At 41.5% G+C, this 144,179-nt stretch overlaps 2 protein-coding genes across 2 annotated transcripts; one reads left to right on the forward strand and one right to left on the reverse strand.

The window, feature by feature from the left end:
* Positions 1 to 25,474: 25,474 nt before the first annotated feature.
* LOC145400961 (tetratricopeptide repeat protein 21B-like) lies at positions 25,475 to 86,030 on the reverse strand. Its single transcript, XM_080273326.1, has 26 exons — positions 85,860 to 86,030; positions 85,467 to 85,601; positions 84,907 to 85,100; positions 83,623 to 83,814; positions 82,685 to 82,868; positions 80,922 to 81,114; positions 80,336 to 80,406; positions 79,466 to 79,556; positions 76,455 to 76,591; positions 75,124 to 75,313; positions 72,253 to 72,362; positions 68,192 to 68,312; positions 65,268 to 65,410; positions 63,624 to 63,817; positions 59,312 to 59,402; positions 56,767 to 56,912; positions 55,788 to 55,935; positions 54,198 to 54,334; positions 52,633 to 52,768; positions 51,135 to 51,282; positions 49,446 to 49,608; positions 48,371 to 48,593; positions 43,028 to 43,222; positions 37,804 to 37,950; positions 36,368 to 36,509; positions 25,475 to 27,124 (listed from the first exon to the last, which is right to left on the reverse strand). Exons 1-26 carry the CDS (start codon positions 85,986 to 85,988, stop codon positions 26,979 to 26,981), a joined length of 3,906 nt encoding a protein of 1,301 aa, XP_080129452.1. The 5' UTR covers positions 85,989 to 86,030; the 3' UTR covers positions 25,475 to 26,978.
* A 15,008-nt stretch (positions 86,031 to 101,038) lies between these two features.
* LOC145401100 (glycine receptor subunit alpha-2-like) lies at positions 101,039 to 142,628 on the forward strand. Its single transcript, XM_080273471.1, has 10 exons — positions 101,039 to 101,184; positions 112,060 to 112,139; positions 112,734 to 112,804; positions 122,176 to 122,414; positions 125,486 to 125,568; positions 134,799 to 134,954; positions 137,784 to 137,982; positions 140,342 to 140,446; positions 141,113 to 141,161; positions 142,452 to 142,628. The coding sequence occupies exons 1-10, from the start codon at positions 101,039 to 101,041 to the stop codon at positions 142,626 to 142,628; spliced, it is 1,305 nt and encodes a 434-aa protein (XP_080129597.1).
* Positions 142,629 to 144,179: the final 1,551 nt, after the last annotated feature.

Raw genomic sequence — 144,179 nt, forward strand, 5'->3', positions numbered from 1 at the left:
AGTGGAAAAGTTCCTAAAGAATGGAAAGAAGTTGTATGCGGCTTTCATGGATTTGGAGAAAGCATATGACAGGGTGGATAGACTAGGATTGTGGAAAGTGTTAAGAATATATGGAGTAGAGGGGAAGTTGTTGAATGCTGTGAAGAGTATGTACGATGGTGCTAAGGCTGCAGTGCGTGTGGATGGTGAACTAAGTGAATTTTTCTCTTTGAAAGTTGGGTTGAAACAGGGATGTGTCATGTCTCCATGGTTGTTCAATCTGTACATGGATGGGGTAATAAAAGAGGTACAAGGTAGGGTAGTGGATGTTGGAGTGGACCTGGTGAGAGAGGATAGTGTTTGGAAACTCCCTGTGCTGTTGTATGCAGATGATACTGTGTTGTTGAGTGAAGACGAAGGGGAGCTGCAAGGCTTGGTGGATGAGTTTGGGAGAGTGTGTAAGAAACGGAATCTAAAGGTGAATGTAGGGAAGAGTAAAGTGATGGTCTTTGAGAGAGGTGAAGTCAGTGAATGTACAGCGAGGTTGGATGGTGAGGAATTGGAAAATGTGAGTACATTTAAGTACTTGGGTAGTGTGATGAGTAAGGATGGAGGTTTGGAGGGTGAAGTGCTTGAAAGGGTACAGCAGGGAAGAAAGGTTGCTGGTTCTTTGAAAGCAGTGATAAGAAACAGGGAAGTGAGCGTGGAAGTGAAAAAGTTACTACATGACAGTATTGTGATACCAACTCTAACGCATTGAAGTGAAGCTTGGACGTTGTTGGAAGGACACAAGTCAAGAGTGAGAGCAGTGGAAATGAGTTATTTAAGAGGAGCCTGTGGAGTCACATGGAGAGACAGGCTGACGAATGAGGATATAAAGGAGCGTTGTGGTGTTGATGTGGATGTGATAGGAAGCGTTATGAGGAACATACTGAGGTGGTTTGGCCATGTGGAGAGGATGGAGGGTGAAAGACTGACGAAGAGAGTGTATGTGAGTGAGGTGGAGGGGGAAAGAGGGAGGGGGAGGCCGAGGATGAGATGGAGGGATGGGGTGGAGAGGTATATGAGAGAGGGGGGTGTGAGTTGGGAGCAGGGGAGTGAAATGGCGGGGACAGGGCGACTTGGAGGCGATTTGTTTGTGGCCACCCCAAACGGGACTGAGGCGTCTGGCAATAGATAGATAGATAGATAGTGTTTATAAATAATAAATGACAGCTTCGCCTCAGAATACCGTCGGGGAACCAGCACGGGAGGAAAACTCGGATGCACTCATAATTTACATTGCTTTCACAGTTTTTTTTTTTTTTTTTTTTTTTTTTAATATGGATTCCAAACTACTTGAAATTCATAGAATAGTGTTTGTAGTTATAATATCAGGCAGTGGTGACCATATTACGGTGTATCAGGAAGTGTAAAGTGGAGACTTCGTTACTTAACTTCAGAAGGCTCCACAAGTCGTACGGTAGATGACGAAGGCTCAACAAACATCCCAGGAGAAAGCTGAAGGTATGTGCCATATGCTTATGTAATTATAATATTCTAGGATTAATAACTGATCTTTGGCAAATACTTTTAAAAAGTCAGTCGAATATCCCCGTGGGACACGCACGGCACACTCCCAACAACCCTGCGGTTAAGGGGTTAACCTAATTCTTTTTGCTTTAGATCGAGATAAGTCCAGGGAGTATCAGAAAAATACCAAACAAAAATTTTGGTGATTGTGCGCGATGCAATGCCATGAAATTGTTGGCAGTTTCAGTGCAAAAATCATTTGTTCATTTCTTTCATGAGAATGGTAATAGATATCAATCAGATTCTTTTCACATTTGGTCGGAGTAAATCCTGGGAGGTTCAGAAAAAAAATAAGGTGATCATGTGTGACCTGATGGTGCAACTTTATTGGAAATTGCGACAAAATTTTTTCAACTTTCTGGTCAGAATTGGCCATTGTGGGCTCAGTAACTGTATGAAAAGGATACTAATGGTGTTTGCAAACATTTGGTAATGGAAAAGCTGTTAGGACTTAACATTCCATTTTGCTTTTGCAGATAATTGATTTATGATGTAATATTATTTGTAGCTACAACAGTCGCTGTTCATTTCAGATTATACGATGATGGAGGTGCGTTTGCAGTGTCATTGAAGAATGTTGCATTCACACACAGGACAGCTACTGATATATATATATATATATATATATATATATATATATACACACCAAACTGCATGGGACAGTCCTGCATGAGTGATTGCTTGCCTGTGGTTGATGGGTCTTTGGCCAGACAGACTGGGGTTGATTAACAACAACAGCAACAGGTATATAAAAACAGAAGTGTAGTAATAATTTTTGTTTAACATAATAGTTGCAGTTTGTATTGAGTGTACACTTTATGCCAGTGTACTGTATTTTATTGCCCAGTTCAGGTGAAGACATAGATAGCATAGATACCATGTACTGAGTAGCTTTCTCTTTGCATCACCCTTGTTAGCTAAGCATTTTATTAGTAACCTTGTGTATGCCGTGGCTATATCAGTGCCACCACACAAAATTACCCCTCTTCATCCCCCTCCTCCATAAGGAAGCCTAATAATAGCTTGCTGCCACCACACTGTTTTGCTCATTACCACCGTTTGATTTTATTCCAACATTATTTTGTTTCCAGCTTCAGAAAGCTGGCATAGATTGAAAATGTTAATTACTTTTCAGGTGATGAATTACCTGTCATCCGTGGAACCTACCAAATGTATTGTTAAGTCTGAAGAGAGAGACTGAGAGGGAAATTGTTGAACTTTGACAGCTGCCTTCATTCTCCAAGTAGATTGTGTGTGTGTGGGGGAGGGTGAGCAGGTGTAAACACAGTGGACTGCAGACTGAAGTTGCCCTTCTCCTGCAGTCCACCATCCACCTTTTTGAGGAGAGGAAGTTTGGAACGGTTGTCTGTTGGTGCCGCTGCATGAAGATTCCTTTGCAGTACCAGATTTATTCATATACTCCACATCATTGGCTATGATGCTTATTGGTTCACGTTATCATAGATTCCTCTTTCTTGCATTCTGAACCTTGTGCAGGTTTGTATCCAAGGAGTGGTTGGGGTTTATTGCTCATGTAATGCCATTCAGGGATGAGTGAGGCTGGTCACTCTCATCTTAAATGCCAGGACCAACTTGCCTAGCCTTGGGCTCCTATGCTCCTCATGGGGCGACATAGGATTGGATGATGGATGAATGGATGGATGGATTATTATTAAAGACATTATGCAGATTCTTACTTCCATGTAATTAAATCTTGCTTTCCCTAGGTGATATTGTTCTTGCTGCCAACCAGATACTTTTGTTAATCAAGGTTTGGAAGGAAAGGACCAATATGTACTCAATTTTTCAGGTGTGTGAGTTGACCCAGCTGTGGAAACTGCCAACAGAGCGGGGATGTGGGAGAAGAAAGCCAAATACCAGCCAACTGCCAAATTAATTCCAACCAGCTGCCAAATCTCGGTAATACAAATCATCTGCCTCCACTTTCAGGTAAGCGTCTGAGTGTGACTTTTTCAAAATTCTTCCAGTGGTCCCATCCGTATAGGAAACCAGAAGTTACTTTCTCGTACAGTCCACATCCTCCTTTTTTTGGGGGGATAGTGAGTTGAGGGAGAGGGAGGAGGAGACTGAGGATGAGGTGGAGAATTGGAGAGGTATATGAGAGAGACGAGGTGTGAGCTGGGAGCAGAGCAGTGAAATTGCAGGGGAAAGGGGGACATAGAGGAAATTTGTTTGTGGCCACCCCTTACGGGATTAAAGAGTCTGGCAATAGATGGACAGATAGATAGCGTAGATATATTAAAACCAGGGACTAGTATCACATTTTAGTATATAATTAATTTTTTTCTGAGTAAAGATGATGAATAGATAAAAGATGACAATACAGTTGATAAAAGGTGAGAGAATGAGTTCTGTATGGAGGAGTACATGACAAGGGTTGACAGCACTAATTTAACTTGAAAGGTTTGGTAGAGTTATGGGATAGGTGTTATGAAGTGCATGTGTGTGTGTGGATAGCTACGCCTGTGTGGTGGTATCAGGATTCCAGGGGCTTGAATGGTGAGTGGGGGTGTGGGCCGTTTGGCATGCCATTGAGACAATAGTTATTATTATTATTATTTCTATTTATTTGTTTTTTGACTAATTGAACCTTACCTTATCCTGCAAGGACTGGAAGAAAGTTGCAGGATTTTTTTTTTGGGGGGGCGGGTGGGTATAACAACTTTTAGTTTACGGAAGAAACCTGCAGTATGGGACCTTTTGATGCCGTCATAGAGCCTAGTTTATACTTGCTACCACCAGACCTTTTTATTCATATTAGTAGAGACTTATGGGAACTCAGTGGACTGCAGGCATGAAGTTACCCATCTGCCACAGTCCACCATCTTCCTTTCTGGGAATAAGGAAGTACTTGAAGGATTATAACCAGGGAAATGAGCCAGACACATGATGTAAAATGGATTTGTTCATCTTAGGTCTTGTGTACTAGTAGTTGTAGAAGTTGCAACCCCAGGCACAGCAGGACATGAACCCAGTGGACTGCAGGCTGAGTAATCCTTCTGTAGTCCACCAGTCGCCTCTTGGGGGTTAGGGATGGGACTGAGAAATGTAAATATAATCAGGCAACCCCCTCCCCCCCATCTTATTAGTGCCACTCCAGCACCAATACACCAGGGGTTGATTAAGATCAATATTGAACTCCTCCACAGACAAAAGGGTTAAATTATCAACAGACCTGAGATTATCTCCTAAAAACTTGCCATATTTTCAGGGGCTGTCTGTGTTACTTAGGCTTAAATTATCAACAGACCTGAGATTATCTCCTAAAAACTTGCCATATTTTCAGGGGCTGTCTGTGTTACTTAGGCTGCTATTCCTGCAATTGCTGTGTTGGTGCTGGACTCGGTGCTGCCTACAGCCAGTGGAGCCAGGGATGTTGGCTCTTTAATATGTATTACTATGACCTCTAATCTCTGGGGAAATACATCTACCCTAAAGAGGTTGATTCCCCTGTGCCATCAGTTTTGAAAATTATCCACACAACTACATTTACTACTACCACTACTACTACTACTATTACTACTACTACTACTACTACTACTACTACAGCTGCATCTACTACCACCCTTCTGAAATGTGAGTTAGACATTTTTTGGTTGGTCCTCCTTGACTTGGCGGAGAGTTTTGTCTTTGGCAGTCTAATCCCCAAAGCCCAAAAGCAGAGTACGACAAGGATAACAATACTGTGGCTCTGCATCCTTTCCAGATCACTTTTAAGCCAAGTTGAGATGGACAGAGTATAACAGTTGCTTCACTACTTACGATGTTTTAATAGAGAATTCCTCACCCCATCGTTGGGTGGGAAAAGGAGTTAGGACTGATGATGATAATGCCTAATGATGATGATAATTATGATTAATGGCAGTGCTAGGCTCCATAACTAGATCATTTCACCAATAGAGTATACAAGGCCAGTTAACTTAATCTGGGTACTGATTTTACTTGCCAATCAACGATGACGACGACGACAATGATGATTGATGATAGGGTAGGATGATGCAGTGCCAGGAGTCAATCCCTGGCACTATCAGGCTGGCAACCACAAAGCCTAATGAAATCTCAAGCCGGTAAGTCTTTAATCTCAACAGCAATTTTTCTTAGCTAAGATATTCGTAAGTGGGAGAGCAACTGTCTTTATTCCAACTAACACCAGATGGTTTTATTCAACTGAGAGTGATGCATTGGGATCTAAGGATAATAATGATCTTTATTTGTAACTTGTTTATTTATTTATATTTGTCTGTGCTCAATTATCATAGTTCTTGCACCTTATCTTGGTCCAGGATTTGTCCATTCACCAGCTTTTTTCATATATCTCAGTGGTAGAATAACACAATACTACAGGTTTACATCCATCCCATTGTACTTCTTCATGACTAACATTCTACTTGATAAACTTTTGCTAAGATGCTTATTTTATGCCTGGGTAGAGTAACAAGAGTACAGAGAGTAAATTCCCCAGGTTTACCAGTTGCAGATAGTTTTGGAACCTTTCCCTTGCACTTCTTCATGATTAGCATGTCTCCTTGCTATCAGCTCAGCATTATTTCATGTTGATAGATAGATAAAGTACACAGATAGATAAACATTACATGATACACATAGATAGTAGAGAGATTGCAGTAAGTGTTAGCTTGATAGATATACTGCAAGAATTTTGTGATAGAAAGGTTCCTCATTTTTTTTTTTTTTTTATGCCTTTGACTGCTAGTACAGTGTTTCCCTCAGTTGAACAATGTCTGGTGTTAGTTCAGTCAAAGTGGGTTGTCTTCTTTGTGGCTGTGGTGATTTCCTAACGTGATTTCTTAGCAAGCCTCCTGAGCCACCTAAAAGACGCCCCAGTGAATTATGCATATGATTATTGACAGATAATTATTATGATGTTTGTATTGTAATTGATGCACAGTGGACAGATTTTTATAGCCTATGGTTTGGCCAGTTGTTTCAGATACTCGTGTATATTGTTGCTATGCTGTCCATTTCAGTCACCCACACCAATCAGCCCTTCAGTATCAGTGTTACTCGTTGTTTACGATCCTTGGCCCTATCTATTTCCCTGTGTGGAAGTTAGAATGCTAAGGACCGGTATGCATGTTAAAAAATAAGCGCCAAATCAGACTGAGGAGATTAAAGTTTTGCGCTGGCAGTAAATGAACAAAAAATCCTCTTCTTAAAAATAAACTATTGTAATTTCTTGCTGAAATGTTTGCTAGTGTACTATTTGCCTTGCTCTTCCAATACATCGTGTAGCATGAACCCAAGTCCCTTTGCTACTAGTGGGGTTTTGGGGGATTGGGGATGACTGGGTGGTTGGGTAAATCACTTTTACAGCACACACAACCCACCATTGTGTGCCATGATATATATCGGTTCTGACATCGGTAATGGGGGCTTCCGGAGTTCAAAGAGAAGGGGTCCTCATTGCATATGTTGGAAGGATAAGTGGCACACAGGTGGATGTTTATATAAGTAAACATGCACGCAGCCCTTGCTTGCAATAACCACGTTGTGGCCGTACAGTAAGGGGGCGGAATGCTTTATGAGGGGGTTGTGTGCACGGTTGTTTTGTTTTTTATTTTTTACGGCCCAGGCAATGCCTCAAGGATTGGGCATACGCTCTTAAATGGATATTGCAAGCCGGACGTTGCACACTTTGTTCACATCTATGAGATGCTGGACCACACATTCACAGCCACCCATTCATTCACCAATTTTTTGTTTCCTCTTTTTGCAAGAGACCTGGGACTAGCTACTGACTGATGTCATGCCTTATGGGAGTGCCGTAGCTCCTTACACCACCACATGACTGTCTAGTTGTATGCTACCACCAAGTGTAGTAACTTATATCCTGGGTAGGAAGAAGCCACTTGGCTTGTCACTTATCATAGTCATGAGATGTCCACTTTGATTAGTAATCATATCAAACAACCAGTTTCATTACATCCTGCTGTCAGCTCTGAAAGAAGACATCTTAGCCAGATTCGAGTAAAGCGACTCAGGTTATAGACAACTGGCCAGCCGTACACAGCCATAGGCTATGAAATGTTTAGCAAGACTCCTGTCCTGAGCATGAGCAAAAGTGTGTAGGCACATCTCTGCCGGCTGTAGGAATGGAAGTTGTTGTTTGAAATATTTTATGTGGTAACGACTGCATTCTTTCATAGTCCACCATTCTCCTTTAGGGGGATTGTAAAGGAACTGAAGGCTGTTAGTATAACCTGACAGCTTCAATGTCTGATCATTACTATATGAAGGTGTCTGTTCCAAGCATCAGTAAAACAAGTAAGAGAAGGAATATTAATCTCTAGTCATTTGGGGAAGAGTAATAAATATGACATGTAAGTTAGTGCTGGCAGAGTATTGTTGGCATACTTTTGCACAGGCCTGTGCATCACAAACAGATGCTGTAAGTCCTGGTTATATGCCACAGATGCTGAAAAATACAGGGTGGTTCATATATAACATGTCTGATCCCATGTTTTGTTCTTGCCTTTTGAACCATACTGTACCTTACCCCATCCTTAGGTGGAAAGAAGAGGTTAGGATGGTGATGATGATTGCAATGATGATTTTAATAATAATGAATGATTATTATATATTGATGATTGATGTGGTGAAGGCTCAGTCAGCATTACCAAGCTCTGCCCTGCATCATTTTCTGTGCCCCATGACCCTTTCATACTTTATAGTGATTGCTTGTTTGCATCCATTGTTTGCATTTTTTTATAAAGTAATTAAATATCTCCTCTTGCATTTGCTTCAGTAATTGCATAAAGTTCACTCATTTTAGTAAGCAAAAATTTTTACCCTCCTCTGACTTTTATCTATCTCCTGCCAGACATCTCAATCCCATAAGGTGGGGGGCCACAGACATATTAACTTCATGTTGCACTGTCATCTGCCATATGACTGCTCTCTCTCCAACTCACACCCCACTCCCTCGTATCTCTCCACTCCATTCTTCCATCTTAGCCATGGTTTCCCCACCTCTCCTCCCCCTCCACATCATACACATACTTTCTTCTAGTCGGTCTCTCATTCTCCATCCTCTACATGGCCAAACTGTCTCAAAGTATTTTTCCCAATAGCACCACAATGCATCTTTACTTCCTCATTTGTCTGTCTGTCATTCCATAAAACTCCACACACACCTCACTTCATTTCCGCTGCTCTCACTCTTGACTTGGTTCCTTCCAATAGGATCCAGGTCTCACTTCCATGCTCACTTCCCTACTCCTTAAAACAGCTTTCAGTGATCCAGCAACCTTTCTACCTTGCTTTATCCATTCAAGCACTTCCTTCCATCCTCACTCATCACACTGCTTAAGTACCGGTACTTGGATGCACTCTCATTCTCTATTTCCTCACTATATAGTCTCACTGTGTGTGCTTTGACTTCGCCTCAAAGATCATAACTTTACTCATATATACATTCTCTTTTAGTTTCTGTTTTGTACGTATATCCCCAGACTCGTTCACCAAGCCTTGCAGTTCACATTCATCCTCACAATATAGTATCATCAGCAAGCAACAGTTCAGGAAGTTTCCACACCTTACCCTCCCTGAGACACTCCAATATGTTCACATCCCTGCCTATTCTCTCTCTTATAGCTCCATCCATATACAAATTGAACTACCACAGAGACATGACATGCAGAAACATGACACAAGGAGACATGACACACACACACACACACACACACACACAGACATGCCAAGAGACACGACACTCAAAAGCATGGCACAATATACGACACAAACATGACACAAGGAGACATGAGATTTTTGTCCTTATGCAGATTAATTTCCCATACCTCACTGGCAGAATAAGATAGCACTATGGCCCAACATCCTTTCCATAGCATTTCTTCATGACTAGAACCATATTAGTCTTGTTTCAACTAGCATGTACAAAGGAAAGATGGTAATTTAATCCCCAGTTAATCAGAGCATAATTGAACAAAGTCGTCAAAATACATGCATCCTACATACCCGCAGACTGAGCCGACAACACACTAGATGTATATGGGCGGCCCTGTATTATGGTTTAGTAAATTGTGGGCTGCTGTTGCTGTGGTCCTGTAGTCCTCTGTAGTAGCGCTGTAACCAAACCACTTCTCTGAACCAATATAGCGTCAGTTTTAGCATTGTTACCAATACGGTATTTGCTCCCTGACTAAGTAAAACAGTGTCAGTTGATTGTAGCTTATCTGTGTGTGATGATCATCTAGCTTCTTGAATGAGATGTTGCTAAATGAACTATGAAATTTTCCTAAGGATATATGCATGTCATATTCCAAAGTAGACTGCTGAAAGATGCACACACATGTCTGAAAAATATTATTAGAGGATAATCTTTGTTGTAAGGATAATTTTGAAGCTTACAATAACCCTTATCCAAAGGCTCATATTGCCTCTTTTCTTTCATTAAATTCTAGTATTTAGTTTCTCCAGCATTGACTTTGCTTGTTTGTAGTTAAAATGAGCCTGGGACCACCACAACATTAGGTATTATCAGCCCAAAAGATCGTAAATAAATGTGGCATATAAAAGGACTTCGCAAAAAGCCGTAGTGCTTTTATACCCATTAATAAAAATAGGTGTTTTGCATACATTATCCTTCCTGAAGTATTGATGTTGGTTATTATATTTGTATTCCAATTTTTATGCCCATTTTCCTGTTATTTTTGCATTATTATTATTATTATTGCCATGCCATAGTGATGTACTGCACAGTCTGCCACAGGAAAAGATATGCTGAAAAAAATATGTACTCTTGTCCTTCTTTGGTTGATTTTAATTGGCAACAGGTCAGCTATGAAATTGTTATCCTTAGTCTGTATATCTCTCTGCCTATGACCACCAGTCTTTTAAACAATGTGTGCAGGAATTTAAGAATTAACAGATCTTGAAATTGGCTCCCTTTTGTATATTATTTCTTGCAGTCTTCAGTTTCTCCTTCTCTGCATTAAAAAGAATAATGAATTGTCCTAAATAGCACTGAGAATTTAAAACTAACAAGCCTCCTTAGTTAATGTTCATTTATATCAAACACTAATTAGCATCTTGAGTTGTGTCCCTTCATTTATATCCAAGAATAACAATCATACTGAGTTGATTCCCTTCATTTATGCCAGAGATTCAATAGTTAAGATTTTTCGTTGCATATATACAAACATTTGTTGTTAGTACGGTTTATGTTTTTTGTTACGGTAATATATATTTTTTTCCTGTGGCTGACTTTGTTTATATATTGATGTAGGTGTGTTTTTTTGGTGCCTGTTTATTTCTGTTGATTTATTTTATAGTCAGTTTGCATTCGCCTGACAGAGATTCATAACCTCTAGCTTGGATTTTGGCCAGGTGTAGTCAGACTGGTGACCTAATTTGAATAGCAGCCAAAGGGTCTCATCCTTACTTCATCACGAAGGCTTATCAAATTTTATGCAACCACAGAGATTCATAACCTTTTACCATGGATTATGGCCAAGTGTAGTCAGATTGGAGAGTTAATTTGAATAGTAACCAAGGAGGCTCATCCCTACTTCATCACTAAGGCCTATTGAATTTTATATACCAATGATTTAGTACTGAAGTTATAAAAGTTGCCTTGTTCTTTCAGATGAAAATAAACTGACTATAGTTATGCATGTGTTGAACTGTAATATGTCATCTTTATATCTCTATTCTCTGTGGGAAAATGTGCCTTAATAATGCCATCTTCAGATGTTAAAATTTTAAAACTACTGTATATGGGAAGATCTAAAGGAGCCCCAATGGACTGAACTGTTTTGATATACTGATCCATATCACACAGTCATTTGCAATATTTTCTTAAGTATATGCAAGAACTAATTTGCCTGTCAGGTCCCTATCGTCTATTAACCCATGGCATCTCAGAAGTCAGCAATATTATGTGATGAGCAGATTATTTTGTGCTGTATGCAATATTAAGTTAGGCAGACTATGTTGTGTAAAGTTTTAAGCTCCCTAGCATCACAGCCAATTGTTTACACATTTTAAGAATTACTATCATTATTCTTAGGCTGTGCTGTGGATATTTCTCCTGCTTTGTTGCATTTTCTTAGTATGTGGATCTTTGGGTGTTTGTGATGGTGTTGTTGTCTGTTGGGTTGGTTTGTGGTGGTTTATTATTCTAGAGAAGAGAGAGAGAGAGAGAGAAATATGTAAATTACAGTGATTTAATATCGGTGTTGGAATGAGCAAGGATGTGTGATGTCCCCATGGTTTTGTGTGTGTGTATGTGTGTTTGTGTAAGATACTAGGATTTGAATGGTGAGTGAATGAGTGTCAGTCATTTCAGTGAGATTGTAGTTGGATAGTTTCTCCCTCTTTTAGGTTTCCTCTGCTTTATGGGCCCTATGCATTTCATCCATATGTATAAAAAAAATGAATAGGGTGGTAATGACTGCATGAAAATGAGAAATGGTTATGATGATGATTGAAAAACAACTGCTTATGATGACGATGATTTTCCACTTCACTAGGCATGATATTGATAATCCCCCCCCCCCCCCGAATGCTTGTTCATTCTTTTTTCTTTTCTCCCACCTCAAATATTTCTATCAGGAGAGAGAGAGAGAGAGAGAGAGAGAGAGAGAGAGAGAGAGGCCCTGTTGTCATAGTGCTAAAAATCATTACAGGCCTCTGACCCTCCCATGACCTGTTTTGACAGTCTTTCCCCCCACCTTCCCTTCAAGCAGACACATTAATTCTCATGATAAATTTAATTCCTTTGTCAATAGATGATAAACCTATTAGATTAAGATTATGCTGTTTTGAAGAATATTTGCTATATGTTAGTAAATCTTGGCTTGTAATCCCACTTGACTGACTACGGAAATCCTGGCAGCCCCAAACATATATGTTGAAGGATTGTCTGTTATGGTAGTGTGGTGAGTGTGGTGTGGTGTGGGAGGAGGCCTTACATTGTGGTACATGTGGTGAGTGTTTTGTGGTAGTGTGGTGTGATAGTGTGTGGTGTGGTAGGAGACATTGTGGTAAATGTGAGTGTGTTGTGGTGTGGGAATAGTGGGCACAATGTATTGTCTGTGAGTTGTATATTGTAATGACACTGAAGTAGTGAGAGATGATGATTGTGTTGAAGTCAGCTTATACTCATTTCACTCTAACTTGGCACAAGTTTTCATGTTTTTGCAGCTTTTTTTTTAACATTTCCCACTGGCAGAAACAAAATATTACTGACCTACATTCTTTTCATAGCTTTTCATCATGACGGGCATCATATTTTAATGCATGTTTACCATATTCTTACTATTTAGCGTTCATGAGAGAGCATAAGCCATTTTTAAACCAAGTTAGAGTACAGAGAGAGAGAGTATGGGGGTATCTGTGTTTCTCTGGGTATGGTTGTGTCTGAAGGATGGGTCTCGTGATGGTTTTTGAAGGCTTCTGTTGTGTGGCTGTAGTGGCCATGTATATCTAGGTAGTAGCTATGTACCGTCTGGAAAAGAAAAAAAAAAAAAAAGAAAAAAAAAAAAAAAAAAAAATGGATGACAGCCACAGCCACTGGCGGACTGCACTTGGTATTGCAGGTGGTCGGAGCCGGTGACCTGTACTGTGAAATTCCAAATGCTTTTCACGGCACAGTTTCGTTGGAATGGGGGCCGTTTTAAGAGGGTAGGAAAAAAAATATGTATCCTTGTGAAAAACAGTGTTGGGTATAGGATGAGAACAGATGGTTTTGAAGCACTCTGTGTAGTGTAGGTTTTGAATACATTCTTTTCATAGCATTTCTTCATAACCAGCATCACATTTTAGTGCTTAAATACTGTACTCTTACAACTCAGCATCCAATAGAGAGCACAAGGCATTTTTAGACCAAGTTAAAGACAGCGAGAGAGAGAATAGGTGTATTCATGTTTCTCTGGGTAGGGTTGTTTCTGAAGGGTGGGTGTCTGGTGATGGTTTTTGAAGGATCCTGTTTGGTTGGAGATTTTTGGATGGCTGTAGTCGCCTTATGTGTATAGGTAGTAGCTATGTAGAGTCTGAAATAATAAAAATAAAGTACTGTATTAAAAAAAAAAAAAAAAAAAAAAAAAAAAAAAAGAGGAAGAAGGTTGACGGCCACAGCCATTGGCGGACTGCAAATGGTGCAGGTGGTCGGAGCCGATGACCTGTACTGTGAAATTCCACATACTTTCACAGCACAGTTCCTTCTGAATGGGGGCCGTTTTAGGGGGGAAGAAAAAAAATGTACCTATCTTTGTGTATATATATATATATATATATATATATATAAAGGTTCTGTTGGAATAGTGCCCATTTATGTAGTGTGTGATGGTTTTTCCCTTTCTGTCTGGATTTTCTTTGAATGTCTGTGATGGGGCAGTGATTAGAATGTCATGTATTCTGAGGTTTTCACTTTGACAAGGCTGAAATTTTAATCCCTTTGAAGCTTGTTTTCCATAGCTCCGTGGCAGAGTATTAAAGTACTGTTGCTCTATATCCCCTCTATAACACTTCATAGCTATCACATATTATCATCTCTGGTTTCAGCTTGGTATTGAAGAGGAAGAAAAAGTAATTTCAAGCCTAGTTGAATTGTTTCAGTGACTAGAAAAGAGGTACTTAATGTGAGGATGTGAGAAGACAGTCTCATTTAGTCATGTGGAGGTCCTGTTGTGGTGCGGTGGTGCATTAGGTGTTAACATTTTTGGGTTGGTGTGTAGAGGAGCCCTGCTTGTGTCAAAGGTTCATTCTGTCATCCAGAGGTAGTGACTCTTAGTGTCTTTAAGGCATCAAGTTTGAGTTGCCTTTATACTGATGCTTGTAGGTTAAAAGGTTGTGTGGGGGGTCCAAAGTAGTTCTAGGATTTTGAGATGTCTAGATTAGGAGTGATTGAAAAAGAAGACTTTAGGTGCGTTTGAGATTTATCAGGAATGAAAATAATGATTGCTGATTTAGTTGGTGCAGCAGTCATTCTGTTATGTGTGTGTTAGTGTTCGAGTAACTGTTGGTACTGTTTGACATGGGCTGCCATTTATTTAGTGTGAGTGTTGCAAGTGCTGCTTGGTCTTTGCGTCGGACAGTACTTTTACTGAAGAAAGGAGGAAGAGGCAGGTCGTGAAGAGTAAAAGTTAAAAGTGATGGTGAGAGGATTTACCAGCACACTGACTGACTGACTGAACAGCACTGGTGTGCATGTAGGACACTTGCACTTTTAAGTGTTGAACTGCTCTTGCAGTACGATCATCCACTCTGAATTTCAGTGTCATTGGGGCACCTCAAAATAAATACTTAGGATAAAATTAACATATTCATCTAAAACTTCAAGGCACTTTCTGCACAGTATTACAATTGTATTTTTTAAGTTATTTTTTACTCTTGTAAAATGCCAGCAAAAAGTATCTTAACTTATGAACAGTAATTCCTCACTTAACAATGAAGACATATGCCAAAAAACAATTGTATTAGGTGAAAATTGATCCGACTGATGATTAGTTTCCAGCAATACAAGATATTCCATATAAAAAAATGCCATTGTATCTGCCTAATAAATTTTAATGCATAGACAAGGAAGGAAGTAAATTTTTACAGAGTGCAGCTACAAGCATTTGTGATATTGTGTTACCCTCAGTCCTTCGCTGCACATCTTTATAGCATAATTATGAAGTGTATATTATGTGAAAATTGTTCATAATTTGGCCAGCAGTTTTGTTGTGAAAAAATGTTTGGTGAAAGCTTGTTAAAGGAGGAACTTACAGAAATCTCTGGTTTTTATCTTTTTTTTCTCTAACAGTCACGGACATAAGTTTCAGTGTGATTCCACAGTTCACTCTGAGCAAGTTTCACAGTTTCCACCTTGACATCTCACATTAAATAGAATCATTAGTATTAAACAACAGCAATTGCTTCACACTTTAATCAGATGTTCCTGAGTTTCCACACTGATGCATCACATGAATCATTTACAGTAATAATAACATGAAGAGAATGATAATGGTAGTATTGATAATATTCATGAAGATATGAAAGTTTAATTTCTCATTTAAAAAACAATGCTATCTTTATGTTTAATAACAGTAGCCAGTATGAAGTTAATGATGATATGTAAAGTTGTCCCTGACTTTCAAGAGTATTTTGTAATTCCATATTAATAATATAACAAAGCTAAACGATTACTGCAAAGTATAATAATTTCACTAAAAAAAAAACTTTTTGTGGGCATTGTACCTCAAATTAAGAGATTTTGCATTTATTTTTGTTTGTCCTATTTATTGTTATGTATTTGATCTATAATGCCTCCTTCCTACCCTCATCCACTCTTTCCTTATCTTCCTCTCCCACCCCATCTCCTTTCTATTTTTCTTCATTTTCCACATCCTCATCTTCCTTTCCTTTCCTTCTCTCAGTCTCCACTTCTCCTCCCCTCCTCCTTCTTTTTGTCTTCCTCCTAATTTCTCTTCTTTTCATCTTCTCCCTCTTCCTTTCCTACTACTATTTTCCACCTCCTCATCTTTGCTGTCTTTCCTCACCCTCAGTCTCCGCTTCACCTCCTCCCCCCCTCCTTCTCCTCTTTGTCATCCTCTCATAATTTCTCTTCTTTTGTTCATCTTCTTCCTCTTCTACTATTATTTTCCACCCCCTCATCTTCGTTGTTTCCTCACCCCTCAGTCTCCAATTCACCTCCTCCCCACCTCTCCTCTTTGTCTTCATCTAATTTTTCTTTTGTTCATCTTCCTTTCCCTCTCCTACTGCTGTTCTCCCCATTCATCTCCCTTCTTTTACTTTTTCTTCTTCCTCTTCCCGGTCTTCTTCACCCTCTTCCTCTCCCTTTCTTCCATGTTCTCCTCCCTTCTCTTTCTGCTCATTTTCTACCGCTCCTGTCTGCTCTTCTTCCTCCATCTCCTCTTTCCCTTCCTGACTTTCCCCTCTTACTTGTTGCTTTCTTCCTTTCCTCTTCTACCCCTCCTTTCGTCTGCTTTTCATCTGTTCCTCCCCTTCTGCCTCTTTCTCATCTTTTCTCCATCTCATCCACCACCTAACCTGTTTTCTTCACCTTCTTCCACTCCTTTCTTGTTCCTCTCCCTCTTCCGCTCCTCCAACTTTCCTCCTCCTCTTCCTTCCATCCTTCTCCTCTGCCTCCTCCTCCCGTCCCTCTTCTCTCACTCTCCCCCTCCCCTGTCTCCACCATCTTTATTTGTTTCCTGTCACTTCTTCCTTGTGTTCTTCCTCTTCTACTCTCTCTCTGCCTTTTCAACCCCTCCTTTCTGCTATCCCTTCTTATCTCCAACTTCCCTTTTCCTCTTGTATTCCCTCCCTTACCCTTCCTCCCATCCCTCTACCATTTCTCTTCCTCCTCTTCATTCTCTTCCTCTCCTCCCTTTCACCGTGTCTTCTCCACCACTCTTATCTTTTCCTCTTCTGTCTCCTAGTCTTCATTCTTTTCCTTGCCTCCCCGTTTCCCTTCTTTATTTTTCTCTCCTTCTTCTTCCACTTCCCGGTTCTCTTCTGCCCCTTCATATTACTCCTCCCTTGCTTTTCCTTTTCCCTCTTGTCATCTTCCTTTCCTCCTCCCTCTTCCTCAACCCCCATCACTTCCTCCTTTTCTTTTGCACCTCCCTTTCTCTTCTCTGCATTGTTCTTCCTTCCCTGTCTTCTTTTCATTCTCCTGTCTCTTCCTCCTCTTCTGTCTTCCTTCCACATCCTCCTTCCCCCCTGTTCTTCCTCTTCCTCTTCTCCCAGCCTTTCCTTTTCTCTTGCACCCTCCTTTCTCTTACCCCCACTCCTCTCATTCTGTCTCCTCTTCACCTTCATTCTTTTCCTATCCTGTCTTCCCTATCCCATATTCCTCCCCCTTCCCTTTCCTTTCCTCTTCTGTCCCTCCCCCTTTCCTCTCCTCTTCTACCTCTCCCCTTTCCTGTCCTCCTCTTCTACCCCCCCCCCTTCCTCCTCTTCTCTCCCCCCTTGCTCACTTCTTCCCTTCCACCTCCTCCATCATTTTCTTTATACTCTGTCGTTCCTACAACTTCTCTTCCTCATCTTGTACCCCTTCCTGTCCTCTTCTACTCCCCTTTCCTCCTTCTCCTCCTCTGCTTCTTCTCTCTTCCTCTTCTGCATCTATCCCCTACCTCTCCTCTTCCTTTTCTGCCTCTCCCCCTTCCTCTTCTAGCCCTTTTCTACCACCCCTTCCCTTCTCTCCTCTCCTACCCCCCTTCCCCTTCTTTTCTACCTCCCATTCTTTTCCTATTCTTCTACCCCCCTTCCTCTCCTCTTCCACCACCCTTCCTCTCCTTTTTATACCCCTCCCTCTCTCTTTTATACCCCCCTTCCTCTTCGTCTCCTCCCTTCCTCCTCCTCCTCTTCATCTTCCCCCTTCCTCCTCCTCCTCTTCATCTCCCTTCTTCCTTTCCTCCTCTTTTTCTTCCCTTCCTCTCCTCCCCTTGTACCCCCCCATCCTCTCCTTTTTCTACCCCTCCCTCACTCTTTTCTACCCCCCTTCCTCCTCCTCCTCGTCTTTGTTTCCCCCCTTCCTTTCCTCCTCTTCTCTTCCCTACCTCTCCTCTTCTACCCCCCCTTCCTCTCCTCCTCTTCTGCCCCCTCTTCCTTTCCTTTTCTACTATTCTACCCCCCCCCCTTTCCTCATCTTCTACCCTCCCTCCCTCCATCTCTTCCCTCTTTCTTCTCCTACCCCCCCTTCCTCTATTCTTCTACTCCTGCTTCCTCTCCTCTTCTACCCCCCCTTCCTCTCCTCCTCTTCTACCCCCTCCCTCTCCTCCTCTTCCACCCCCCTCCCTCTCCTTTTCTACCCATCTCTCCCTCTCCTCTTCTACCCCCCTTCCTTTCCTCCTCTTCTACTTCTCTTCCCTACCTCTCCTTTTCTACCCCCTCTTCTTTTCCTTTTCTATCCCTCCTTCCTCTACCCCCCTTTTCCTCTCCTCATCTACCCTCCTTTTCCTCTCCTCATCTACTCTCCCTCCCTCTCCTCTTCTACCACCCACCCCCTTCCTCTGCTCTTCTATCCTCCATCTCTTCTTCCCCCCTTTCTCTCCTCTTCTATCCTCCATCTCTTCTTCCCCCCTTCCTCTCCTTTTTTGCCTCCTTCCCCTTCTATTTCTCCATCCTTCCTGTTCTCTTCTACCCTCTCTTCTCCTTTTCAACCCCCCCCCCTTCTCTTGAACCCCTCCCACTCCCCCTTCCTCTCCTCCTCTTGTATCCCCCGTTCCTCTCCTCTTCTGCCCCCCCTTCCTCCCTCTCCTCTTCTGCCCCCCCTTCCTCCCTCTCTTCTACCCCCCTGTCCTCTCCCTTTCTACTCCTTTCTCTCCTCATCTACCCTCTCCTCTTGTGTCCCCTCTTCCTTCCTTTTCTATCCCTCCTTCCTCTCCTACCCTCCCTCCCTCTCTTCTACCCCCTTTTCCTCTCCTTATCTACCCTCCTTCCCTCTTCTACCCCTCCTTATCTACCCTCCTTCCCTCTTCTACCCCTCCTTATCTACCCTCCTTCCCTCTTCTACCCCTCCTTATCTACCCTCCTTCCCTCTTCTACCCCTCCTTCCTCTCCTCTTCTACCCCCCCTTCCTCTCCTCTTCTACCCCCCCTTCCTCTCCTCTTCTACCCCCCCTTCCTCTCCTCTTCTACCCCCCCTTCCTCTCCTCTTTCTACCCCCCCTTCCTCTCCTCTTTCTACCCCCCCTTCCTCTCCTCTTTCTACCCCCCCTTCCTCTCCACTTCTTCCCCCCTTCCTCTCCTCCTCTTCGATCCTCCCTTCCCTCTCTTCAACCTCCCTTCCCTCTCTTCAACCCCCCTTCCTCTCCTCTTCAACCCCCCTTCCTCTCCTCTTCTAACCCCCCTTCCTCTCCTCTTCTAACCCCCCTTCCTCTCCTCTTCTAACCCCCCTTCCTCTCCTCTTGTGTCCCCTCTTCCTTTCCTTCCTCATCTACCCTCCCTCCCTCTCTTCTACCCTCCCTTTCCTTCTCATCTACCCTCCCTTTCCTCTTCTTATCTACCCTCCCTCCCCTTCCTTTCTTCCACTCCTCTCCTCATTTACTCTCCCTCTCTTCTACTCTCCTCATCTACCCTCCCTCCCCCTCCTCTCCTCTTCTACCCCCTCTTTCCTCATCTACCCCCCCTTTCCTCATCTAGCTCCCCTCCTTCCTCTCATCTACCTCCCCCTCCTTCCTCTACTCCCCTCCTTCCTCTTCTCCTCTACTCCCCTCCTTCCTCTTCTCCTCTACTCCCCTCCTTCCTTTCCTCCTCTACCCCCCTCCTTCCTTTCATCTACCCCCTCTCCTCTACCCCCATCTTTTTTTTTTTTTTTCCCTCTTCCTCTCATGTTCCCCCATCTTTTGTAATTATTTTTAAAAATATTGTATACCTTGTGCTGTGTGCAGAAAGAAAAATAAAACTGTCAGGCTTATTACTTTGTTTTCCATTTAATTCTTGCTAACACCCGACGATTTTATTTAATTCTTGCTGACGCCCGACGATTTTATTTAATTCTTGCTGACGCCCGACGATTTTATTTAATTCTTGCTGACGCCCGACGATTTTATTTAATTCTTGCTGACGCCCGACGATTTTATTTAATTCTTGCTGACGCCCGACGATTTTATTTAATTCTTGCTGACGCCCGAAGATTTTATTTAATTCTTGCTGACGCCCGAAGATTTTATTTAATTCTTGCTGACGCCCGACGATTTTATTTAATTCTTGCTGACGCCCGAAGATTTTATTTAATTCTTGCTGACGCCCGAAGATTTTATTTAATTCTTGCTGACGCCCGACGATTTTTAATTCTTGCTAACGCCTGACGATTTTATTTAATTCTTCCTAACGCCTGACGGAGGAGAGAGGAAGAGGGAGGAGAAGGGGTGGAGAGGAAGAGGGAGGAGGAAGAGGAGGGGGAGAGAGGAAGAGGAGAGGAAGGAGGGGGAGAGAGGAAGGAGGAAGAGGAGGGGGAGAGAGGAAGGAGGAAGAGGAGGGGGAGAGAGGAAGGAGGAAGAGGAGGGGGAGAGAGGAAGGAGGAAGAGGAGGGGGAGAGAGGAAGGAGGAAGAGGAGGGGGAGAGAGGAAGAGGAGGGGGAGAGAGGAAGGAGGAAGAGGAGGGAGAGAGAGGAAGGAGGAAGAGGAGGGGGAGAGAGGAAGGAGGAAGAGGAGGGGGGGAAGTGGGAAGAGGAGGGGGGGAAGTGGGAAGAGGAGGGGGGGAAGTGGGAAGAGGAGAGGGGAGGAAGATGGAGGGGGCAGATGAAGAGGGGGGAAAGGAAAAGGGAGGAGGAGGGGGACAGAGGAAGGAGGAGAGGGGACAGGAAGAGGGAGGAGAGGGGACAGGAAGAGGGAGGAGAGGGGAAAGGAAGAGGGAGGAGGGGGGGAGAAGGAGAAGGAGGGGGGAGAGGAAGAGGGGGGAGAGGAAGAGGGAGGAGGAGGAGGGGGGAGAGGAAGAGGGAGGAGGAGGGGGGAGAGGAAGAGGGAGGAGGAGGGGGGAGAGGAAGAGGGAGGAGGGGGGGAAAGGAAAGAGGAGTGGGAGAGGAAGAGGGAGGAGGAGGGGGAGAGGAAAGGGGAAAAGAAGAGGGAAGAGGAGAGGTGAGAGGAAGGGGGAAAGGAAGACGGAGCAGGAGGGGAAGAGGTAGAGGGAGAGGAAGAGGAGGAGAGGGGAGAGGAAGAGGAGGAGGGGGAGAAGAAGAGGAGAGAGGGGGGAGAAGAAGATGAGAGAGGGGAGAAGAAGAGGGAGGGAAGAAGAAGAGGGAAGAGGAGGAGGGGGAGAGGAAGGAGGGGGAGAGGAAGAAGGAGGAGGAGGAGAGGAAGAGGGAGGAGGAGATGGAGAGGAAGAGGGAGGAGGAGATGGAGAGGAAGAGGGAGGAGGAGATGGAGAGGAAGGAGGAGGAGGAGGGGGGGGCACAGGAAGTGGGAGGAGGAAGGAGCACAGGAAGTGGGAGGAGGAGGGGGTGAGAGGAAGAGGGAGGGGAGAGGAAGAGGGAGGGGAGAGGAGGAGGGGGCAGAGGAAGAGAAAGGGAGGAGGAGGGGGCAGAGGAAGAGAGAGGGAAAGGAGGAGGGGGCAGAGGAAGAGAGAGGGAAAGGAGGAGGGGGGAGAGGAAGAGAGAGCGAAAGGAGGAGGGAGATGGGGGAAGAGGAAAAGGGAGGAGGAGGGGGGAGTAGTAGAAGGGAGATGAAGAGGGAGAAAGAGGAAGAAGGAGAAAGAGGAGGGGGGGAGCGGAAGAGGGAGGAGGGGAGAGGAAGAGGGAGGAGGGGAGAGGATGAGGGAGGAGGAGAGGAAAAGGAGGAGGGGGAAGGAAGATAGAGGGGGGGAAAGAGAGGAGGGAGGGGAGGAAAGAGGGAGAGGGAGGAGAGAAAAAGGGAGGAGGAGGGAAGATAAGGGAGCAAGAGAGGAAGAGGGAGGAGGATATGAGGAAAAGGGAGGAGGGGAGAAGAGGAAGAGGAGGGGGAGGGTATGAGGAAGAGGGGGAGGTACGAGAGGAATGGGGGGGAAGAGAAAAAGGAAGGAGGAGAAGAAGAGGGAAGAGGAAGGAGGAGAGGGACAGAGAGGAGAAGAGGAAGAAAGGGTAGGGGAGGAGATGAAGAGTGGATGATGAGAAGGAGAGGGAGGAGAGAAGGATGGGGAAGGAGAAGAGGAAAAGGGAGGATGAGGAGGGGAGAGAAAGAGGGAAGAGGAGGGGAGGGGAGGAGAGGAAGAGGGAGGGGTGGAGGAAGGGGAAGGGGGAGGAAAGGAAAATGGAGAGGGAAGAAATGAAGATGAAGGGGGAGGAGGAGGAGGAGAGAAAAAGGGAGGAGGAAGAGAAAGGGAGGGGGAGGAAAGACGGGAGGGGAGAGAAAGAGGAGGAGGAGGGGGGAGGGGGGGAGGAGGAGGAGGGGGAGAGGAGGAGGAGGAAGAGAAGGAGATGGGAAGGGGAGGAGGAGATGGGAAGGGGAGGAGGAGATGGGGGAGGGGGGGAGGAGGAGATAGGGGAGGGGGGGAGGAGGAGATAGGGGAGGGGGGGAGGAGGAGATAGGGGAGGGGGGGAGGAGGAGGAGGAGATAGGGGAGGTGGGGAGGAGGAGGAGATAGGGGAGGGGGGAGGAGGAGGAGATAGGGGAGGGGGGAGGAGGAGGAGATAGGGGAGGGGGAGGATGAGGAGATAGGGGAGGGAGAGGATGAGGAGATAGGAGGAGGGGAGGGGAGGAGGAGGAGAGGGAGGGGGGAGAAGGAAGGGAGAGGAGGAGGAGGAAGGGAGAGGAGGAGGAAGGGAGAGGAGGAGAGGGAGGGGGGAGGAGGAGGAGGAAGGGAGAGGAGGAGGAGGAGAAGGGAGGGAAGGGGGAGAAAATGGAAGGAGAGGAAGAGCAAGGGGAGGAGGAGGAGGAAGGGCGGAGGGGAGGAAGGGCGGAGGGGAGGAAGAGGAAGAAGGAGGGAAGGAGAGAAGAGGCAAAAGGATGGGGAGGAAGGAGGGGAAGAAAGGAAGAGGGAGGGGGAGTGGGGAGGAGAGAAAAAGAGAGGAGGAGGGGATGAGCAGAAGAGGGAGGAGAGGTAGAAAAACAGAAAGGAGGGAAGGAGAGGAAGTAGAGAGAGAGGGATGAGGAGAAGAAGGAAGAGGGGGAGGGGACAGGAGGAATGATGATGAGGAGGGGACAGGAGAAATGAGGAGGATGAGAGGAAGGATGAGGAGGGGAGGAGAGGAAGAAGGATGAGGATGGGAGGAAGGACAGAGGAGTAGGAGAGATAGATGGATGGGGAGAGGTAGAAGGATGAGGAGGAGAGGTAGAAGGAGGAGGAGGGGAGGAGTACAAAGGAAAGCAAACAGCAACAGACCTTATGGTCCCTTTGAGGCTGTTTGATACAGAGTAGACTATGACTACGAGATCTAACTCTACATGCTGAGGAGAGGAAGAGGAAGGAAAGAAAGGAGGGAGGGAGGGGAGGAGAGAATGTAGCAGGAGGAGAGGAAGAGAGAGGAGAGGATATAGCGGGTGGAGAGGAAGAGGGAGGAGCGGAGAGGATGTAGCAGGAGGAGAGGAAGTGGGAGGAGGAAAGAAGAGGCAGAAGGAGGAGGGAGGGTAAGAGGGGAAGAGGATGGGGAGACGAGGGTCAGCGAAGAGGAGGGGGAAAGAGGGAAAAAGGTGGAGGAGGGAGAAATTGACAGACATTTTTATTACATCAAAAATTATTTTTTTTTTAAATCCATTCACCAATACTTGGAGGAAAAAAATAAATAAATAAATAATGCTTACTGTACAACTATCAACCACCTGATTGATGATACTTTCTGGAGTTGGTGCACAGTAATGCACAAATGCAGACAGTTTCCTTTTTTCCAATTAAAAAAATAAAAAATAAATAAATAAACTGCATTATTGGCATTTGAAAGCCATTGCTGTATCATTATTTACCTTAATTAGATCAGTGTTTATGTCTGCATATGTACATTACAGTGCTGACAATATTAACAAATTATTAACATAAACCAAACAATCGTGTAAAGACATTTGGCTATCATGGAAGGTGTGAACCATCAACTGCATTAATAAGACCAGTATGGTACTTATGTTACAACAAAAAAATAACGTCTACATACCAGTGTACCATAACAGTTGAAGAGATCTACTAAAACGATTTTTATTATAAATATTAACCCACTGAGCAAGATGACAGGATGTCAATTTCATCCTGTCATCTTGTTTCCATCCTTACTCATCACACTACCCAAGTACTTAAATGCACTCACATTTTCCATTTCCTCCTCAACCAACATCACTGTACATTCACTGACTTCACTTCTCTCGAAGACCATAACTTTACTCTTCCCTACATTCACCTTTAGATTCCGTTTCTTACACACACTCCCAAACTCATCCACCAAGCCTTGCAGCTCCCCTTCGTCTTCACTTAACAACACAGCATCATCTGCAAACAACAGTACAGGGAGTTTCCAAATACTGCCCTCTCTCACTGGAGCCAGTCCAACATCCATTGCCCTACCTTGTATCTCTTTTATAGTCCCATCCATATACTGACTGAACAACCATGAAGACATGACACATCCTTGTTTCAATCCAACCTTCATATAGAAAAATTCACTCAGTTCACTATCCACGCGCACTGCAGCCTTGGCACCCTCACACATACTCTTCATGGCATTCAACAACTTCCCATCTACTACATACATTCTTAATACCTTCCACAATCCTTATCTATCCACTCTGTCATATGCTTTCTCCAAATCCATGGAGGCCGCATACAACTTCTTTCCCTTCTCTAGAAACTTTTCCACTAAAGATCTAAGAATGAATATTTGATCTACACAACCTCTTCCCTTCCTAAAACCTCCCCGTTCTTCTCCAACTAATTCCTCTGTTATTTCCCTAACTCTGTCAATAAATATCCTACCATATACTTGTCCTATTAAACTAAGAAGACAAATGCCCCTATTATTACCACACTTCTTTTTCCCCTTTTCCCTTGTACAGGGGAATAATTATACCTGACTTCCAGTCCAGGACTCTACCTTCCTCCCAGGCCAATCTGCACAACTTCCACATCCATCCTACCACCATCTCTCCTCCATGCTTCAGCATTTCACCACACACTCCACCATTCCTGGGGCTCTCCCCATTTTAACATTCTTCATTGCTTCTACTACTTCCATCCTACTGATTTCTTCCTCTCTTCTCACATCCCTCTTTCTCCCAGCCATTCCCCAGTTACCACACAAAAATATTACCACAAAAATATTTCACACACCTTAAAAGTCTGTGATATGCACAGGCATAATGCTGCTTTATAAGACACAACTTTTGGTGAGAAATGCTATTAGTTCACGAATGGGCAGACAACAGTACACAGAATTCTCATTTCAGACTTCGAAACAACTTATTCATTAATCATATACAACTTTAAGTGATGAGAAGGTGATACTTTAACTTAATAATGAAAATAACAAGGTGAAACAACTTAAAAGTAGCACTGTCAGCAAAACAGTACAAGTTAATCTCTATTAACTGAAACAAATATCTGATAAAAATAATACTAGAGGACCATTTTTTTTTTTTTTTTTTTTTACTAACCCATTCAATCCAATGACATTTTATTTTATTCTGGCTGTCTTCAGACAACTTCACTTTGTGACGGACTTTTTATGCTGAAGGGGTTAGATGTTGCCTTCAATAACCCCTTCATTTCTAGGGTGTTCACCAAAACTGACTACAGTCTTAAATCACAAAAAAAAAAACTGGATTCTAGAGTTTAATATTATCGAAATATCTAATGGTATTCAATAGCAGGTGCTATGCAGATCATCTTTTTGTCCATAAGCAAATTATTCATGATTATATGGTCATGGTCAACACTAAAGAAACTGTTAAGAGATCCTCCCTTGCAGTAAATTATGCTGCTTTAAGTCCATTAATAACCAGGCCATTCATTACTGTACTTTACCGAGATATAATGATATTTGCAGCTGCTCCCGTACATACAAATTTCTGAGTTAGAAACTTTCAGAGATAAGAACTTTTTCTTTACATTTTTTTTAAATTTTAATCACAGCTACCAAAAACTGCATACAGTATGGTACTTGAGACTCAATGACAATGGTACTAATTATTACCAACAGTACAAGCAATCAGGAAAACAATGTTATTTCAGTATCAAATTTTGTAAACCATTAATTTGTACATACTTAACCCTGAACAATAATGATACTGTATTCTATTTAAGAACATTACGAGTTAGGAAGCAATTAAGTTGGCTAATAAGTAAGGGAGCAAATGTACTTGCAATCTGACTAGAACTGACTAGTGGTGTTGTAGTGGTACTTTGACAGTAATACTTAATCTGTTAAAGCTGGTTCATACATTTCACTGTCTAAAAATGAAGGAACATTAAAATACACAAACTTGCAAGTTCCAATGATGAACTAACTTACCAATTCATTTAGTAAAAGATATCTTTCTTTAATTTCATTTTGGTTAATGCCAGACTCTGTAATTCAACCTGGATGCCTTTAGTACCATAGAAGTTGACCTTGAAAGGCTAGTGAGGAAACCATGATTATGGTTCATGCTGAATAATTCATCCAGATAAGAGAGGATTCCCATCATCTAAGGGATTCTGTCTCTATTAACCTCCTGAATATGGGATCCATTACTCCGATTAATGCCAAATGATTTTATATGGTTAACAAGTGCCTCCATAATGAAACTGTTAATATGACTGGTGGCATACATTTAAGTCTTGCAACTATATATCACAGTTCAAGATATTTTCAGATTATCTGAAAAAACACTACACAGTATTCCTGCATTAAATTTTTTATTATTGTCAATAACTTGCAAAACTATGGTGCCAACCTGCACAGTATAAGCATCCTACTTCTAGTATCATTATATAGGTGAAATACATTATAACTACTAAGGCTGATATTCTCCATGTGCAGCAAAGACTGTTTAGATGCGAATGCTGGCACGAGATTTGTCAAGAATATCCTTTCTGATGCGAGGGTAGTCTGGATGTTTGACCAAAACTGCATGACAGACATCGATGGCATCAACAAATCTCCTTGCTTTCATGTAATTAAAAGCCAGCTTGTAGCCTGGTGGGGAATAATGAGAAAAAATATATATATATGGTTAGATACCAATCTATTTGTACAGTATCAACTGTAAGATCCAGTCCTTTATTGCCATAACAGTGGTACAAGGGCCTAGGTCTAGGCCACTTTTTCTAGCTTTATTACCCTAACAGCAGTACAAGAGCCTAAGTCTAGGCTGCTCAGTTTAGTTTTATCACCCTAACAGTCGTACATGGACCTTAGTCTAGGCTACTTAGTCTAGATCAGGTGAGAGTCATCACTTGTTTGTCCCTGAGTGGCATTATGTGAGCAACATATAACTCCAATTACCCCTCAGATGCATACTCTTGTAGGCCATATCCAGTTGGGGTGCCTTAACGCTCTGGACCACCAGGTGTCCATTTTGCTAACTGGTTCCCACCCAACACTGTAACTGGATTCCTGGGCTACAAGAAAACACTAGGGCTTGTCACACATTACAGATACACCTGAATGTCACACTGCATCAAGTAAGCAACCGGTGGGTACCCCTCATCAACTACCTACCTTTTAATGTCCTGTATAATTACCATAACTTCAGGAATTTATGGTAAGGCAAAAATAATACGGTGCAGGTACAGGATAAGAAGCATTAGGAGGAACACACTGAGGTGGTTTGGCCATATGGAGAGGATGGAGGGTGACAGACTGACGAGGAGGGTGTATGTGAGGTAGAGGGGGGGAGAGGGAGGGGGAGGCCGAGGATGAGATGGAGGGATGGAGTGGATTGGTATATGAGAGAGGGGGGGGTGAGTTGGCAGCAGGACAGTGAAATGGCGGCGGACAGGGTAACATGGAGACGATTTGTTTGTGGCCACCCTGTACAGGATTAAGGCGTCTGGCAATAGATAGACAGATAGGTACAGGAAGCCTTTGATTTACATATGGACTGTATGCACACATACATGCATACATGCACACTGACTTGCCTACTGTCTGTTTTTCACAACAAAGTTTGTTCCATGCAACTTAACAAAAGAAGAAGAGCAGTACAACATCATGTCATCCCATCCTCTAACCTGACTGACTATTGTGCACAGGATCCAAAATTCTTATCGAAAGTTAGCAGAGCGTGATACCTGCATTAATGGATATGAACCAGAGATCAAATGACAGGGTTCCCAGTGGAAGGCACCAATGCCACCATGACTTAAAAAAAAAAAAAATAAAGAAAAAAAAAGCTCGTAAGACGGTAAGTGAAGGTCATGTTGCTTGCATTTTTTGCATTTTTCTACATGGATGCAATGGTGCACACAATTTCCCCATATGTACTACTTCTAATAAACTTTTCTACCTTGAAGTTTTAAAACACCCTTTTGCTACTGCTTAACCCTGTCCTAATGAGACCTCCCCCTCCTCCAAATCACTTAGGTTGACGGCTGACTAACTATTCTGGGTCTCCCTGACTATACACATCTAATGCTAATGTGCTGAAGGAGTCAGGAAAGACTATCCACTGACATGATGGACTATTACTAGCCTTAGAACATTAACACTGCTAAACCTATACAGAGACTGTGAGATACTGCAGCGGATGTGGCTTAGGGACGAAGAGGTCTGTCGTGCTGATGAGTAGGGGGGAAGGTAGTAGGGAGACTCATGGATGTGGAACGGTTTGCACATGGCCTAGGAGAGAAAAAGCTCCCAGAGTTATCCACTGAGATGTCACTATTTGATCAAGACTAAATCCCTACAGCATCCCACGAATACCATTTAATCCCTAAAGACCGTAAATCTCCCAGCCCCCCTATCCCCAGAACTGCAAAAAGGGTCCAATTTTAACTTCCACCAAGGAAAAATGTTTCTTACAGGTTTCAGGAGATTGAATTTACACAGAAAATGTATATTTCACTCTAATGGTTACTGCAATATCGACTGTCAAAGAACCTTTTTTTTTTTTTTTTTAATGTCTGAGTCTGGGCATAGGTTTCACAGCTTGCTTCCAAGGCCCAGTAGTCCTCCTACATACCATACACCTCTACATGTCACCACTTCTGTGCTAACAACACCCATCATCCATATTGAATACATGTTAGGGCTGTCTCATACAGGACTGGTGTATTGGTATTAGCGTGGGTATTTTTACAACATCTCAGCGGGTCTTCTGGTAGGTCAGTAAAGTCTGATTTTATGAAATTCAAATCCTTAAACTGTTTCCTCTCCCAGCGGGGATATCATTTTCATATGTCGGTTACAGTACAATCGACCGTCAAAAAAATAAAAATAAATAAAAAGTCACTTCTTGCTTTAAGCAAGAATGGGACGTCCTTGAGAAATAAAGGGGAATAGAGATGTGGAGGGAGCATGAAGGGGCATCAGGATGGGGAGCAAGGGAGGGAATATGTCTGCCACACACACCCAATATAGTCTACTGTAGAGGGGGTATAGGGGTTAGTTTGGGTGGGAGGGGAAACAGAGGGCAGGATCCAAAGAAAGGTGGAGAGATGTCCAGAAGGGGGGTCCCCACACCCAGGGAGGGGGTCAGATCATACTTCTCACCACCTGATCTCTTAGCTTCCACTGGCTAGGTACCATTTACGTCATACAAGAGGCGGGGTTACAGCTCTCGAGCTTTTTGTAACCTCTATGATCATTGGCCATAGGACTTTATCGCACATTTTCTGTGGCTCATGATCGTCACCCATAGGATTTTAGGGGTTAGCGCTGATAGAGTAGTGTGCCATGACAATCGGAAATTGTTGATCTTATTATCACTGCCATATGATGATGGCTGCAAGCAACTTAGGGATGTGTCAATGGCCTAAGCTATCACATCAATATACTGACTAGAAGTCATCCATCCATCCATCATTCAATCTTAAGTTGCCCCATGAGGAGTGTTGGAGCCTGGGACTAGGCAAGTTGGTCCTGACATTTAAGATGAGAGTGACCAGCCTCACTCATCCCTGAGACGCATTACATGAGCAATAAACCCCAACCACCCCTTGGATATAAACCTACACAGGCTCAATCTGATTGGAGTGCCTTAATTACCCACTAAACCACTAGGCGCCATAATTTGGTTCTACCACCCACCGTAGTAAAAGGTTTCCTGATGTACAGGATCACTTGGTTTGTCACTCAGTATAATTCAGTGGTCTGATCTTAGTTGACAGGCTAATCATGGGACTTGAGTTATGGCCACTGTAGGGGTTTGTATTCATGTGGGTTAACAAGTCTAACATACAAGTACTCTGTCCATTATGGTCACCAAGGAAGTTGCACAATGCTTGGTGACATGAAGATGAGTGGATCAGGGGCAACTGGTTCCAGTGAGTTACTGTATGCAGCCTATATTCCTATATGCCTTAAACAATGGTGTCAATCTCCCTAAGTAAAGTCTTCTAAACAGAAAAATGGGTGGTCCATAGCTTAATCAAACCATATGAGAATGCTGTGGTCAATGAACCTTAGCAACAAAACAGTGCAAGAATGGTAAATGGTTCCTTGTGATGCCTTCTCGCCAGAATGATGATCTAATCCTCCTGAGCTAATGAGGACACAGCAGCATACCACTAGCAGCTGGTACTATGGGTCAACAACCCTTAGACAAATTAACAGTGTGCTGAAATCCTCAACTGTTCCATGTTGGGTTCTGCACTGACCTTTAGAGGACAGCTTACAGTGTTTGACCCTGAGTTGAATACAACTCCAAGATGACTAATATTCTTGACCAGGGAGCTGGCAGCCTCTCTGAGGAGGCAAGGACACTGAGTACTGTGCACTGCTGCAGCATATGAAGAGCCAGCACACATGACAAGAACAAAAACCAACATGGAAGGGAAATACATGGATATCTGGGTGAAGTCATGATAATGTGATGAAACATAATTCCAATTACAGTTATAATACACTTAATATCAGAAAACACATTAGTTTAGCTTGCATAAGTCCACTAAGAGCAGATGGGGAATACAGTAATCCCTCATTTATCTGGACATAATAGAGCCAAAGGAATGTCCAGGTAGTGGCAACATCCAGATAATGAACACTATTTCCCTACCATACCCAGACCCTACCTATACCAAGCCTCCAACTTATACCTAACCTATTTGTACAGTACCTATGCTTAATTTGGCAGTGTTTTCTGGTCATTCAGGCATATTTAGACATCAAAACACACAAAGAAATATCCAAAGTAATGCTAAACACCAAGAAAACCATGCAGAAAAAACACTGAAAAACAAAAAAACATCCTACCAATACACTACTGTATGTACAGTACCCCTCCTTCTTTTGGCAGTGTTTTCTGGTCATACTGCCATATTTTGACATCAAAACATATACAGGATTATCCAAAATAATTTTCAACATCAAGAAAACCATGAAAAAAAAAAACACTGAAAACCAAATTACAGTACACCCTACCTATACACTACGGTGTGAACAGTGCCCTTCCTAATTTTGGCACTGTTTTCTGGTCAGTCTGCCATATTTAGACATCAAAACACACATAGGAATATCCAAAGTAATGCTAACCACCAAGAAAACCATGCAGAAAAAACACTATCTATCCATCTATTGCCAGACGCCATAATCCCATACGGGGTGGCCATTTGACTTTGAGTTATTTGCTTTACAGGGAGGGGCACTAACCCTCCACCAACCCACTTGCTGACACGTAGGGAGCACATATGATCTGGTTATATGGTTACCACCCAACACTGTAAATGGTTTCTTGGCTTACAGGAAACCATTTGGCCTGTCTCTCAATGTAAAGCCACTTGTAAAGGAAAGAAAAGCAATAAGAAGTGACAGGAAAGATGGGAGAAATAGGAAGACAGGAGGGCAGGCACAGAAAAAGAATGATAAAGGCTATGGAAGAAGTAGGCAGCACTACATCAAGTGAGTGGATGATGGTCGCCACCACCTACCACTAAAACACTGAAAACCAAAAAAACACCCAAAATATCCACTACTGTATGTACAGTACCCCTACTAATTTTGGCAGTTTTCAGGTCAATCTGCCATATTTAGATATCAAAACACACACTGGAATATCTAAAGTAATCCTAAACACCAAGAAAGCCATTAAAAAAAAAAAAAAAAAAAAAAAAAAAAAGACGACGACGACCTATACACTACTGTATGTACAGTACCCCTCCTAAATTTGTTACTGTTTTCAGGTCAATCTGCCATATTTAGACATCAAAACATATATAGGAATATCCAAAGTAATGCTAAACATTAAGAAAAACAAGAAAAACAAACACTGAAAACCAAAAAACACACTACCTACATACAATGCTCTATGTACAGTACCCCTCCTACTTTTGGCACTGTTTTCCGGTCATTCTGCCATGCTAAGACATCAAAACACACAGAACATTATCCAAATTAATGCTAAACATCATGAAAACAATGCATAACCAACAAAAATCAACAAAATACTTGAAGACAGTTTGAAAAATCAGTTATCTGTGACAAGCGATTGCTCCCGGGGCTTAAAAAAAAAAAAAAAAAAAAAGCCATATATGCCACCGGAAATTGGTTATATTGGTATAAATGGTACCGGTATACCATAATCTTCACTGCTGTTTATGCTATAAGATAAGGTAATAAAAACACATAAAAACTGTTACGCAAAAGTACAGAAATGCAGTGAGAATAAAGTGTTCAGGAGTAAATCTACCTTACCATCCTACTGTAAAATTTTGCAAGCACCTTCCAAAGGTTAAGCATATGTCTAGATGCAGAATTTCGTAAGCTTTCTCATGGTTACTTCTGAATTTCGATACGACCAATAGCAGTCGAATAAATCAAAAAAAATTTGAAAACTCAAAAGTCAGTGTTATCACCATGGAGGAGGGTTGGGACTCAGGGAGAGGGGAGGGAGCCGGGAGGGTACGGAGGAGGGATGGGAGGGGGGAAGAAGCAAGGCTGTGGGCAGGATTCTCCCCCTTCTGTCAACAGGCAGACGGGCGCTTTTACCATACATTTACTTGTGGCGTGTGGTCTGTCAGACGCTGAGTGGCCATGCGGAAAAACACAACTCATGGTGACTGGGGGACTTTCAATGTTCGATGGAGAGGCAGACGGCCACTGTCACCGAACATGTACTCGTGGCTTGTGGTCTGTGTTTGATGGTGGTGGCAGTTGGGTAAGACTCAGCCCAGTGGCCACGGGACATTGAACATTCGGTGCGGATGCGTACAGACATTCTGACACCACTTACGGGTTACAGTCATATTACTCAGGTGCTGGAGGTTCAATGGGAGTGATCGGACAAGCACGCAGCTTTGACCATTCAGTACAAGAGCGGATGGACATTTTAGTTCTGGTTTTGGGTTATGGACTACTTCCCGCTCGCGGCTTGAGCCCAGTGGCCACAATACCAAATGCTTGAACACGTCAGCTGGCCGGCTGAAAGTTCTCGGGGACTTCTACATCCAGATAATAGCAAGTAAATTCTGATAATGGTTTAACAGAGCCAAGGTCCAGTGTTCAGATGATGAACACATCCGAATACTGAGAATCTAGATAAATGAGGGACTACTGTATTTGCTTCCAGCCAGTGATCAAATCAACCAGGCCTCCTAATGAAATGACAGAAGCATCTAGCTCACCCTTGCCATCATTTAAAATGCCTGGGTCGTGGTGTATGTGGCCTGCAAACTCTCTTTCTGAGGATGCATCATCAAAGAGTCAAGGAGGCAATCCTTTATTTCCCCTCACAGAGTAAAAAATCAGCTGTCTTTCTTTGGGGGGGGGGGGGACACACACCACAGTAAGAATACTGCAACAAAACATCAGTGTAAAGTGCAGACAAACACAATGTAAAATACATCACATATGATGAGTACCAGCTAACACTTTTTTTTTTTTTTTAACAAACTCAAACTGCCATCATCAGCTGGACCTCCTTTCCCACTCTAGGGCAAGGTGAGGAGTAGCAATGTCCAGACAGCCCAAATTTGCCCAATCCAATAAGCCATGCTTCCATTCACTCATTATTCAAGCCTCCGGCATCCTGGCTTTATCAGATCCGCCAAAAACATTCACTACGTTCTGTAGCTTCACATAAACGTATCCAATAGAGTCAATCTGGATGCTGTCACATTAAAAAGGGGTGCCAAATCCTTGATCATGCACTTCTCACAATATTCATCCAGCCAGATCGATCTCTTGTCAGTTCCCTGGCCTCACTGACTTCCAAACCTCTCTTCCTCACACACTCATCCACCATATCTCTCCAACTTCTCTTTGGCCTACCTCGCCTCCCCCCTCCTTCAAATTCGCTCAGATATACCTTTTCCACCACCCTATTGTTATCCATTCTCTCCACATGACCAAATCATCTCGGTACACTCTCTTCGATTCTAGTGTCCACCGACTTCCTCACTCCACATCTTTCACGAATCACATTATTTCATATCCTATCCACCCCCTGTACTTCACATACATTCCTCAGCAGTCCCATCTCTACTGCTCTTACTCTTGACTTTTCATTTTCATGCCACACCATAGTCTCACATCCATACGTTACAGTTGGCTCTAGGACTCCTTCATGTAAGCCTCATACAGCTGCAACACTCAAGCCTCTGTTTCTTATCATGGCCTTCATTGCACCTTGTGTCACTCTACTTTCCACTTCCTTTGGATATTTTCCTCTCTTTTCTTTCACTGTACCCAGGTATTTAAACTCTCTCACCAATTCTGGTCTCTCTTCATTCACTGTAACATCGAACTGGAAGCCACCTTCTCTCTCAATAACCATCACTTTACTCTTTTCTACATACATCAGCAAACCTCTGCACTAGTTTACCAAGTTCTTGTCCGGTATTTGCAAATTGTACTGCATCATCAGAATACAACAAATTTGAGATATTCCATCCATCTCCATTCATTACAAACACCATCCCCCTCTAGATTACTCGCGTTTTACTTCCCTCATCGCCCCATCCATATATATATATTAAACAACCATGGGGACATCACACAACCTTGTCGCACACCCACACTGATCATGAACCGTTCACTTAGATGTCCGTTAACCCTTACACATGCTTCACTACCATCATGAAAACTCATGATGGCACCTAGCAGCTTACCATCTACACCACATGTGTGCAAAACTCAAACTGATAATTGGCAAATATGTAATACATAAGATTTTTAATATGCAATCTACAAATATTTTTAAAATGCAGTCTACTAAAATTTTTAACATGCAATCTACTAATGGTGATGAAGACCAGGAAGCAGGTGACTGTGATATCATGAGCATTAAGCCTGACCTAGTTCATCACAAAAGAGAGAACTCTTTTAAAATACATCAGACTTTGTATGGAAAGTATAATAAGCATATGGACAAAAAATGCCCTGAATCAAAACTACCTGAAGCAAAGACTACACGTACTTGGAAGATAAGTTAAAGTAGCTACATATTATTTGGGAAAAGTGCTAAAGAACACTAGCATACTGTAAACATGGAATTATTAACTCTCCTCTGGTACACCTACAGTTTTGAGTACAACTTAGGTACACCTAGGTCTGTAACACCTAGCTTTAAAAAAATGAATTCCTGAATATCCTACAATGCATTAGGTCTTACCGGCTACAAATTTAAGCAAATAAGTTATGATTCATTTAATTCTACATATTAAAAAAATAAAAAATAAAAATGCCAAACCAAAATAAGTTAATTTTGGCAGTTGCCATACACAAAAACAAAGTACACTATGAATCTAGCACTTGTGTCACAACTTTAGGGATGGAGATCCTTCATTATGGGCATCGTGGATCCCAAACAGCATAAAAACAACCTGCAAACTCAGAGTGAAAAATTCTCCCCCCTCCTCAGGTACACCTGGGTACTCTGGGTGACATAATGCAAAAACATAGAGAGACATGAAAGTAACCACCCTACAGGTACACCCTGCATGGGCACAAAAAGTTAGGAAGCTGTTGAGAAGGACAGGGATCCCAGGCTTCTATATGTTACTGAATTGTAGTATCAAAAAAAAATTGCCCGGGTCTGTCAGACAAAGGTGTACCAGAGGAGGGTTAAATGTAACTGTCCAGTTACTGTAATTATGTTCCTTTATAAAAATCCATTAAGGAATACAAGTCTGGCGGCAAGGATATAGCCATCAACTAAGTCGAAGAGGGCTGACTTAACCTTATATCATGGCAACTATTAGCTAACCAAGCAATAACCTCACACTGGCTAAGCTAGCTATGCCACATTACTGTGGCCTAGATCAAACAACTTTATTTACTGACCTATCATAGGATTGGTGTTGCCACTGAACTTCCAAGCCTGCTCATAATTGTGTGCTGCATCGCGGTAACTCTGCTCCTTCTCCATAATAAAGCCCATGTATTCATAAGCCTTCATACATGATCGATTGTGCTGGAGTACTCGCTGTAATAAAGCAAATACAATTTTTAAATCACATGGAAAAAGTGAAAGTCCAAAAGTAATTGAGTAACTTGAGGAAAAAGATGCATACCCTATGACTGGGAACAGTAAGGGATGGACAAATGTTCTATCTATTGCCAAAGACCTCAATCCACTAACGGGTGGCCACAACCATATCGCCTACACATCGCCCTGTCCAATGCCACTTCACTGCCTTGCTCCCAGCTTGTATCCCCGTCTCTCACATACCTCACCCACTCCATCCCTTCACCTCATCCTCAGCCTCCCTCTGCCTCTCCCCCCCTCCACCTCACTCACATACACTCTCTTCGTCAGTCTTTCACCCTCCATCCTCTCCACATGGCCAAACCACCTCAGTGTGTTCCTCATAACACTTCCTATCACATCCACATCCACACCACAATGCTCCTTTATATCCTCATTCGTCAGCCTGTCTCTCCATGTGACTCCACAGGCTCCTCTTAAATAACTCATTTCCACTGCTCTCACTCTTGACTTGTGTCCTTCCAACAACGTCCAAGCTTCACTTCCATACGTTAGAGTTGGTATCACAATACTGTCATGTAGTAACTTTTTCACTTCCATGCTCACTTCCCTGTTTCTTATCACTGCTTTCAAAGAACCAGCAACCTCTCTTCCCTGCTGTACCCTTTCAAGCACTTCACCCTCCAAACCTCCATCCTTACTCATCACACTACCCAAGTACTTAAACGTACTCACATTTTCCAATTCCTCACCATCCAACCTCGCTGTACATTCACTGACTTCACCTCTCTCAAAGACCATCACTTTACTCTTCCCTACATTCACCTTTAGATTCTGTTTCTTACACACTCTCCCAAACTCATCCACCAAGCCTTGCAGCTCCCCTTCGTCTTCACTCAACAACACAGTATCATCTGCAAACAACAGTACAGGGAGTTTCCAAACACTATCCTCTCTCACCAGGGCCACTCCAACATCCACTACCCTACCTTGTACCTCTTTTATTACCCCATCCATGAACAGATTGAACAACCATGGAGACATGACACATCCCCGTTTCAACCCAACCTCCAAAGAGAAAAATTCACTTAGTTCACCATCCACACGCACTGCAGCCTTAGCACCATCATACATACTCTTCACAGCATTCAACAACTTTCCATCTAAAGGCACAGCAGACAGCAGAGTGCCTGGTGGCAAGGCAAAGTGATTTCTGCTGCAGGGGATATGGAGAATAATATATGCTTGTCACTTATCTGTGTGCACAGCAGAATTTACATATTGTTCATACCTTTAACAATTCAGTGGCCATGTCATATTTGCCAGTTTGTACATATATGTCAGCCAGTAGAAGCCAGCAACGCTCTAAGTACTCTGCATCCTCAAAGTTCCAAACAGCTTTGGCAAGACGTTTCAGCTGGTTTCTTGCACGAGGCGTCTGTAAAGCAAGTACTGATGTGTATTATGATATTAAGAACACAACAGTATCATACTGCTATATGTGGCAAAAATATGTAAATAAAAATATCATTATCGGTCATACCAATATTTGTATGGTACATAAAAAGTACTGGATAAGGTAGGGTCTACAAAGAAAGTACAGAGTGAAAAAAAGGTGAGAAAACTACCATCCACATACCCAGTGAAATGAGTTACACAGTCATTCACATATCTGACAAGGTGTCATATTTCTAGATCCACCTCACAAGCATAAGCATCTACAGTACACATACAGTATTTATATAATGGCATATGCTCCACAGGCAGGCTTGGATGAGATAGAGAAGGATGGATTTTGGGATGACTAAATACATGTAGTACGTGGTGTAGGGCATGACGAGATTGTTGTTTTGGGAGGGGACTTAAATGGTCATGTAGGTGAAGCAGTTCAAGGATTTGAAGGAATACTCGGGGGATGTGCATATGGTATAAAAAATGAGGAAGGAGAAAGGATTTTCGAATTTAGAGAGGCGATGAACATGATTATGTGCAACACACATTTTAGGAAGAGTAGGTTGATTACATGTGAGCCTGGGGAAAACAGCAGCTAGTAGGATTATTTCCTGGGTCAGGAGGGCTGACAGGAGATTTATGAGGGATGTTAAAGTTACAGGCAGCAAGGAGTGTGTGCAGCAACACAAGTTATTGATAAATGATATGGTGCTTAAGAAGCCGGTGATGAAAAAGACCTATGCACCTAGGTGAAAAATAAGGAAGCTGAAAAACCATGAAGTAAGGGATGCCTTCTACTGCTAGATGAGCTGAATGGTGGCTGAACAGGGAGATGTTGACAGAAGTGTTAATGAGCAGTACACAGCCTTCAAGAGCAACCTCTTGAGAGTTACTGATTCTGTATGTGGATGGACAAGAGGCCCACCAACACATAAAGTAACTTGGTGGTGGGATGAAGGTGGAGAAGCTGCAGTTAAGGAGAAAAGAGAGCTTTTCCAGGAATAGAAAAAGGGTGGTAACAAAAAGGAATACTTTGCTGCCAAGCGTAGGGCTAGAAAAGGGGTTTAGAGGGTGAAGTCTGAGTCATAGAGGATTTTACTTGATAACCTAAATCGTGTGGAAAGGAAGAATATGATACTTAAAGTGGCAAATCAGATGAAGAGGGAGAATAGGGATACCACAGGCGAGCAGTGTGGGGAAAATGATGAAGGAAGGGTAGTGGTGAACAGTGGGGATATTAAAGATGCACGGAGACAGCATTACAACGGGTTGTTGCATTACGAGTCTGACTGGGACACGAAAGGTTTAGAGTCAGCAGATCCAGTGTCTGGCCCTTGGCCTTTGACTAATGCTGCTACTGCGAGCGGGGCAATTGGCAGGATGCACGTGGGGACGGCAGCAGGTGTGTCTGAGTTGACTGCTGAAATGTTAAAAGCCTCAGGAGATATAGGAGTGAGGTGTCACTGAGCTCATAAATAAGATTATATATGGGTGTGTTGTCCCAGATGATTAGCTGAAGAGTGTAATTGTAAATGTGTACACGGGGAAGGGCGATGCCCTGGAAAGAGGAAATTAGAGGTATAAAGCTTTTAGACCAAACAATGAAGGTAATGGAGAGACTTCTAGAAGGTATGATTAGAGAAAGAGTGAATATTGGGTTTATGCCAGACAAAGGGACCACTGATGCCTTGTTCATTGTTTGACAGCTTCAGGAAAATTATATAGGAAAGAAATGGGAACTGTACTTGTTTTTGTTGATTTGGAGATGACCTTTGACAGAGTCCCTAGAGAAATGGTGAAGTGGGCAATGAGAAAGCTTGGGATTGAGGAGTGGCTGGTTAGTTTCATTATGGCCATGTATATGGGTGCTCACACCCAGGTAAGTGTAAATGGAGATTTGGGTGATGAGTTTTCTGTGAATGTTGGTGTGCACCAGGGGTCAGTTTTGAACTCTTGTTATCATGGTACTTGAAGCCCTCTAACGTGACTTCAGAAATGGACTCCCATGGGAGATGTATGCTGATGATTTGGTGTTGATTTTTGAAAATGAAAAGGAGGCAGAGGAAAGATTTAGGAAGTGGAGAGATGGTATGGGACACAAGGGCTTAAGAGTAAATGCAGATACAACAAAAGTGATGGTATCTAGGGATGGTGGCAGTATTGTCAAAGAAGAGGGAGAGTAGCCATGTGCAATTTGCCACAGCGGTGTGGGAAGTAATTCTATTCTGTGCACTGTCTGTGATAGGTGGGAGCATAAGACATGTGGTGGGATCAGAAGTAGACTGTGAAATAACAATGATTTCACGTGAGCAGTGTGTCGGGGAGAGCAGGTGGAGATTGTCCGGCATGAAAGGACTGAACTTGCTGGTAAGTATCTTGAGTGTGTGGAAGAGTTTTGTTATTTGGGAGACATGTAATGTACATGAGGTAGGGCTGAAACTAGCTCTGTGGCTAGAGTGAGGAATGCTTGGAAGAAGTTCAGGGAGCTGTTGCCTCTCCTGACACTGAGAAGACTCTCCCTCCATGTTAAGGGATCTTTGTATGTAGCATGTGTTTGGAGTGTAATGCTGTATGGTGGTGAGACCTGGGCAGTAAAGGAAGAGGATGTTCGCAGGGTCAAACGTACAGAAATGATAATGATTAGGTGGATGTGCAGTGCGTCCCTGAAAGCGAGACCTGGGAGAGCCAGGTTCACGATGGAAGAGTTGAGGGGTAGGATGAGACTGGACTGTACCGGTATTGGTGCTGTGATGAGGAGGCAGACTGAGATGATTTTGGAATGTGGAAAGGATGGGGGATGATAAATGGGTTCAGAAAATGAGAAGTAGTACTGTTTGGGGTAGTGTTGCGAGAGGTAGACTGAAAAAGACCCAGGACAAGGTCAGTGAGTGTGACCTCAGGGATATGGGACTCAATAGGGAAGCCGCCAGAGATTGAGCAGCATGGAGACCTGCCATTAGGTGACCAAGGCTGATGCAGGAAAGCGTGTCGCAGCCTTAAAAATGAATGAACGAATGAACGAAAACATGTATGCATGTACCCATGCATGCTTGCAAAAAAAAAAGCAAAAAAAAAAAGTGGATACCAAACCCTTCTCATTTGTTTCTCCATAAATACCTGCAATTCACCCACCTATTTCAGTCCCTAGTCAGTTCTTAGCTGCTATAATTCTATGCCATGCTTTCTCACACATTTGTCAAATCCATTCACTTCTCTCAGACTACCACACCTCCCATTTTCAAACTTAATCACACACACTGTACCCATTTCAGTACTTTATCTATATCCCTTCTCTTTAAGTGACTATACCATCTATTACAAACTTTTCTAGCCTTTTAACAATAAACTTTCTTACTTTACATGCTTCACAAATCACTTTCTTATCCTATCCACTACAGTATATACAAACTATACACATCATTTAACAATTCCATTTCCACTGTACTTGTGGTACTTTTGACTTTTCACGTTCATGCCATACCAAATTCTCATACCCGTTTAATGCCACTGTGGGCACTAACACACCTTCTTGGAATCCACTTGCAGTCTCCATCCTCAGACCACTGTTTTGTACCAAAGCCTTCATAGCAACAGCCACCTTTCTTCTTGAGTCATACTGTTCTCCATTTCTGTCATGCATTTGCACTGGTTCTCTTTTCTACTGCTGCATTCAGGTACACTACCGAGTTATAATTTCTGCCCACCTCCTAATCCTACCTTGGCTGGATGGAAGTTGCATCTATAGTTCATTCCATTTAACTAGGCAGAAGCTTTTGTCCTTTTGCATCTTATTTCCCTAACTCAGGGGAAGAATAAAACAATACTAGGGCTTTACTTCCATAGAACTTCACAACCAGCACTATGTCCTGATGCTAATCTCTTGTTACAGCTCAGTATTCAAGATGGAGATATGGCAATTTTCTGACTAGTTAAGGTGAACAGAGTACGGGTTTTCACAACAAACAAAGATGTGTTTTCCACTGTTAAGGTGGTAGAACAAAGCTTTCCTAACTGCACAAGAAAGAGTTCATAATTACACTATTAAGCAGTATATACAAGCTTTGAATCAACAGACAGGCCCTCATCCAATGTGAAACCCTACCTACAAGTTGTTTTCGGTCAGAGGAAGAATTAGATGGTAAGCAGAAACTACAGCTCACAAGCATTCTTATATTCAAGTCACCAATATAAGTTTCTCCAGCACTCCAATTGATTCTTCAATACACTGTATAAGTTTTCATTCATTGGCACATCTCAGTGAGCCACCTCTGTCAACAGCCATCAGCTTTGGCATACTGTACCTACATTTACATTTAAATCATACCACTCACAGCCATTCAATAAACTCTGAACTAGTTTGCAATGATTTTAATCACCATGGGCATGCAATAACATACACCAAGTGAGAAACACTCAACCACTTACCATTTATAAATATCTGCATATCCCTTTCCATGACGCAAATAATTTAGGTTGGCTTAGGACAGCTTTGGTGGGGAATGTTACATTAGGTTGGACTGGGTTTGGTCTAGACTGGTTTGGTTTGGCTGGGTTGGATTGGGTTAAAACATTAGGTAAGAATGGAATAAGTTAGGAATGCGGGGTTAGGTTGGGTGAGGTCAGGGTGCACTGGGAACATTACAGCAGGTTGGGGTAGGTAAGGCTGCAGTAAGAATCTTAGGTTAGGTAAGGTTAGGTTGGGTTAAGTTAGGATGGAAGAACCACCCTCCAAAGGAAGACATCCTTCTCATGATGGATAAGGAGTTGTGCATTCAATCTCATCAAAGGGGCCACTGATTAATGTCAGGAAGGATATTTATGACTGAAGCCATGAATTTATAAGGCTTGAATGAAGAGTAAATGAATAAGTGAACCTTTTCACATCGGGCACTTTTGACAGTTCTATTTTTGTGTTATCCTTTTCTGTTTCTGGATTCTAAGCACCCCATATTTGGTGGTGGAAAATAAGGTAAAGATGATGCTAATGGCATTAATTATGATGCAAAACCAGAGCATTTCACCACTCAAATGATATGCTAAACAAACTGACAAGTATTTCTTACCTGTTTGAGTATCATGTAAGCTGTGGCCATGCCAAGAATTGCTCCAACATGGTCCTTGTAACTCTCCTGACTGGCTAGATTCATGAACTCCTGCAAGGCTCTCTCAGCATTAGCCTTTTGTTTTGTAGCCAGAAGAAGGAAGTTGCTCAGTATCTGGAGGCTTACTTGCTGATCTCCTGGCTTTGGACGTAATTCCTAGTAGAAAAATAAATGCCACATTTTCATTAGATATAACTCTACACCTTTGACAAAATATTGAGCTTCACCCTCAACAATATATTCCTCTATTAATCCTTGAATCCACTCAGAATCCTTAACTCGTACAGTTTTACAGCGCCTTAAAACTTATAGTTTGTGAAAATCAATTTTAAGTGTCACTTCAAGGAAAACTAGTTTAAACTGTGGTTGAACCTATATTTTCTGGTCCCTAAACAAAACTATTTTTCCTTTACACTAGTTTTGGATCTTCCAACCTTGCATTACCATCTGAATGTGCTATGAACATCTTTACAGCTGCACTGAAAAATTCTGCAAATACATCGCTAACGAGCGAAGTTGAAATTATGTAGGCAGCTCGGGTAAGGGGTGGTTGGAGGAAGTACAGGGAGCTGTTGCCTCGCCTGACATTGAGAGGACTCTCCCACCATACTAAGGGATCCTTGTATGCACCAAATGACAGGGTTGCAATGTTGTACAGTAGTGTAGTGAAAGCTGGGCAATAAAGGAGGAGGATATCTGTAGGTTCAAACATACTGAAATGATAATGTGTAGTGCATCCTTGAATGACAGGTCTGTGGGGGTTTGGTTTCTGACTGAAGACTTGAGAGGAAGTATGGGACTTAAACCTACTCATGTAGTGATGGGGAGAGGTACACCGAGATGGTTTGGGCATGCTGGGAGGATGGAAGATGACAACTTGGCGCGCAAGGTGAGAGGTGTGAACGTCAAGGGTAGGGATGCGAGAGACAGACCAAAAAAGACCTGAGACGGGATTACAGCACGACCTCAGGAATAAGGGGCTGAATAGGGAGGCAGCTAGAAATCAAGCAGGAAGGTAAGCTGGCATTAGGTGACCAAGGCTGATGCATGCACGCGTACTGGAGCCTTTAGAAACAAAATGAATGAAGGCCAGAGATGAACTGGACACAAAAATCTTACCAAAACATGCTGAACTGGACACAACAATGGTACCTCACTGGACAGCATTATTTTACCTTCTCTAGAAAAAATAATTTTTGTTTAGTCAAATACATGTTTCTTCTTCAGGGAGACTGTACAGACATCTGAAGAGAGATGGCTCAAGCCAACTTGTAACCAACATCTAGTAGTTTTGAGTTGGAGGAAAGTAGTTGAGGCATTGAGTGACCATGAACTCCATTGTTCAGCAAAGAATCTTAAAATCCCCTCACATCAAGGGTTTTTATTTGAAGTGAAAACTTTTTATGTCTACCATCATCCCAAGGAAAACCCACTGGCATTGCTGGATTAACCAGACTTTGACAATAATGGGAGACATCACACTCCCTGTACCAGCAGTGACCTGCAAACACCAGACTGCCATGGAAAGATTAAAAGATCTAATAAGTCAGCAGGAAAGAAACAAGCCAGATGTTTCCACTACCTCAAATATGACTTTTTAACCATGTAGACATCCAGTCCCTCCGTATTCAAACAATAAATAAATAAATAAATTTCCATTCATCCATCCATCATCCAATCCTACATTACCCCATGAGGAGCGTAGAAGCCCGGGGCTAGGCACCTGGTCTCAACATTTAAGATGAGAGTGACCAGCCTCACTCATCCCTGACTGGCATTACATGAGTAATCAACCCCAACCACCCCTTGGATATAAACCTTCACCGGCTCAAACCGACTGGAATGCAATAATTACCCACTAAACCACCAGGTGCCAAAATTTGGCTATATGATTACCACCAGACATAGTAAATGGTTTCCTGGTGTACGGGAAACCATTTGGCTTGTCACTCAGTGTAGGGTCACCCACAGGCAGAAGGAAAAGGAAAGAATGAAGGAAAGAAAGACAGAAAAGGGAGTGTAAAGTCACCCGTAGGCAGAAGGACAAGGAAAGAATAAAATAAAAATAAAATTGCAACACCCTCCCACATTTACTATGGTAGTGTCCTCACTCAGGGAAGGCACCCAAGCCATTGTTCTCACTGTCCTGGATCACTCCTGCAACATCTGTGAGATGAAAGTCTGGTTGGGGTTCCTGGAGGATGATCTCTGTCTGAAGGTTCTGGATGGCTGTGGTGACTGTGATGTGCAGAGTTGTGTGGTGGTTGGGGAATGATCTTGAGGTATTCTGTGCAGTTCTGGGATGTTCATAACATTTTGTTTCCTTGTGGTAGGGCACAGTGCAGTATAAAATGAACTAGGAAGGGATGAATTGCGCTGATGACATGAACTGTGTTTCTCCTTTGTTCTTGTGGTCCTTGACTGGGAGCACTTTCTTTTCATGGTAAGGCGATATGAATTTGTGGTCTTTGTACATGGTGTCATTCTTAAGGCTGTATTTCATATCAAAGGATGCAACAGCAGAAAATATACAGATAACTAAGAAACAGCATTCACAAACTGTGACCTGTATGGGGGGAAAGTGGGACATACTTATCTATCTCAATACATATGCATTAATCCCAGACGGGAGTGGGACCGAGAACCTAGAATATCAGTGCTTGACTTTAACCATATGACTATTGTATGCATAATGCTGAATCACAAAGGGTGGCTTGGGTACCAAGAATGTGTTCAAAAACTGTAATGATATGAAGACTGAGAGGTTCAAAAACTGATAGGCTTTGCTTTTACAACTGGCCTATTGTAATTATAAAATTGCACAATAAAAGGTGACCAGGTTAACCCATAAAATGCAGCAGGCTGGAAACCCAAAGTCCAACCCATGCATAAAAAATAAATACATATATAAAATAAATAAATGAAGTTTCTCATATTTATTTTTGCCTTTCCAATTGGAAGATGTGATAAAAGTATATGTATATCAATTCTCAGTTTGATATATGTCACAGTTTAGCTGCTACAGTGCTCTGAAGTTCGGTAATTTTGAACCTCTGAAAAAATACACTCCTGGTCCGAGGCTTCTTGTTCATATTTTTAGTTAGTCGTTTTCCAGGGAGGGGCACTAACCCTCCGCCAACCCACTTGCTGTCATACAGGAAACACACGTTGGTTGGTTATAAGGTTACCACCCAGAGTTGTAAATGCTTTTCTGGTTTACAGAAAATCATTTGGTTTGCCACTCAATGTAGAGCTACCCCAAAACAGGGTATCACTACACCAAGTGGGTGGATGATGGGCGCTCCCACTTACCAGAGGAGGAGAAGGAGGGGGAGGCCAAGGATGAGATGAAGGGATGGAACGGAGAGGAATATGCGAGAGGGGGGTGTGAGCTGGAACCAGGGAAATGAAATGACAGGGGACAGGGTGACATAGAGGTGATTTGTTTGTGGCCACCCCTTACGGGATTAAGGCGTCTGGCAATAGATAGAAAAAAAAAAAATATGGATATATATATATACAGTAGGTGGGGGCATTCACCGTCCACTCACTTGATGTAGTGCTGCTCTCGGGTGACTGCCCTCTCCTCTCTTCCTTCCTTCCTCTTCTGTATTTCTTTCCTTCATTCTTTCCTATCTCTTCTGCCTATGTCTTTCTTTCCTTTATTCTTTCCTCTTCCTTCTGCCTATGGGTGAATCTACACTGAGTGACAAGCCAAAAGGTTTCCTGTACACCAGGAAACCATTTACTATGCTGGGTGGTAGCCATATAATCAGATTATGGCACATGGTGGTTTAGTGGGCAATTAAGGCAATCCAACTGGATTGGACCAGTGCAGGTTTATATCCAAGGGAAGGTTGGGGTTTACTGCTCATGTAATGCCACTCAGGGATGAGTGAGGCTGGTCACTCCCATCTTAAATGTCAGGACCTCCAACGCTTCTCATGGGGAGGCACAGGATAAGATGATAAATGAATGAATTATTTTTTTTCCAAAGACCAGTTTTATGCATATATCATAATATTAAAGACAGCAAGCTGCAGCATGGGAGTCCAAATTTTCAGGTCAATATCTGCCAGAGCTACACCATAAGGAGCTTGGATATTTTCTTTATTTTGAAGGTCACACTTACACAAGAATGAAGCTACCAAGAAAGTTCAATATAAATTAATTTCACGAGTACCACATGGTAGAGTGTATGCATAACTATTGTGACACAAAATCAACCCAGTACCTGCCTTGGTGCATCCATCTATCTCCCTATAGCCAAACACCATGATCCCGTAAGGAGTGGCTGTTTGTCTTTGAGTTAGCTGTTTTATAGGGAAGGGCATAAACCCTCTGCCAACCCACTTGTTGACACGCAGGGAATATGTGTATGGGTTGGTTATATGGTTACCACCCGGTTTTATAAATGGTTTTTTGGCTTACAGGAAACCATTAGGCTTGTCATTCAATGTAAAGCCACCTGAAACGGAAAGAAGAGTAATAAAAAGTAGTAGAAAAGATGGGAGAAATATGAAGAGAGGAGGGCAGACACAAAAAAAAAAAGAATGATAAAGATTATGGAAGAAGTAGGCAGCACTACATTAAGTGAGTGGATGATGGTTGCCACAACCTATTGCCTTGGTGTGGCCATGGTGGATTTTTAAAGTTTGATGGGCTGGACCTTGACTTTCCATCTTAACAAACAATATCAAATGACGAGTGCGTGGGGTAAGCTGTGAGCTGCTGTAAAGGCTCTAGATACCTCCATGATATATTTCATGTCATCCATCAACAATTTGCTCCACCAAATGCATGGAAAATTAAATTTGAACCTAACACTGGAAGTGTACATCACAAAGAACCTCAAAACTGCTGTCGTGGCACGTCACAGTTAATGGATTAATGACATACACCTTCCACCAAGTACATGTCACTGATCTCAGCATATATGAGCAGTAATATACCCAAAAGCACATTTGTACTTGCTTTCTGGATCTTACCTTACCCAGTCTTTGGGTGAGAAAAGAGATCTGGATGACAATGATGAACTACTATACAATGTACAGATAGTTAATACATTTTTTACTACGAAATGTGTTTAGGAAAGTGTAATTTGAAATGCATACAATCTATTTCCTTTGCAAATAAAAGAGTAATCATGATCAAAAGCACCCATACATTAAGAGAAAACTGAATACCAGTATTGTATATACTTTTTATTAAGTCTTTCAGCACGGCAGAAAGTGGTGAGAGAAAAAGGGAAGGGGAGTAGGCAACAACAATTTTAAACAGCTAATTAACAAAAGCATCTCTGACCTTGAGAAGCTTGTCAGCAGTTCTGATGGCCATGTCAAGGGTGTCTCGTGCTCCGGACTGTCCAACCTCCCCATCTACACTCTCAAAAGTTTCCCCACCTATAGTGTCATTGTCTGGGTTGAGGCAGATCTCTATCATATTGTAAATGGCACGTTGACCCCACTCCTCATCCTTGCGTGCCTTGTTGAAATACTTGAGTGCTGCATTAGGGTTGCCTTGGTACCTGTAATCCATTTCACATTTATAAAACAGGGCTGATTATGAACCAGAACATTTTTTTTTTTTTTTTCCCCCCAAAGGAAAAAAAAAAGGAACAAAAGGTGAATAGGCTGAAGACTCTGTCCTTTCCAAAGAGCGCCAACAATAAAAGCCAAAATCAAGATCCACTAAATTTTATGATGTCTTGACACACTACATTTAACAGACTGGAGGTCATAAGCCAATGGCTGTCTGAGGAAGACTGTTCTTGATCTGACGAAACATCAAAAAATACGAATATCAGTTAACTCCTGCATTATAGACTTGGACAGAAAGGGGTTGAGCGAGTATGAATTAAATAGTGTGTATCTATACATAGACAGTTTAGAGAAGCATTGTCCAATGCAGCAGTGATAGTAATAAATGTCAAAGGAGTTAGTAAGAGCAGGGGAACCAATGATACACAAACTTCTGATGCAACTCCACAAGGCCTATATGAGACAGCCACAACCATAATAGACAAAGTGCCAGAAAAAATGGAAAAAGATAATAAATAAATATATAAACTAAATAATCAAATAAATAAAAACAGAACAATAAAAATGTATGTGCATCACGATGTAAAGGACACCAACTCAGGAATGAATTTATTAAAAATGAATACATAAAAAGTGGGAAGCTTTCTTAATGTGACACCAGTAAAACTGGTTGACTCCTCTTTTCTGTCATACAGACATTCCTCAACTCATTAACCCCTGAGAGGATGATAGTGTCCCACAGAAGGGCAACTTCAGCTTGCAGTTCACTGGGTTAATAAAAAGCAGCTGTACTGAAAACTCACACACACCTGGAATAGAACCAAAGAAGCTTTACGTACCACTCAAACAGCCCACGGCAGAAATTATATCCTGCATCAGTACTGGGTCTCAGTGTAGCTTGTTCTGCCCGGTCCAGGTATGGTCCAGCCTCATCCAAGGTTCCAGTTCGACGCATAACCTCTACCAACCGGGCCAATGCAGGAAAATATGCAGGGCGACGTTCTGAACAACATATGACAATCAATCTGTATCCTATGGAGTTCATGCTTTTTGATAATACAGGCAGCTCAAGTTATATGCCAGTGATGTGTTCTAAAATATCACAGTTTTTTTTTTCATGTAAGTGGTGCTGTAAAATGGGAGTTACTAAAATGAAACTTCACTAGGCAATTTCTCTGTAATTTACTGTGGATTGAACTGTAAAAATGAATGACAAATGGTGACATACTTGTCCAGTAAGGACTAATTAATTTAAACTAATGTACCAGTACAGCATGGTCTTCTGGGAAAAAATATCATTTCCCCAATGTCATATTTCAATGAATTCTTAGTTATATAACTCTATGCAATATGAAGACTAGATTTTTAAAAGATGACATATTTTTGAAAATGTTACACAATACTACATTATGGTAGGTTACAAATAAATGCTGGTAAAACTCTGCCTTTAAGTAACAAACAAATGGAACAGCACAAAATGCATCACACATATAACTATCAAACAGCATTTAACCTCTTCAGTACTTAGACTTTTCTCATTTTATTCTTATTCTCTCCAGATTAATTTTACTGTACTCCACCGAGGAGAGACAGTTAAAAATGCAGACATTCCCTTTACTAAACTCCTTCACTACTAGGATGCTCTCCTACACTGGAAAAAAATAACATGGGAGTAACAAGAATACTCTTCAAATGAAACTCTCAGACAGAAGGGGCTGAGATGGAGATACCTTTTACTGTATATTCAAGAAAATTTTATATCACAGTATAGCAGGATCTGAACATCTGCATGTTTTTGGTATTGGGTGACCACATAAACTGCAAATTTACAAAAGTGGTACAATACTGTACAGTATGTTAATAGTATATTAAATCTGAAATGCTAATTTTGTTGTGGCACCTTCCCAAAATGAGTTATTTGAGAGGAGCATGTGAAGTCACATGGAGAGAGAGACTGACAAATGAGGAAGTGATGAAGCATTGTGGTGTGGATGTGGATGTGACAGGATGTTAGGAGAAACACACTGAGATGGTCTGGCCATGTGGAGACGATGGAGAACGAGAGACTGACAAGGAGAGTGCTTGGCAGTAAGGTAAAAGGGGGGAGAGGGAGGGGGAGGTGAAGGATGAGATGGTGGGATGGAGTGGTGAGACCGGGAGGTGCGAGGTGGGAGCAGGGCAGTGAAATGGCGGGGGACAGGGTGACATGGAGGCGATTTGTTTGTGGCCACCCCTTACAGGATTAAGGCACCTGGCAATAGATAGATAGACAGACCTTTCCAAAGTATTTTCCTGTTTTCAGAGTACAGTAATTTACATTCACTCTTCTTCCTACATCATTTGGCACTTTCTTTTGTCTCTTCACACATCTCTCTATAATATGCTAACTGAATAAAAACTTTATTTTGATATAAAGAATAAAGACTTTTGTGGGTGGTGTAGCTATTACAGTTGAGTTGATATCTGAAGGTTCAGTAAATCAAAGCTGAAAATTATGTGTTGTGATAGACAAACATAGGATTACTCACCTAAGAGTTGCTGGAAGTGAAACATGGCCGTATCATACTCATTCCTTCGATATGACAGGTCAGCCATCATGACAGTAGCACTGTCGTTCTCTTTATCAGTCCTCAACAGTGTCATACATGTGTACTGGCACTGGTCTAGGTCATTGGTCTGTGGCAAGGGACAAAATACAAGTCAATTTACAAAAAATGCAATGATTTTAAAGTTCGATATAAGCCAGTCCTATATTAGGTGTTTGGACCTTGCCCAAGACTAGGCTACCATTATTCAGTACAGAGCAATTGACGGTGGATGACCACGTACTCCCCTTGGTGACATCATATGATTAAAAAGATTTTCAGTCACCTACTGGGGATTGAACCCATGCACATGACTGGGTCATCACTCCAGCTAAGGTGTTCTACTCAGTCCACCAAGTGTGCCTTAACCCTTCCCTCACTCCCAACTCCTCCCGGGTTGTTGAAGGACCAAAAACCTCCTTTTCATCATCATCATCAGCAACATCATCATCATCATCATCTGGACCTCCTTTCCCACCCAGGGGCAGGGTGAGGAGTAGCAACATTCAGATAACCCAAGTTTGCCCAATCCAATGGGCCACGCTTCCATTCACTCATCATTCAAGCCCCTAGAATCCTGGCTCTTATCTGATAAGCCAAAAACATTCACTACATTCTGTAGCTTCACATAAACGTATCCGATACAGTCAACCTCCTTTTCACATGAGAGAAGTGGAGACTTCCATACGAAAAAGAAGTTACCTCTCTCTCTGCAGTCATTGCCAGCATTTCATGGACGTTCGGGGGACTCATCTCAGGCCAAAAACCTCTGTGACTGGTCTTCATGACACTAAAAAATGCAGAAAGGGCAGCATAACCTCTCTCACAGTTGCTAATGATAGGTCTGCATTTCAAACTTCCAAGTGCCTGGATGATGGCTGCCGATATCACACAGCTTCTTTGAGGGATGCTTTGTATGTTTTATGTTCACATTCTTAGTATGGAGGTTATCATAAATATGTCAGCAACACTTATGGGCTTTTGCAGAGATTATTCTGAATACCCAGTAATGCAAGACAACACTGTTCAAATGAAGGATGCTCCTAGAACTCAAAAGCTTTACTCAAAAATACAACTTCTCTATCCTAAAACCCATGAGTCCAAGAATGTCTTTCTAAAGCTGATTAAAACAGCATTATGCTAACCAACAATGTAAAAACAACATCCTTGGGCTGAAAAACTTACCCAAGATATATTTTTATCCCTTCATTCTAAAAGCATCTTTCTCATGTTGAATAAAACCCTCTAGATTAAAACAAATTAATATACATGACATCCTTGGGCTGAGAAGGTTGGAAGTAGTATCCATCTATCATAAAATCCTTCATTGCCCCAGGGCTAGGCTATTCAGTCCACAAATTTAAGGTGAGGGTGACCAGATGTAGTCCGTGAGAGGAAGTATCACAACTAGAAAAATTAAGAGTCAATTGGAGTACCGCACCTGCATGTAAAGTTTGGCAAGTGCAAGAAGTGTGGGAGGGTGATCAGGATCATATGTGAGAGCCTCCTTGTATAACTTGATGGCTTGCTCAAAATCACGTTGGTTAGCTGCATGCTCGGCCATCTTACTACACATGCTGTAATATACAAAATACATCTCACATAACATTCTGTACTGTTTGGGTCCCTAAAACAAATGTAGCTACTTAGCTTGTAATTCATGGAATACTGAATTATTACTTGTTTTCTTTGCCTACCTTACACTCTTACTCAATCAGTCCAAGCTAACCAACTGATTAAATACTTTCCAGGTTTCATGAACAATCTACATTCTGTGGAATGCATCTCCAAAAACATGGAATAAAAATCTAAGCTATCACTTGTATCATGGATTTCCAAGTTCTAAATACTTCTTACGCCTCCTGCATCTCACTGGGATTTTCTGAAAAAAGGAAAAGCAACAACTCTGACTAGCTAATCATTATTGTAAACAATGAAAGGTACAGGGTAAACTACTGTACAATGAATTCATTTTTTCATTCCTTACCTAATCCAGTGTTACCCCAGGAGCGTAGAAGTCCAGGGCTAGGCAAGTTGGTCTTGGCATTTTAGACGAGAGTGACCAGCCTTACTCATCCTCGTGACATTACGTACCGGTAAGCAATCAATCCCAATCACCATAGATGTATAAACTAATACTGATGAGCATAATTTGTCTTACTTTACTGTTATCCCACCGCTGCCAACAATCTTGATAGCGTGGTCGTATGTACTTGTAGGGAGATAGGGAGGTTGGGAGATAGGGAGGTCGAGTATAGATCATCAAAGCACTGCCAGAATAAAGTCGTGAGACGTAGTACGGCTCGAACTTGTCACTGCTTATTAAATGGTGGGTTGTCGGCAAGAATGAATAGGTAGGTCTCTCTCTCTCTCTTTTTCACCTTCTCTCTTTGTGTATCAGCAAGGTGAGTTGGAACACTCCTGGGTTACGGAGTTTTATTATACAGTTATATCAAATAGTGATTTACAGCATAACAGAGCGTGATGGTAAAGCCTTCTAGCTGACCCTCGTGTTATCGGGCCTTCTCTCCAACCTCTTCTGACCTGAAGGGAATCTCTCCAACATTATATACAACATGCAGAGGATGTGTGTGTGTGATGTAGGGTCTAGTAGATTTCCATTCACGTGGACTAACTGAATAAGGACTGGTTATTCCACGTGTTTGAATATGTCATGAAATTCTTGGTTATCTGGACTACAAAGAGACTGTTTGAAATACATCATATGTTAAGCATTCTTGATGGTCTAGAACAACAAGATTGTGGATATACATTACAGTATATGGATTGACATTCCTAGTAAGAAGCTGTGTACGTCTCCAGCAGACACTTCATCCTGTACATTGTGTTATGAGATATATACTAGTGCCTATACTGTATAATGCCTGCAACCACTTGGGTAAAAAAGCCAATTTTTGCATCTACTTTGACATCCCTCTCCAGTTTCCCCACATTCAGTGATAACTGCCATATATCATTACAAAAAGCAGTCATCATAATCCTCACCTGCCAGCAAGCTGTCTCTGCTCAGGTACACTGTCAGGCAACTCCACCTGTGCCCGCTTTAGTACTCGCACTTGCATGTCCTTCCCTCGACTAAGGGTGGTCAAAGCCTGGTCATAGTGTCCACTGCGCTCATGAACCTGGGAAACAATGGACAACTAAAATTAATGAATCACAAGTATTATTGCTAATATATTTTTCTTGTGTTGCCCATCTCTGTTAAACTACTATGTTGTTCCATTATTTACATGGGTAAAACAGCAATTTTGCTGTGGGATAATATCTTCGCAATGCCGATAACTCCAATTCAAAGGTCCATAGCTCCCAAACAATTGCAATAATTCGGCTTCTGAAGAGCTTAGGTTTTAGAGGAATGCCAACCTAACAAGGTCATGTGAAGTTTTGAACCACTGTGTAAGGAAACTGTGTTTGAGAATGAAATTGTTTAACAAAAATTTTCAGCATTTATTGCATCAATAAAAACTTGAAAAAAAAAAAAAAATCTATTTACCCATTATTTACAGGTTTCAGGTTAAAAGTGGTTAAGAACTGTTTGCACTGTTCTCTCTCTCTCTCTCTTTCTCACACACACACACACACACACACATACATGCATGCACATACACATGCATGCACACATGCACAGATGCACGCGTGTGTGCACACACACACACACACACACACACATACATGCATGCACATAAACATGCATGCACACATGCACAGATGCACGTGTGTGTGCACACACACACACACACACACACACACACACAAAACAGTACCCTGCCATTACTCGTGCCGTGGGAGTCCCCCCGACCAACTTACCAACCGTGAAACAATCACTGAAACAATGAACAATGACCGATGCCAATGACGTAAAGTTTGCCCAATGCATGACATAGGCCCTACTGTATGGTAGCCTATGGTACCTATGCCTAGTTATAATCAATTGTGTATGATATGTAGTGTGATATTATAAAAATAATAAGACTAAATATTATAACAATAATAGCAAAAAACAGCTCGCAGTGAAATCACCCTGTCAGGCAGGGTAATTTCGCCGCGACGCTATTTCCCCCCCCCCCCACAACTGAGTGACAAGCCAAATGGTTTCCAGAACTCCAGGAAACCATTTATTATGCTGAGTGGTGACCATATAAACAAATTATGGTGCCTGGTGGTTTAGTGGGTAATTATGGTGCTCCAAATCAGACTGAGCCTGTGCAGGTTTATATCTATAGGGTGGTTGGGGTTTACTGCTCATGTAATGCCATTCAGGGATGAGTGAGTCTGGTCACTCTCATCTTAAATGTCAGGACCAACTTACCTAGCTCGGGCCTCCTATGCTGCTTATGGGGAAACAGGATTAGATGATGATGATGATGACGATGATGATGATGATGATGATGACAAAAATGATTAGAGGTATCTTTAGCAGAAGGGCTGAATGTACAGATAATGCAATAAAAATATCAATACTCCACATGTGGTAGTCTGCATTTAGCAAAAACCACCATTCATGGCAATATTACCCCGTTTTACCCTATACTATAACCTTTTCTCTCTCTCTCCCTGTATCCCTGCCTTACACACCTTGGCTAACAGGTTCAGAAGTTTGGCCTGGGTTAACATGGAGGAGAGGTCAGCTGGATTGTGAGACTCCACCTCCAGGGCTTGAGAAATTGTCTTCTCTGCTTTATCATACTGTTTCAGCCTCATCTGCAGCTCAGCCATATCATACCTGTAGAATTTAGTACAGTAAACAAAGGATGGCCTCTATGATTGCTCATTATGTATTCATTTCATATCAATAATATATACTGCTATGGGTAGATGATGGAGGGTTGCCATGAGAACATAATCCATGCTGGCCAATAATCAGCCAAACCCAAAACTGTGTGCTGAAGGACTAAGCCACTTACAGTACAAGATGGATGGCTACCACTGATCATGAGGGATGCTGCCATGAGAATAAAGCAGGAGTAAAAGCTTAGTAACTAGCCTCAGAACCACAAATTCTTATACATAAGTTCAGTCACAGATACAGTTCATGGATTCAAAGTCCAAGGTGAGATTCTCACACTTACCAGTTTTACAGTTTCTGACCTCTTTCCTTCTGGCATACTTGAGAAACAGGAGAAAGAATGTTTCATGTATTCTTTGTGTTTCCAGATGAATAGAGGGAAGGGATAGTATGGATCATGAATCTCTTTAGCTTCAAAATAACTATCTAAGAACAGTTCAGTAGCTAAGCCTCAGATCTGGGTTGTGTGCCTGCTTATGACCCAAGAAAAGTAGACAGGCCCATGCAGCTGTGTGGAATGTTAAGAGGCATGAATAAAGTGTGTAAAGCAACAGAGTTTGCAATGGGGTTTAAAAAAAGGTGATGTAGTGAGCTGTGTCAGATAAAAGAGGACATGAACTGAATGTATGGGAATGCAGGACAGCCCTTGGACCCCACCATGTTTAGGGGAGCTTATATGGAGAACCACTCCACAAGATAGGCATACTTCACTCACATTCAAATTCATTTCACTGAATAAATCTTTTTCTTACTCCTTTAATGTCTAACCTTAGTTGATTGCTACTGCCAGTCTTGATGGCCTCTTTGTAGTAGTTAATGGCTTTTCCATATTGATGTGTCTTCACCAATGCGACCCCCATTCGGCATGCCAACAAAGAGTCTCGAGGATTACGCTTTAGCGCCTGCTCATACACCTGTTAAGATGATGGTTGCTTACTTTAGTGTTTAAACAACTTATAATTCAGAATACAGTACTGTATATACAATATTCAAACAATGACTGAAGTAGTGGACAACTGAAACATATGGAATAACCTTTTTTTTTTTTCTTTTTTAATGGCCACAGACCTATTTTCCACTCTCAGCAAGTAAATTTGGAGGTATCCTTAGGAATCAAGTTAGTAAGCCACTTAAAACACAACTCAAAGGAGTACAAAGAAGAACTGCACAACAGAAAGCAAACAGCAACAGATCTACTGGTCCTTATGGGGCAGCTTGTTACAAGGAAGACTGTGCCTACAATATCTACTTCAACAAGCTAAAGATAAGGACGGCAAAGCAAGAAGGCCTCCCCGACCCACCAAACCCTCTATCTGTCTACCTATCTATCTATATCTATCTGTCTATCTATTGAAATAATACCATCCATCCATCATCCTACATTGCCCCATGAGGAGCATAGGAGCCTGGGGCTAGGCAAGTTGGTCCTGACATATAAGATGAAAGTGACCAGCCTCACTTATCCCTGAGTGGCATTACGTGAGCAATAACCTCAACCACCCCTTGGATATAAACCTCCACCGGCTCAATCCGATTGGAGTACTGTAATTACCCACTAAACCACTAGGTGCCATAAATTGGTTATATGGTTATCACCCACCATAGGAAATGGTTTCCTGGTGTAAAAGGAAACCATTCGGCTTGTCACTCAGTTGTTGAGTCACCCACAGGCAGAAGGAAGAGGAAAGAATGAAGGACAGAAAGACAAAACAGGGAGTGTAAAGTCACCCGCAGGCAGAGGGATGTGGAAAGAATGAAGTAAAGAATGACAGAAGAGGAAGGCAGGAATGGAGGGAGGAGAGGAAAGAGCAGACACCCGAGAGAAGCACTACATCGAGTGAGTGGACGGTGAGCGCCCCCACCTACCACACCATACATATAATATATATATACAGTGAAATCTCGAATTTCGATGGTTTAGATTTCGACAATTCAAATTTTGATGCATTTTCGAGTGGTCAGCCTATCTCACTTTTCAATGCCCAAATCGCGTTTTTCAGTGCTCTCAGGGCCTGACTCCAACCAAAACAAGCCGTGTGCAAGGCAATGTTCTACTGTCGGTGGCCATCTTGCGACTGTCCTGCCCTCTACAGCCAAGCGCTGCAGTTTCAGCCTGTACCTTCCACGTGTGGACGTGCATTTCGCTGTAATTTCGTTGTATGTATTTTCATTTTGTCTTTTCGTTGCAACTTACCTGTTTCAAGATGGCAAGAAAGAGTGGTTCTTCGGGTAGCGTGGTAATGGACAAGAGCAGCTTGGCACCTCTAAATCTTTGCAGCCAGAGGAGAAAAGGGAATACAGGAAGGGGCAGAAATACACCAAGTACAGTATACCCTTGCTGACAAGGCAAAAATCCGTATTCTACACTACAGTATGGCAATGCTGTACAATGCAGAACTACAGTTACTTAACCATAATTATAGTTCATAAAGTTTACAGGGGGTGTGGGCAAAAAATCATGATTTTATGTAGTGAGGTTCAGAGGCCCTGGACCCAAACTAATTTTTCCCATAAGAAGTTCAATTTAAATTTCAATTATTTGAACATCAATAAAATTTTTCGGTACACATGTCTATTGAAATTCGAGATTTCACTGTATATAGATAGATAGATAGATACAGATATAGACAGATATTTCTAGTACAGTAAGACCTCACTATAACGGACTAATTGGGGCCCAAGCCATTCTGAAAAACGCGAAATTCCGATAAAAGCAACATCCAGACTTTCCCCTGCTAACCCGGACTTTTTTCCAATATATCAGACATCAGTCCGGATCTCATGAACAGCTTTTAAACGGTTTTGACTACCACTGCAGGAGTGTACTGTGTTATAGCTTCACTACATTAATCAAATGGTATAGTACTGTATATATAATAATACTGTACTGTACAGTGATAAACATGTCTTTTATTTACCTTATTGTGGTGAACATACCTGAAGTGGTCAGGCAGTCCGGACTGCTTCTGGCTTTATTAGACTTTTTCCAATATATAGGAATTCAGTCCGGTGGCTCCTCGAGTCGGATAAAAACCAATTCCGGTCTATTGAAGTCCGTTATATTGAGGTTTTACTGCGTGTATGTATATATATATATACATATACATACATACATATATATATATATATATATATATATATATATATATATATATATATAAAATGCATATACCAGTATTCATATATACAGTAACGTCATGAAAGAATGAATCATCATTCATTAGTAAAGCACTATGCATTTAACATGCTGTACAAAGGACTGATGTACTTAATTAAGTACTTAAACCAGAAAAAGAAAAGTTGCATGACTGACCTCAATGGCTCTGTCAGGCTCCTGTATGGCCATGTAGGCATCTCCAAGCATGAGGTAGCTCTGAGGAGTTGGGTCCTTTTCTACTACCTCCCTGTAAGGCAATGTAACTGTGATAGGACAGTGCTGTACTGATACTAAACTATCAGCTAGGAATGATAAACATTTAAAGTATTAGCTCATTAAATCCAATGACATTTTCGATTTATTCTTGCTAGCTTTACAATGATTTTATTCACCCTAGGACAGACTTTCTCAAACTGGAGAGGCTAATTTTAACCATTAATCTCTAACAGTGCGTAAAGCTGTAAAACACCATATGAAGGCAAATCGCTGCAGTCCATGATCTATACATAAGAACATATAACAACTGCTTTCTTTTTACACAAGTAAAAGGAACATGGGAGTTTAAACAAATATTGTATAAAACAAAAGTTTAATCTGAAGTTAAAATGCAACTTTGTTAACAAAGTCAAATCAAAATCAGTCTGACTTGCTGCATTAAACCAAACCTTCCAAGCTCACCACTCTCACATTTACATAACCTATCCCTCTTAACCTAACTTTATTTCTATTTAAATAACAAAACCTATATCTATCAAAACCAAACTTAATTTATTTTAACTCATTTATCTTAACCTGACCTATGTTACAAGTTACAGTATACTGTATAATATACTAGCCTACTGCGGCCGGGTATTCCTTCCCACCCTGATATATCTAACCTATATATATGGCAATTGCACATGTATTCCTGACTGCTAGTACTGTAGTTGGTATGCAGTCATATTCTGCTGGTACTGTTCTGATATCGTGCGTGACGATGCCATAGTTACATGTTAGAGATATTACGGTGCGAAGGAATACCTGGCCACAAATGTACAGCACCCCATGAAGTGATGACAGAGTTTCATATTGTTTTGGTCACTGTGGTCTGTCAGACATTAGATGAACAAGTAAACATAAATAATCTTTCGTACTTTCATCACATCACATAATCTGATAAAACACATAATTCATCATGCTGGGCATTAATAAGAATGGACAATATAAGGCAAAGATATATTAGAATTCAAAAGTGTCTGACATGTCTAACCTATTTTAATGTGTTGTGAATTACCCAGGACAGTATTCCGATCGTGTTTCTAAGGTAGTAGCCTAATATTACGTCCCAGGTTTCTAGCATCTCTAGGCTTGCTATCAAATTTATCCAGAAATAATAGAGCCAAAGGCACGTCCTGAACGCTGTTCCCCTACTATACCCAGACCCTACCTATAACCAACTTCCAGCCTATACCTAACATATTTGTACGGACCTATGCTAACTTTGGCAGTGTTTTCTGGTCATTCTGGGATAATAAGACACTAAAACACACATATCCAAAGTAATGCTAAACACCAGGAAAACCAAGCAAAAAAAAACACTGAAAGCCAAAAAACCCTCTACCTATACACTTCTGTATGTACAGTACAGTACCCCTCCTAATTTTGGCACTGTCTTCAGGTCAATCTGACATATTTAGGAATAAAAAAATAACAGACAAACATAAGAACAACCACAGTAATGCTAAACACCAAGAAAACCATGAAAGAAAACTAATGAAAACCAAAAAACACCCTACCTATACACTACTGTATGTAGAGTAACTCTCCTAACTTTGGCACTGTTTTCAGGTCAATCTGACATATGCCTAGATACAGAGTTTCACGAGCTTTCTCGTGGATTTTGCTGAATTTCAATACAACCAATAGTAGTCGAATACACTGCAAAAAAATTTAAAAACTCACGAGTCAGTGTTATCACCAAGGAGGAGGGTAGGGGCTGATGAAATGAGGGGGGAGCCTGGAAGGTATGAAGGAGGGATGGGAGGGGAGGAAGAAGCGAGGCTGTGGGCAGGATTCTCACCCTTCTGTAATGAGGTGGACAGGCACTTTTACCGTACATATACTCGTGGCTGGCGGTCTGTTATATGTCCAGTGACCATGTGGAAACACAACTCCCGGTGACTGGGTGATTTTGGACATTCGGCAGAGAGGCGGGCGGCCGCTGTCACCAAACATGTACTTGTGGCTTGTGGTCTGTGTTGCAATCTCGGTGGCAGTCAGGAAAGACTTAGCCTGGTGATCGTACAACTTTGGACATTCGGTGGGGATGTGTACGGACGTTTTGACATCGCATGTTGGTTACAGTCATATTACTCGGGTGCTGAGGGTTCACTGGGAGTGATCGGAGGGGCTTGTGACTAACCTTTAAGTACAAGGAAGGACGGATATATTAGTTCTGGTTGTGGACTACGGCCTACTTCCACTCACAGCTTGAGCCCATTGGCCATGATACTGAATGTCTGAACATATTGGCAGGTTGGTCGAAGTTCTTGGGGACTTTAACGTCCAGATAATAGCAAGTAAATTTGGATAATGGTTTAATAAAGCCAAGGTCCTCCATCCGGATAATGAACACGTCTGAATACTGCATGTCCAAATAAATGAGGGATTACTAGTTCATCTTGCTAAGTGCAGTACAGTATTACAGTATGTAAGCTGGACAAAGCTGGGCAATGATATATTAGAATTTCAAACTGTCTGGTACATCTTCCAAATTTTAATGTGTTATGTATTATTCTGCACGTTTTTCATATCTGAATGTGTTAAATATTATTTTGCGCAATATATCCACCATATTCCCGAAGCCGTAGCCAAATGTTATTTCCTCAGGATCAAGCAAAAATGAGCTAGTATCGGAAGCCAGTTGAGATTTTTTTATTCTTACATACAGTGTTTCCGTTGATTTTCAAATGCTGTGAGCATTATATAACAAAAGGATGACTAAGAAGATGCTTTGGTATTAAGGATATATTATACGAGATAGCACCTAGACATTTCTCCCTCATTATCCCCTCAGTGAATGCTATTAAAATTATTGATGATTTATTCTTTCGAGGGAGTAACAAAACATTTTCAGTTTTAGGGAAATAAATGTCGCAGTCTACATTTTTTCTTTTAATCAGGCTAGGCAATACAGGTAATCCTGAACACAGTTAATCCCTATAATGGATAAGTGAATATCATTTTTCCTCAACCTTATTCTTTCTTATTTCACGTTTCTGACCAAATAAACTAAATTAGGTTTTGCTAACAACTTAAATTCAAGATCTCAAGTCATTTACGTAGTGCAGTAATTGTTTGCCTCTAGGCAACAGATGTCTCCCTTCGTGCTTGTGGATGGTCCTTCTTGAACAGCCTACTTACTTTGTTTTCCTGCCTTCCACCATCCATGGAGACAGTAAAATGGAAATATATTTATTGAAGTTATTCTCTGATGTTATAACAAAGAATTTCATTAATATAAGTCTATCTATTTTAACAGTATTTATTCATACAACATTTCAGTGTCTGGCCATTCAACAATTCGATTATAGTTTTTGGTCACACAAGATTTCAGCTCCACAAATTAATCCTGACTGCCCCTGAGTGATAGTTCTGAAGTTTCAGGTTGTTCCGTCTGATGATTTCTTACCATCGTAACTAATAAATTATTTCTTTCAAATCTGAAATGAACATGTACTTCAGCCTTTACTGACTGGTATCCAATACAATAACACAGATTAATTTATATTTTAAGATGATACAAGGAGAAATGTATATACAGTAATACCTTGACATAAGATACCCCTAGAGGCAATGCCTCGGCTTAACGATGGGGGTAGAAATACCACCATACCCCGGCTAACAATGGTCAAACCCTGGGTTAACGATGGGCTTTTATTTTTTTTACTGATTTTGATGATATTTCAGACTAAAATTGTGTGTTTTGGTTGATTTATAAACTGTTTTTAGAGTAAAATTAACATGTTTTTGCCACAGGTGGGGTGAACATTGTGATTTGGGGGTATAGTTTACTAAACTTGACTTTTTCCAGACTTATATCTGACGATTTTCAGATTTTATTTGTTGGGTTTCGTGAGTTATTTACAGGTGTTAGGCTTAGGTTAGCTTCTTTAACAGCTGTTAGGCCATTTAGAATGGCTTTAAACTTGTTTTGGGGCTCATTTGGGTGGGTTTTGGACTCGGCTGGGGGGAAACCTAAGACTAAAAAATGCATCCCATTACTATACATATTAAACCTACCTCGATATATGATACCATGCCTAACGATGGGTTTTTACCTAACCAACTGCATTGTTAAACTGGGGTATACCTGTATTATCACTCCAGTGAAAACTTCTGGATACTCTGCCATCACTTCTTAGCGCAACTGTACATGTCCACTCTAACCCCACAACATTATCAAATGAAATGAATAATACTGCCTTACCTGTAGCATGAAGCAAACATGCGTTTGTCTTTAAGGTTGTTGAGGTATATTGAGGCCATCTTGTCCCTTGCCTGAAGGTAGTACTGCTGTGATGGCTCAACAGCACGAAGGAGTGATAGAGCATGCTGAGCATCACCACGAGCTAGGGCAAGATCAGCATTGGCCATGTTCAGGCGCACCTCCTCTCCTGTGCCCTATAGATAAATGTCCAAAGAGACTGGTTTAAAGGCTTTTCATCTATTCAGTTGACGGTGTATGATTACAGTAACATAAATTAGTCAGCAATTCAAAATGACCTACATTTGATATCCTCTGTTCTAATGGAGAAAACAGTCAAAAATATAATACAGTGATCCCTTGGTTGTAGCACACATTGTTATAGAGCACACATTGTTATAGAGGTTTCTGTTGTCACTGAGATATGAAAGTCTGCACTCTTGCCATTATACTGTATTTTTCAGCTCAAAAACATCATTATCACACGGCTGAGGTTGTTCATGCCAATAATGTTAATGCAGGGTCTGGGGCTTTTGATGGGTTTGAGGGATGTAAAGATGAGACCTTACTCAAAGAGTTAATTCTAGGTGGTAGAGATCACTAACTTTCCACCCCCTAGCCATGGAACCTCCTTACCTCAAACCCATCTCTAAGTTTTTCTGTGGTATGTGTTTCTTCCTTATTGTGCCTCTTTCATCATTTTCTATTAAGATAATCATGCCTATGTGTGTTTCTGGTACTTGCCATAACAGTATGTATTTAGAAGGCTTAAACTGTTGTAAAATGGAAAATCTGACCTTGCACCTGGGGTGCCTGGTACCAGTTAGGATAAATCCCACAGGTTCTGTGTATTCATTATCACACTATTCAGTTACCATGCGGCAAGTTCAGTACCAATTATTATGCACGATAACCAAGAGATCAATGTATAGCACATACTGGTAATTCAGTCCTTAAACACATGAAATACCCCCCAGAATAAAGGCATGACTGAATATACATAAAAATAACTGATTAGGAATATGATACAACAGTTTGAAAGCCAGATGAGAAAACTGACAGAAAGGCTTACCATATCAACAATGAAGGAAAAATCAATGGAGCAGAAGATACTGCACTTGGTATATAAATGAACTCAACTCAGGTGTCCCTCCACCTTATATGGTTTGATTGGTAAAATAAGTACCATGGGTAACATCCACGGGAGGAAACTGAGGAAATCTGGATGACACAGTGGCTTGGTATACCAGCATATTGAGTGAAAAAACCACCACAGGCTCAAAGGCCTAAGTTACAGAGTTGAGCACTGCAGTTAAACAACTCATGGTGTCTGCCCACACCTTTACCTACCAAAGTACTTCACTGTGGTAATCCCTAATTAGGGTTGTCACCATATGACAAGAACCATCCAGGTCAACATGAAAATTTTTCATTAGAAAATTTGTAAGATTCTCTGCTTTATTGTACAAAATACAGTATTGTAAAGCTGCTGTCGACACCCGACTCTCCGATGAGTCTCTCAAACCTCTTTTATATGCCTGTGGTGGTCACAGAAAGGTGAATACCTTCCATCCTAAAAGGTGTCTCCACTAAAATACAGGGAGAGGGAAAAATACATAAACAACAGTAATCTATTGTGCCTCTAACCTGAAATTCAGTCATGGCCTGGGTCATGATGGTGGCTGCCTCATTGGGCTGGTTGTTGAGCTGGTAAGCATCACACAACTCCAAAAACACAGATGCTCGGTCGGGTACCGTCATCTCAGCTTTGTTTCTGCTTCCCTTGGTTGCTGCCAAAGGAAAATAAATGCAGACTGTACATTTCCTGAACACCAAAGATAAAAATTATAACTGGATTAACAACGGTAATTACCCTATTACTGTATACAGTATTTTTTATAATATTATGGGTGACAGTAACCAGATTATAAGTATGGGTATCATAAAGAGAAAAATGTTAGTTGGGAAATCTGGCAAGGCCATAAGGCTCAAAATGTGACAAATTCAACTGTACTGAACAGAGGGGCATGCTGCTGAACTCAAGATAATGAGACTGATCCCAGTTGCTCTGGGATAATGCTGGGAACTAATACAGTTTGGTTCTAGTAGCTCGGTGGACATGATTTCCAGGATTCAGTATTAGTCTGCCTTCCCTTTAAAGTCTCCCCCTCCCCTAAAAAAATTGTTCTGTATCGCCAAGAACTCATTAACACTTCTATCTATCTATCTATCTATCTATTGCCAGACGCCTCAATCCCGTTTGGGGTGGCCACAAACAAATCGCCTCCAAGTTGCCCTGTCCCCCGCCATTTCACTGCCCTGCTCCCAACTCACACCCCCCTCTCTCATATACCTCTCCACCCCATCTCTGAGTCACCATTATAGGATGAGACTTTAGGACACTTTCACCACCACATAGGTACTAGATGACAGAAGGCTTTATCCAAGATTCAGAGAACTGGGCACTGTTTCTTGTCCACGGTCATGCCTAACAGGGCCTGATGATCTTCCAAGATATATGGTGTCTCATCTGCTGAAGTTGGGAAGCTCTCAACTATACAACTCTGTGCCTACATAAGGATCATGAGGATTTTATAAAGTCAGCATTCTTGCTCTTGCCACCATGACTTTCTGCACGTGTGTGGGCTTACTCAATGCAACGTGAGGAGGAAGAGGGATGTGGCTCCCACAACCAGGGCCAAGTGAACTGTGTGCCTCCAGATTCACTCCCAAGATGTCAAAACAGTGTTTTTCACAATGCATTGGAGGGGGGGGCACACTCACCATCCACTCACTCGATGTAGTGCTGCTCTTGGGTGCCTGCCCTTTCCTCTATTTTTCTTTCCATCCTTCTTTTTCTGTCTTTCTTTCCATCATTCTTTCCTCTTCCTTCTCTCTACAGGTGACTCTACACTAAGTGACAAGCCAAATGGTTTCCTGTACATCAGGAAACCATTTACTATGATGGGTGGCAACCATATAACCAAATTATGGCACCTAATGGTTAAGTGGGAAATTAAGACGCTCCAATCGGATTGAAATGGTGCAGGTTTATATCCAAGGGATGGTTGGGGTTTATTGTTCATGTAATGCCACTCAGGGATGAGTGAGGCTGGACACTATCATCTTAAATGTCAGGACCAACTTGCCTAGCCCTGGGCTCCTATGCTGCTCATGGGCCAACACTCGATTAGATGATGATGATGATGATGATTACCATCATTTTTCTCTACACTCCTACATATCGAGGTACTCTTACAGGACAGAGGAAAGGAAAGGGAAAGTGAGAAGGGCCCAAACATCGTGCACCTGAACTAGGACTAGTTTCTGCTTTTTTTTCTATATATATATAATGAGCTGACTGGAGGAGAACAGACATCTCCAATGCTTAGCTCTGATAATCTGTGATGTCATCACTGGGGTCAAATGCCACGAACCCTGTTATGTCAGTCCAGGTTATGGTCTAAAGCCCAGTGCCTGGTGATTGGTGCCCTTCCTATCAAAATCCTTGTACGGCTCACCCCTTTCTAAAACCTCTCCCTATGTACTGAGGCATTACATGATGGCCTCACATCCAACATGCATTTTTTTGGTACTACTTGCCTATAGTATGGTACTCACTCAAAATTTTCAGTAAAAAAGAAATTACAGTAGTACCAAAAACTTACAATACAGTAGTTCAGTTTGTTTGTGCAAATGTACATGAAATCCGAGGAGAGTCTTTAGGGAGGATCCATTACTCTGGGAAGGTGAAAGGTGATGTCACCCAGCATCAGTCCCCTTGTGCTCACCAGTGTGCTAACAGCATAATAATGTGTTGGGTGGTACCACTATTTCTTTTTCTGTGTGTGTGTGTGTGTGTGTGTGTGTGTGTGTGTGTGTGTGTGTGTGTGTGTGTGTGTGTGTGTGTGTGTGTGTGCGTGTTGGATGGTACCAATGTTTGTGTGTGTGTGTGTGTGTGTGTGTGTGTGTGTGTGTGTGTGTGTGTGTGTGTGCACGTGTTGGATGGTACCAATGTTTGTGTGTGTGTGTGTGTGTGTGTGTGTGTGTGTGTGTGTGTGTGTGTGTGTGTGTGTGTGTGTGTGTGTGTGTGTGTGTGTGTGTGTGTGTGTGTGTGTATGTGTACACCTATCCTTACTCCTCATGCTTAATAATTAGACATGAGTAAGGATTGCAATTTTGTGTTTGCCTATCACTATTTACAACAATGACTTCACCCAGAGTCTTGACTGATCTAAATAATTTTACCCATACGGTTTATTATTTCTTCAGGTCAGTATTGCAGTGCTCTCTGATCTAATTACAATACTGGACAGGAGGCTGCTGTAATTGGAAACAAAATGCACTGCACCCACTCCCCGGCTCAGAGTCTAGGATGATTCCTCTCATCATCACCATTTTTAATGTCTGAGTTGTGTTTCCAAGAAAAGGGAACGTAAAATAAAAAATCTTTAAACAAAGTAATTAACAATTAAAATACAATATAGTACATCCATCCATCATCCAATCCTACGTTGCCCCATGAGGAGCGTAGGAGCCCGGGGATAATGTTACCAAACTCTGAGACTTACTGGTAGGGCGAGTGTTGGCAATATTGAGACAGGCCTTGAGCGTATTGATGGCTTCTTGAAACTGGCCCTGTTTTTTCAGCACTCGGGCTCTTACAAGGTGATATGTTGGCTGCTCTCTTACCTGAACAACAAGGGAGGCAAATTTTCCATTAACTTGTGGTAACCTCATCATTAATTTACGAACTCATGCTAACTTATCACTAAATTATGTAGGTTATCATAAAGTGTAATAAACCTGCGCTATATCAGACTCTGCTTTCAACAGATGCTTCAGGTTTACTGAAAGTTCTTCTCTGTAAGAAATTAGTCTTGCAAAAATTAATAGGTAATAAGTAACATCCTCAATTTTAGTTAAAAAAAAAAAAAAAAAAAAAAAAAATTCTTACAAATAAAGCTGAACAAGAATGACATTAGTAAAACTCAATCTGAGATATTTTGACACATCACATTAAAAAAAATTGAGGGTAAAGTAATACTCAGTATGATGACTGGTTCAGACTTATCCAGCTAAGTATTTGAAAAACTGGGGCAGATGAGGAAAGTTTAAAAGATGAACACCACTGACTCAATCCTGTTTAGATGAGCGATATGTGGTATGCCTCCTCACACAAGAACTGTAGTTGCTTCACAGAGAGATGAGTAAGGACTCTGTATAAAGTCAGCAACTAAACTGGGTTAAAGAAAGCATGAAGCTGATTCAGTTCATCTAACCTCTGTAAAAGGTAATTTTGAGTGGGAAAAGAAAGCATGGAACTGGCTCAGCACACCTAACAGCTAAATTAATTTTGGATGGGAAAAGAACGTATGGAACTGATTCAGCAAATCTAACCTCTGTATAGTTAACGGTGTGAAAAGAATGAACTGAAATGATTCAGCAAATCTAACCTCTGTAAAGTTAACTTCAGGTGTGAAAAGATTGCATGAAACTAATTCAGCACACCTAACCTCAGTAAAGTTAATTTTTAGTGGAAATAATAATAATACAGTAATAGTAATAATAATATGGTCTTTTGTTTCTCAAAAGCACCAGTTTTTCCATAGGGAATTCACTAGTGCTCGACACACATATATATATTATTTTTACAATTACATGTACAAGAATTGTGACTTCTCTCATATACAATAAAAACTTCATCAATAAAAAAATATGAAGGTGGCAATAATTAAACCCTATAATCATCTGTTACAGTACCTCTCTCCAGGTCATAGCACTTTGAAAAAAGAAAGGCTTTCAGCTGTCTCTTAAATGATTCAGCAGAAGAAAGTTGTCTCATGGACAACGGCAATCTATTATATAATCTAGGCGCTCTATCCACAAAAGAACAACCAGAGAAAGATGACTGGTGAAAGGCTCCAGGCTTGTCAAGACGCAAGGCATCATCTTCACTACATAACATCACACCTGGGTGTGCCGATGGAAGTTTTAACAATTCAGCAAGATACTTTGGTTCACCAAACTTAAGAACCTTGAATGTAATAAGACATGGTTTAAATTTCATTCATGCCTATACTGGTAACCAGTACAGATCAATTAGGAACGGGATAGTCAAGGTTCTCAGGGAGAGACCAAAGATAAGCCGTGCTGCCCCGTTCAACACAGACTGAACTTTTGTTAGTACATTATGTGGAAGACCAATCCACAGTGAACTGCAATAATCAACACGAGATAAGACCACTGCATGGACCAATGTTAAGAGGCAACATCTATTCAGGAATTTTCTAAGAGTACAGATTTCCGATATGCAAGTTACACCCTCTGGCAACTTGATTAACATGTTCTTTGTAATTTAACTCTGAATTAAAATAAACACCCAGATTTTGAACATAACTGACTAGATGAAGCTGCGACACACTAATGTTCAAAGCCAGGGCATTATCAGTGTTGTCACCTCTTCTGTTTCCTCTGATGATGATGATGATCTCAGTTTTATCATCAGCTTAAGTTTCCTCCTTGCCATCCAAATCTTAATATCAGACAGTAGGGATTCAAACTTAGTCCTGGTGTCGTTAATATCTGACATCTTAAAATAAAGCTGAGTGTTGTCAGCATAAAAATGATAGTGAGAGCAGTGGAAATGAGTTACTTGAGAGGAGCATGTGGAGTGACATGGAGGGACAGGTTGACGAATGAAGAAGTGAAGGAATGTTGTGGGGTGGATGTGGACGTGGTTGAGAAGATTAGGAGAAATACAATGAGGTGGTTTGGACATGTGGAGAGAATGGAGAATGAAAGACTGACTAAGAGGGTGTATGTAGGTGAGGTGGAGGGAGGGAGAGGGAGGGGTAGACCAAGTATGAGGTGGAGGGATGGAGTTGAGAGGTATATGAGGGAAGGGGGTTGAGTTGGGAGGAGGGTAGTCAAATGGTGGGTGACAGAGCGACTTGGAGGCGTTTTGTCTGCGGCCACCCTTTGCAAGATTAGGGTGTCAGGCTATAGATAGATAGATAGAACTATTTGCTCAGGTTTGTTGTACTGTTTTGAATCATTTTACATATTCTTTGCCTTTTACAAGCATAGTAGGAAAGTTTTCTGTGTTCAAGTGATGCTTTCGTAGGTGGAAAGGCCTACCTTCCCTTCCTGCTAATCAGCTCATACGAGATGTGAATGGCAGGTTGTCTCGCATTTCAACCCTCACTGTCCAGCCTGTACACTCAAGGAATGACGTTTATCTCACTTAGGTCTGAAAACTGAAACTCTTGCCCCCCCTTTCCAACAAACTCCACCACCCAGACTACAAAAATAAGTCGATACTACCATAAACACAATAAACACCGAAAAATGCAAAATAAATTCTTAATTTTTTAACATTCAAACTTCGCATATTATGTACTGAAAAACTTCAAAATACGCATATCTAGTTATTTCACACCTTTTCAGCGCCACTGACACTGTTTTTTGGTTAAAAGAAAGTGCGATGTTGCATCACTGCAATACCTACGTGTGACTAGTATCAGCTGCCTAAGAGTATGCAACTTCCGTGTTCGACTGCACACCACAGGATGGGTCTAGGAAGCTGAAATTTGCACTGCCTTGTGCATCAGAACTTCTTCAATATGGCAAGGGGAAAAAAAAACAATTTTTGAAACTTCAGAAAATGGCTCCGGCATCGGCCAGGGGCGCACGTAAAATTCCAGACCTACGGCCACGTGGGGGTTATACCAAAAGTCAGTTTCCAATTTTGTGGTGCACAGGCTCAAGCTGGACTTGAGCTGTGCTTTAGCCAGACTTGAGCCAATTCGAGCCCCCCTGGAGCTAGCTTGAGGTAGCTTGAGACCAGAAGTATGATGTCATATATAAATAAAGATGGCGCCTTCTCTTGTGTTATAAGTGCCGTTCTCACTTTTCTTTTTTAATACACCATGAGTAAGAAGTTTGCACAGATTGATGATGATATACACATATGTTAAGTCACTGGATGCACATTAGAGAACATTATGTACCTAGTGTGATAAGTATACGTAGTGCAAAGTGTATGTGGTTCAGTGGCCCTACCTCTCTTGTGTATTGTAAGTACACTGATAATATAATGGATTTTTACACTTATAATTAATGCCTACGAATCTTCAGACATTATGTGATCATTGCAAAGAGAAATGCTTAGCTCTGACTTCGCTTTCTGCCAAGGTGTTTTCAGTCATCAGCTGATTGGGGTGTTTGTTTACACTGGTCAGTCGGAGGCACGAGAGTATTATTTCGGGGCCACTTCAGCATAAGCCAAAGAACGAAGCCAGGCTTGAGCCTAAAGTCTCACAAAAACGCGCCTTGCCATCAATCAACTCTTGCACAAGCTTTGCCACCAACATAAAAATTATAGCATTCAACAGATTTCCTTCCATCACACATATGCAAAACCTTTCATAATCCTTCCATATTCATCTTATATGAATTTCTGAATCCATAAATGCCCTAAATTCTTCATATTACATCTCATATGTCTTGACCACTCTGTCTTATTGTTAATATTTTAAAGACATTGTGATAACAACATAAGAAAAAATTTGGTGAATTATATTCTTTGTGCAGAAATATAGCAAGTTGAAAAAAAAAAAAAAAGTCTAACCTGGAAGTTGTAAGAGAGGCCCACTTCAAGACTTTGCTGAGCCTGTTTGTAGTTACCCTGATACAGCTGGATCTGGGCCATCAGAAGGTGGGCCTCAGAACTGGTTGAGTCTGCAGAACATGAATACTAATTTGTAACATTATATTCATATACAGTAATATCAAGTCTGCAGAACATGAGTACTATGCTGTAATATTATTTTCATGTGATACAGAATCTCTAGAACATGAGTATTAATCTGTAATATTATTTTCACATAACATAAAGTCTGCAGAACATTAGTAATAATCTGTGATATTATTTTCACATAATACTGAATCTGTAGAAAAGGGGCACCAATGTGTAATATAATTTTTACATAACAGGTATGACCTTGATGGTGCTTTATTCAGAATACTTCACACTCACTACATACAAATGAAGTGGCTGAAAACCATACATAATCCAAATCCCTGAAACATGATAAATTTAACACCTTTCAGATCAAACTAATTTAGAACAAATCTTACGGAAGGTACCCCAAGTTTCCCCTTCAATCTCTATTACCATCCAACTTTTCAGGAATACAGTAGTTTATTTTCAGCTACACATAACAATCTTTAAAAATTAGTTAGTCCTGTGTTTATAGGTTACAGTACATCAGATCTACTTTTTTTTTTTTTTTTTTTTTTTTTTAAATGGCATTTCCAGCACAAATTTCATATAAGTGAGATATCTATAATGTAAATGCATGTTCATGCATATGCTTCCTGTACAGCTGACCCTCATTATACAATAAAATGGTATGCAATGAAAATTTATGAAATGGCAGAAAAAGAGAGGATCATTTTTCGATATGTATAATACTGTTTTCTATCAACCTATAGCCAAATGCCATAATCCAGTATGGGGTGGCCGTCTGTCTTTGAGTAACACGTTTTACTGGTAGAGGCATTAATCCTCTGCCAACCCACTTGTTGAGACATAGGGAACAAGTATGAGCTGGTTATATGGTTACCACCCAGCGTTGTAAATGGTTTCCTTGTTTACAGGAAACCATTAGGCTTGTCACTCAATGTAAAGTCACCTGAAAAAGAAAGAAAAGGAATACAGAGGGACAGGAAAGATGGAAGGAATAGGAAGACTGGAAGGCACCACCTACCACACACACACCATTTTTGTTCATACAAATGCAGTAAAACCTCATTACATCAGACTAATTGGGACCTAAGCTATCCAAAAAAAAGAGTGAAATTCCGATAAAAGCAACATCTGGACTTCCTCCTACTAACCTGGACTTTTTCCGATACATCAGACATTTCTCTAGATCGGACCAAAGGTTTTTAAACTGTTTTCGCTACCACTGAAGTACTGTACTGCATTATACACTCACTACAATAATCAAACGGTACAGTATAAAGCAGAGTCTCGATTTACGACAAATAGAAACAACGTTCTTACAATAACAGGGACATTTATTTTCTTCCATAATTACTTAATAGCATGGTTAAATCGCTCAACTGCATGTGAGAAACTATGTGGAAAATGGGTGTGTTAGGGTTCTGGATTTCCAGATGACTGCATTTATTTACAATTCGTGTGTTATGCATTTGTTGGTTGCCGACTACTTCCATGACCCGACCTGACCTACGCGACCCATGTCCCACACCATCTGCCAGTTCCACAGCCTGCCTCAGTGCTGTGTGGATGGTCGCTGTGATAAGAAGCATTTATTTGCTTATTTCCTTACTCCTCATTTCCTCTCAGAACTCTGTACATGTGGTTCCAAACTAACTTAAGTTATACCTAAGCACCCTGAAAGTGCTATGAACACAAGAAAAGCATTTATCCCAAAGGAAAATGTAAAACTGTTGGACAAAGTGGCGTGTGGACTGGGAGCTTAAATGCAAACAATCAGACAGATAAAATGTGTCAGGAGCGTTTACGATGTGGATAGTTTCTTTGTTGGAAAAAAAAAAAAGTTAATGATGAAGGAGCAGTTAAATTCATGTTTTTGCCTTTAGTGCAATGAGTGTGAAAAAAGTACAGGCTTTGTGTCCGATCTTTGTTATGAACCGACAGTCTTGGGTCGAGAAAATGCGGCTCTTACGGTATGTGAAGACACTACATGTTGATGTAAATACTGTACTGTAATTAAGAAAGATAATTATGTGAGTTCAGTTCTTGTGAATTATACTGTCATACAAATTATACTGCTTGGCTGACTTGTTTATTTTTCACGATTACTTCATTCAAGTGTATCTGAGAAGTGAGAAGTACACAATCACTCCATGTTGCAACTTCAGTATAGTTTTTTTTTTTTCCTTTACTGTTGATGACTAAATACATTCAAAAATAGTTTCACACTGCATGTTTTTTTTCTAGTGAGCACCCAAAATGATTCCTGGTGAAATATGCGTGATGCTGGGCGGTCATTATTCATGTGTTGATTGGGTCAAAAGTTTTTGCTTGATTGGTAATGAGGATTTTCAAGGGGCTTAGCAGCAATCCTTGGTGGTTGAAATTTTTAAGGGGAGTATTAGGGGGCAAACCTAGTTGGTTAGGTTAGGTTAGAATGCACTGATGTGTCCAGTCAGTGAGATCGTACATAAACACACCGTCTTGCGTGTCGTAAGCCAGACATACATGTGATAACTTATCTTTAAATACATTTTCAACAAAAAATATGGGGCTCCTAGAGCCTAAACACTTATTTTGCATGTAAATATATGTCACGTTTTAGCGCAAAATTGATTTTGCACGAGGTTCTGCATAACATATCTCATGTTGTATGAAGTATGTCCTGTACAGTATATACTGTATAATAATAATGTACAGTAAAGTATATGTGTGTGTGTGTGTGTGTGTGTGTGTGTGTAAGAAATCATTTACCTATACTGTCCAAGACATGCTGCAAGGCTGCAGCAGCACTTTTGACCTCCCCTGTAATAAATTTCAACCGAGCTGAGGTGACCAGTGCTGTTAGTAGAGCAGGACATGCACGAGTGATGGCCTCCAACACCAGCAGTGCCCGTGTAACCACCTTAGGAACATTTTGAGCCATTCCCTCTCTTACACTGGGCTGGAAAAGAACATGACAAGATGTAGATAATAACTCAGAGAACAATATTTTATGAGAATGAATACATGTGGAGAGGATGGAGGGTGAGAGACTGATGAGGAGAGTGTATGTGAGTGAGGTGGAGGGGGGAAAAGGGAGGGGGAGGCCAAGGATGAGATGGAGGGATGGGGTGGAGAGGTATATGAGAGAGGGGGGTGTGAGTTGGGAGCAGGGCAGTGAAATGGCGGGGGACAGGGCGAGGTGGAGGCGATTTGTTTGTGGCCACCCTGTACGGGATTGAGGCATCTGGCAATAGATAGATAGATAGACAGAATACAGGATGCTTAAACTACATCCATCCATCCATCATCCAATCCTACGTTGCCCTATGAGAAGTGTAGGAGCCCGGGGTTAAGCAGATTGGTCCTTACATTTAAGATGAAAGTGACCAGCCTCACTCATCCATTAGTGGTACCAAGCGAGCATTGGTATATAAACCTTCACTGGCTATAAACCACCCTTTGGATATAAACCTTCAATGGCTCAATCTGATCGGAGCGCCTTAATTACCCACTAAACCACCAGGCACCAAAATTTGCTTATATGGTTACCACCCAGCATAGTAAATTGTTTCCCAGTGTACAAGAGACCATTTGGCTTGTCACTTAGTGTAGAGTCACTCACAGGTAGAACAAAGAGGAAAGAATGAAGGAAAAAAAGACAGAAGAGGAAATGTAAAGTCACACGAAGGCAGAAGGACGAGGAAAGAATGAAGGAAAGAAAGGCAGAAGAGGATGGAAGGAAAGAAGGATGGAGGAGAGGAAAGGGCAGACACCTGAGAGCAGCACTACATCAAATTGATGGTGAGTGCCCCCACCTACCAATAACATTAAAAAATAAATTAGAAGTAAGAAACTGAACACTTGGCATACTTTTCCCACATATGTGGTGTTCCTGGCATAGCTTACAGCCACCGCACACTGAGAAGCTGTGCATACTGAGCCTTTATGTATGGAGGGCTGCCATTCAAAAAGTTCCTTGTTAACTGAATTTCCTACAAGTTAAATGAATTTTCATTTCTAGGCCAGAATGAGGGCAAGTAGCTACTGTATAATGATATAGTTAATGATATCCTTTAAGAATTTACATTACGGTCCTTTACCTGAGTTGGTGCATAAAGAAGGCATTCATTGACAATGAGAAGCAAGAAGTCTGGGTTGAGAGCGGCCAAGTAGGTGGCCCCAAACATCATGCCCCGGTGATTTTTAAAGTGGTTATCAATGGCCTCATCCAGCAAACCTATTAAAAAAAAAAATACAAAGGTCACTGAAGTATTTTGGGGGCTAAACATGAAATATCAACTTTCAATAAGTAAACTTCCTCATAACCGGAGTTTTATTACCTGGAAAACAGTATAGATTGTACCCAGAATGAATATTTTGCAAAAAAAAATTTAAATGGGAAACTGCACGGGCATTTTAGTTCACATGGGCATCATTTATCTAGAGGCGGCCTTCCCACTCGCCTCATTATGTCCCAGTGATCACATGTTGACACTGGTCAGTTCTCTGCTCTCCTTGTGTTTACTAGCTCTAATTTTGTTTCTCTGCTTTCTATGGTACCTATATTTCCTTTCTCTGTCCGGCCATGACGAATCATCCTCCAGCAAACCAGCTCAAGAAAGTAATGACACTCGATAAGAAAAGTGAGATCCTATTATGAACTGATGATGGGTGGGCACTATGAGCTTTCAACGTTTACATTTCCTGATATTAAGTAGTCTCATAATGAACTCATGCCTTACTCTAAAGACTTTGACAGCCACTATCACAGCATCAAAGTTGAAATGTGTTTGAGCTGTTTTAGGGTATGTTAGTACTCCAAGGAAAATGTATTTGTGTTGTTTTTGGATATTTTGTAGATTAACCTGCATATCTGGAATGCCCTTGGTTGAATTATAAGGAAGTGTACTATAATTACACAGACTGATTAATCATAAATCCCAAGGCATACAGACTAACAATTTTACCACCTTAACTGGAGCTGGAAAGGGCTACCTTCCAGTAGTGGAAGTGGAAGGGAGCTGAAGGATGTTTGTATAACCTGCCAATGGAGCTACTGGTTATATCAGTGCCATCACATGAAGGTGTCCCTCTCCAACACCTCCCCAAACAGTAATAAATATGGTAACTGAGATTATGGCAACAAAATCTTCCCAGCAGATTCTGAATGAATCCAAATTATATCTGTGTGCAATAAAACAAGCTCTGCAGCACTCCTAGGTACAGTACTTGGTTAAAATAATTAGTACTAGAAGCTGATCCAGAGAGGTCCTCCACAGGGCTCCACATAACATGCTCCCATTATGGCCATATTCAACCATATGTTAATTCAATGGATATCTGTACCTAAAGTATAATTCTTTTTCCAGCTTCCCTTATGCAATTCCTCTTTTGTTTATCACTGTACATTCATTCATTCATTCATTCATTCATTCGGCTCCCAGGTAGGCATTTAGCCTGTCAGGTGGATCAGCCGTCTCCAGTTGGTTCTCTCAAAGGCCTCTTGATTTCTCAATGCTTCGATGTTATCCATACCTCGTCTGTCCAACAGTTCCTCCACACCATCTCTCCATCTTTTCCGAGGTCTTCCGACTGATCTTCTGCCATCAGGTCTCCAATTCCATCTCTCCTTCACTATTCTTGACTCGTCCATCCTCTCAACATGTCCTAGCCATCTCAGTTGTGAATTTTCGATTACTTTTCTCACCGATGTTACTCCAACCATTTCTCTTATTGTTTCATTCCTGATTCTGTCTCTCCTTGTTTTGTTCACTATTGCTCTCAGTGGTCTCATTTCTGCTGCTTGAACTCTGCTCCAGTCTCGGGTTGTCAGAGTCCAGCTCTCAGATGCGTATGTGAGTATAGGTGTTAAAATAGACTGGAATATAGTTCTCTTTGCCTCCAGTGGTACATATCTGTCTTTGAGTATTGGATATAGAGAGCATACACATCTGCTATATTTAGTTATCCTTTCGGTGATCTCTCTCTTATTCTTATCTCCCTCCTTCGTGAAAATACACCCCAGATGTTTTACAAGTTCTACTTCTTTGACCTGATCGCCCCCAACTACTATATCATCCGCGTCATCATTTTGCTTTTTCACAGTGAGTATTTCTGTTTTGTTTATGTTTATTGTTACTCCTGCTTCTTCAAAACATTCCCTCCAGCACTCCAAAGCTCTTGTTAGTTGTGGCCGGCTATTACTCCAACATGCGATGTCGTCTGCGTAGGCCAATATATCCCCTTGCTCTTCATTTCCAAACCTTTCCTTGAATCTCTTAATTATCATGTCCATATAAGCAATAAACAGTAATGGGGATAGTACACTTCCTTGTTTCACCCCAGTTTCCACTTCAAACCAAGTATCTTTTTCATACCCCGTTCGAACCTTACATTGATGAGGGTCATATGTACTCTTAATGGCCCTCTTCAATCTCCCAGTGATTCCATATTCCTCTACAAGACACCTCCAAAGCTTTTTCCTAGGAATTGAGTCAAAAGCCTTTGACAGGTCAATAAAGGCAACATATAGGTCCTTGTTATACTCCCAGCATTTTTCCATCACCATTCTGAGTACAAATACCGGGTCCGACGTGCTTCTGTCCTTCCTGTACCCAAACTGCTCTTCTCCTAGTCTGTCTTCAATTATAGATCTTGCTCTTTTCTCTATAATTCTTTCGTAGAGTTTAGCTATGTGGTTTATAAGCGATATGCCTCTGTAATTATTACACAGTCCCGAATCACCCTTTCCTTTAAATATGGGCACTATGATGGTTTTGCCCCAATCCGGTGGAATTTTTCCATTTACCCATGCTTCATTGACCACTCTTAACACTGTTTCTTTTAGTCGATTACTTCCATTCTTGATCAATTCAATAGGTATTCCATCGCTGCCTGGTGATTTATCGTTCTTCATCTTTATCAAAGAGTCCTCGAGTTCTCTCATTGTTATTAAGTCATCAATTTCGTCCTGTGCTTCATACTCTGCACCCAATCCATCTCTGTACTCCTCAAGATCTACTGTCTCTCTGTACAGATACCTGAAATCCAACACACAACAATGTGATTCTCAGTTTACTTGTAGTCTATACGACATACTATACAGACTCACCAAGGATAACATCTGAGGGTTGATTCTTCATACGTCCCAGGACAGCTGACAGGTAGAGGATGTCAGGTGAGGCTCCCAAACTTCGCTGAACCTACAGTATGTATGATACACAGAAACTGTCATTATTATTAAAACATTATTCAGCTTCTATGAAGTTAAATGAACACCTGCTAGAAGGTGAAGGAATAAATCTAACAAAACGTGAGTGAAAAGTAAATAAAGATGACTTCATGGAGAACCGTATGAATATCAGTGCATGTAATTCAATACTGCTACACAGTAAGTTTATTCACATAAATTCTGTCTGGTTTAACATTAGTGATTGTACAAGACAAAGTTGTGTAATTATAATGTAAATAAATAAATAAATATATATTCGTTTTCATTTCGTTTATTAAGACACTAATGTACTTGCATGAGACGGCCTTGGCCACCTAATGTTGGCTCTCCATGCAGCTTGATCTCTGGCAGCCTCCCTATTCAATCCCATTTCCCTGAGATCACACACTATGATCTCATCCCAGGTCTTTTTCGGTCTGCCTCTCACATTTACACTTCTCATTTTCAGAACCCAATTGTCATCTCCCATCTTCTCCACATGCCCAAACCAACTCAATCTACCTCTCCTCATCACAACACCAATATGTAGCATATCAAAGACACTATATATATGGGCAGAAACATTCCAAGCCTCTCTCAGTTTAGCCAACAGAAGAAAATAATAGGTAAAAGATGTGAAACATCAGGTAAACTTCTGTCCCAGAGTGTATCTCCAAGAATGAGATACATATTAGTCCTAATCGACAATTGAAATGCAGTTTTTTAAAATGTGGTGACAGGACACTAATCAATTCTCAACATCGTTCATACCTCCTTCAGGAACTCTAGCTGCTGTTCAGCAACATCCACCTGTCCATCCAACAGCTGACAAGAGATGATACCTGACCCACAGAATATCCATTAGATTACTGAAGTAACAATAACCTATGTTCATGTGTACCAATTTAATGCATACTTTAAAGCTCAGTTGCTAATTATTAACTTTAAACTTAATACAGTAAGGCTGTATATTGAAAAGGTTCATTAGCATCATCATTCTAAGTCTATTTCCCACTGATACAGTATAAAGAATGGATACAATACAGTTACAGGAAACTGAAAGTGACAGATACAGGAACACTTTTCAAAGGTGCTTGTTGAACAGGCTGTATATTTCAATGATTCACTCAAACCCATAAAATTCTCAAATCCACCCCACTGGCAAAAAACCTGTTTCATTGAATTAAAGTCGTCTGCAACCTTTTAAAGGTAGAAACCATCCTGTCAACTTTCAAATTATTATTACAGTATTGAAAAAACAAAAAAAAAAAAGCAACTCTTTTCACACACATCTCCATGCATGCTTTACTAACCCTGACTGAAAAAAAAACTGTCCACCTATACACTAATAACTCACCAGTCAGAGCTGCAACTGAGGATTCATCCAGTTTGGTGGCATTCTTGTAATATTTTGTAGCTTCCTTGTTGCGCCCTTGGAGAAGACACTGGTATCCCACTTCAGTCAGGTACTCTGCACTGCCTGTGTCCACTTTGGCTGCTTTACTTGCCATCATAAGCGTCTCCTCTAGTACCAAACGGTTTCGTCCACACTAAAAACACCAAGTACAAAACAGTCAAGTTTTTGACAGCCAAAAAAGCCATTTTTCTCTCTGAGAATGATGGAGACACTCAATTGGATGAAGCTAACTCTCCATCAGGGTGTTTCATGACAGTGGCTGATGGATGAAGTGGAAGAAGTTCAATCCATATTGATGCCCCTGTTCCAGTTAACAGGGAAACTCATCTGACCAAGTTTCAACAATATCAGAACAGGTTTGGGAGTCCCAAGATTTGATGCTTCACATTGCTTACCGGTAGTTAACTGCCTTGCTTCCTGATGCAAAGGTGTATTGAACTCATTCTTCCATGTCACTTGTCAAGTTTTGTCCTATAGCTGTGTATCTGTATTTTTATTTATATATTTCCTCTTATTAAACAAGGCAACTTGAAGCAAGAAAGAGGTCTGGCTCATCAGAAACTTGAATGAGGAGATTATGGGCAGCCACCTCCCAATGAAGTTATAAGTCTTGCAAAAGTACTTCTTCCATCAAAAAGAAGAACACCTATGATGACAAAAATGTCTGAACTTTTGTTTGGATGCTGTCATGGTGTTTTGAGAAAAAGCAAGGATCCCTACTAGAAGACATCACAGCACCCTTTGGAAAATGGGAGCTCTGCTCAAACATTATGGCAAGTTGGTGAAAAGCAGGAAAAGACCTGAGGAGGGCTGTTGTATTTCAGAGGACACGTTCAAGGAGGAACACAAAAATTAAATCCTCAATATTAGCCACTTCAATGCTCTTTATGTTATGACAAATGAGGAAGGCAAGCTCTTCTACAAGACTCAGCATAGTAGGAAAGGATGTCAAGAGAAACAGAAGGAGAGGTAACACTGGGAACTTGAGTGGGTCAACACTGTTACAGAAACTGCTACACTTATTGACAGCTTCTTGTCCTTGGCAGCACCATTTGATGGATACTGATCCCTTCTTCGTGGTTTTCATGTCTGTTTTATGTTCTTCTAGGAAGTGGTCACGGCACCTCATCATTCAGGATGTGGGTGTCGCATACAACTGGATAAAGCAGCTTTCAAGAAAAGACAGGATCTTCTGAAGAAGCAGATGGATGTGATGAAGTGATGAGTCCGTGCTCTCTGACGTAAGGCATGATTTCTTGGGACCCCTTACTGTTGTCAAAGGAGCCTCATTTTTGGCCAGGGGTGATAATTACATTAAAAGAACACAGGCATCTATGTGGATTAAATAACAAAATCTGGTTCTCATTTATAAAACATCCTACTCTCACTGTATATAGGTACCTGAGAGAAAGTATGAATACAATATGGAGTTGAACCATAGGGGATACAGGACAATTTCATTATGAGTATTTGGCAAGAATTTGTGTATGACACAGTAACTCAATTAACCACTCTGCTTTCCTTCAAATCTTATAATAGGTGCAGAATAATGAAAGCTACAAAAAGACTTTGATCAATTAATGGGAGCTCCTAAGACACTCTAGGCAAGGAATATACCTAAGATTCATAAGGATGCAACTCCCAAATGTTGCAAAAGAAGCTTTAAATAAATTATGCAGTACAAAATTATCTTATGAACCCACCAGTCTTGAGAAGAGTTGTGCCATATGAACAAAGAGTGCTGCATTGTTTGGCTCACTGCGGTCCATTTCAGCATACAATGTACGGAGGTTCTGCGCAGCTTCCTCATAATTACCTTGACGACACAGTGCATGAAGAGTTCGATACTTCAATGCCTCTATGTTGTGTGGATCCATGCCCAACACCCTATAATCAATAATAAAAACAATAGCTAACAGTCAGTCTCATACTGGCCCCTTCCAAATATAGAGCCCTGAAATAAGGCTACTGAATTAACACAGTATAAGGGCAGAGGATCAGCATATGGCCCTGTTGGCATTAAACAACTGTAATATGTTCGAGGCACTTCTTACAGTTTCGAGCCCATGCGCGCAGGGCAAGGCCATCATTCAAACAGGTGTCTTTAAATTCTTTGTATACCTGTTCATCACTGCCTGCAATAATAAACACTGTGAATGAAGGTATTCCTTAAATATGAGGGGGGTACAAGTTTCAAGGTTTTCCTCCCCCCCCAGCCCCCCCAAAGAAAAAAAAAATACAGTACAGTACTTCCACAAATATTCAAATCCTACACTGAAGTAATAAACTTTAACTTTTAACCTGAAATATGCCCTTCCTTTACTTTCACACAGTCCCCAACATTATAAGCAGTAACCACTCTAAACAATTATTCAACTCTAGCTCAAAGATAAAGATCTCTTATCTGTTACTTAAGCTACCTCTTAAATGTCACATTATCTGAACCACAAAATGATCAGACATACTGGGGTAGTACAACAACAGCATAATTTTATCATGATGATGATGATGATGGTGATAAAATTACGCTGTTGTTGTTGTATATTGATAGATACATAGTCTGAACACACATACTGTACTGGATGCAATTTACCATACTATGAATAGTACACTAAGTCAGTTAACCAGCCTTCTAACCAACCTGTTGGCAGATTCAAGGCACTGCTCCCAGTCCTGCTCAGCCAAGTTGACCTTTATCTTCTCCACAAGAGGTGCGGCAAAGTTTGGATAGGCCACCACCAGCAAATTTAAAGTCTCCATTGCTTCTCGGTAAGAGCTCCGGTGTTCATGCAGCTTGGCTTTCCCAAACAAAGCATCCATATGCCTTGGAGATCTATTCAGGGATAAACATTTTAGTAGAACCATAACACTATCCATTTTACAATGCAATTTTATGAGCATCATACAAATATCAATATTAAACAGTCAAATAATTTAAAAGTACAGTAGTGTAATGTCATACTGCAGAATTTTATACTAAAACTGTTACACTGTGGTCTACAGCACCTACAGTTGAAATAAAACAGTAGTCACCTGACACTACTCCATATTTTGCGGCATTTTTTGGTAGTCATACACAACACACACAACCAGTATTTCATATTCCCTTCAGGATATAAATCACTAATTACTAAAAAGCACATACAGACATGCCCCGGTTTAACGATCTAATTGGTTAGGTAAAACCCCATCGTTAGGAGGGGTATCATACATCAGGGTACTTTTAACAGGTATTTCAATGTGGACCGTTTACTACCCTTGCGTTTACCCCCAAACCAAGTCCAAAACTCACCCAGATGAGCCCAAAAACAGGTTTAAAGGAAATCAAAATGGCCTAACAGCTGTCAAAGAAGCTAACCTAAGCCTAACACCTGTAAATAGCTCACCTAAACCAACAAATATAATCTGAATATCGTCAAATATAAGTTTGAAAAAAATCAAGCTTAGTAAACTGTATCCCAAAATGACAATGTTCACCCCACTTCCGGCACACATTGACTGAAGTCTAAAAGCAGTTTATAAATCAATCTAAACACACAATTTTAGTTTAAAATATCATCAAAATTGGTAAGAAAAATCAAAACCCATCATTAAACTGGGGTTTGGCCATCGTTTGGAGGGGTATGGTGCAATTTCTACCCCCATTAAGCCAGGGTATCACATCTAGGGGCATCGTATATCGAGGTATTACTGAATTTATGTGCTACACTCATGTACTACTAATAAGCACTGATACTGAGATCAGTCAATAATTGAGTTATTACTGACCATACTACTTAATCATGATGTGCATTTCATAATCTCTAAGTAGTCCCATCCCCTGGGTATCCACTGTATTTAAAGTGCTAAGTTTTTCAGTAAACAATATACATATTGTATAATAAATTCATAAAGAAACAGACCTTCATCAAGCCATACTACTCACTGTTCTATCACAGCATCAAAGTACTGCATAATATCCCTTGTCTTTGCATCTCTGCCAGCAGACAGCTCCACCCAACCTTTCAGAACAAGTCCATCTGTGTTGTCTGGCTGCAACTTTAGCATGCGGTCTACATATTCCCTGGCCTTATCTACACGGCCACACAGCAGCAAGAAAAAACCAGCATAGTACAGAGGCTGCCAAGAGAAAGAGATAGAAAATGACTATCAGGCTATGTTGTTTAAAAAATGAAAGGCTCTTTGATGTACAAAATGGCTTGGCCGTAGAGAAAGTCCACGGTGGATTTTAAAAGAAAGCATGATTGTGCATATTTTACGTTAAATTTTAGGAAATTTTTTTTTTTTTTCTGCACAGGTGGAGTACTCAGAATGCCAATGCTTCAGCAACTAACAGTACAGTGTATGACTAAGATATGCTTGTGGTGGTAAGAGGTGTTTATGAAGTACAGTAACTTCCTAATATGATGTCACCACTGGCATGAATATAATTCCCTACACTGTGTCTCTATCCTTCAGTGCAGGAGGAAAACAGATTGATATTACCATTTCTGATGCTTTCTTCCTTTCTTCCTTGAGTCTAGCATCCAGCTGAGCAACAGCCTCTCGATCCAGCACTTGGCAGCGTCGATGGGCATGTATCAGAGCTAACAGGGAGCCTAGCATCACCTCTCGCTCACCCTATACGGCATACATACAGTTAGTTCCTTTGTGAAGGGGAAGGAATAATCATTGCTGTTTAATACTGGTACCTAAATAGGATGACACTGCTTCAGAAAAAAAGACTACCATGACAAAAGTACTCTATAAAATTTTAACAGACTTAAGGGTGAAACTGTATGTCAGTAGTCACTACTGTATTTACTTCCATAATTCAAAAAAATTACTTGCTCTTCACAATGGGGTCAAAGACACAGTAGTGGCAAGCCTATGAAATACCTGAAGAGGCTGAAGCTGCCTGATTGCCTCTTGGGTGCGCCCCTGGAGGAGCTGTGAAAGAGCTGAATAGAAGCGGTACACTGGGTCACTTCCAAATTTCTTGGTGGCTGCAACACACATGTCTTGCATGGCTTGATAGTACTGCTCTCTCCCATAGTAATGAATTTTACCCTGGAAATAATATCTACCTGTACTGCAATGAACTGCACCAATTGATCAATCTCATAAGAAAATACAGATAAAAGTACAGGATGACCCAGAAAAACCTCCCACATTTCAAAGGTAAATGAAACAAGAAGGGTTAAAGATAATCAAAATATTAGTTGCACACATGAAATACAATTTTTTCAATACAGTTTTTATTCAATACAGTTTCTATTCATCATGTTTTAAAGACGACATCCTCCAAATGGTGGCCGTCATTGTCTATACATGCTTGGAGTTGATTTCTGAAGGCTGCCATGGCTCGACGGGTCATGTTGGGTGAAGCGGAGGCTATCTCCTGCTGAATAGCAATCTTAAGGGTTTCAAGAACACCTTGAGCTTGAAGAACTCGATGTGTGGTTTCAGCAAGATGGAGCTATGGCACACAAAGCTCGAAGATCATTGCAAGTGCTGAGGGAAATGTTTCCGGATTAGGTGATCTCATTGCGTGGTGATGTTGGGTGGCCGGCCCATTCCCCGACCTCACCCCTTGTAATTTTTTTCTGTGGGGCTACCTTAAATCATGAGTGTATACTCATCGACCCCAAACTCTTGAAGCCCTTAAGGTTGCTATTCAGCAGGGGAGAGCTGCTGCTCCACCCGACATGACCCATCGAGCCATGGCAGCCTTCAGAAATCGTATCCAAGCGTGTATAGACAACGACGGCCACCATTTGGAGGATGTCATCTTTAAAACATTATGAATAAAAACTGTATTGAAAGAAGTTTCATGTGTGCAAATAATATTTTGATTATCTTTAACCATTTTTTTTTCATTTACCTTTGAAATGTGGAAGGTTTTCCTGGGTCACCCTGTATTAGGCTGCAGCTGCACTTTCGATCAAGTCTAACATAAACCTCTGATTTTCAAACTGGCATCTTACAGTTTCTATCTTCCTATGTCTTCACCTTTACCTTCCTGTGTGTCCACTCTAAAGCTGCTGCTGTAGTCAGCTACCAATTTTCTTCTAAGGAATCCATAAGGTTCTGTCCTGTCACCAGTTCTCCTTGTTCTATTCATTAAAGACTTTCTAAGCTATACATTAAACCCCATCCACTCATACACTGATGATTTCACCCTCCACTTGCTTCTCGCAACATCCATCACAGCAGTTACCTCAACAAATATGGGATGACGCTATGACACAACTAATTTCTAACTTGGCTCATATTTCTGACTGGGAGTAAAGGTAACCTTATTGTTTTTGATGCCTAAAAAACAAAGCCTACATCTTTTGACCCATGAAAAGTTTCCACAGTATTATCTTTTAATATTTAACAATATCTAACTCAATCCTTCATCATCTCTCAACATAGTTGGATTTCATTCTTTTAGGATTTATCCTGGAAAGACCATAAATTGCATAATCTACTTCTGAAAGCTTAGGTGTGCTTAGGCAATTCTGTGCCTTCCTCCCCACACAGCTGTTGCTTTTACCATAGGGGTTTTATTTCCCCCCCATCCCCGGTGTTGAGTACGTACAACTTTCATGTGTCGGGGGGGGGGGACCACCTCCCCATATACAGCTCTTTATGAGAGGGTTAGAGTCAAAGGCTTTTCATCTCATTAACTCTTCTCCTCCTACTGACTCCCTTCAACTTCTGTCACTTTGTTCCACATTGAATTTTTCTCTCTCTTCTGTAAATATTCCAACTGTCACTGCTCTTCTGAACTTTTTTTTTTTTTTTTTTTTTTTTTTAATGCGAGGAAGAAGGAACCAAAGGTCATGAGCCCGCAGTAACAGTTCCCCCCAAGAGAAAAACAAAATACAATAGAGAGCCAAATTCAAGATCTGCTTGCATTCTCCCCCCCCACCCCCATTATTGTGAGCAAGTAGTATCTGTCTGGCAGCAAACTCTCACCCCTTTTCTGTCCAACTCTCTAATTCATGAGTTAACCAAAATTCCCAGTCCTTTATGCATGCAACAAGTCAACTCTGGAACTGTCTTCTTTTATCTGTTTTTCCCTCTACTTATGACCTCCAGTCCAGGTCATAAGTCCATGCATCTCAAAATGTTCGGATCTTGAATTTGACTCTGTTATTTATTTACTTAATCATTTTAGGGAACAATCTAGCAGCCTTTTAGCCTTTGGTTCCTTCCTGGCATACAATAATCATCATCATCATCTGGACTTCCTTTCCCACCCTAGGGCAGGGTGAGCAATAGGTACAGTATGTCCAGACAGCCCATATTTGCCCAATCCAATGGGCCACGCTTCCATTCACTCGTCAATCAAGCCCCTGGAATCCTGGCTCTATCGGATACACCAAAACATTCACCACGTTCTGTAGCTTCACATAAACATATCCGACTGAGTCAATCCGGACGCTGCCATGCTAAAAATGGGTGCCAAATCCCTGATCATGCATTTCTCCTCACAACATTCATCCAGCCAGCTCGATCTCTTGTCAGTTCCCTAGCCTCACCGACTTCCAAACATCTCTTCCTCACACACTCATCCACCATATCTCTCCACCTTCTCCTTTGACCTACCTCGCCTCCTCCCTCCATCAAATTAGCTCAGATATACTTTTTTCACCACTATACTGTTATCCTTTCTCTCCACATCACAGTACACTCTCTTTGAATCACATTATTTCGTATCCTATCCACCCTCTGTACTCTACATACATTCCTCAACAGTCCCACCTCCACTGCTCTTACTCGACTTTTCATTTTCATGCCACACCATAGTCTCACATCCATATGTTAAAGTTGGAACTAACACTCCTCATGTACAATAAGCCTCGTGCAGCTGCGACACTCAAGCCTCTGTTTCTTATCAAGACCTTCATTGCACCAGCTACTTTTCTTCCTTGTGTCACTCTACTTTCAATTCTTTAGCACAATATCCTCTCTTTTCTATCACTGTACCCAGGTATTTGAACTCTCTCACCAATTCCAGTCTCTCTCCATTCACTGTAACATCACACTGGGAGTCACCTTCTCTCTCAATTACTCTCAAGGCACGACACTCACAGACCTCAGCAAAACTCTGCACTAGCCTACCAAGTTCTTTTCCGGTACTTGCAAGCAGTACTGAATCATCAGCATACAACAAATTTGAGATATTCCATCCATCACCATTCATTACCAGTGCCATCCCTCTCTCCATTACTCATGTTTTTACTTCTCTAATCAACCCATCCATAAATCTATTGAACAAACATGGGGACATTACACAACCTTGTTGCATGCCCACACTGATCATGAACCATTCACTTAGATGCCCATTAACCCTCACACATGCTTCACTATCATCATAAAAACTCTTGACGGCACCTAGCAGCTTATCTTCTACACCATACGTGTAAAACTTTCCACAGTCCTTCTCTGTCCACTTTGTCATAGGCTTTTTCCAGATCCATGAATGGCATAAACACCTTATGGTCCTTCTCACAAGCCTTCTCCACTATCAAGGTAGGTAATACAGTATTGGTATGTAAGCAACACAGTTAACTGTTCAATTGTGAGTGCAAGAAGTGATTGGAAAAAAGACATAATATACCTATCCGGGGGTGTTTAAGGACGCAGCCAGGTCACCCGCGACAACATTTACCGACAATCTCTCCGACTGGCCATGTCATTTACCAACCATCGCTCTGACTGGCCATGTCAGTGTATCCCATGTCAAAGTAATGGGAAACTTAATGATTTACCCAAACCTAACTTAACCAAACCAAACCTAACCTCACTCGCATTTGACAACCAAACCAAACCTAATCAAACCTAACCTCACTTGCATTTGACAGCCAGCTTTCAAATATAAAAATAAGCATTAGGAACATTAAATATGGCAGGCTACTGGCAGACGTCATCAGAATATTTATGCATTCTAAATCCCCACTTAGCTTTCAGAGATAAGTTTTTAAAAATCCCAAGTAGCTGTGGTAATCCAGGAATAATACGTAACCTGTGAAACACTCATTCCAATAAAAAACATGGAAAGGCAGCACCCATTTGGTTAAGAACTTATGTTAGGAATTCAGAGTTAAGGCTTTGTAAACATTTACCCTAAATACGGAACGGTATTATTTTGGAATTACACCCAACCAACAGAGACTGAAACTATTATGCACACCATTTAGTTTACTCAATTTTCATCAATTTCTCTTTGGTACACATCAATTGCAAATACACTTTCTACCAGTAGAATATACTTAGAATGTACAATGGGTGGAGAGGAGGGAGGGCTGTCCAGCTCTTAACTCCATTCTTTATTACAGCTACAGTAAAACTGGGTTATGTTGTTAGAGTGGGGTTAGCCTGTTACATTTAGTTAGTTCATTTTAATGTAGATGCAATAAAAGACTTAGACAGGAGATGAAGGATTCCCCTACCCTTTTACTAATACGCGAAAAGAGCATTTGCGGCACGTACTTAAACATGACAGAGTGCTATGAACGTAATAATTTCTGCGAAAATTTACATACCGGTACTGAGTTGGCTACCGTTAGTACGGCCGTAAAATAACCGAATCAACATGGACTGAAACGAGAAGTACCTGTAACTATATCCTTTAAGTCTCTTCCCGTATTTGAGGAACGCTGTTTGCATATACAATGAAAAATACATCCAAAAGGGCCAAACCTTGAAAACATTTTCCGAGTCTGCCATCCTTGCTGAAAGTTGGGATGATGTTTATATATAAAACAGCAATAACAAGGCTTCCCACTGCTTCCTCGTAGAGCTTCACAGACAATTTTACTAGGCGCAATTAAATAGTTCTGGGTGTGGACAGAAGCGATATACTCCGACTTCCGAAGCTTGAATCGTCCCTCCTCTGTTTATTTTCGTGAGGAATTTGTCAAGGGTCGATGGTTCTCTTTCGGATAATCAACTACCACCTTACACTGCTCTTTAAATATTAGAAATAAAGTAACTTACAGTACTTGACTGTAAATTTATTTTCTCTCCTGTAGAGATATACATTATAAAAATACAATTTCCAAACACGATTGGAGTGAATTGGTTTAGCTCTAAACCAAATAAGATACAGTTTATTCTATATATTACATAGCATTAACTGCATTCTGCTACAGCTAGAGATTATGTCTTCGCTACACTGGAATGTAAAAAAACCTAAGCATCCCTGTATTGAAGCCTTGCTGTCACCCAGCTGGCGGCCATCTTACCCAGCCACTGTGGTGTTTCCGCGAAGGGATAGCAGTGCATTGGACTTCATGCATAACATACTAATCAGTTAAAATGATTTTTTGTTGCCACTGGGTGGACTGAAGTTATACTGTCTAAAATATTCTGAAAGCAGTTAAATATCTTTTGCAAGAATAATGATTTTCCTGAGACCCCAAAACACACCAGTGCCTCCTGACTTTATCTTGGTGAAGAGGTTAGGGGGAAAAATACATGACACCTACCACAGCTCTTTCCTCTATCTCCTTCTTTTTGACAGTAAGCCCCGTAACTTATTTAATACTCAACATATCCTGACCAAACGCCTGAAAATGTAAAGCTTCGTTTGTGCAAAATGCTTTTTTCACCTAATTACCTTCACAGTACAACTACAAAACACTTCGCAACCTAAACAGACGTGCTCAAGCTGTTAATAATATGTACCGGTGTTAAGTAAAAAACACCGAGAACTTCGAGCCGCCGACGCAAATCGTCGCTCGGTATGCCTCCACCAAACCTTACGCACGGACTCGTCATACAACCTCCAGAACAGAGTTCATTGTTTGCTGAAATAAGACTGAAGATAAACTAAGTCGACCCTATATGACTGACCTTTGATCCCTTGCCCTTAGTGACCTAATCAGCTCTTGGTCCCTTCATACTGTGCAACTGACCAAAGTTTGGTCGAAATCCGCCGAGTTTAGGAGATATCTCGCCCAATACTCGTAAGCTAAGTTGACCTCATATGACCTTGACCTTTGACCCCTTGACGTAACTGACCTAATCAGTTCATCATCTCCTTATACTTCATCACTGACAAACGTTTAGTGGAAATCCGTCAATGGGTTCATCAGGATACATCGCGCCCACATATGTTACGAATGCACGCACTCATGCACGCAACCACCCACGCACGGAAGGACAGATCAATCACTTAATCTCTTCTCCACCATAGGTGGGCATAGATATAATGAGATATGTGGTAGGTGGGGGCAATGGTGTTGTCAGAGAGGTGAGCAGGTTGACACTGGCCACTCCTGAAATATATATAACTGGCCACCCCAGTGGCCACCTCAGATTTCCTGGGGAATATCCCAGGACCCCCCTAAAGAGTTTTCTTTGGGACACTCGATAATTAAGCATGGCCACCATTATTCACCTTTTCTTTTCTTTTCTTTTTTTTTTAAATCCTAGCTCCGACCCTGGGTGGGGGAGCCCTCCAACCACACACTCGATGTAATGCTGCCTTCGGGTGACTATATGTACACTGACAAGCCAAATGGTTTCCTGTATACCAAGAAACTATTTACTACATTATGTGGTAACCATATACTCAAATGACGTCTGATCGTCTCATGGGTTAAAGTGTTCCAACAGGATTAAGTCTGTAAGGGATTGTATCCAAGGGCTGGTTGGAGTGAGGCTGGTTACCTTTGCCTTACATGTTGGAACTAATTAGCCTAGCCCCAGGCTCCTGCGCTCCTGATGAGACCAAAAATGACTGGATAACGATTAAGTTGTTAAATGAGATGCCAAAAAAGAACACTTCAAATGACAGGAAAATATAATGGAATACCAGTATATGGCTACTGACAATATACAACACCATACTCTGTTTACCTTGACTAGGCGTGAAATTGCCATCGCATATCTTTAGTGCTAACCTGTAACAAGAGATTAACAATAGAATATGGTGCTCGTCACGAACAAGTGCAAAGAGAACGCTGTAGAACCGTAGTAATGCCTTATTCTGCCACTGAGCTACGGGAAAGATGCTACAAGAAAACTAAACTCTCCGCTGAGTGAACTGTACATGGCAGTTTTGGTCCTCAGTGTCACAATATTTGCCTTCCGTTCTGAGATGTCACAGGGGTGAGGTCGAAACTCAGACAAGGTCGGCAATTACGATGGGTACCGTTAGTATGTTCTTCCATATGTCAGTATAAGTTTGCCACTTGTTAGTTTTACACCGATGAGATATGCAGGTGATGACGCACAACACACAGGTAGGCTATTTACAGTCAATATAACACTTTCATATGAGTAAACTCACTACACTGATACGTCTCGATTCCAACATGGCTGGCATGGGGAAGGGTTAATTCTGGCTGTCAATGAAGGAGGCCCAATACTGCAGGGGACTACAGATATAAGTGCTGTCAAGCCATGGATCGAGAGAAACTTGCGTATTAATCAATCCCGTAATTCCCTAGACAAACTCACCATACAATTACCCCCTGTTATTGCCTTAACAACCTTCCAGACTAATTCATCATGCCCTGCTGACTATCGATGTCCGTCCGATAATCACCAATCATCCCAAACGTACCCTCCCCTTCCCCCAAGTAAACGGCTCGAGGGACAATTGGAGTGCTCAGACAGTCGTGTTGGGACCATTCGTTATTTTTAGTTCTGTAATTAAATCTGTAATTAAAAAGTGTACAGTGTTGTCGGTGAATTACAGGAGAGACGTACAAAAGGGGGGGGGGAACTTTTCTTGTAATCTTGGCAGAATTAGTTCAAGTAAGGTGTAAACGAGATAATATTTGGAGGAACGTAGGTGATATTATATTCCTTTATTACTGTATAACTTGACCTAAAATTGCAATCTCTCCACTTTCAGCATGGAGTTGTAGCAATAAGCTATAGTCAATCGGGGTAAAAAAAAAAAAAAAAAAAAAAGTTGGGGCAATAAGTGACAGCCCTGCCAACGTTTCTCTACTGTACTACCTAGTTTTTCTGATGTGCTGCTGGGCCTACCTATACTCTATATTATGTGTATGTAGCTTTGTCCAGCAATGATTTGGTGCCAGGTTATGAACTTATTATTAAGCGAATTTTTTTTCCCTCAACTTTTTTTTGGCATTTTTTAAGTTATGCCATTTCAGGTGCTTTGAATGCATTGCGTTCATTCTGTTTTCACGTGATCAGTGACAGTTGCCCTTAAGAGCCAAACCAAGAGACAAGACCTGCCCGTTTTGGTAGCTCCAGTAGAGATATGTGATTTTTTAAACCCCAGGTACAGACACCCCAAAGGGGTAATAAAAAACTGTTTCTTATTTAAAAAAAAAAAAAAAATGTGAGGTCCAACAAACCCTCACATTGAAGATAAACTTCATGGAAATACTGTTATTTTTCTGAAGAAGCAGAAGTTCATGAATGCTTTAAAAATGAAGTTAAGTTTGGATCTCCGTCTCCTAAAAAAGCAAAACATCAGAGAAATGTGAGATTTTTTTTTTCATCGGTCCACACAAGTAAGTTACTGGTATATATATGAGACGAGAAAGGTCTCAGAGAGCTCATACCTCCGCCAATGCCATTACAGGATCCGTATCCTGCAATGGCATAGGCAGAGGTATGCACTCTGTGAATGCAATCCAGATCCGGATCCGCCCGAAAATTTAATCAATTCTTTCTTGGCCCATGGCCCACTCTTCAACAAAATTTTATTGAAATTCTTTGAGAACTTTGGCGGAGGTAAAACGCTTTTGTTCATAACTGATAATTATCATATATCAGTATATCAGTAATGTGGTTTGAACACGGTACAAAAATGCTGCATTATTCTTTGGATAGCATGATGTCAATTGTAATTCTAATTTTTAATTCCTGTGAATATGTATACTGTGATTTGAACACCAAAATGGTTCATTATATTTTGGGAGGCATTATTTCAGTTCTTCATTAAAATTCTTATTTTCTGTCTACTTATATGTAACGTCCATATGTATTCTACAAAGAGAAAGAACATTCATGAGCATTAGAAAGAATTATTTTCATTATTTTCAGAGTGTATGCTATTTTTTTTTAATTCTAATTATTGGTTATGTCTAAATGTGTTCTACACATTAATAAGAAAAATTCTTGAGTTTTTGGAAGCATTATTTCCATTAGTTTCAGTGTTTTTGTTATATACATACATAGCCTACATACATACATACATATACAGATAGACAGATAGATAGATAGATAGATTACCCCGAGAGCGGTTATCATTTTCCCCATTCACCGGGATACAAAAGAAAAATCCACATTTTCTTTTTTTTTTTAAATCTCAACAAAGACTGGTTGTAGAACTTTCATTCGTATGTCATGTTTTAGGTTGTTATGTACCTGTTTGCCATGTGATATCCAGTCTGATCATTTGCCTGGAAACAAGATCAGTGAAGCTAAGTTAATGCAAACTGATTTTATTTATCCCGACTGACTATAACAATAGAACATGGTGGTAATCATAAAGTGTTATGCCAAGGATGTAGAGCCACAACATTTTCCTTCTCTGACATTATGCTACGTGAAATAAGCTGCGAAGGGACGAAAATCTGAGGCCATTTGAGATGCAAGATTATGAATAAATAGAGTATTCTGTAGGGGAACGTAAGAGGAACTGGAATGAGAAAAAGTGTCCTATAAATGGTGTAATATTAAGTGAATGAGGAGATGCAGTCGAATGGCGTACCGGTAATATGCAAAAGGCTTAATATGCGCACTGACGAGCGGAACGAGTGTATGCTCAGTTGCACACCATACAAGTATGTGTGCGAGTATTTTGTGTGATTGTATGCTCGTTTTCTTCCCAGGAATTTCATCAGCTGAACCATGGATCTCACTGTGGCGGCCGGTGCATTTTTCGTTAAGCACTGTTTAACCAAAAAGAAAGGGAAGAAACCAGGAAAGTGTGGATTAGGAGGATATTTGCTGTGAGAAAAATGTCCTCTTTGTGACATGAGCAGACTTCCTATTTTCAGAGTAGTTTACATTCATTTTTCTTCCTAGATCATCATTTACCTCCTCCTTTTTCCTCTTCAGTAGTCTATTTACTTGCTTCTTGCGGTAGTGATGGCCCGCGGGTAAGGGGTTAAATATGGAATAATTTCCGAAACTAAAGAGGTCGAAATTTGCTTGAAAAGTTTTGGTAAAATTCACGTGAATGACACCGGAGGATACTGGACAATTAATTAACCTTGCTGATCACTACATGCATATAATAATTATGACATTTTACCTTTAACATTGTTCTTTTCTCTCCTGAAGTTGGCAAGCAAACTGTCTATCATCTTTGCATTGGCCTGGGTACATTCCAAACTTTGGGAAATGCTCGTCTAACACTAGCGCTTCCTAACCATATTGTAGTAGAGCATAGTCTAGGTATTCCACAAGGCTGGCTCTTTCTCATATTCATCCACCAACTTTAAGCACCCCTCCCTGTCCCACTCCAAGTCACATCACTTAACACAAACACAGCGAACACGCGTCTTCACTGCACACCCGCAAGCAACTGCGTCCCTTTGGTTCGTTGGGATTAAAATGGCGAAGTGAAGACGCACCCTTAGAGGGACAAGACTTACTCGTATATATATACTCCTTATCTAATTAGATATACTTACCTACAGATACTTACACATACTGCTAAGCAAACTCTCGGCACAATGTCTGAAATTTCCCTCCTCCATTTCTTGAATCTTTTAAACGATCAGTACGTTTCTAATGGGTACAGAACGAGGTTCACAATATTATATCCTTCGATTTACGTGTCTCTCCTGAAGGTCTGTCTAATTTTCAATGAAGTTACAGCCATGAGCAAAATTTAGCCGATACTTTTCTGCCGGCTGTAGCAGTAATAGGAGGTACAAGAACTATTTTTATATGATAGCAACATGGGTCATACATGAACAGTTTATGTGAAGCAGGGATACTCTGCGTTGTTTGGGAAGGAATGAAAAATATGGAGGGCAAAACACAAATGTTGGCAAGGGACTGTCTGCGAACTTTTGAATATGACCGCACAAGAATCTCTCTCTCTCTCTCTCTCTCTCTCTCTCTCTCTCTCTCTCTCTCTCTCTCTCTTCCATTACGTGTTGTAACTGAATTTGTCGTGTTTGTTTTGGACAGTTCGCTTGTGGGCCCGTGGTAGTGTGTGGTGTGGCAGTGTGAGGTGTGTCATGATGTCAAGTGTGGCAGTGAGGTGTGACATCGTTAAGTGTGGAGGTGTGTAGTGTGTAAGGATGAGGAGTAGTAATGAGAGATGTGTATTTGCTGTGGCAATGTAAGACGTGATAGCACGTTGTGTGGGGTGTAGCAGTAAGGTGTGGCAGTGTGATATGTGAGGTGTGGCAGTAGTTGGTGTAGCAGTGTGAGGTGTGGCCGTGTGTATGGTTTGGTAAGGTAGTGTAAGGAGTGGCAGTAGGTAGCGTGAAGTGTAACGATAAGAGGTGTGTGTGGTGTGATATGGTGTGGTATGGTAGTGTGTGTGATGTCGTGTGGTGTGTTGGTAAGGTATGTCAGTAAGTAGTGTGAAATGTGGCAGTATGCGGTGGAGTAGGGTGGGGATGTGTGTGACAAGTGTGTGATATTGTGAAGTGTGGCATTGTGTGGTTGGTAGTGTAAGATGTGATAGTAGGAGGTGTGGCAGTATGTAGTGTAAATTGTAAGTGTGGATGTGTAAAGTGTGGCAGTGTGTCGCGTGGCAGAGATAGGTTAGATAGTGTGTGTGGCGTGACACTGTAACGTGTGGTAGTGTGAGCTATGACAGTAAGAGAGGTAGAGTGAGGCGCGGCAGTGTTAGGCATGGCAGTGTGAAGAGTAGCATTGTGTGGTGTGGTAGTGTAAGGTGCAGTAACGTGAGGTGTAGCAGTGTGTAGGGTGATGTGTGGCAGCGTGTGCTTTGGCAGTGAAACGTGCAGTAGTGAGGTGTGGCAGTAGATAGAGTGATGTGTAGCAGTGTACGAGGTGTGTGTGTGTGTGTGTGTGTGTGTGTGTGTGTGTGTGTGTGTGTGTGTGTGTGTGTGTGTGTGTGTGTGTGTGTGTGTGTGTGTGTGTGTGTGTGTGTGTGTGTGTGTGTGTGTGTGTGTGTGTGTGTGTGTGTGTGTGTGTGTGTGTGTGTGTGTGTGTGTGTGTGTGTGTGTGTGTGTGTGTGTGTGTGTGTGTGTGTGTGTGTGTGTGTGTGTGTGTGTGTGTGTGTGTGTGTGTGTGTGTGTGTGTGACTATCAAATGCCCTACAGAACATCTTGACAGGATATTCTTACCTCAGACTGCGTATTACCCAGAACTCAATATAGGGACCTGGAACTTTAACTGCTGGTTGCGTGTCGTATCGGTTCACATAATATTTCACTCGTTCGACGTTTACCATGCATACCAAACTTCACACCACACATGGCACTCTCCATTAAACCTGTCACATCCTCCATTAAATCCACTACATCTTACAAACTCCACCAAACTTCCCACATCATCCACCACACACACACACACACACACACACACACACACACACACACACACACACACACACACACAACACGCACGCACGCACACAAGCGCGCGTCATTACCACGATACGCCACATCTGAAAATTCCCCACACTATGTCTAACAATACTGTTATCAGACCATACCCAACATTACGTAACTGCCAAAGTCAATAAACAAACATTCCCCCATAAGTGGTGGACGGCGTCAGGGTGAGATGGAGAGATGGAGTGTGTGGAAGGGGGTGTGGTGGAGGTGGAGTGTGGTCAGGGATGTGGTGGAGGATGGAGGATGTAGCAGTAGGTGTGAAGGTGTGGTGAAGGGTGAAGAATGTGGAGGGAGGTGTGAAGGAAAGCATGGAGTTAAGGCGGGTGTGGTGTTAAGCGTGGTGAAGAGTAAAGTGCGGTGGGGGATGTGGTGGAGATATGGTGGAGTGTGGAGAGTATGTGTGGTGGAAAGTGTGAGAAGTGTGGTAGAAAATGTGTTGGATGGTGAAATGGTGGAATGTACGGTGAGAAGGTTGAATATGGTGATTACAAAAAAAAAAAAAAAAAGTGATCGGGGGCTGCGGTGGAATGTGTGATGTACGGTTAGGGGTGTGGTGGAAAGTGTGGTAGAGGGTGTGATGGTGACACATGTAGAAGGTCAGATGGTGTAGAGGGTGTGGTGGGAGGTGTGGAGGATTTGACGGGAGATGTAATAGGTGTGGTGGGAGGTGTAGAGGATGTGGTCGAGGTATAAAGGATGTGTTGAAGGTGAGGCTGGTGTTGTGGGAGGTGTAGAGGGTGTGGTGGGAGGTGTAGAGGGTGTGGTGGGAGGTGTAGAGGGTGTGGTGGGAGGTGTAAAGGGTGCGGTATAGTGTGTAGTGAAGTGCTTGATTACAGAGGGAGTGCGTGATGGAAGACGTCCGCTAAGTGGAGTGCGTGGCGGGTTAGTTGTGGATCTAACCTGAGCCCGCACACACCTGCCTCTCCACACCTGTCAGTCCATACCTGCCACTCCTTACCTGTCTGCACCTACCTACTTCCCCACACCTGCATCTGCACATCAACATATCTACCTCCCCACACGTGTCTCCACATCTTTCAAACCCACACCTGTCATAGTCCACAAATGTCAAACCCCACACCTTCCCCCCATATTTATCAACCCCACAACTGTCAGTGCAGACCTGACTTACCTTAAACCCACCCCTGCCAAACCCACACCTGTTCCGGCCCACGCTTGCTGTATACAAAAAAAATCTCTATGTACCAGTCATATATCACACACCTATCAAACACTAAGACTTTCTCCCTAAATGTATCAGTTCCACTTCTGTCATACTCCAAGCCTGTGCCTGTCTACATCAAAACTTTTTCTAACTCAACGTATGTTCTAACTCACATCTGTTACCCCGCACTTGCCAAAATTATAGCTGTCCACTAGACACCCTTCCAATTTGAAACTTCTCTCTACATCTATAATATTCTACACCTATCATATCCGACACCTGCCCTATCTATAACCTGTCTCCCATCCACCATATTCCACATGTTTAATATTCCACACTTCATACCTGTACCAACATGAACGTCTCTGTCCAAATATATCATCCCATGTCTGTCCCAGCTCAAACCTGTGTCTCCAAACCAAAAATTCCTCACCTTGCATAACCATACCTAACCATCCCACATCTGTCTTCTCCAAAACCTTTAATATTACACACCTTCTACCCACACCTGTCTTACCCCATACCTGTCTTACCTCACGTCTCGGCCCACACCTGTCATCCCACACCTGTCTTACCTCACACGTCTCGCCCCACACCTGTCACCCCACACCTGTCTTACCACACACCTGCCTCACCCGACAACTATCTCACACCCACACACCTACATATCGCCACATCTGTCTCTCCCTACACCTCTATCCCCACAACTGTCTCATCCCACATCTGTCAACCCACACCCATCTCGCACCCACACACCTGCTTCCTCAACTGTCAAACCCCCACGCCACTTCAGGTGGTCATGAATATAATCTTTCTCTCTTCTTTTCTCAGGCACTCAGAAAACAACATAAACTTTTACCATGCAGTCTCCCCTTAAATTCTAGGAGTTTGAGAGGTCAGAGAGGGAGAAAAGAGGAATAGGAAGAAGAGGAGGAGGAGAACGAGAAGCGAGAGGAGGAGGAGGAAGAAGTTCAAGAAGCTGAAGAGGTAAGAGAGAAGCAAGATGAAAGGGATGAAGAGTGAAAGAGAAGACGAGGAAGAAGAATGAAATGACGATTAGCCTAAAAGGACAACAGGAGTTACAAAAGAAGAATAGGATGAGGAAGTAAGAGGATAACCTGAGAACAAAGCCATAACGCAGAGGAAAAGAAGAAAAAGATTACATAGAAACGTGAAGACTGAAGAAGAAGAAAAAGAATTAGAACAAGAAGAAGAAAAAGACGAAAATGATGGTGACAATGATGAAAAGAAAGGAGTGAAATTAAACAAAGTACCGTAATATCAATTTAGAAAGAATGCGCATAAAGAGACCTATATACATGAAGTAAGAAGAGAAAGAAAATAAAAGCAAGATGATGATGATAGTGATGGGAAAGATGAACACCAAAAGAAATAGTAAGCTAGAAATAAAACAAAGGAGCGAAGAATCGACGCAAGGACTGAAGCTACGACGAAGAAAAACCCAGAAGACGCAGGAGGAAAAGGTCAAGACGTTAGCGTTCTTGGCTGCTTCGGTGCTCGGGTGAGTAGTGAATATTGATGGTTATGCACTGATGTCACTGTGGGTCATGTTCTAAGTGGTTTTGAAGTTTTCGTAACAACTCTTCCTTCGCAGTTTATTCTGCACATTCTGCCTGTCTCTCTACCTACCTACCTAAATAAATCGTCTGAAGGAAGGAGGAATTTAATGGAATATACGTAACTGAACTGAACGCGTTAATGACAATCGTCAGGAAAAAGCAATAAAAATAATGAAATACACGTTCTCTGGATGAAGGGGTTAATGAAGGTAATGTGTACCGTTACGAGAATGAGTAGGCTAGTACGAGCGGTGATGTTAATAATTTACTTGATGTATTAGTCTCCTTTGGTCACGCCATTGTCAGTAGCTCTGATGGGGAAGTCACTCGGGAGCCCTCTCGACCCACAAAAAAACATTTATTCTTTCAGCTAAAGGACTTCTTTTCATCTTTCAGCTCGTGGGCGTCTTCCTTATTTAAACCTTGCTATTTTCTGACGATTTTAAGCAGCAAAGGGGAGTATTTCGAACTGGAGGGGTTAATTATAGACTTCATTTACTTGTCCTGTGCTACTGGGCTCTTTTAAACTGAATGGAATCATCTACTACCAGCAGAAATAAATCCTCAAAAGACGTCACCCTCCTGAAAAAGTTAAGAGATGGGGAGAGGATTTGTTAAGCTTTACAGCACGCCTTATATAAACGATGTATGAACCCCAATGTTATGAAAGTGCTGATACTGCTCGCCGTATTTTAGGTGGCAAGGGAAACTTTGTAGCACTTCTTGGGTGTCTGCTTGCAATGCGAATGCTGGGAGATTTATTCCCAAACTCCATACACAATTTAAAAATAAAACAAGTGGGATGGGGGTAAAGGGTCGAGAGATGCTTTCTACCATTTACTAACTCTAGCTCTTTGTGTGTGTGTGTGTGTGTGTGTGTGTGTGTGTGTGTGTGTGTGTGTGTGTGTGTGTGTGTGTGTGTGTGTGTGTGTGTGTGTGTGAGAGAGAGAGAGAGAGAGAGAGAGAGAGACTCCTAACGATCCAGTGTGAGGTAATAAATTATACACACACATCTCCCATATCTAGCGTGTTGCTTACCTGTTGATCATCGTACTTCATAGAAAATGTGTGTGTGTGTGTGTGTGTGTGTGTGTGTGTGTGTGTGTGTGTGTGTGTGTGTGTGTGTGTGTGTGTGTGTGTGTGTGTGTGTGTGTGTGTGTGTGTGTGTGTGTGTGTGTGTGTGTGTGTGTGTGTGTGTGTGTGTGTGTGTGTGTGTGTGTCAGGAAGCATGCAATCATCTCCAAGGACCATAAGCTTTTTTTTTTTTTTTTTGCCTTAATTCAACGCTCAAGTAAAAAAGAAAAGAAAAGTATCATATATTTACAAGATCAGCCATCCCTCGCAGCAAAATACATAAACCACAGTCCTCTCCTTCCCCTCCCCTCTCTCTCTCTCTCTCTCTCTCTCTCTCTCTCTCTCTCTCTCTCTCTCACCCTTTGTACTGCAAGTCTTCTCAATTTATTTTTTCTTGCAAACTCATTTTCTTCACCTTCTCTCCCTCCCTTCCACCCCTTCTCTCTCTCTCTCTCTCTCTCTCTCTCTCTCTCTCTCTCTCTCTCTAGCATACACTGACCTCATCTGTCACACTGATCTCTGACCTTAATGTGAATCATCTCACAGGAAAAGGTCAAAAGCTTAGATTTAATATAACTACGGTACAATATTTGCAGTGTCGTGTAAGTTATATAATCCTCTGTTGAAAAAAAAGTTCTGTTAATAAAAAAGAAGAGATATATGAATTTATATTTATTTTTTTTACTAGAAATATATCTTTTATGAATTATATACATGGGGATATTTTGCTTTGCGTAATTATTTTTTTTTTCCAATCTTATGATGCAAAATTAACAAATGTGGGAATATCTTAAGTGTAAGAAGCAAAATGAATAGCCAAGGAAGAGGTATTAAGTAGCCTCCTAAACCGGGAAGAACATAACTACACACACACACACACACACACACACACACACACACACACACACACACACACGCACACAACTTCCCTTACGCACGATCAGCCAGAGTACATGCACACACAAATTTATTAATAACAACGACAATGTAGTACACACACACACACACACACACACACACACACACACACACACACACACACACAACTTCCCTCACGCACGGTCAGCAAGAGTACATGCACACACAAATTTATTAATAACAACGACATGGTAGTACACACACACACACACACACACACACACACACACACACACACACACACACACACAGCCAGACTTACCCCCTCCCTTTCAGACACATATTTACGCCACATAATTCATGTCCCCCCTTTCCTCTCTCCCTCGCATATTTTTTCATTTCGCAGGAACACACGTACGTATGAGCTTGACATGGGGACTGGCGCGCGCGCACACACACACACACACACACACACACACACACACACACACACACACACACACACACACACACACACACACACACATGTACGGATGCATGCACATACGGACACAATTAATCAGGGCTTGAACAATATATTTTTCGCTTCAAAGCATTGTATTCCCCCAAACCCCTTGTACTTCTCATTATCTTTAACTCTTTCAGTACTGTAATATCTTTAGCATATTCTGGGAATTTCCAGACGATTTTAACAGATTCTAAAAAGTCCTCTCGTAGTGCTGTGGTTAACGCAGATAACGGCACTGCATGAACTACTACTACCATCACGATAATGAAATCAACAAGTAACAATTACTACTACTACTACTACTACTATCACCAGCACCACCACCACCACCACTCAACCTTTACGTAGGATTAGGGGAAAACTCCTCGCACACGCACGAAATAAAAACACGGTCCCTGCTGTGTGAAGCCAAAATTCGCGGGAGACTATGGGGTGATTGCAGTGGGAGGCAGGGGCTTGGCTGGGTCCCTGCTCATTTGGGGCGTGTGGCAGGGGACGGGGGGAAGGGAACAGAGGAAAGAAGGTAAGAAGATAATGGAAAAGGTAAGGAGAAAAAGCAGGAAGTACGGACAGGGAGGAGGAGGCAGGAGAGTTTGAAGGTGGGAAGATGGAGGAGGAGGTAGTGAGAATAAGGGTGCTGGGGGAAGAGAGAAATGGGCAGGGAGAATCAACAGACGTGAGTGATTGCCGTGGGAAGCAGGGACTTGGCGGGAACTAGTAAGGAGAAACACTGGGGAAAGAGTATAGAGAGGGCCAGGGAGGAGAGAGGTGCAGTGAGAAGGAGAAAGGGAACAGAGAATGAAGGAGAGGGGAAGCGGTTGGGAGGAGGAGAAATGATAGGGAGAAGAAGAAAGGACAGGAGAATGAAAAAGGAAGGAAGAAAGAGAAAGAAAGGACAGGTAGTAGGAGATAGGCAGGTGAAGGAGAAAGGGCAGGGAGAAGAAGAAAGGACAGGGAGAAGGAGAAAGGGTAGGGAGAAGGAGAAAGGGCAGGGAGAAGGAGAAACGATAGGGAGGAGGAGGAAGAATAGGGGGGAGGAGAGTGGGCAGGGAGAAGGAGGAACGGCAGGGAGAAGGGGAAAGGGCAGGGAGAGGAAGAAACAGCAAGGTGAAGGAGAAAGAGCAGGGTGAAGGAGAAAGGGCAGGGAGAAAGAGAAGGGGCAGGAAGAAGGAGAAAGAACATTGAGGAGGAGTATGGATAGGGAGAAAGAGAAAGGAAAGGGAGAAAAAGAAATGGTTAGGAGAAGGAAAAAGGGATGGGAGAAAGAGAAAAGGCAGGAAGGAGGAGGAAGGGAAAGGTGAAAGATAAAAGGATAAAGAGAATAAGGAAGGGGGAAAGTGATCAGAGGGAAGAAAACAGCTGGAAAAGAATGGGAAGGGGGAGATGGGATTTAGTAAGGGTTAGGGAGGCAGGGGAACAGGGAGAAGGCGGCAAATGGTAAAGGGAGGTGGTCAGGGAGAAGGAGAATTAGGTCAGGGAGATGGAGACAGACAGTGAGGAGGAGACGGAGTAGTGAAGGAGTATCGTCTGGTATGTCACTGATAAGAACTAATGTCTATAGCAATAAGATACAAATATGATATGGGGGATATTTACAAAAAGCAAAATAAATCGCTAAGACAGAAGTGTTACGAGACTTTCTAATGCCAATGAGAATAGGACTCATTACAATCTGACATATCTTGGTCGATAAAATTATATATATATATATATATATATATATATATATATATATATATATATATATATATATATATATATATATATTAAGGTTGCAAAATTAGTCTCCAAAAAAGGGATATTACAAAATTTTCCATGACAAGGAAAACAGGGGTCATTAGGGTCGTTTAAATGTTGGGCAGGCTGTAAGATATGATTCTGGAGGGAGACGGGCGATGATTGCGGTAGGAGGCGAGGCATTAGCTGGATGAGTGGGTACGTGGGGAGATTGAGGAAGGCAAGGGGGGGAGAGGAATGGGGGAAAAAATGAAATACAGGACGGGGAGAAACGGGAAGGGGAACTTTTGAAGCAGCTATGTTCTCACTTTTACTTGGCCTAAAATTGTCATCGCTTCGTCTTAAATACTGAGCTGTGATACTGGATAAAAACTAGTATACTGTATGATGCTATGGAAAGGCTGTCCAGTCGTAATACCGCTCATCCCTTCCACTGAGCTACTTGAAATAAACTGCAGAGGGACGAAATCTGGGCCAGGTTAAGGTGAAGGGATAAGAACGCCTTCAATACCAGAGAATCATCATGAACAGAATAAACCAGTTATTGAAAGTGACTGTAACACTGACTCACTGACTACACTGAAGTTTGTGGCAGCGTAACAACATAGGTCATTGTTGCGACATGAAAAAATCGTCAGGAAGGTGAAGGGATTGAATAAAGTTTGTGTTTTACTCTCTACCACTCATCCACGACCTTCTTAGGCTTAACAAAATCGTTCGAAGGTTGACAGAATATAAAGTCGTCCTCGTAGCAGAGACTGACTCCTTCACTAAGAATATGTCGTTCTTGATTAATTCCTATTACCGACAGACGATTAATTCAGGTTAGGAAACTCTTTTATGGTGAGGAGAGTGAAATGGTTAGACACAATCTCATGAACTGTTTTTCCTCTCTCTCTCTCTCTCTCTCAGTTCTTCCAGTAATTTTTTTTCTTTCTAACCATTATGTCGATTAAATAAACTCTTGTCACAAACGCAAACACTCACTTACCTCAACACGCACATCTATTTCAACTTCTTTACACACACACACAAACTCATAAACCTCCCTCCTACATGTACTTCCCCTCTCTCCCTCTCTCTCTCTCTCTCTCTCTCTCTCTCTCTCTCTCTCTCTCTCTCCACACCCTCATATATCCCTGCAAACACGATGCATTACCTCGCCAGACATAGTGGAGAGTGCATTGTCAGAAGCCACCTGTATTTTTCATTATTCACGTACGTTATCTATTATTCACAACACTATTTTTCACTGCAAATTTGGACACTCTTAGGCTCTCACTACTCGCTCTTAGCTGAATAAAATCGTCTATTGTTAGGGGGAAATTAACTAAAAAAAGAGTTGCCCTTGTTAAAAGAGTTACTCATATGCCTTGGAATTTTTCAATCTTGCTCCCTCACGCACAAGGTCGAAGCAGTATTCCTTTCACCCCAGTTTTTTTTTTTCTTCTTCTTCCTCTTCTTTCTTCATTTTCTTTTTCTTCTTCATCATCATCATCATTATCATCTTCCTTTTATAGTCACAAGCATATCTTATGTACATTTTCAAGTCATTTTTATTTTATTCTTGTAATCTAGAATATTTCCTGGCACTCTGGGTGATTCTCTTTCAGTGAAGGGGACAGAAATACAACAAACCCCTCTTCTATGGAAAGTCTCCCCAAATGCAAGACAAAGCATTTAGGCTGTAGAAGGAATAAAAAATACGTCCTCTGAAGAAAATAAGTTAAATCAGTGGTACTCAAACTGCTCGTATGGGCCGAGAAAATGTGGGTCGCGAGATGAATTTCGGTGAATTGCAGAGACACAGGTTAGGTATAATGCAATGTATTTTATTAACTTATTTGAAACTATAGCGGTATTACACTATCAGCAAGTGGTACGTGGTGGCGACAATCATCCACTCACTTGTTGCAGTGCTGCCTGCTTCTCCCTGAGGTGACTACAGTGAGTGACCAGACGTATGGCCTGACCAAAAGTGACACCTGCTCGTAGTATTACTGTGCAGCTAGGAACATGATTCTACAACGACAGTTAATAAGCTGCTGTGTGTGTGTGTGTGTGTGTGTGTGTGTGTGTGTGTGTGTGTGTGTGTGTACGTGTAAGATCCGGGGAAGGGTGAGGGTCGCGAGCCTTTACCAACACTACGAGTTAGGTGAGTCACAAGCTAAAAAAAAAAAAAAGTCTGAGAACCACTGTTTAATATGGATAACTTTTCTTTCAGTCTCCCTCACGCGCTAGGTGGAAAGGTTAGGGTTTAGCTCTTTTAAAACCGAGGACGTATTATTATTATTATTTTTATTATTATTATTATTATTATTATTACTTCATTCTGATTACTAAACACGATATGACAACGTTTAAGAAGACCTCCAATAGTGAAGGATTAGAGAAGGATACAGCTAACCTCTCCAGTTCCAAAATTCTTTCCTATGCTAAATTCAATCGTCCAAAAACATTAATAGTGGTATATACTGTATGCTCTTCTATATAGTGAACAGGCAAAAAAAATGTACCCTAACACGAAATGAAGTAAATTTCATGAGTGATGCTCGTAAATATTTAATGCTTGGTTGAAAAAAAAAAAAAACTATTCTTCTCTCTCTCTCTCTCTATCTATCTATCTATCTATCTATCTCTTTTGCCATTTTAACTTGGTTATAAGTACGTTTTAAGTTCTCTCCTCGGCTGAAGGAAATCGTCTGGAAGCAGCAGGAATGAATTATAATATACGTACTCAGAGTCATGGAGCGAGCAGTAGTAGTGGTAGTAGTCGCAATCCCAGGCTCATCTGAATGCGAACCCAGTAGACTGCAGGCTAAAGCTGCCCCTCTTCTGTAGTCCTCCATCTTTCTTTTGGGGGATGGGGAGGGAACTGAGGAACATTTGTACAACCTGGCAGCTCTACCACCCCGCCATATCGATAAAGACATCCATATCTAGCAGCGAAGGAATCAGTAAAGGCAGTAAATGTACCCTAGCTAATGACTTAGGAGCTGTCTGACCGCACAGAACATCTTTAAGGGCAACAATACTTGTTAGATGTGGAAGTTCATAAAAATTAATGCATGGTAAAAAAACAGGTTATCAAGTTATTGTTAAGAACTCTACATTCTCGTCAACATATACTAGTGCATCTGGGTACTGATATCGAGAACCAACAAATACTTTTTGAGATACTGAAGAAAACCAAAATGGCTGCCTCATGCCTGAAAAGTGCTGAATCGGAAAATATTTATTTAACCGATTTTGACTAAACTCGGTAGAAACGAAGTAGGATATGAGTGAACATTATTTATAGAGTATGGATGACCTTGACTTTGATCTTAAGGGCACAGGTCAAAATCCGTAAAAATTTTGAGTCATACTAAAAGCCTCTTAATATTAGGTCTACAATGATAACAAAAGGATTTTAATCTGGAATGTGGTATTCTTTGAATATTGTTTCAGCAAATTTCATTATTTTTTTGTTTTGCGCTGTGTCCCCTTTTTTCGATCAGGGCTAAGGCGTTGCCCCTGGGTTGTGGGTTTTGGTGGCTTGAAGCGTGTGGCACTTTATGACCGGATGCCACTACTACTGTTATTATTTGCCATTTCAGCTTTCTTATGGCAGCCTTTATGTTAAGTGGGTAAACCTCTCCAAGACTGAATATACTATCGTCAGAAACCATGAAGAATTAAGTATATGGTACGTGCCCATAATGAAGGGGTAAGGAAATGTACCCGAGCGATAAAATGATGAACTATACAACGTTACGCACTTTCCTTATGGCCAAAACGACGTCAGGTTATGTGTGTGTGTGTGTGTGTGTGTGTGTGTGTGTGTGTGTGTGTGTGTGTGTGTGTGTGTGTGTGTGTGTGTGAGAGAGAGAGAGAGAGAGAGAGAGAGAGTGGCTGTCTCCCATTACCTGAATAACACCGTTCGAAAGCATAAAAAAAAAAAAAATAGATCCTAATTATAAAGGAATGAAGAACAACACTCTGGCGGCGAAATTCTGAACTACGACTATACTGAGAATGCCCTTACTTTCTTCAGTCCCATGGCGTTGTTGTCCTTTTCATTAGACTTCCACCAGACGATTTTTTTCAGCTTAAGTGATGTGTCTTGCTGTGAAGGGGGTTTATGAAAGTTACCCCCCCCTCTCTCTCTCTCTCTATTTCGAAATGTCTCCCTGAACCCCTCTACTCTCCATTTTTTTTTTTTTTTTTTTGCTAGGAGACTTTCTTCAACTGGAGGGGTTGGATACAGCAATCACTAACCCCTTCACTACAAGAGGCCTTCCTTACGCTGAATAAAGGGTAGAGAGAAGAATAAAAGGGTAGGGAGGGGGGAGAAAGGACAAGGAGGAAGAGAAAAGGCAAATAGGTGAAGGGGCAGGAGAAACTGAAATGGCAGGGAGAAGGAGAAATGACAGAAAAGTCTTCCCTAAGCTGATTAAAATAATTTGTAAACAGCACGAATAAAATGGGAAAACTACGCCACCAAACTGAAGTGTAATTTGAACATAACGTCTGAGGGTACCAAAAACAATTTAAAATGGTCATGTACAGAGAGGGCTAAAAACAAAAATACGTGCGTTTTATATTAATATGTATGTAAATTTATGTACACGGTGGGAAAAACAGGGCATACTTTGTTGAGCTTACCGTGGCCTTGAGTATGTTTTTGTGTGAGTACGAAGGCTGGGTAAATATGTATGAAGAGCTCTGGGGTTACACAGAGGCGGTTTTACGATGCTTCTTGACCGTCACCACGACAAACATACACTTAGTACGATGCCTCTGTGTACTTTCCACTCGGGTACGTCCTTTGTGTTCCAGTCTTGCTGCTTCCAGGCTTTTTTAATCAGCTTAGGAAGGTCTGACGAGAGGTGGGTAAACATGCGTGATGTACCTTAGCTGGGGTTACATAAAAGGTGGTCCTAGGATACATGCACCGTCACCACGACAGCTCAAAAACATTGTACATTATTATCGCCATACTTTTACACGCTATATGGTTTTATGGTACATAATTTCTCAATGATGACTCTTTTATATTATACTCTTGCTATTTTCAGACGACATTTTTTTGTTTATGGGACATTTTCGAACTGGAGAAGGTAGATATTCCTTTCATAAACCCCTTCAACACTACTGGCCTTTCCTAAGTTTAACGTGGCCCGAATAAATTACAAAAATACGTCATCGAATTGAAGTGCTGAAAATGAAGTTACGCAGAACTGATGCTTGGATAAAATTTCCGTCACCACAACAAAACATACTAAATATTTCTACTTTGATGCTTCCGTGTGTTCAACCCGAGGGCGTCATTTTGCTCTTTCTTTTTGCTTTCCCTCTATCTATCTATCTATTGCCAGACGCCTCAATCCCGTTTGGGGTGGCCACAAACAAATCGCCTCCAAGTCGCCCTGTCCCCCGCCATTTCACTGCCCTGCTCCCAACTCACCCCCCCCCCTACGAGACTTTAATCAGCATGGGGTAGTAATTATCGCTAAGAAGAGGTCGACTTCGTGAAACTAATGCCGTATATTCGTATTTGGCTTATGACTGCTGCATAGACACTATTTTATTTTATTTTATTTTCAGCAGTGGTTAGTGCTATAGTTCTTTTACCTTAACCTGGCCCAGATATTCGAAATTTATTCAACTTGTTTCACGTAGCTCAGAGAGAGAATAAATGACAATGCTATGGCTGTGCATTCGTTCCATAACAGTTTTTCGTGGCTAGCATCATATTTTAATGAAAATCCATTGTTACGACTCAGCCTTCGAGAGGGGGAGATGACAATTTTAGGCCAAGTCAGAGAAAAAATTGTATAGCCGAAGTGATCCACCACCTCCCACCACCATCCCACACCACCTCCCTCCCAACCTCACCCCACACCACCTCCCTCCCAACCCCACCAACCTCCCAACACCACACCACATCCCCACACCCTACGTCAGGTACAATGGCGGAGAGCTGAACCTACTCCACTCACACTGTTGTGTTGGTGGTAATAATATCCTGCCATCAATTTCTGACATAAATAGAGACAAATTTATAAGTCGGCCAGTTAGCGACCCCAGTTCATTAGAAATTCATACATACATCCTACATTTGGCTGTACCTCATTCACCTCGATTTGGCAGAGATATTCGTCCTATTGCAGCTTATTTCCTGTAGCTCAGTGGCAGAGCAGGACAATACTATGACTCTGTATCCCCTCGTTATACCATTTCTACCTGACTAGCGCCTTATTCAAGTGTTAAGCTCTTGTTTTAGCTCGGCATTCAAGACGGAGAGAGGGCAATTTTACGCCTAATTACATGGAAATTATATAACGGGAGAGCAAAACACTACCAGCCAAACAGTGAATGTGTAGTTTGCATCAAGTGCTCGAAACTGTAAACTGTTGCCAGAAAAGATAGATCGCGAGTTCCAACATTCTCTCTCTCTCTCTTTCTCTCTCCTACCTGTACACATCATTTATGATACCATCTGCACCCTCCCTACAATCCTCTTCTCCCCTTCACTCTCCTTTTACTTATAATTCATTTCTGTCTGCTACAACTCTCTCTCTCTCTCTCTCTCTCTCTCTCTCTCTCTCTCTCTCTCTCTCTGCGTGGTAACTAAGCTATTTCACCTCGCCCTCAGGCTGTGTCGGAGCGTGGCAGGCTTGGGAGACAACATCATACCAGAGAATTACACCAACCACTTCCTTCCCAGACCTGCAGGTGTGTGGGCTAGGTGTGGAAACTAAACAGATGTTGAAGTTGGGTAGATGTGTGGCAGGTGTGGAGCTGGAGCAGGGGTAGGTATGGAATTTAAGTAGGTGTGAAGTAATGACTATTTTCATCACCTGATGGCCAGCGTTGTTGTTTTTGTTGTGGCCGAGGCTCAGGTGAAACGTGAACCCAGTGGACTGTATAATCACACACAAAAATGAATACCTCGCTAAAACTGATAAACTAACAGGAAACTACCCTATTTTTGAGACTGACTGGATCAAAACTGAATGGATAGTTCGCAGTACATAAAGCCTTTAATATTCATGCATGGTTACCTTGCAGCACAGTTTTAGGGCTCATGACAACGTAATGTTAACTACCTTATTCTAGCTGCTATTGTTTCTGTACTAGAGCAACTGCTATTCTAAGTTATTCTGCTCCCTATTTGTTGCTGTGTGCGTACTCATACCATTGCTGTTCTGATTGACTCGATTTATTGCCAATGTTTCTGCTCTAATGCCGCGGCTGTTTTAGCTGCTGCTTTAACTTCATCATACTGGTTGCCTTTGTTTCGGTACTAATGCCAGTCTTCACCACCAGATGGACAGCCTGTGCAGGTCGGCGTTGGCTGGCACATCGTACGCCTTCACGAGATTAACGTCGATGATATGGTGAGAGATTGGTAGACAGATAGATAAACAGTAACCTGACAGACAGATTAATAAATTGTGAGACAGACAGATAAATAGAGCGACAGATAATATATATATATATATATATATATATATATATATATATATATATATATATATATATATATATATATATATATATTATATAGATAGATAGATATAGATGTAGATATCATCATCATCACCAGACGCATCAATATCATCCCTACTATCACCAGCATCACCCATCATTATCATCATCATCATCATCATCACCACTATCACCAGCATCACCCTTCCTATCATCATCATCACCACCACTATCACCAGCATCACCCTCCCTATCATCATCATCATCATCATCACCACCCTCACCACACCCATCACCATCGCCCTCCTCACCACACCCATCACCATCAACACATCCAACAATCCACAGAGTATTTTGTCAAAGGGCAGGATAGTGACGATATTGCCATGGGTATTACGTATATTGGCTAAGTTGGGATATTGGTGGAGTGGAGGCACGGATGAAATATTTAATTGCCTTTGTCACTGTGTTATTAATTACTGGGGTTAGTTGCACCTGTTATGTGGTGTGTGTGTGTGTGTGTGTGTGTGTGTGTGTGTGTGTGTGTGTGTGTGTGTGTGTGTGTGTGTGTGTGTGTGTGTGTGTGTGTGTGTGTGTGTGTGTGTGTGTGTGTGTGTGTGTGTGTGTGTGTGTGTGTTGGAAGGATGGAGGACAGTGTGTTTGTGTGCATGTGTGTGGAAAGGGGTAAGTGCTGGTAATTGTATCCGTGTGTGGAGAGAGAGAGAGAGAGAGAGAGAGAGAGAGAGAGAGAGAGATGGTCCACCCAGGCGACCCCATACCTTTCCTGTATCCAGTCTATTATTTCTTCACCTTTTCAGTCATTTACAACAGTTTTACATTTTCATAGGAAAAAATATGGCAATTAAATTTCAGAAACGAAATTCATTTGCCCATTTGACAAGATGACTTTTTTTTTTTTCTGCCACCCTACGACTGCATTCCTTTGTTCAATCTTTCGTCCGTGCGCGAGCGCGTGCGTACGTGTGTGGGGGGGTGCGGGTGGGGGGGGGGTGTTGTAACTGAAATCTGGCAGGACGTTCGCGTAGAGTTTTATGCATTAAGGCGTCCTGGTGAGTGGTAATGGAAATGATGGTAATGGTATCGTATTTCTGCAGCTCTCATGCTTTTTGTCAGTCCCTCCTCCTCATTCGTTCTCTTCTGTCTTTCCTCCTCCTCTCTCAGCCTTTGTCCTCCCCTCTTATCTCTTTTCCTCTTTCCTAACTTGATATTTTTTTTCTGGTCTTCTCATGTTCTGTCTTCCGTCTTCTTGCTTTCTCTTAGTTTCTTGTCTTCTAATTTTCTCCCTTCACTACCAGAGACTTTCATGAGCAGAATATTCTTTTGGAGGTAGCGGGAATCAGACGTAAAACATTTCAACACTAAAGAGAACAAGTACTGCAACTAAGCGAAACTGACAATGCAAGTACTTAGTAGGTTGTGGGATTTGCAGCCAGACCGGATGGAAGGAAGGGACAGAAGATTATACGGTGTAGACGTGAATTTAGGAAGGAATAAAAATCGGAGCTCAAATCAACATGCACGGACAGTATTTTGCAGATAGGGGACAATCACAAATATATACAGGCGTGACACACACACACACACACACACACACACACACACGCAACAGCTGCTTTTCATTCAGGTCCCTATTTTCAGTTCTAGGAAGGTGAAGGTCTCACGGATGGCTCGGGATTCAAAAATGGCGCCTCTCGGTTTCGTGCTGAGTTTGCTGCCCAAGTACACTGCGATCCTAATACTTTATCATAGCTCCTTTCTTTTCATATGAGGGAACTGGGCCACTTCGGCAATATGAATGCAGGGTGGTCCATATATAGCTCTCCTTTTCCACTCCACTAGGCGATTCCTCATTCAATTATTAGGTTCTAGCCTGACTCATTTTTTATTTAATGCCATCCCTGCCATATCCACCCCTGCACTATAAGACTGGGCCGTTCCCGCAACACATAAGATACCCCAAGTCAGTTTGTAGTGGAGTGCTATCTATGGACTACCTTGTATTAAGTAGTGGTTGCAGTACACTCCATCCACAGTAGTTATGAGGCAGGAATGAGTGTGCTTGGATAGTAGTCACAAAAACCCTGAAATCCAACTACAGCCGGCCATCAACCATGCTTAAAGAGGTTAGGAATCTTTGTCTGGTTAGAATAAATGCACTATAGATAAGCTCCTTTTTTTTTTTTGGACGTATATCTGTCGATTACACAAGGGCTGAGACTAACCAACAGTGCTAAGATCAATGTTCGAGGTGGGAAGAATAACCAACTCCATTCGCAGGTGGATTAAACTTCCGCCTTTGACTGCAGGTGGTTCAGAAAGACACCCAATTTCTGTTTTCTTGATCTACTCTTAACTGATGATGCGACCCACTACAGACAGTTTATATCCACGTCCCCAGTTTATATTCGCGTCCCCAACTATACTGATCGGGGAATAAGGACAAGGATGGACAAATTCTCTACCTACTAGTCTGACTGTCACAGGAATCAAACACTGCTTCTTCCACTCCTTATTAATGACCGAAAATAAACGGACACTGAAGATCCAACGGTAGCTAAATGCTGGAAAAGTTGATAAGGCTGTGAAGAATTATGGCGAGGTTTGCAAATACCTCATCACTACAACCCCAAACAAACTGTACTATTTTTACTCTAACTTGGCCCAAATTTTCGTCCCTTTGCGACTTACACAGCACTTTCTCGTGACTGGCACCGTAGTCTAATGTCAATGTCCTGTTAGAACTCAACACTGAAGACGAGGGATGGCAGTTTTAGGCCAAGTTAGAGCAAAAATAGCATAACTAGGAAATAGACGTCCACACTGAATATGTGGAACTTGTCCGAGCTCGCCCGATGCTAATTTTGACACATACCAGTAATATGTCACACCTTAATGTTGTTAGAGATCTCCCCAAATGGCGATAGTAGCCCACAGAGAGCTTCTCAAATGGCAAGGGATACTTTTTTACACCCCAAACTGTACTATAGTAGCATAATTATAGAGACATCCCAAATGGTGTGTGATACTTTTTTACACTACAGCCTGTACTACAGTAACCTACAGAGATCTCCCCAAATGGTGAGGGATACTTTTTTGCAGTCCAAGCTGATCATATCTTAACACTCTTAGGCGAATTGCGGCTGAAGTAAGTTGTCATGCTCTTGCTCAAACAATTATAAAATCAAGACTCATACCCGTAAATAAACACCAGTCAAGTTATTAAATGCTCCTCGATAACCCGTCCATGCCGCCTATAAATCACAATCACTAGGAAAAACATAACGAAATTATTCCAGGTGGCGATCGATATTAGTGCGCCATAAATCCTCGATGACGCATTACAGTGTTCGTTTGTCTAGTACCCCGGTCACTCTGTCATGGCGTATGATGGAGTGTTGTTGACGTTAAGATTATCTCCATTTATATTTGTCTGCATCAATAGTGCCAACAGAGGAAATGGTTAGGTTGTTATTGTAATTTATGGATCTGGAGAAAGGATAAGACTGGGTCGATCGGCAGACACTGTGGCAGGAAGTGGGACATAGATATATTAGCGTGGTTGAAAGATGAGTCATCATCATTAGAGGAGGGTGAGGACGACGCCGAAAATGATGAGAAGGAGGAAGAGCTGGAGTTCAGTTTATTAGTTCAGAACATGTATTTGAAGCTGACGGACTTTGTAGATTACACGGAGGACGTGGGTGTTAGAACAGCATGTAAACTCTTGCTCCAAGGCAAAGTCTACGAATTTTTAAAACAGCTACGATATAGGAATGGGAGTGCGAGCTGGAATGGCGGCTAAAATAGTGGGATCCGTGATACAATTTACGGAGTTTTAGAATAACCTTGATATGGCAGCGAGAGTGACAGTTGGAATGGACCCATAAATCCGAGTTTGGAATTGTGTTTACAGATTTGGGGGACAACTTTGATGTAGGAGTGTGTGTGAGAGGCGGAATGGCGGCTAAAATCGGGGTCAGGAAGGAGAGAGAGAGAGAGAGAGAGAGAGAGAGAGAGACAGACAGACAGACAGACAGACAGGAGACGACTGACCTTTTCCTCCTAGGACTTGGGGAGATGATGCAGGGTAGACTAGGGTACAGACTAAAAGAAGAAACAGAGAGGAAAAAAATCTGAAAAGAAACCCCGATGTCAGATGCAAGTGACCGTGGGGGCTCTTAACACCGAGCTGGAAGGTTTAGTCGAAGCTTCCATTTCTCACTTTTACGGCCAGGGGAGATTGTGAGGTACAAGTGTAGGATAACCTAGAGCGCGGAGTGAAAAAATAAAAGAAAGAAAAATAAAAGGAAAAGAAAAAGGAAAAAATAAAAAGGAAAGAAAAAAAAGGAGGAACGAAGTGAAATATAAAGTAGTCTCTCCTGTAAAGAACCTGGAAATATTTTAATCCTGGGTCTGGAAGATTTTACACAAGATTCCAGGATAGGCTATAACGACCTTGCTCCAAAATTAAACCATCTGCTAGTTCCCCGCCTTTGATGTTAAAAGCAAGCTGTACCAGACACAGAACACAAATTTTAAAAGAATGTGAGGTAGGTGCAAGGCGAGGGGGACCAAGAACGAGGTGGAGGAACAAGGTAGGTAAGTGCGTGAGGGAGGACAGTGTGTTGCGCGAGATGGGGCTTTTCACTCAGCAGGGACCGAAATGCGTGAAGCTCCTTTTTTTTAAATCACAATCTAAGCCCCAACATGCACGTAGATATACAGACTGACAGAAAAGCAGACACACACACACACACACACACACACACTCACACCTGAATAAAATACCTAATTACGCCCGTACCCGAAACATGGTTAATTAATCCAAGTACTTTTTCCGACTCGGTCTATCATGACATTAACTGAAGTTGCACGCAGTGGAAAAATTGTACACGAGAAAAAAGAAATGTGTAATTGGGCAACACGTGCATATAATTAAAGAAGAGGTCCAAAAACCCTCCTAGGATAAATAAGGCTCTTTTTGGCATCTTTCGGGACGTGAATCAGAGAAGCAGCGTCACATCCCCACACCAATGCATCGGGGAAGAGAGTGGCAAGGGGTGGGGTGGGGGTGCATCTTCTCCTCTCCTGTTTCATCTCGTCGCCTCTTACAAGCTGAGCCATGTTTCAGAATAAACTTTTCCCTCGCAGCCTTCTCAAATCATTCAGGCATCTAAAACTTTACTAACTCTAAGCAAATCTGAATGAGACAAAAGTTTAGGTGGAACATAAAGAGAAAGATAGATAGAAATAGACAGCTGGCTAGAGAGACAGATAAATTGAGGAGCAGATAGACTGATGAACAGAGAGATAGAAGATATTATTTATATCTATGTCTATCTAATACATACACACACACACACACACACACACACACACACACACACACACACACACAGAAACCCAATATCGCAGAACTTGTGCCTGAAGGAGGGGGGCAGACAGAGAGAACGCGTGCCACCGCTGCAAAAAGTTCTGTTATTGGGTGGGGTGACGAAACTGGGCACAAATCCAGCCAACCTCACATTTTATTTATAAGCACACCGACTCTCTTGAGGAAATGCTTACAAAACATCTTATTTTTTTTTCCTTTTTTTAATACAAAGAAAAAAAAAAGGACTGAATAAAGGATGACGGATGGACAGATGGAGAAGAAACACCGATAGCTGAATTCCCGCTGAACAATGTTTGGTTAAAGGTGTAAAGATACTGCTATTATTCGTGGCACATCAGGAACTATTACAATTTTGAGATTATTAAGTAAGAATAAACTATATTTTTCACGAGCTGAAGATCAAAACGGCCTTAGTTCTGACGCCACAGAGAAATGGATAACGTTCGAGAGTTCTACAACAAAAAGTACGACAATTCTAACTCTGCAAAATACGGAACGGAAATAAGAGTAAGTCTAAAGTTGTTAAACATATAATACCTAAAATTTCAGAAGTAATAAAGGAAGAAACAACTATTTATTCTACATTCCCAAAGCAGGAGAAAAGTTATTATGATGCAGTTATAAACCAAAATATCTCTAATTCAGCTGTAGAACTACAAGCAGAAATAATTCAGGAGGGGCAGTGCATGACGCGGTTATACTGTTCGATTTTAAGAACAAAAAAGAAATTTTATCAGATGTACAACACAAAATTAATCTGAGCTGCAGAACACTAAAGTTACATTCCTATAAAGCTTCAAAGTGGGATCTCCAATAATTTAGTGCTGTAGTACAAAAAAAAAAAAAGTGCAGTTTTAGCTTTAGAACAAGAATCGGCCATAATTCAACAGCTAAAGGGTAAAATGAAACTATTATTAATATGTACAGGAAGAAACTACTATACAGTAATGTCAAGAGTCCACAGCAGTACTGGGCCACAGCGTAAAAAAGAATAGCGCGCCACAGCATACAAATGAATAGCGCTACAGCATACAAAAGAATAGTGAGGTGTAATGTGCTGACTAAACCGCTGAAGTAGAGATGTTACGGAATTTCCAAGGCCACATAGAATACAACCTTGGGATGGAATACCTGCATATGACATACAGATTGATGCTAAAACTGATTATTCGCTATCTGTTATTTATTCCATTTGATTAGCATACATCTCTCTGTTTATTTTATAAATCTATCTACCTATTAATTACATCTATCTGTCTGTCTACTTATCTATCTATCCATCTTGTGTGCTTACTGTTAATATGTGAAAGGACACAAGCTTTCCGTGATCATTATATATTTATAAAAAAAAGGTTGACTACGTACGAGGGAGCGTATACTAGCTAGGAATTACTCTGATAAAGCTATTTCCTTTGTGTTTACTATGTATACGGGAGAAGTTGGATATTCCCCCCCCCTTTTTTTTTTTTTTTTTTTTTACTCAAAAAAAAAAAAAGTGAAGGCTGTTTGCTTAAAAGAGGATGTGTTGTACCAACTCCGGAACGCATGTGAGAAAATATTTGAAGAGGCAATGCTATTGTTGATTGTAGGCTAACCTTGCGTGTCTTATAGTCTGAGTGAGTGAGTCTGAGAGTGTAGTAGGATTGTAAGGGATAAATATGAGAGGGTACTCGAAGAGATAAAGCTGACAAGAGTTTGCACTTTGCGTGACTCATAAAAAGAAAGGTTTAAAGACAATCTAAAGCGGAAATGTTTGTAAGAGGTGTATAATACTCCTGAATGTGTATGCAGTGGAATATCTGAGGCGAATAGTATATGATAAAATTTTGAGGACTAAAAAATTTTAGTATCAGTGTGAGGTTTTTAATATCCTTGTTACTTCTAAAAGATTTTATTCAGCTCAGGAAAGATCTCTCGCACAGAAGGCATTAAAGTTGAATAAAAACTGCCCTTGGTTTGAACAGAATGGTATGAGTTGCGTGAGATATAAAACATTACTTTCGTGAGGCATGATAAGTAAGAATGTGCGCAGCCTACTTGTTAGCGAAATGCAGTGGAAAATATTGGAAAATGAAAAGAAAAGAGCTTGAGCCGACTGGAAATAGCTCTCCCTTGGCTCACAAATAAATGATGGTGATAAGTGGGGACGTCCATCATCCACTCGCCTATGATGCTCCCTGTCTCTTTCAACTGTATCATTGTTTTCTGTGTCTGCCCTCCTCTCTTCTTATTTTTTCTCATCCTCCTGTCACTTTTTATTACTCTTCTTTTCATATCAGGTGACTCTACACTGAATGACAAATCAAATGGTTTGCGGTAACTCAGGTAATTATTTAAATCTCTGGGTGGTAACTATATAACCAGACAACGGGGTGAAGTGGAATCGACTACGGTGCCCCTGCCAACTGGGTGGAAAGACGCAAATGCGGCGTTCATCGGGGATCCAAGCCTTCACACTCTTTCCCGCGCCTCGCTTTGGCTAGGCACTGTTTACCGAAATGGAATATTGGTTCCGGGATGGCCTTGCAGTGGTGGTTGGTTATTTACCTGCGGTTGGTGGGTTTGCTCGGCCAGACGGATCGGGATTACTCAACAAAACAACCACAATGAAACAGTTTGAATACAGCGCTGCCAGTTTTCAATATGCTGGTTGTGCGAGAAAGAACGAATATCAAGACCTCCAAGACAAATAGAAGAGATTAATGCTACTCTCAAATATTCCTTAAAATTTTAAATTCTGTGTTCTGGCATGGAAGTATGTATGTGCATATAGTTGTGGTGTGTGTGTGTGTGTGTGTGTGTGTGTGTGTGTGTGTGTGTGTGTGTGTGTGTGTGTGTGTGTGTGCGCGTGCGCAACTCTACTATACATGTTTCACTCCACGTTATACGAATCATGGAGAAAAACGGATTTCTATAGGGCCGAGGGACACCATTTCCTGCCCCAGAAGAAATAACTCGTTCCCACCTGACCTGACGCAGGGGTTCTGTCGTGGGAGGCTTGATGCGAGACGTTTTAGAGTTTAGGGTACGAAATGCAACTGATTTTGTGTTCTGTTGGACTGGCAGTATTTGTGAGTGGAATGTTGTATAGGGAGACTTTTATAGAGAGCAGGGTGGAAAATACACGGAAAAATGTGTTTAGTTGAACTGGCAGTATTTGTGAGTTTGTATTATGATTGAGGGAACCTAGACATTGTGAAACCATATGAAAACACACTTATGGATACACTTCTACACCCACTTCATTATCCTCCCTCCCGATTCAATATCAGCCCTCGAAAGGCATTAAACTACGACTCTTGTGAATTAAAGTAACTGCTCTAAATAACGGAAGCTTCCAAGACGTAAAAGATAGTGAATGTTGAGCGGCACAGATGGAGAGGTATATGATTTAGATATATATATCATGTGGTGAGTTAGTGCGTGTAGTAAAAGACATAGCTTTTTAAACGATAGACAGATAAGGATATAGATAACTGACGAGGAGAAGGTGAAGTGTAAAATAAAAACTGCAGAAGCTGAACAACAACAATACTCACTTTCCCATGGCGTATGTGACGATGATAGTGACGGGGGGATGGTAAAAGTATGTGAATTATAAACAGAAGTTCATTAGCAAACATTACTCAATTTTCTCTCCACTACGCACCAGACTGGGACAAATACAGTGAGTGCATATATTTAAGAGAATAATTAAAATACTGTGTAATGTTTAATTTTACTGCTGTGTACTGGATGGCAGTGAAAACGTAGGAGTAAAAAGAAATGCACTCACTTTCTCCTACTTGTACCACTGATGATATTTTAAAAAAGTGTACGATTCAGCAGTAATATACTGTGCTTGCTTTCCCCACTACCTACCAGACGATAATGATGACGGTGAGGGTGAACGTGGCGTGGGAAGAGGATCGCCTGCAGTACTCTGGGGATCTCCACCGCGGCCACCACTCACGCCTCCTGCCACTCGACCTCTCCCTGCTGGACAGACTGTGGGCGCCTGACCTCTTCTTCATGGACGCCAGGGACATGGCCACGATGGCCATGATGGATGAGGTAGCTGGGCTTTGGCTGACTGCGAACCTCACCTTGATGTATTCTTTCATGTGAGTCTGGAATGAAAGATAATTTTTGTTCTTACTAATTCTGTCCGTCTGTCTCTGTCTGTCTGTCTGTCTGTCTCTTTCTCTCTCTCTCTCTCTCTCTCTCACACACACACACACACACACACACACACACACACACACACACACACACACACACACACACACACACACACACACACACACACACACACACACACACACACACACACACACACACACACACACAGCTTCCCGATACACAAAAATAAATAAAAACACCCACGCCCACACCCACACACACTAGATCAAATGTCAAACTTCTTCTCCCCCCTCCCTTGCCCCCCAAAAGTAAATGTCACTGTCACCAGAAAAACTTGCTCCCTCTCTGTAAATCCCTGTATAGTATCGCTTGTCCTGGAAATTGCAAAACAGAGAGAGAGAGAGAGAGAGAGAGAGAGAGAGAGAGAGATCTTATACGAAATACTTGTGCTTGGGCTGGGGACTGCAGTGTGTGGGTGAGAAGAGTGCCTAGGAAAGGAAAAGGAAGGCGAGGTGTGTGTGTGTGTGTGTGTGTGTGTGTGTGTGTGTGTGTGTGTGTGTGTGTGTGTGTGTGTGTGTGTGTGTGTGTGTGTGTGTGTGTGTGTGTGTGTGTGTGTGTGTGTGTGTGTAATAATCATAAAAACTTAACACCCTAATATTAGGTTCTGTAACTGCGGTGCTCTTAAAACGTATGCCATAAACGTTTTATATCTTTGCAGTTCTGGAATATGTTGGGTATACTATATTTGCTCTCCTATATCTCATAAAACACACACACACACACACACACACACACACACAGACACACACACACACACACACACACACATACACACACACACATTTCAACAGCAGCATATTCTTGCAAAAACAACCTTATGCACCGATACTGTTAATAGGCTAATCAAATTTGGAAGAGAGGACTATAGATATCAACAAAAATTATAATAACATTGCAATCCGAAAATCACTCTAACAGTTCTCAAGGCGCCGAAATGACAGCGACTCCGAAATTTTCCCAAACTCCTTACTTGGGCAAACTCACTACGCGGCCCTGCCTGCTCCAACAGCTTATGGGATTAGCGTCATGTCCCACGGGCTGAGTCTTGCATTCTCCCGCCAGAAAATTTTGCATATTTCGGTGCTTTCGGTTTTTCGACTGTAGTTTTCTTCTTTTGAATATTCTTAAGCTTAACGTAGCAGAAGTTATTTTTTCCCTCTTTTAAAGAGAATGGTGTTAGATTTCTTTATACTATTTATTTACAGTAATTATTCATCTGCTGATGAGTTGATTAATTAAAATTATTCTTTATCTCAGTTGTCTGTGGTGACTTTTCAAAACAAGGGATGATGTTATGGCAGACTTACAAGTTAAAATCTTTTACTACGATTAAAACTTCTTTTTAATAGCTGTGGTTATCTCTAAACGCTTTTATTAAACTCAGAAGAGTCTTTTCGAACTAAAAGGTACAGATAATGCCTTTATTAACCCTTTCACCACTTGGACGCTCTCCTCAGCTAAATACAGTAAAATCTATTGGTCGTGGCAATTTAAAAAAAAAAAAAGTTATGGCACTGAAAAAGCTAAGGAAGAAGAGGGAACAAGGAACTTTCAGCCTTTTTATCTTCCTGGTCTTCCTGCCGGACTGTGGGATATTACCGGGGTGAGCAGTAATGGAATTCATTCAACCGAGAAAAACACCCAGCGGCAAAAGACCCTAATGGAACAATGCAACGTTTTGTATTTAGCGGTGCACAGTCGACAAAAGTTTTGGTGATCCATTTTGTATACCGGGGTTATGTTCCAAAATACCAATACGTTTTCCATTCAATTGGTGTTGTAAATTGGAGGAAAGAGAAAGTCTATTTTATAGGTACAGTTGCGGGCAATAATATCGCTCCACATTTTAGTCCATCAGTTACGAAACTCTTAAATGACACTGTGAAAAGTCTGTTAATCTCCCAGGACTGCATCACTGGCTTTCGACTGGTACTGTTCACTCACTGGCTGTTTATCGTTATGGAGTGGATCAGTGGTTATGGCCGCAGCTGTACACGTGAAACTTTGGGAATTTTTCTGTAAATCGCTTTGGACCTGACTACACAAAACGACAAAAAAAGGGCGGTACATAACGCATAATTACAGTTTCTAAAAATCTTACGTCTCATGATACTGGATACGAGCGATACTTTTCCACAAGCTTCGCTGTCTGGTACATCAAATTGGCGAAAAATTCATGTTGATACAAAACCATTACACAGGATGCTCCGTAAAAGGCATTTCACTGGAACCTTACCTAGCCGTATCTTGTGTTGCGGGGGTGGCACATTCTGCTGGTGTGGGCGTGGGTGTGGCAGTGGGAGTAGGGAATGAATAAATGATGCAGGATAGACACTGATAACACTGAGCCGTCCCCGCAAGACACAAGAAATCGAGCGGTGGAATGGACGAGGAGCATTATGTATAGTTTAACCTCCTATTCTTTACTAACATTAAGCTTTATACTATACGACTGATCATTCCATTATTCATTCATTCACCGATCGTTTACTTTATTCAATGCATTCATACAAACACGCAGAACAAAATACTCCTCTAAATCAAAGAACGAGGCCAATAATAAATAAACAATAACCACAGCTAATACAAACTTTCCTGCACCACTGATACCTAATACAACCCAAATACACAAGAGCTGCAACTAATACACAACCAAAGTTAATGACGAACTTCCTACACACACCAAAAATAGTATCACCAATTCATACAATAAACACAACTTATGTAATGCATTCATACAATATTCACCAATAACACAATATATTCATGCAACATAAACCAACATCAGGCGTGGACAGAATCTCTCTCTCTCTCTCTCTCTCTCTCTCTCTCTCTCTCTCTCTCTCTCTCTCACACACACACACACACACACACACACACACACACACACACAGGTGCAGGAATGAGAACGACAGCTAATCAACTGGCACTTAAAAGAACGTAAATTGCAACGCCCATTTTTAGGCTGCGTTCTTCACTTGCCTTCCCGCAGGGTGAGGGTGACGCTCGATTGTCAGATGCATTTCCACTCCTACCCCTTCGACCACCAGACCTGCAAGATGATGATTACCTCTTGTGAGTAGATGTTTGGGGTATTCTTCTTGTGTCCCTACTCATTAACGATCCCTCATTCTTTCATATCTTTATCTTATTTACGCTAATCATATTTAACCTGCCATATTCTTCCCTCTTCGACCACCAGATGTGTAGGATGATGATCTCTAGTAAGTAGATATTTCTGGTATTTTCTTGTGTCCCTACTCAGTAACGATCCCTCATTCTTTCATATCTTTTATCTAAGCTAATCTTACGTAATCTACCATATTCTTACCCCTTCGAATTTCTATTATTCACTGGCCTTCACGTTTGCCCTTTCTTGTGACCTTGACATTTGACAAATTATTCTCGAAAGCGAATCTCTATCATGAATGAGTGGACGGTCGTTACTGTATAGGGACACACACACACACACACACACACACACACTGATATTTATTTGTATGTTAAAGAAAAAATTGGTTATTGGATGGGAGTGTGTATTAAAGCTTTTCACTTAAACTCCAATTAGGGGCAAATCAGAGTAATGGCGGCAAAATTTGCGCTGTCTCTCTTCATTATCGAGGCTAAACAGATGGCTATGGACTGACAGATAGATAGTTAGATAAGAGATAGATAGGCAGACAGATAGACAAACAAAAAGATATAGACTGATAGATACATGGACAGACAGACAGACAGATACAGATGCACAGACAGACAAATAGGTAGATCAAGACAGACAGGTAGATAGAACAGTGACAGACAGATAGATAGATAGAGAGATAGACTGCCTGATTGACTGATAGACACAGATACACATAAAAAAGTCGGACTGATGGATGGATGGCTACGTAGATATATGGAGAGATAAAAGTGATTTCTCGATAAACTGGTTAGACAGACAGACAAAATTTTATAGGCAATTACTGACCTTGACATTACGGAACCGTGTGTAGAAAGAGAGAGAGAGAGAGAGAGAGAGAGAGAGAGAGAGAGAGAGAGAGAGAGAGAGAGAGAGAAACACCTGTCTGCTAATGGTAGACCCGTGCTACCTCTCAACAATCGACTCAGCTGACAACTCCATCACCAACATGCTCCTACCACAACTACCACTATCATAACTACCGCTCTAATAACTACCACTACTATCACACCTACCACGATTGGGCTATTACCATTCTTTGACCAAAATTAACAGCACTATCACCACTACCATCACTACGATAAATACCATAACAACTACTACCACGGATACTACTTTATAACAACGTCTATCACTTCACAGCTACACCTAACACTACTGTAACTACCACTGTTACAATGATAACTACTACCTCAATCAGTATAATAACCACCACCAACAGTACCACAGCTATTACTACAACTACAGCTATTATAAGTACCACATTTACAACTACCATCGCTTCCACATATATCACGATTCTTACTATTCTCAAGACAGAGCTACCATTACCGAAATTGTCAAAACTACCACTACCACGATTACCACTTTCACAATTACTACTATCATAACTACTACTACAACTACTATTGCTACTACTACTACCACCACCAGAATCATCATATTTAACGCCATTCCCCAGTCACAATCAGCACTACTACCACTACCAAAACCACCACAATCGCCATATTTAACATCATTTTCCAATTATAACTACCACAACCACCGCCGCCACAGCTACAACTAACGCTACCGGAACTACTACCACTACCATCACCACCATTCTCCTGGAGGGGTTAGACTTAAATCTCTTTCACACGAGAGGGCTTTCGCAGGCTTAATAAAATCGTCTAGAGATGGGAAAAAAGTGGAAGGATAATATTGAGGACAGCCAATATTTCCAAGTTACTGCAGGACGACCCCCACACCGCGACGGGACACTGACATACCTCTGTGAAAATTATGATGATTAATGAACATATAAGAACACAGGCTTCTAAAATTTCTGTGTTTGTATGGTTTGACGTCTGACCCTATAAAATCAGACAAATTAAAAAGTGTCTGGGTCTATTTAACCATGGAATTACTGCATGAGGCTTGAAGCGAACTGGTGAAGAAACTAATGAACGATACAAATTTGAAGTTTTTAGAAGAAGGAAAAAGAAAAACAGAGCAAGCACAGTAGGTTTCCATCGCAGTGTGTGGACCCAGTAAGATGTCACAGTAACGAGTTAAAGAGTCTTATCCAGAAATTAACCCTTTGACTCTGGTAAGTTTCATTGAGCTAAACAAATCACCTGTCGATACGAGAGAAATACAGAGTTCCCAATTCTTGATCAAAAAGTTATTGGATCCAGACTTTAATTTTTTTCTTCTACATATACATTATTTACCGATTGATTTACCTATTTATTTATTTATTCATTTATTGTTAAAATGTATTTATTTAATATTAATCCTTTCATTACAGTAATGCCTTTTTTTCTAGTCTTGCCGTTATCATTCTTTTTTACACAACAGAGCTTTCTAGTAATGAAGGGGTTAATGAAGGCTCTATCTAGCCTCCCCAGTTCCACACACCTCTCTTTAGCCGAATAAAAACATCTGGTAGGAATAAACGCGAAAAAGGCGACATCATAGTGAAGGGCTTAATAATATCGTTGAAAATTATGTGGGATATCAATTTTCTCTGAGCTCTGGCACCTCGAAATTTATCACTGCCCTCCTGGCTACCACAACTACCACAGTCAAAACAAACCATAATTTTTACTACCACAACCACCACCACCATAGCAACAATAACAACCATAACAAAGCATAAATTACGCTACCACAACCACAACCAAGACCAACACGAAACCACCACAATCATGACCACCACCACCACCATAATTACTACCGGAGTCGTTACGTGCACTATCATAACCGTCACACTACCACAGTCATTATCACCACCACACTTGCCATAATGATATCTTTTACCACCACCACCACCACCGCTACAACTACTACACTCTTGGCTGCCACAACAACCACAACATAACATACACTAGCACAACCACAACAACTTACACCAGCACAACCACAACTGCAACCTTGACTACCATAACTACCACAACCACAGTATACTCCTGACTGCCCTAACTACCTGCAGCTACCACAACCACCACTACCTATATAACCACTAACAAAACTATCACAGTCACCACTACCAAAACCACCACAACTACCATAACCACCACAACTACCATAACCACCACGACTACCACGACCACCACGACTACCACAACCACCAGCAGTGCAATATCCAGTAGTGTGTCGACCACCAACATTATTGCAACCATAAACAATTGCTCTCGTCATAACCTCCAGGCCTGACGCTACCACCACTACCACCATTACCACCACTACCACCACTACCACAACTACCACCATTACCACAACTACCACCATTACCACCACTGTTACTATCACAACCATTACTATCAGCTATTACTATCATTACCGTACCGCCACTACTACCACTATTACCATCACTACCACTATTACTACCACCACCATTACTACCACTATTCCACCACTACCACTACAATTAGCACTGTTAGTACTATCGGTACCATTAATCACATTCAGCTTTTAAACTTCCTATTAACACCATTGTCATCATTACTATCACCAATGCCATCACCGGAATCACTAACACAACTAGTAGACCACTAACACCATTACCACAACTACCACCATTACCACCACGACACCTGCTATTAGTATTACCACTACAACTTTTACTCCTTGCCATATACTCCTGCAGCATTCATAAGATCTAGACATTATTTAATATTAGTTAGCCTTTTAGTAATCATAAAATCTGACAAAGTAATTATAAAAAGTTTCATCATAAAGAACAGCAGATGTGCAAATATTATACAGTCATAATTATCACTAAAATAAGTGCGTCATGTCACATCAGATTATCCAAGACTATCAAACAACGAACAAGTAACATGCAATTAGTCCAATAAAGAAGGCAACATAACTATATCAGGCTGGAGGATCTGGTATATAATTGCGAACATAAAAGCAGATATAACACTGAGAAGCAGATAGACAGATAGATAGATAGATAGATAGATAGATAGATAAACTACAGTAAAGCAATGATAAATCAGTTCAACAAAACGTTTTCGATATTCACACAAAATATAATGTACTGTATATTTCACCAGAGACTATGGCTTGTACAAAACATAACTATGATACCAAAGAAATCTTGTTAACCTGAAGCATTCTTGTGTGAAAAGCAAGGAATACATATGCATTTTATTTATATATATTTTTTTTAAATACAATTTTGCACCTTCTTGTACCGTGAATGTGAATTAATCTCATTCAATTCCTCCTTTACTTGAATGCAACTAATCAGATACGAGCCAGATTTCGCGTACTTAGCCGGAATTAATTTGTGCGATGCTATTAAAGTTTCTTTAACCCTGGCATGCAGAATATTCTCGCGATAAGTTCTGACACTCTGCTAAGCTCTCCCGCCAGCTCCACGGTTATATTACACACATCCACTGCCGTAACGTTTGATGTCCTGTTTGAGTGTGCTTTAAAGGGCAGTGACGCGATGATTTAGTGACAAATTGTGAGTGAAGATGAGCGACCATCAATATTTTGGTTGCCGTTTATGGTGGCAACAACCCTATAATGACACGGAGTATTATCCACCAACAAACCAGCTGATTGTTCTCCAAAGCAACCTAAACCAGCTGATTGTTCTCCAAAGCAATCTAAACCAGCTGATTCTTCTCCAAAGCAATCTAAACCAGCTGATTCTTCTCCCAAAGCAATCTAAACCAGCTGATTCTTCTCCCAAAATAATCTAATCCAGGTGACTCTATACCATAAACAATACAAGCCAGTCAATGCTTCTCCCAAAACAACCTAAACCAGCTGATTCTTCTCCCACAACAATCTGAACCAGGTGATTCTTCTCCCCAAGCAATCTAAACCTGCCAATTCTTCCCCCAAAACAATATAAACCAGTTGATTCTTCCTCCCAGACGGTCTCTTGGTATGGAGGGGAATCTGCAGACACCTCCATCGTCATGCTCTGCTCCTCCGGACGTGTTATTTCCTGCTATATTAATCCAGCCACATTTGAGATAGCGGTTATTATTGCTATATTTCTGCTGCACTGTCCCGCTACAGTCTTTATGACGCGTTCCCCTCCTGCTGCTCCACTTCTATGTCTTTATTGTGAACACGTTTTCTCGGCCTCTTTCTACGAGTGTCTGTCTATCTGCTTATCTATCTGACTATCTATCTATCTCTCCCCGTTTCTACTGTGTCCTTATTGTGAACACGGTTTCTAGGTCTCTTGTACCAGTACCTATCAAGTTATTTAACCATTCATCTATTCATCTATCTACCTATCTCTCTATCTATCTTAATAATGGAGGGATTGATTATGGAAAATCGCCTCCACGTCACCCTGCCTCCCATCACCAGTTAACCCTCCCTCCATCTTACACCCAGTCCATCCACCTCATTAATGGTCCATCTCCCTCTCTCCCTCCACCTCACCCACACATGTAACAAGCCAACCGAACACCAGCCCCATCATTGCACTGGAATTACGGTCATGTGGAATGTTGTGGCATCTTCTTCCTGCTATCCATTCTCCATCTGGTGCTCTTGCCATGGAACGTCTAGCTAGGAGAGGTGTCTGGAGGTATCAGGTTTAGCTTCGATCATCATTTCCGGGAAAACGAAGGACTCATGTTTGTTTTCTTCTACCTAACGAAGGGAAGCATCTTACGTCCTTATCTCAGAAAGTCCTTTGTATCAATATGGGCGATTCCCCTATTCATGCCCGGATCAGCTAGCCTATTGCGATAATGGCGTCCTCGTTAGTCTCATATTTTTCAGCGGAGTCCAAAACACGACGTACTTAATTCCAAGCGACCTAAGTGACTTCGTGACACTTCTTCCGTAGCGATTTATTCTGCATATTACTCTTCAACATCTGCTTTTATGTTTGTATTTATCTTGTATGTTGATCTTACAGGATATAAATAACATGCAAGTCAGTGTTAAGGTGCAAAACAAGCAAAATAAATCGCTAAAGATGTGCTGTGGAGTCTCCTAATGCCGCCTAGAATACGCTCCATCATCATCATCATCAGTATCTTTATCATTAGCATCACCACAATCATCGTCATCATCATCATGGCCTTCTTTCCCTATCAGTAAAACAGTATTCGAAAGAAGCATCATATTATAGTTACCAGGACGTTACTACCACCACGACCATAACCATTACTAGTAGGCTACCATCAGGCTACTACCAGATCTCCTATTATTACCACAACTTAGATACTGCTACCACAAGACGCTACCAGTACTACTACATACCACACCACAATTTCCACAGACACTAGTAAAACCAAAACCACATTCCATAATCACCACAACTGTCACAACTAACCACATTCACAACCATAACACCACCACTATCACAACAGAAACCACAACCTTCACCACTACCACAACAAAAGCCACAACTATCACCACTACCACAAGAGAAACCACAACCTTCACCACTACCACAACAAAAGCCACAACTATCACCACTACCACAACAGAAACCACAACCACCACCACTACCACAACAAAAACCACAACCATCACCTCTGACATTTATAACCACCACCACTACACAGCCACAACTAAAACAACTACTACTACCACTACTAATTCTACCACTACCAGCGCTACTACAACTACCACCACTACCACAATCGGCCATTAATCTATTATCTTTCCCGATCGAGCCTCATAATAGTAGTTAGCCTAATGACACAAACATAATGGGCTCTGTCACCATCACCACCATCAACAGTAGCATCATTATCACCAATATTACATTATCAGTGTTATTTTCACCATCACCATAATCACTGTCACCATCACCACCACCATCATCATTGTCACTATTGCTTCATTCAGGGTCACCACTATTATTATCACCATCATCACCACTATCATCATCACCATAATCAATTTCACCATCATCTTTAGCAGCATCTCCTTTAGTACATTCTTACCATCATCACAATCACCACCATTCATATCATCACCACTCCAACCATCACCATTCTTAACACCATTATCACCAATATTATCACCACTATCATCCTTACCAAAATTATCACCATTATAGCCACCTACCAATAATATCACCACCATTCCCTCACCAATATCATCACCACTACCACTATCACTACTCAGATATTATCACCACCATCACCACTAAAATCCTGTCACCACGAGAAATATCACCGTTTTCACCACTATTTTCACCATAATAACCAGTATCATCATTATTTTCACTACCTCTATCATCATTTTCACCTACACCAGCACTACCACAACTACCACCATTACCACCACAAACTCACGACCACGTTCACTGGTCACCATTAATACCTTCTTTCATCACTACATCATCACCTGTACTCATCACTACCACCACCATCCACATAACTCTCTCTCTCTCTCTCTCTCTCTCTCTCTCTCTCTCCAGATTTTTACTTAATAAAAGATCGAGTTAAGAGGAGTTTCCGAGGAGAGGAATTGGCTATAACCTTAAAACTCTCTCTCTCTCTCTCTCTCTCTCTCTCTCTCTCTCTCTCTCTCTCTCTCTCTCTCTCTCTCTCTCTATGGAGGTAACCCCTTCACGTTTTTTTTTCTATCTATCTATCTATCTATTGCCAGACGCCACAATCCTGTAAGGGGTGGCCATTTGACTTTGTTATTTGTTTTATGGAGAGGGGCACTAATCCTCCACCAACCCACTTGTTGACACGTAGGGAGCTCGTATGGTTTGGTTATATGGTTACCACCCAGCGTAGTAAATGGTTTCTTGGCTTACAGGAAACCATTTGGCTTGTCACTCAATGTAAAGCTACCTGTAAAGGAAAGAAAAGCAATAAGAAGTGACAGGAAAGATGGGAGAAATATGAAGAGAGGAGGGCAGACACAGAAAAAGAATGATGAAGGCAGCTCTACATCAAGTTGTATAAAAATCGTCTGGAGGAAGTATGAGTAAAAAAAAAAAAAAAGTTCTCATCGAAATAATGGAATTAGTAAAAATGCTTCCAACTCCTACAATGCAACGAGTCTCTTTAATTTCGAATACGAAACTGAGGAAAATCGTCTGCCGGTAGCAAGCGTTAAAATAAAGTATAAATCAACCTCCCATTGAATGAGTTTAGAATTAACCCCTTCACTTCGACAACGTATTAATCATTTCACTTTGGCTATCACCAGCCGATTTTCTTTAGGTTAAGAAGTCCACCTGGCAGTGAAGGGGTTTGTGGAGGCTAATAACAAACCCTTCCACGTCGAAAAGTCAATCCAAAGGTAGGAAATCGTCCAGAGATACCAGGAAGAAAAAAGAGGCCATCGTATTGGAGGGATAAACATGAAAATCGTCCTGGTGGCGATGGGGTTTAGAATATAATATGAAAATCGTCCTTGCAGGGGATTTCGGGCTATTCTGGGTAAAGGTGCAGGGAGGAAAGGGCAGCCTGGGACAAGGGGCCGTGAGAATGGTGGAGGTGCTGAAATAAGTGGATTACCCCTGGAACACTGCCTTCCTCCCGATATTCATGTGTGTGGGCGTGATGGGTGGAGTTTGAGAGAGAGAGAGAGAGAGAGAGAGAGAGAGAGAGAGAATATACAATGTGTGTGTGTGTGTGTGTGTGTGTGTGTGTGTGTGTGTGTGTGTGTGTGTGGGGACTGGAGGGCATGCATGCTTCTTAAAACAAAAGAGCAATATCCAATTATCTGGCGCTTGTAAAAATGTTCCCGCCAAAGTTGAACAAAAGAAAATCAGTATCATGACCTGGTAGTTTCAAGATCCAGGGTACATCATCATCATTATCATTATCATCATCATCATCATCATCATCACGTTAAAGAGAATTGTAAATAGGGTTCAGAATTACGTCAGTTCTGTTCGTTTTCTCTGAATTCCTTTTTCATTGCTAGTCTGAGAGTTTCCAGATTTTTTACATCAATCAACCTTAATGTCAGGTGCATGAGTGTAGCTTATACTTACTTTCTTCTTTTTCTTTCTTTCTTTCTTTTTTCTTTTTTTCTTCGTCCTAGTGGAAAAGGTACGGTTTATCGTTTTCAGTGTCACATTCCTCCAAATTTCTGAACATAGCGCCCTCACACTTCTTCACACATTCAGAACCTTTCAGCTTGGACTCTAACAGCTCCGCCCCTTCCCCAGACGAGTACTCAACCGGCGACCTGCAGCTACGGTGGTTGGGTCCCGGCGTTACTGTCAACCACCGCCTACACAAGCACATGCCCGGGTACGAGCTCACAATAGCCACGGGTAACATCTCATCACAGGCCTGGTGTCGTGAAAAGGATTGCCCTATAGGTGAGTGCAGTTCGAATTTTATTTTGGTGTGTGTGTGTGTGTGTGTGTGTGTGTGTGTGTGTGTGTGTGTGTGTGTGTGTGTGTGTGTGTACATATATATAAACATACATATATATATACAGTACATACATATACATATCTATATCCATATAGAGAGAGATACTGTAGATATAGAGATGTCATACTCTGGATGAAACGGCTGAGAGAAAATGTTCTAAGAAATGACTGCACGAAGTCACTGGGTAAGAGGTAAAAGAAACAAGAAGCAAAGCTACAGGGAAGAAACGAAAAAGTGTAAAAAAAAAAAAAATTGCACTACTGGACGTGTGGCGATAAGACAGAAACTGCAGGGAAAATTACAGAAAAAAAAGGCCCCCAAATTGTTAAAAAATACAGAAAATTTTTTTTAGGAAAAGGCAACACTTGACGAAAAAAGATAATACGAGCTTATAAAAAAAAATATAAAATATAAATCTACTTCCATTTTATTTTCGCTACCGGTGTAACTACTGCATTTTTCGCACCTGGAATTCAATCAGGCAAAATTGCAATTATAATTTATTCAGTGTATTACGGTAATTTTTTCAGTGTGCAGAACGTAGGATATTAATTAACACGTTGCAGCTGGACTTTTAAATCCCGTCATTAGGTGAAAACGACCCTGACACGGTAATTAACATGTTGGATTCATTTCAGCCAAATAAATTTTTTATTTGAGAGTGAGATGCCGAACTTGAGAGCTGCTGCCAGTTCTGAAATATATCTCACCGTAGGAGTGGTGGTGATGGTGGTTGCAGACCCGGGTTCATATGTACGTGAATCCAGTGAACTACGACTTAAGACAACCCAGCGACATTTGTATTACCCATCAGCAGAGTCATTTGTATTACCCAGCAGCAGAGTTGACCGGCTGCGTCAGTGTCACCGCTGGCTGTCTCTAATACCCTACAGAAACTCCTTAAGCAACTGATGTAGTTTTAACTCCTTCAGTCAGTATTTCTCATATTACTCTTCCTGTCTAGAGACGAAGTCATTCAGCTTTAGAGAGCCTTTCGAGCTACTGTACTACTAGAGCTCTGTCTTACAGTGAACCACACACACACACACACACACACACACACACACACACACACACACACACACACACACACACACACACTCGCGCGCGCGCGGAAATGAAAACTTAAGCTATAAATACATAAGTTTATCATGTATAAAAATGGTGATACCCCGCAACTGCAAAAATCAGAAATTGTTCGACCTCTTGTCAAAAAACAAAACCTTATCCCTAGCATTTACGACGCGCCCTTAAGCTCCCTTCAGCTTGTTAAAAAAGGAACACCGTATATTCTGGGATTTCCTGTATGAGTTACTTTAGTAGTTTTGAGAGAGAGAGAGAGAGAGAGAGAGAGAGAGAGAGAGAGACTTTATTTTAATGGGTAAGCTACGGCAGTTAAGGGAGACTACGGTGTTCATTTGGGTCAGTTAGAATTATGTTCCAGCTGGACAGAGTAATTATCACACACACAGAGCTCTCTCTCTCTCTCTCTCTCTCTCTCTCTCTCTCACACACACACACACACACACACACACACACACACACACACACACACACACACACACACAGAATGCACTACTTCACCCTCCATATTTTTCTCATATTTTCATATAAACACACAAGCTTTCGTATCCACATTCTTATGCTTCTCGCACATTTTATTCCTCCCCCCCTCTCTCTCTCTCTCTCTCTCTCTCTCTCTCTCTCTCTCGTTTACTGTCTAACGGAAAGCCACATTAACGAGGTGAGTACATGGAGAGAGAGAGAGAGAGAGAGAGAGAGAGAGAGAGAGAGAGAGAGAGAGAGAGAGAGAGAGAGAGAATTATTTGAAAACCTATCAACATTAGAAATAACCTGTTACTGAAATTCTGAGAAATATCCATTCGACACTTTAAAAAAAATGGTGCTGATTAATTAAGCTTGAAATTTTATATACCTGTAACTGATTTATGATGCTGGAGAAGGAATGAAATATTTTATCGAGATCTGTTGGTTATATCTGAATTGATGTTATGACTGCAGTTACGAGTGCTACAACAACAACCACTACTACTACTACTACTACTACTACTACTACTACCACCACAATTACTGCTCTTCCTCCTCCTGCCATTATTATTTCTCCTTCTGCTGCTTACCCTAGAGTCTTTCACCTGTAGCACACACCTTACCAGTCACGGGCATTTTTCACCTAATTCTTTTCTTTCTCCTGCTCCTAATACCGTCTCCAAATTTATCACCTTTTTCCTAGTGACTAATTTCTCCCAAACAGTGTCTAAGCCATAAACCCTCCTATGCAGTACCAAAACCCTCCCATTTAATGCCTAAACCCTCCCATGCAGTACCTAAACCCTCCCATGCGGTGCCTCATCCTTCCCATGCAGTGCCTAAACACTCCCATACAATGCCCAAACCCTTCCATACAGTGCCTAAACCTTCCCATACATTGGCTAAACCCTCCCATGCTGTGCCTAAGCTCTCCCACACAGTGCCTAGCGTCTAGTACTAAGGGTACGGTACTCTACATTTACAACTACCACTACTATTATTCTACTTCCAGCTACCGCTGTTCTTATTACTAATCACCTATTGCATCTAGTCTCCTCTATTTCTTTTTTCTTTTTCTTTAAGGCAAGGAAGAGAACCCCATAGACTGTGGCACTTTCCCAAGTAGGGTCGAAAAAAAATAGGGTCCCTCTTCATCTTCAGAGCGCCGGGATCAGTACATTCTACCAGCAGCAGTCCTTTCATCACTAATATTTTTTTTCCAGCGCCTTCCTCAGCAGCCATGGGTTACCTTGAGCTGCACCGCCGGTTCTCCGCCCACCTGCTGACCCTGTACATCCCCTCTGCCCTACTGGTGGGGCTGTCATGGGCCTCTTTCTTCTGGCCCCCCGAACCCGTCCCAGGGAGAACTGTCCTCGTCGTCACCTCCCTACTCACTCTCGTCTCTTCTTATGCCGCTGCCAGGTAGGATTTCATGACAAGAGTATTGCCACTTGCAACACGAGCACGGCTTTTATTTTTCTTTTGTTTAACACCTTCACAATGATTATTTTATATTTAACTACCACCAGACGATATTATGTAGAATAAGAGATACTTTCTAAACTGCAGGGGTTAGAAATAGCCTTCATTACCCCTGTCATTAAAAGAGGAACTCCTTAAACTAAGTAAATTCATTTGGAGATGGCAATAATAACACTATAAATACGTCATCAGATTGAAAGGGTTAATCTTGCTTGCTAAAAATTATTTATTTCCAATAAAAACTCTCTTAATGAAAAGGACAGTAATCAACTCCAGTAAGTCCATCTGCATGACGACGACTTTATAATGTGTTCTTGACAACACATGTTTGTGTTAACATAAGACCAGTGATTTTTAACTTATTTTGTGTGGTCAGTGGAGACGGGCCAAAAGATGTCAGGGTGAGCCATATACATTGTCGGACAACTCTAAAATTAACCTGGCATACAATAGCCTACTCACAGCATGGTTCATTCATTTTACCTATGCGGAGGTTTTAGTCTTTTCACTTGGTTCTTCGTAGCTGAATGGCACAATAAGACAATACGACAGCTAACCATCGTTTTCATAGCACTTTTGGTGACTATCATTATAATCTAGTGTTAATCTTTTGTTACAAGTCAACATTCAAGATGGAGAGATGACACTATTACGCTTAGTTAATGCAGAGTATAGTAAGGGGGCACAGTGACGTATCCATTAACCCCTTCATGCCCCAAAACGTCATTATTAGCCAGATCTTAAGTACAATAGTCTTTTTTACTTTTGGCGCATATTTTTGTCCTTTTTGCAGATATACTTCCATGAAGCTCAGTGGCAGAATAAGACAATATTATGACTGCATTCTTTTCATAATACTTTTCTCGTGACTCACAATTCCAGACGGAGAGATGGCAATTTGAGGCCAGGTTAAAGTAAACAGGGTACATAGATGATTATATTCAACTTAAGAGAGACATCTGGTAGTATAAACACTCCCCAGCATCCCTTTCATTAGGAAATGTTCGTCTTTACGTAACTAAAAATCATCTGGCGGCGGCGAGAATATAACCAAAGGATATACTGACAGACTTATTAATACACTCTAATGCATCAGTGTACACAAGCAGAGGATATCAAGTTACGTTTAATTAGCACTTTTATGTACAGTATCAAAGCATCCCATCGAGTATTACATTTTGGAGGTGCAGATTACCGTACTCCAGAGCTTCAGGGCAGGTGCTTGGCCGCTGCTCCTGATGGCATTATGGTCCGTATTCTTAGTGGAACAGAGTTTTCGTGGCATCTGTCCATACGCGATTTATTTAGCATATTACGCCTTCCATCGTTGCTCCCACTGTACATGAAATTCTCCCCCTCAAGCGCTATACAATACACCACAACTTCCCACATTAAGACTAAGATTGTCGGGGTGAGAGATTTAGAAGTTTGAATGACGATCAGGGGGAGGAAGTGGAATAAAGGTAAGCTATGAAGAGTTTATATGGGCAAGAGAGAGAGAGAGAGAGAGAGAGAGAATTCTAGCTAAAATTTCAACACAATAATCAAAGTTGCATGCAACTGCCTTATCCCAAATGCAATCTCCGTTCAAAAAGTTTTTAATTTAGTTTTCTTAATTACGATCAAACTTACATTCTTATATTCTTGAAGCCAGTAAAACCTTCTCTTAAGCTGCACACAAAAAAGAAAAATTTTGCTGTAGTAACAAGAACAGCACCACCACTAACAACAAAATATTAAACTACAAAGGTAAAACAAAAAAGTTATGAGCTTTAGTCCTTCAACCCTATGACTTTCCTTAATTTCTGCTACTTACGTTTATATATATATATATATATATATATATATATATATGTTGAGAACACGTCTGGTGGTGAAGGGCTTAATGAAATTGTATCTACTCATTTCTGTACGAAACTATTCTTCTAAGCTGAATAAAAGCGTCTGGGTCAGGAAGCAGAAGCTGAAAATTTCACTATGAAAAAATTTAACGTCTGGTGACAAATATGACGGCAGTTTTCCACAAAGAATAAAGTCACACCAAACTTAGGCAAACCTTACCAAACCGAATCTGTCCTAACCTTCAAACATCAAAGTGCCTAACCTAACTTAACCAAACTTGGCTTCACCTAACGTAAGTAATCCTAAGCTTTCCTAATCTAAACAAACCTAACCTAATCTATCCTCTACTAAGATCATCTAACCTAACCTAACTTAAACGAATTTTACCCAATCTAACTACCCATGCTAACTCACCCTACCCTACCCTAAACCAACCCACCTTTGCACCCCCTCACAGACAGTCCAGCCCCAAGACGGACTATGTGAAGGCTGTGGATGTCTGGTTCTTCGTCTGCATCTGTCTCAATATAGTCACCGTCTTTCAGTATGCCGCTATAATACTGTGAGTTGAGTATTAGTGTAGTTCGTTCTGTGAGCCGGTGTGTACTGTCTGTCTGTCTGTCTACGTATCTTTGTGCCTACCTATCTAGCTTCCTACCCATCCATCTCCTTGTGTAATTATCTGTATATCTGGCTGTGTTCGTCTATCTATCTATTTATTTATCCTCTCTCTCTCTCTCTCTCTCTCTCTCTCTCTCTCTCTCTCTCTCTCTCTCTCCATCCATCTGTACATCCATATAAAATTTTTTCTTTATCTGTACATTCATATACAGTAGCCCCAAGCTTTTGAGTAATTACGAGGAAACACATGTATATATTTTCTTGGATAGCTAGCTGATTAAGGACCAACATTTTGTGGACTAAGGAAGCAAAATTCAGTAGTAAAATTGATAGACGAAAAAATATATGGATAGATATACGGATATTATTAGACAGATGAACAGAAAGAGACATAAACAGACAGACAAACAGACTTAAAGGACAGTCGAACGGATAGACAGATTTAAAAACAACAAAGGTAGAAAAATAGAAGCAGAGAGAGAGAGAGAGAGAGAGAGAGAGAAACTAAACAGACAGAAAAACAGATACAGATAGAGATACACAGACTGACAGATTAGACAAAGAAGCCTAGATAAATAATAGACTAAAACAATGTGTTCTTTTGCAGACTGAGACGACGCCAGAAACATGTCCAGCAGATGGTAGTACAGCCTGCGGTATGTCACTATAACAACAACAACAACGATGATGATGATGATGATGATGATGATGGGATGGGTTGGGTGGCGTGGAGTAGGGTAAAACTGGCGTGGAGTAAGGCAAATCTGACGAGTGAAGATGGGTATGGTGGAGTTGGGTGCGGTTGGAGTGAGGATATGATGGGGTTGGGTGGGGTGGAGTGATAAGATTGACAGGTTATGGAGGGTAATGTATGGCGGGGTCGAATGGGATCGAGGGGGGTACTGATGGAACTGGGTGGTGTGGAGTATGGGAATGTTGAGGAGGGGTGGCGTGAAATGGGGAAAAGTTGACATGTCAGGTTGGGTAGATTATGTGGGGCAGCTGGAGTGCAGTGGGGTAATATCCGGGGTGGGTAAGATGAAGTCGGGTAAAACTGGCTGATGAGCTAAGAGATTATGGCGAGGTTGGGTGGGGTGGGGTAGGGTGAAAATAGTAAATGAAGTAAGGTAGTGTATAATAAGGATAGGTGGGGCTGAGTGTGGAAAAATTTAAAGGTGAGGAAGAACAGTGCATGGTGAGTCGAGTGAGGTGGAGTGGGGTAATGGAAGGTTGGAGATGGGTAAAAGTGACAGGTAAAGTAGGTGAGAGTTTACTGAGTTTTTTTGGGGTTGGGTAAAACTGATGGGTGGGGTAGAGTAGCGCGGGGTTGTGTGGGGTGCAGTGGGATAATGGCAGGGTGGTGAGGCAGGGTAGGGTGTAGTGGGGTTGGATGGGGCGGTGGGTATAACTAAAAGATGATGTGGGGTTGGGTAAGGCGGGGGTGGATGGGGTGGAGTAGGGTAATGTACAGATCCACATAATACAAGTTTGTTGTTCTGTTACTGGCAAAGTTTAGACATGGATGGGGAGAGACAGGCCTAGAGGAAGGACAGTTTGACATTTGCTGTGTGTGTGTGTGTGTGTGTGTGTGTGTGTGTGTGTGTGTGTGTGTGTGTGTGTGTGTGTGTGTGTGTGTGTGTGTGTGTGTGTGTGTGTGTGTGTGTGTGTGTGTGTGTGTGTGTGTGTGTGTGTGTGTGTGTGTGTGTGTGTGTGTGTGTGTGTGTGTGTGTGTGTGTGTGTGTGTGTGTGTGTGTGTGTGTGTGTGTGTGTGTGTGTGTGTGTGTGTGTGTGTGTGTGTGTGTGTGTGTGTGTGTGTGTGTGTGTGTGTGTGTGTGTGTGTGTGTGTGTGTGTGTGTGTGTGTGTGTGTGTGTGTGTGTGTGTGTACTTATGACCCTCGTGCAACCGACAGGCATAAATCTAATCCTTCTCTTTCTCATCTCCTCAGAGGTCAGGGGTCAAGGAGAGCAAGAGTCACCTGGAGAGACTGAAGGAGAGAGAGAGGCAGGTAGAGATATGGGCCAGAGTCATACTGCCCGTTCTCTTCCTCATATTTAACCTCGTCTACTGGTCATACTACCTCAGGCATCGGAAGGGTGTAGATGAGGAGGAGGAGGAAGAGTAAAGGAGGAGGTAGAGAAGAGGAGAGAGAGGGGATGAATGGCAGGTAGAGAGATGAGCGAGGGTGATCTGGTATGCATAATTTTGAATGGCAGGTATCTTGCTACCACACCAGGTCTTCACTATTACAGTTATATTCTGATTCTCCACAAATTTAAAGTTTATGTAACCAATTTTTACTCTGTGTGCTGCACCGAAATCATCTGCATTTATTATCACGATTATGTATGCAATTTGTAATATTAAAGGTTCATTATTTCTTTTATGTACTTCATGTACTGCACCTAAACTAATCTTAATACTGTACGCGTAAGCTGCCATTATTACTCATGTATCCTGACTGTAATTTCTATGCAATATACATATCTTATATTCCTCAAGTTCCAACGTTACTGTTCAAGGTCGATTCTATATTGGCTAAACCTACTGTGCCCTGATCGTATTTCAGATTACTGCCTCTATAGCCAAATGTCGAATCTGCAGTATTCCACACAGATTTTAAGTAAGTTGTGTGTACTCTGTACTTTAACTCATTTACTACGATGGCGTATTAAGTTAGTTTATTCTTGCAAGCTCCAGACGATTTTGTTCAACCTAACAGAGTACTCAATTAACGAATGGGCTATTGAAGGCTGTAATTAACCATCGCATTTCGAGTAATTCCTAAGCAGAAGAAATTAGCCTGGATATAACAAGGAAGAAATACTACAGGACATTATCGTACTGCAGGAGTTACGAGCCTTAATAAACGTAGAAGTGGGTGGCTTGTTTTGATTACCCTTTGGTGGATTCCTGGCACTATGATTCGGATAGAAACTTTACCTATACTGTACTGTATATGTTACTGACAGACACTTGTACCTGTCTTAAGTTTGTTCTCTCGCCGTCGTGTTATTATCAGTTGCAGCCCCAGGTTCATCTGGATGTAAACCTTGTGGACTATAGGCTAGAGTTTCCTTTGTTCCCAGTCCCACATCTTTTCAGGTAACAGCGCAAGTTGAGAGACGTTTCTATAACCTGGCATTTCCACTGCTTGGCCATAACGGTGCCACCACGTGAAGGCGTCTTTCTTCAGTACCGTCCTCTAGTCGTCTGAGATTTAAAAACAGCCTCCAAAGAACCCATTAATGACAACAGAAATTCTTTTTGTTCTAGTTGCTCTCACACAATCTTTTTCAGCTTTGGAGTGGCCTCTTGTCTCATCGAATGGCTAAGAGGAAGACACAATAAGAAATCCATTTTAGCTTCACTTACAGAGCCCGCTGACTCATTTTCATCACACTCATCACATGAACCTTATTCACCACTGTCAGCATTCACCAGCATTCACTACCACAGAAGTCTAAGCACAACTTTCACCGCCACGAGTCTGTCACAGTTAGGCTTATATCACAGCGGAGATTTACCAGTTACAGCCTCAACCATCATCATCCTCACCACGCTCACCACAGCCAAACCACTAACACCTACCACCATTACAAAAAACCATAACCACCTTTACCACCATCATCAAAATTACAACTACCACCATCACCATTACCAAAACCACAACCAT

This window comes from Coenobita brevimanus, chromosome 54 (genome assembly GCF_032717465.1).
Source record: "Coenobita brevimanus isolate Jiangsu-jjx chromosome 54, ASM3271746v2, whole genome shotgun sequence".
Classification (NCBI taxonomy): domain Eukaryota; kingdom Metazoa; phylum Arthropoda; class Malacostraca; order Decapoda; family Coenobitidae; genus Coenobita; species Coenobita brevimanus.

Coding starts and splice junctions, on each gene's coding strand:
- LOC145400961 (XM_080273326.1), bottom strand. CDS start 85,988: ATGCAAGACATGTGTGTTGCAGCCACCAAGAAATTTGGAAGTGACCCA. Junction 68,313..72,252: donor GCCTCTCTTACAACTTCCAG/GTTAGACTTTTT, acceptor CTTGTTGTTCAG/GTAAGAGAGCAGCCAACATA. Junction 59,403..63,623: donor ATGTTTGCTTCATGCTACAG/GTAAGGCAGTAT, acceptor ATTGCCTTACAG/GGAGGTAGTAGAAAAGGACC.
- LOC145401100 (XM_080273471.1), top strand. CDS start 101,039: ATGAACACCAAAAGAAATAGTAAGCTAGAAATAAAACAAAGGAGCGAA. Junction 112,805..122,175: donor AGATTAACGTCGATGATATG/GTGAGAGATTGG, acceptor ACTACCTACCAG/ACGATAATGATGACGGTGAG. Junction 122,415..125,485: donor ACCTTGATGTATTCTTTCAT/GTGAGTCTGGAA, acceptor GCCTTCCCGCAG/GGTGAGGGTGACGCTCGATT.